Source organism: Vipera ursinii, assembly GCF_947247035.1.
Source record: "Vipera ursinii genome assembly, chromosome: 1".
Lineage (NCBI taxonomy): Eukaryota > Metazoa > Chordata > Lepidosauria > Squamata > Viperidae > Vipera > Vipera ursinii.
Genome location: NC_139512.1, coordinates 130,829,257 through 130,960,349, shown reverse-complemented (window position 1 = coordinate 130,960,349; position 131,093 = coordinate 130,829,257). Strand labels below are relative to the sequence as shown.

At 41.2% G+C, this 131,093-nt stretch overlaps 1 protein-coding gene across 1 annotated transcript; it reads left to right on the top strand.

Moving 5' to 3' along the window:
• Nucleotides 1-10,358: 10,358 nt before the first annotated feature.
• Nucleotides 10,359-91,149, top strand: SLC12A8 (solute carrier family 12 member 8). The gene is made up of 14 exons (XM_083356536.1): nt 10,359-10,719; nt 18,699-18,865; nt 20,444-20,590; nt 24,512-24,703; nt 28,101-28,332; nt 51,184-51,297; nt 65,815-65,902; nt 68,545-68,632; nt 77,559-77,705; nt 78,995-79,676; nt 80,984-81,081; nt 82,683-82,800; nt 84,143-84,203; nt 88,997-91,149. Exons 2-14 carry the CDS (start codon nt 18,713-18,715, stop codon nt 89,160-89,162), a joined length of 2,286 nt encoding a protein of 761 aa, XP_083212662.1. The 5' UTR covers nt 10,359-10,719; nt 18,699-18,712; the 3' UTR covers nt 89,163-91,149.
• Nucleotides 91,150-131,093: the final 39,944 nt, after the last annotated feature.

Genomic DNA, 131,093 nt, shown 5'->3' with positions numbered 1-131,093 from the left:
TGGGCACAATGGGAGGCGTTCCTCAGTGCTTCAAAGTAGTTTTTAGCGATGCCTGGTAGGCTGAAGTGATGAGGGAAGAGCTATGTTTTTGTTGCATGAGCAGACTTTAGCTTGCACAACTGAACGTCACCCGTACTGGCTACTTTATCATCAGCAGTACGTTGCTATTTACCTTCAGGATGATCAAATGACATTTCAATGTTTTAAATCAAACAAAATCCTCCATATTTAGAACAAGCTGGTATGCTGTGGTTTCAGAATTCTAATATTAAAAAAACTAGTGTACAATACATTGGATAAAAACAAGTAGATTATACAGCAACAATCACACTCATGTCTGTTGTGTTATAAAGGGACAGAGCGTAAATGTTCACGGGAGAGAAGAGAAGTAAAGCTGGGCGAAACAAGTATGTAGAATTCTCCATACATGTTATCGTCCTCATGCAGTGATGTGGAAGGGATAATGGAGACCACCTTAAAATTTGGGAAAAGTGTAGACTCTGAATTGCAGTTTAACCTGCTACACAACTTGGAAAAGCAAGTTTTCTTTTAATGCAATTGGATTCTCAGAGGAAAAAAAAGGAAGCACGGGACATTAACTATGACTCATTTTATACTCTAAAAAATTCCAACTGCCAGGTATTTTACCAAATATTCATGGTTATAGTATTTTCTAATAGATCAGAGATTAGTAACTTTTTGATGGCTGTGGCTACATGTCACTATAGAGTCCTTGATGCTATCTGAGCTTGATTAATTGTAACGGTTGTAGCTGAGAGAACACTAAGGACCCCACAGCTCAACCCTGAGCTACACGTATTTTTTTTCTATCAGCACACGCTACTATTTAGGAAAAGACAATTGAGCTGCAGTTACATTAGGATAAGAACAACTGGCCCAGGCTGCAGCAGACTTTCAACTGGGATTTCCCATTTTCTCCATCAGGAATAGGGGGGGATTACATGTTTATATGAATTAAGTCTATTTTAAGGCTTATACCAGGGGTCCCCAACCCCTAGGCTATGGCCCACTACCATGCCACGACCTGTTCAGAACTGGGCTGCCCAAGCGGTGGGTGAGCATGCACGTGCAGTTCTACTTGCATGAGCGATGGGCATACACGCAAAGCTCCATTTGCGTGAGCACGGGCACTCGTGCACGCACTTTCCATTCACAGAACCATCCCCTCTCCCCTTCCCTCTGGTCCACCAAGCCAGAAAGTTTGGGGACTGCTAGTTTACACCACAAATTTTGTTTCTTTTCAGCCTCAAAAGTGACAGGAAACTGAGCGGGTCATTCTGTGCCTAAAAATAGAGCAGTATGGTTCGAAGTAGCTGTAGAGGCCACAACTTTAGAATTGTCAGCCTTGATCATAAGCCATTGGGATGAAGGACCTGTCATAGCCATCCTTTCCAAACAGCCATGTGCCTAGATGACACTATATAAAGAACACAGCAACAAAACAGTAGTAGAGTAACAATGTTTGACTGAATAGTACCATAATAAAATTACTGGTTTTGGATTTGTACCTTTCTATACCGCCAAAAGAGACTGAAACAATGTTTTCTTCTGCAGTTGTTTTAATAAGATAGTCTATGAAACTGAATGCAAGAATTAAATTGTATTCCCCGGGAATTTGATTACCGGTAAGTAGATGTTACATAATATAGAATGGTAGTTATAAACTGTTTGCATACTTTAATAATCCTTTCATAATTTTATGAAATATTTCTATTAATTATTTCTACCAATGCAAGTCAATTATGTTTTTTCTCTCTCTAAGGAATAGGACTGTCTGGAACACGTCTGGTGACATCCAATGCAGCATGCTAACTTCATTTCCTTTTTTTTTCTTCCCCTCAAGCCTCCAGGAACATATTTTAAGGGTGCAGAATGTGTACTAGAAAGAGGGTAATCTGTCAATTGTCTCCAGCAGATAGAGCCAATTGGATTTCACCAACTTTTATTTTAGTACGAAATGCTGTATATTTCTTCCAAACTGAAGAGGTTTCTTGGATGAGAAGCGAAACATTTTCAAAGAAAACACCAAGAAAATACAGTTGCTTTTTGGAAAAAAAGACCTTCGGGACATCTTTGTTGATTTCTATATATTACATATGAAAACAAGTCTGATAGCATCTTTTCTAACTAATAATGTTTGTTTAAAAGATGAGCTTCTGTGATCTGAAGCTCACGTGGCTAAATTGAAGTAGGATTAGAACAAGACAGGAAAGTTTGGTTATGCAGACACAGGTTACATGGGAAACAGATTACAAGTACTTTATTATTTAACAATTGTGTTAAAACCTATTGTATTTGTTGAGCTCATTTGAAGTGTTTGAATTCAATAGTTTGTCACTTGATGGTGCTGTTAAAGTTCCCATTTTATAAAACAGTCAGAAGGTCCTGAGAGATTGGAGTGTTTTGACATTACCTTGTCTGATTTTGATGCCAACCTTTATCATTATTTTTTCTTTTGCACATAATTTTTCCTGTTTGTCCTAGGTAGAATCCAGAGGGGCAAAACTTATTGGAGGAGGAACACCTCTAACCTTATAGGCTTGTTGTGGCCTGTGATGGTGCTGTTGTTGTAGATGTGGAGGCAAAGTAAATGGGATTTGTTGCAGAGTCTGGTTCCCATGATGGCATTTTGTACTGTTGTTTCTTGCTGTTTGTGAGAATCTGCTTCAGGTTGAGTGATTATCTCTATGCAAGTTTGGGGCCACCACCCAATGCATGAAAAAGTGCCGTGTCATTGCCCAGTATGCTCTGTAGCTTATTAATAACGTATTTGAGTGACTTATGTTGTGAGATATGAGTGTTGTTTAGTTTCTGTGTTATGTTTTTGTTTAAATATGCCCTCCCTGGTTATTGATCTGGCTCTGTTGATTTGTCTATTGATCTTGTTGGGGGAGGTCAGTCAGTGTCCTGTCTGGTTTTAATGTCTGATGGAATTATCCTTCACAAATGAGTCTGCATGTACTGCTGTTTTATCCATGATCATGTGCAATTCTTTAGCTAAACTATTTGGTATACTGGCATACTTGAAGCTGAAAGCAAACCCACTGTGGACTTTCTGAAGTTAAGTTTGCAACCTATTAAAAAAAAAACCAACCTTGAGCAAAAGCCCTGTTTTTCAGAAATTCAAAAGTGTAGTTAGGCTTGGAAACATTGTCAGCCACAAAACCTATTTAAAAATACAAAGGCAACAGGAAGTAAAATGGTGATGCCCTTGCAGATTAACTGACCTTTTTGGTTTAGCACGTCATACAAACACAGCCAGTTTGCTCATAGGCAAGGAAGAGCTTGTAAGTCATGTTGTGTCTGGTCTCTTCAAGCCCTTTCATGTGCTGATTGAGCTCTCTATTTTCTTTACTTAAACTGCTCTTTATTTCGTGAAGAGTTTTTCAATTCCAGATGTTCTGAGCAGGTCACTGAGGAAACAAAGAATATTCATTTATGCTCCATACTTCCATATTCCAATCTCATCTGTGTAGTTGACCAGATCTTGGAATCTAGGGGCCATCAACATTCCTGCCATTCATCTTGCTGACTGCTTCTCTGCATTCTTCAAGCTTGCAAGCGATAAGAAGGAACATAACCTCCAATTGCCTTAATCTCTTTTGCCTCAACTTCGATCTGAGCACTGATGTGCACTGACTCTAGAGAGATAGGCGAAGGAAACAAATTGCTGCGATAATGGAAGAAGATGAGGTCATTTGGAGGAAAAGAATCCTGTTGAGCAGACCTGGGAATTTTACAGCCCGCAGGCCACATCCAGCCCTTTAGCCATCCCTGTCCAGCCTACATGAGGTCAATCACGTCTGCTATACGTAGTTATTGCAGTGTTACTCTTTATTACTCACTGCCGTGTAATTGTCTCTGATAGTCAAGAAAAAAAGCAGCTGTGCCTGAATAGTTTTATCTCCAGTGAGCATGTATCTTTCTCTTCCTCTCAACGTGGTCCATCTGGCAAGATGGACAGCATACACAAAACACATAAAAATCACTTGCCTGCTGTAAGTCTTCTAGTGAGCCAGTGACTTTACTAGAAAGAGTGGGGCCAAACACTCAGGCCATTTGTAAATAGATGTTCTGGATTTGGAGTGGGAACTAGAGCATTTCAGTTCCCCAGAGATAGATACTCTCATTCCTATTTTTACTTTGCTGTTTTTGACCAAAAAATTACACCACTGAAAAATGGTTGTTTTAGGAATGCTTTGGGAGCTACAAATGGAGAACTGCAATTGCAAAGGGGATAGGTGCCAGGCAGCGTACCTATATAACAGGACAGAATTACTGAAAAACATACACTTTCGGATCTCTTTCAGAACTATTCATATCCTCAGGTGACCCTTTAGGAAAAGCCTATTCATAACAAAACCAAGTCAACCCAAAATCTGAATTATTTGAAATCAAAGAAACAATGGTCCCTGTCATTTTTTTTAAAAAAAATTCTGTTCTTCTGCATATGATAGTAATCGAAGTTATTTCGATGCTATGAGTAGCTATCTTAAAGCAGAGACAAAACTTTAAAAATAATTTCAGTCACATTAATCAGGGGGCTTTGGGAAGTGGAAATGAATCCAACACAGGATGTCCTCATAGGTTAAAACAGCTGATGCCATTCCCCTCCTCCTTTGTGCTCTTTTTGACACCTTTCTTGTTTATTTGTTCCCCTTTCTTAATTGTTCCCCTTTCTGTATCTCATTCACTTTCAGGTGCCATGTTCTTCATCCCAAGCTGCAGATATACCTTGGAACGGAAGAGACAGATAGTTTTGGTCAAAGGGTAAATTTAATTGCTTCCAGCGGACTTTTGAAACTAAGCCAAGAATGGCATATGGCCCTAGATTACATGTTTCTGATAGTTTTAAACTGACCAGATACACTGTGCATTCTCTATCTATTATATGAAAATTTCAACCTAGCATTCTCCAGATGCACTGAACACAAATCTCATCACCTATATCAAGCATTGCTAATTGGGGCCATGTTGGCTATAGACAATAGAAGTTGTAGCTCAGCACTTCTATAGAGCATCAAGTTGGGGATGGTCTTTATAAAGTAAACCAAAAATCATGGCCTTTCCTTGGATCAACATTTTCTCTTGGAACTATATTTTTTTCTATTTATTATAATTGCTGTTTTCTATTTATCATAATTACTCTTTCTAAGCTAATAATTGTTTGGAACAGCTTTCTGTCCCTTTTTTTTTGTTTTAACATTTGCAAGATTTTGACTCCCTTCCCCCTTCTACGCCTCCCATTTACCAGATTCTAAGATCCTGTGGGATGTCTACTTTACTGTGAAAGTTCTCACTAATTTGGCAAGAAAGATGGGCTGTTGCTGTAGCAACTTGCTGCCCTAAAAATACTGCATTCTGTTATAGAGCTTTGCTGCAACATTTTGTAGCTATGTTTTCTATTCCCTTTCGTCTGCTTGGCACTGCTCAATTCACCACCATTTTTCTTTGGACAAAAGCTAACTTTTAGGACATCCAATTATTGGAAATCAGCTACTCATGATAGGAAATGAAAATTTCACCTTGGTTATCATAAGTTCTATATGTGAAGCTGTTTTGAAACCTGGTCACTGTGCTTTGTCTACACAGTATGAAACTGACTTGGGGGAAGACTTCTCCAGATATTATAATAATAGTATACTCATGGTATTAAAGGGGTGGTGCGATGGCTCAGAGATTAAGACATTGGGCTTGTCAGCTGGAAAACTGGCAGCCCAGGTTAGAGACCCGAGCACCATGCAACGGGTGAACTCCTGTCCTTGCTCCAGTTCCTGCCAACCTAAAGGATGCAAATGCAAGTAGATGAATAGGTACCACTTTGGTGGGAAAGTAACAGCACTACATGACATCATACTGGCCACATGAACATGGAAATGACTTTGGACTGCAATGATGAAACAGAGATGAGCACCGCCCCCTATAGTCGAATAGCAGAGTAAAATCTGTAGGGACTCCTTTACCTTTTTTACCATAGTATTAATAGGTGTCTCAGCTGTGGCAGTATTTGAACTCTTGTCTGAGTCAGAAGAAGGGTAACTTGGATAGGAGAGTACTAGGGAATGTCATGGCTATTCACATAGTCCTTGACTCACAACCATTCCCTTAGTCACCACTCAAACTTACAACAGCACTTAAAAAAGTGACTTATAACTGGTCCTCGCATTTACAATTGTTGCAGCATCCCCACGGTTTCATGATTGAAATTTGACTGTTAGGCAACTAGAATGTATTTTTGACAGTTGCAGCAACCTGAGGTCATGTGGTCACCATTTACGACCTTACCAGCTGGCTTCTGACAAGCGAAGTCAATGTCCCAAAGGTGCTTTTTTCAGGAGGCAACTGGACTTGTGTTTTTTTTGAAGACATTTCACTTCCAAGACGTTTCGCATCCAAGTAGCTTCTTGGATGAGAAAAAAACAACAACAACCATCCTGCAGCCAAGAAAGCTCCACACACATTTGCACTACTCAGGTGACTGAAGACACAGGTAAACCTCCAAATGGTTTCAAGGACTCTCTAAAGGAATGCAAATGAACATCTGTCTGCAAGCAATATAAATCCTTCCACTCCCCACCATCCAGTCAGAGCTGAAGAAGCTTCTTGGATGAGAAGCAAAACGTCTTCAAAAGAAATACAAGAAAATCCAGTTTGTTTAGCAGAGTATTTACACACACACACACACACACACACGCACACACACACACAGATTTGCTGTAGATTTAATGTACTTTAACTCAGAATTAAGCCTTTTCTCTGTCTATTGAGTCTGAAATGCACTTTCTGCAAAACAGACTGAATTATTTGTTAACTTACAAACTTCACATTTAGCATTTCTAATCCTCTGTTATTTTATTTTGATGTTAATATATCCAGTTTTAACAATATTTTTTCTGTTTTATACTGTAAATGACTGGTTAACAAGGTTAATTAACAGACAAAACATCTACAATGCTTTAATTTGTAATGTTTTTTTTTCCAGAATGTAAGTTACAGTGCCAGGAATTTCAAGTCTTGCCTGCTACTTTTATTTGAAACATAGCTCAGTGTGCTGCAGCTTACCTAAGGGAATGAGCAATGGAACCCTTCGGTTAATTAAGATCTATGAGTAATGATATTAGATCTTGCTAAGAGCTGTCTATCCTTTCTTGGTTGCTCTTAGGAAGAGACAGGAAAGTCACACAGGGAAAGACAGAAGGAAACTATGAATCAGAAGGAGCAAGGTATTTGAGAGAAGATGGGTGGCAGCAGAAAAGAACAATATTTTCTCCTGACCTCTGCAGTTACAGAAAGCCCTCTCCCAGGAACCTCATTCATCCTGATTTTTTTTTTCTGCACAAGGGGATATTTTCATTTGGCCAGGAGTTTTATATTTTCTGATGATGTTTTTTTTACCATCTTTAATGCTTTTAAGCTGGCGTGTGTTCTAGTTATTGCTATTTTGTCATGATTAGAAACACTTGGCAATGTGCTCTGAAAATCTGGACTGTAAAGGGGGATTAGGAAAACTGTAATAAATAATGAACAAAATACAATTATATGCCATCTGGATATCACTTTTGTCAAATATTCTGCCATCAAAGTTTCAGATCAACTTGAACTATCACTTAGAACTGTGAATTGCATTCTTTATGATTCTAAAAAAAATCATTCAAAGTGGGTGGGCCTTATGTTGTCGGTGCTTAGCCACTTGATTGTGGTTTTTTTTTCTACTGCAAACCATCTTAGTATTTCCACAATTCTTATTAGACCCTTAAAATGCCTTGGAAGCATTCTTTGCTCCAGGAGACAATTTCCAGGAGATCAGAATGTGCTTAACTCAAGTTTCCTCTATGCAATGGGGGGGGGGGGAAAATTGGACAATCTGTCAGTGCATAAGCTAAACAAACTGCAAAGCTGTTTGAAGAACAAGTAAAATAATTTCCTCAGCAAGACAGCTAATATTTTGTAAAGAGACAAAAACAAACTACTAATAGCCTGGTAGATGTATTCTGTCCCAAAGGCTCCTAATATAATTTCAAAATACTGTTTTTGTACTTCATTATAGTAAAAAAAAGTATCATTGACCGCGTTTGGAAAACATTATCTTAAGAAATATTTGATCGACCATCTCTCTTTCAGCTAATATTTGTCTGTGATACACAATATATTTATAAAAGCTGGCATTTGTGGGAAGTCTTATCATTTTGGCAACAGCCTGAATAAATTCATTAAGGGCTTAACAATGCTTAAAGTTACCAATTATCATTTTTCTATGCTACAAACAGACTATTCTAAGAATTAATGAGAAAATCAAGAATAAAATTTTTTTTTATTTTATTTTTTAATTCCATTTATATCCCGCCCTTCTCCGAAGACTCAGGGCGGCTTACAAGCTTAGCAGTAGCCTTCATTCTATGTATATGCCTGCTTGTTAGGGCTTTCACACACACCCCCAAGCTGTATTATTACAAAGTCAGCTTAATTGCCCCCAACAATCTGGGTCCTCATTTTACCTACCTCGGAAGGATGGAAGGCTGAGTCAACCTTATAGTGAACTTGCCTGTCTTTTGAGAAAAGGGAATTTCAGGATTCAAAGCTAGTTAACAGCAACAAAAAGAGATCAGCTGATTAATTAATCAGTAAAGTTCTTAAAGTTTATCACGACAGCCAAGACAGTGTCAAAGTACGATCCTTTTTTGTACAACATTGGTTTTCCATTTTTTTATGGTTACCTATAGAACTGAAATGTAAAATCTAGTTTCTATTAAATGATTTACTAAAAGAAATCTACGTAACTGAATATTTTATCTACTTCAGCCTCCACTGTCTCCCCCTCTCCTTCCATACACATCAGTTGCTGTGAAAATACCAGATGCACCCTTGAAAACAACAAAACCAAATTACAAAATCAGATTTTATAAATATTCCAGATATTCAGTGCCCTTGCTGAATCATTAATAATACATCAATGAACATCATTTGCCACAAAATGTTTAATAACAGGATTTATTTATTTAAAGATTAACTGAAGTATTAAAAAGCATTTCCTTCCCTCCCTAAAGAACTGTGGTCAAGGTTATCTGTTTGAAATTGGCCTCAACATACAACCATTCATTTAGTGACCATTCGAAGTTACAACAGCACTTATGACTGTTTTTCACTCTTATGACTGTTGCAGCATCACCATGGCCATGTGATTAAAATTTGGGCACCTGGCAAATGGCATGATGGCTGCACTGTCCCAGGTCATAAAATGGAGCAAAATTCACTTAACTGCCTTGCTTAACAACAGAAATGTTGGGCTTCATTGTGGTCTTAAGTCAAGGACTACCTGTACGCCCACTCAAGAGTTGCCCCTTGGAAAAGTTTTAGTTTGGCTCTTTTTCTTTGTCTTTTAATTCATCTCCAAAACTGAGATAACCTTTCTCCTCACTCCCAGACCATAATGCACATCCCCAAGATGTTCAAGAGCAGCCACTGGGCCACCATCTGTCAGATGAAGGGTGTGTGGTCTTTCCTAGAACATGGAATAATAAAGAGTTGGAAGGGACCTTGGAGACCTTCTAGTCCAGACATGTCAAACACAAGGCCCGGGGGCCCGATCCGGCCCGCAAAGTGGTTTCATGTGGCCCGCGAAGCCATCCTGGAAACAGTGAGGGAACGGCCCCCACTGCCTTGGTCCTCACCCAGAGACCCCCCCTCATGCCAGAGACCCTCAGATCTTTCCCACTCCTGCCCAGGCCCCCATAGGCACCCTTGATGCGAACGATGTAGAGCTGGCCACGCCCACCCAGTAGGCCATACGTGCTCTAGCCACGCCCACCCAGTAGGCCACGCCCATCCTGGCCACACCCACCTGGCCCCCTGAGGGCAACCGCAATGCTGATGCGGCCCTCAATGAAATGGAGTTTGACACCCCTGCGTCTAGTCCAACCCCCTGCCCGAGCAGGAGACCTTCTACCATTTCAGATAAGTGATTGCCCCATACTCTTTTTGAAAGCCGCCGGTGATGAGAGCACCCACAATTTCTGAAGGCAAGCCTTTCCATTGGTTGATTGCTCTCACTGTCAGGAAATTTCTCCTTAGCTCATTCTAGATTACTCCTCTCCCTGGTTAGTTTCCTTATCCATTGTTTCTCACCTTGCCTTTTGGTGCTTTGGAAAATAGTTTGACACACACACACACACACCCCTCTTCTTTGTGGGAGCCCCTCAAATATTGGAACACTGCTATCCTGTTACCCCTAGTCTTTCTTTTCCTTCCGCAACCCCAGGAAGAGGCTCGAATATTCCTCTTGGCAAGTCCCCAGAAAAGGGAAGGAAGGAAGGAAGGGAGGGAGGGAGGGAAGGAAGGAAGGAAGGAAGGAAGGAAGGAAGGAAGGAAGGAAGGAAGAAGAAAGAAAGAAAGAAAGAAAGAAAGAAAGAAAGAAGGAAGGAAGGAGGAAGAAAGAAAGAAAGAAAGAAAGAAGAAAGAAAGAAAGAAAGAAAGAAAGAAAGAAAGAAAGAAAGAAAGAAAGAAAGAAAGAAAGAAAGAAAGAAAGAAAGAAAGGGGAGGAGAGCCAAAACAAGAGCAAACATCCTGGAAATAGCCCTTCCTGCCCCATAAAGAGCCACCCACAGGCCAGCCCACGTGGCAACCCAGGAGGGAAGCCATCCAGATTGCTCAGCAAATGAGGCGAGGAGGCTGCCTCGGTGCACCCGGGGCAGAAGACGACGGGTGAGCGCTTGGGAACCCCCCCCCCCCGTAATTAGGGTGGTTCCGGACGGAGGGATTGCAGGAGGAGGGAGCGGCTCAGCCGAAGGACGCCGAGGGAAAGCTGCCCCTCGCGCCCGTCTGAAGAGGGAGCCAGCCCGGCGTCCGTGGGGCAAGAGCGGGACAGACTCAAGCAAAGCTTCGGAAGAGGCGGGAAGAGGCTCGTTTCCCTCGTTTGGGGAAAGGCTCTGACCGGCTCCGTCTGAAACAGGAGGGGAGGGAAGATGGGCAATCCGGGACAGGTGGCTCCAGGATCCAGGAAACCGCCGCCGACGTTGCAGCGTGGGGTTGGGTCTGTTTCTTGCCCGGCTGCCTCGTCACGGTCGGTAGGAGCCGAGCCCGCCCAAAGGGGCTCCACCCACACGGGAAAAGCTCGGGAGTTGAGTGACTGCGCGCGTCAGGACGGCTCTCTCCGGTTCTTTCGGCATCTGCGTCGCGCGAACCCTCCTCGCCCGCTTCTTCCCAGTGTGTATGTAGTTCAGGGGTCTTCAAACTTGGCCCTTTTATGACTTGTGGACTTCAACTCCCAGAATTCCTCAGCCAGCCACGCTGGCTGAGGAATTCTGGGAGTTGAAGTCCACAAGTCATAAAAGGGCCAAGTTTGAAGACCCCTGGTGTAGTTGGAAACGTCTTCCTCTCGAACGCTCCCTTGGAAAATTAGCCGGGATTTGGTTACTCTGAAAGCCAGCGTTTCTCAAGCTTGCCCGCTTGAAGACGGGTGGACTTCAACTCCCAGAATTCCCCAGCCCGTACAGTTTGCTGGGGGATTCTGGGAGTTGAAGTCCGTACATCTCCGTGTTGCACGGGTTGAGAAACACTGCCGTCTAAGCAGTTGAAGGTGCGGTAACCCTGTCTCCGAAAGGTTTTATTGAAGATTTTATTATTGAAATGCCTTAAAATGAACAAGGCTGCAGGCAGCCCTGTAAGCTGGGAAATTAGGGATCTGTAGGATTTTTTTTAGGGGAGGCCGGGAGGGTGAATGTAGTGAGTGGAACAGAGGTTCCCAACCAGGGGTGTGAGATGATAGTCCAGGGAGTGTGAAAACTTGGGTTTTAAAAATTATAATGTATATGCATAATTTGTTGCCGTTATTTTGAACTTTTATAAGGGGTGCGAGAATATATCAGAAGCGTTCTAGGGGTGCGGGGTATAGAAAAGGTTGGGAGCCGCTGGAGTAGAACATGATTGCCTTTTGTGCACATGCTGCCTGTAACAAACTTGACCACTCATCTGTGTGAATGCTTTTGCCTATGATCACATACTACAAGGAAATACAGCACATAAGACTTAAGAATTTATTTTTTTAGCAGTGTTAACGTCTTCACTATTTTGGCAACTTCATTGGACAGGGTTCTATAACCGGGAGTAAGCTCTGATCCATACAAGCACTAATCAGTCAGGATCAGTATTATTACATATGCGGATTATTTCTCCAGATGTTCTTAAAGTTTTGACTTTTTTTTTCCAATTCTCTTGTGCTTGTATTATGTTGAATTCCAATATCACATGGTCATTCTCCCAAGGTTCCTGTAATTTCAACCGCTTCTACAATTTCATTTCTCTTAGTGAGAATTTTGTTAGTGATAGATCCACTAAGACCGATCCTTTCATTGCCTTCTCTATGTTTTGGGAGACAAAGTTGTCTTCTAGGCTTGTCAGGAATCTGTTTGATCTTCCACTGGGTTCAGAGTTTGTTTCCCAGTTGATGTCAAAATAGTTAAAGTCCTCCATTATTATTGTAGTGTGCTTCCTACAAGCATCTTTGAGCTCGAATCAGAAAAGCCATTGATTATTGTATCTTGATCTAAGGCCTTTCTCTCTTTATCACTATATGGATATGAAACTGTTTTCACGTTGTAGATTGGCCAGTTTTTTCATTAATTAATTTAATTCAGCTTTTATATTACCTCAGCTTTCTACTGCACATGTAGTTTTTAAAATGCATGTTTATAGAATTGCAAATTTTGAATCCAGTTGCTTGTTTAATATAAATTAAATATTGACAACCTGGCTTTCTCTGATACAGCTACCATATTCAGATTTCAGAAATTCCTAAGACCATTAGATAACAGCAGAGAGATACGTCTTTCAGGCCAGGTGATAGCCCTAGCATTGGGTAATAAATAGGTGTACTATTTTTGGTCATGCCTAAGCAATAGATTTACTAACTATATATGATAAAGTGGCATCTCAAGATTATGCTTGCTTCTCAGCAGTAGAAATCCAGACAGACCTAATCTCACCAGGCTACCACCTTTGTACATAGGACAGATAAATTAATATAAAGTCCGTTGTGGACAAGGTCCTTGAAAAGACTGTTAAAGAGCATATTTATGAGCACTTGGAGAGCAATGCAACAATTAACAAGAGCCTGCAAGGATTTTGCATAAACAGTCATGCCACATTAACCTTATCTTCATTTTTCATTGACATATTATCTTATTAGATTGGGGAAATTGCTGTAACAAAGCATATCTTGATCCCATCAAAGCATTTGACATTAATAAAATGGTAGAATACGCTCCCAATGATAGAACTGTAATGGATTCAGAATTGGCTGAATAATTCCACTCAGAAATACTCATAAATGGCTTGACATTGGAAAGTTCTACTGTGTTGAATGCAACAGGACTCAGCCCTGGGCTCTGTGCTATTCAACAATTTATTAATAACCTGGATGAAGCGGTTGAGTAAATGATTATCAAATTTGCAGCTGATACAAAACCAGAAATGGCCAACGCTTTGGAAGAGAAGATTTGAAAACTTCTAGACAGGTTTGAACAGTGGGCTGAAGCAAACAGGATTAAATTTAACACAGATAAATATAAAATCTTGCATGTGAGGAGAAAATAAAAAATAAAAGGTACAAGTACAGATGGGGGAAGAAGTTCTGGCTTGGCAGTAATGAATAGAATCTGGGCGTTCTAGGTGATCACATGGTAAGCATGAACCAGCAGCGTGATGTACTTGCTTTTTTAGGATATATTAATGGAAACAGAATCCAGATCACAAGAAGTAATTATGCCACTGTGCTTTGCCTTGATCAGACCCTTGTATTTAATTCTGTGTACTGTAGTTCAGAAAGGGCAGTGACAAAGTGGGGTGAGTTCGGAGGAGGGCTGCAAGATGGTGAGAGGATCAGAAACCAAGTTATTTGAATAACAGGTATGTTTAATTTGCAGACTCAGGAGTTGCTTTGATACCCTGAATCTCTTTGATAGACAAGCAGAGAACCTATGGAACAAACTTTAAAAAGTTATTAAGGATGAATATGAAAAGAGATTGCCAAAAATGAATGTCTGGCTTCTCATTCCCAATCAGTTGTTCAGAGCAATCTGATCTTTACCAGGTAGTAGTTTGCTCTGGGACTTTAGTGGTGCACTATAATAAGACTAAATGCAGATGTGTATATTTTTATTTGTATATACGAATTGGACAGCAATGATAAATTGCCGCATATACATAAAATCACCCACAAATAAAAATGTCAGCAACATTTCCAAATTAGAGGCTGAACCCAAATAAAAGATAAACCAAACAATACAAGATTGAAGTTACAGTGACAGCTGGTTGAACAAAGAAAACAAGTTTTAATACAGCTGTGTAAAACTATTGTCTGATGAAGTCCTGAGAAAAAAGAACCTTAGGTAGAAAGAGAACATTTATAAAGATACCAGCAATTCAATGAGAGCTCCGCAGATGTTTTGAAAGATTTCCAAGTTTATTGATAATAAATAAAGACACTTTCAAATTCAGTTGAATACTCATTCATTTAAGAGGAAGGCTCAGTGCATATCTGAGTAACCCATACCGCTTCAGTACAGCAGAACCTGCTGTTTATAACTTCTTTGTAAACCATTATTAGCTATAGCTTGCCTATTGATTGATTGATTGATTTGATTTATAGAACCACTCATCTGACACAAGCTTAATTTAGTGTAATATGTGAACCAGCTTTTGTGTTTTATAGCAGTTTTACATAATATATGGAGTCAGGCAGCTAATCTTTCTGAAATAATCCTGTTTCAGACTAAATTTATATGGACTTCATGTGCATATCCTGTTAAAGAAAGGCTGGGCATCAGAACACTCTGACTCACAGGCAATTCTTGCTCAGAGATCAAAAGCCCTTTGCAAGCAATCAGGTTACATTTTTAATAACTGTCTATCTGTTCCTTGGCATCTAGGAACAGATGGGGAGAGAAAGAAAAAAGTCAGATATTTATTTTATTTTATTTATTTTATTTTATTAGATTTATATACCGCCCCTCTCCAAGGACTCGGGGAGGTGTACAGGGCAATTAAAACGCTAACAACATGCAAGGTATAAAAATTAAAATAAGATTAAACCAATAGCCCTAAGTAATAAATACAATCTAAAATTTAAATTTTTTTAAAATTTAAACACTAAAATCCAATCCCTCAGTCCAGGCCGGCCTGTTCAAACAACCAAGTCTTCAGGTCGCGACGAAACGAGCGAAGGTCGGGAGCCATCCGGAGCTCAACCGGAAGCTGATTCCAGAGGGCAGGCGCGCCCACAGAGAATGCTCTCCTCCTGGGGGGCCACCAGTCGACATTCCTTGACCGATGGCACCCTGAGGAGGTCCTCTCTGTGGGAGCGCACAGGATGATGGGAGGTTAACGCCGGCAAAAGGTGCTCCCGTAAATAACCCAGACCCATGCCATTTAGGGCTTTATAGGTCATCACCACCACCTTGAATCTCACTCGGAAGACAACTGGAAGCCAATGCAGCTCACGGAGCAGAGGTGTTACATGGGAGTATCAGGAAACCCCCATCACAACTCGCGCGGCTGCATTCTGCACCAGCTGGAGCCTCCGAGTGGTATTCAAGGGCAGCCCCATGTAGAGAGCGTTGCAGTAGTCTATCCGAGAGGTCATGAGCGCATGAGTGACTGTGCGTAAGGCGTCCCGGTCCAAATAGGGCCGCAACTGGCGCACCAGGCGAACCTGGGCAAAAGCCCCCCTGGTCACAGCTCCTATATGATCTTCAAAATTGAGCTGCGAATCAAGGAGGATGCCCAAGTTGCGAGCCCTATCTACGGGGGGTAACACCTCACCCCCTATAGATAAAGATGAAATAGAATGGACAACCCGAGATGCCGGTACGCACAGCCACTCGGTCTTGTCAGGATTTAGACGAAGCCTCTTCCTCCCCATCCAGACCCTCACCACCTCCAGGCAATGGGACATCACGGAGAGGGCATCACTGAGTTGATCTGGGGTGGAAATAAAAAGCTGGGTATCATCAGCGTACTGATGATACCCCACCCCAAAACCACGAATGATCTTGCCCAGCGGCTTCATATAGATGTTGAACAGGAGAGGTGAGAAGACCGACCCCTGAGGGACTCGACAAACGAGAGGCCTCGAGGCCGACCTCTGTCCCCCTGTCAGCACTGACTGCAAACGACCCAGAAGGTAGGAGGAGAACCACTGTAAAACAGTGCCACCCACTCCCAACCCCCTGAGGCGCCGCAGTAAGATACCATGGTCGATGGTATCAAAAGCCGCTGAGAGGTCTAATAGGATTAGGACAGAGGAGCAACCCCTGTCCCGAGCCCGCCAGAGATCGTTCACCAGTGCGACCAATGCCGTCTCCGTGCTGTACCCGGGCCTAAAGCCCGATTGGTAGGGGTCCAGATAATCCGCTTCCTCCAGGAACAGAGGAAGCTGATGAGCCACCACACTCTCAACAACCTTCGCTAAAAAGCGAAGGTTGGAGACCGGACGATAGTTATTTAAAATAGCCGGGTCCAGGGCAGGCTTCTTGAGGAGGGGCCTCACCACCGCCTCCTTCAAGGCAGTGGGGAAGCTGCCCTCTCTCAAAGAAGCAGTTATTACTGCCTGGAGCCAGCCCCATGTCCCCTCCCGCGCTGCATAAACCAGCCAGGAGGGGCACGGGTCCAGTAAACAAGTGGTGGAACTCAGCTTCCCCATGATCCTGTCCACTTCTTCCGGAGTCACAGGATCGAATTCTTCCCAAATAATATTCCCAATGTGAATGTTAAAGAAAAATGAGTTGCAATACGTCACTTTGGGTTTCACAGCCATTCTTTGAAAATTAGTTGGAATCAGTTTTCATATTTTTCCAGAGTACTAGAATAATTGCTTTGTGTAAATGTATTTCTCTTCATGTATCACTAGATACACTAGATACACTACACTAGATCACTGTAATGCCACATCATTACAGTAAACAAATCCCTTGGGAACACAAAGCATTGGAATAGTCATCCCTAGAAATATTCATTTTATTTTTGCTTTTTCTAGAAGCATTTCACCATGCAAAAAGCATTTCAGTTTTTGCAAAATAAAATTTCTACTTACATCTTTCTGTTGGATTTTTTTTAAAGCTGCCTGACATTTTACTTTCCTAACTGATTTGCATTTTTTTTTCCTTTTGTGTTGTAAGTTCATTGCTCCCTGCTGCTCTCTTCCCTGTGTGAAGCCTCAGTAACACTGAAAAAACAGCAAGGGTGGTGGTGGCTGGCAAAGATTCTTTCTTTCCACTGAAAGGAGAATAAGCACTAGGAAATCAATAAACCTTAACTGCTTCAATTCAGCTTCACAGGAAGTTTGCACAGAGTGCAGGAATACCTTAACAATATGTGAGAAAAGCCTGAACTCAAGGCAATATGATTTGTGAACCCAGTTACCCAACACAGTTTAGTGCACTAGATAAACTCAGTGGGCAATATAGTTTGTAGGAAAGCAGCTGTAAGGCAGAAAGGATAAGGAGAAATATTGCCCCGATGAGAAGGATGGTGATGGCAAGATTTGAGCTTCAAATTGATAATCAGGTTGTTGCAGAACCAACTCCAGCTAGCCTGGAGTTCTGGTTAATATCTGAAAATCATAAGCTCCTTTTCCAGGTGTAAGAAAGGAGTAAATGAAATCATTGCTCTTCTACTATATCAGGGGTGTCAAACTCCATTTCATTGAGGGCCGCATCAACATTGCAGTTGCCCTCAGGGGGCCGGGTGGGTGTGGCCTACTGGGTGGGCGTGGCCTACTGGGTGGGTGTGGCTAGAGTGTGTATGGCCTACTGGGTGGGCGTGGTCAGCTCTACATCGTTCGCATCAAGGGTGCCTATGGGGGCCTGGGCAGGAGTGGGACAGATCTGAGGGTCTCTGGCAGAAGGAGGGTCTCTGGGCCAGGGCCAAGGCAGTGGGGGCCGTTCCCTCACTGTTTCCAGGATAGCTTTGCGGGCCACATGAAGCCACTTCGCGGGCCGAATCCGGCCCCCGGGCCTTGTGTTTGACATGTCTGTACTATATGCTCAACAAAGTCTTTCCGTCTTCTTTCCTGAAACTAAGAACGTTCAGTTTTACATTCCTTCCGTAGCTCCTCCTCTTTTTCTTCTGCTTACTTATGGGCAGTGTTTTTCTTTATCATTCTCTTGTGGGTGTTTCCGCATGTAGCAGCTTCTAGCCGACTTTCTGTGGGGTGGTAAGCTAAGTAGGACAACACCTGGTTAATTCTTGCATAGATCAATTCCCTGGTCTCCCACAGAGAATTCAGGACTATTGACAAGACTGGGAAGTTGAAAAAAAAAACCCTGGAAAGAGTGCATAGCAAACCTGCACTGCTGCCAAGAAAACATCGTGGCTATCAAGCTTGACTTGAAGATATATTTTTCACGCTGGTGCGTTGCAAGGCATTAGGGAAGTCAGCACAGTGGGGAGAAGCAAAACCAGATTAGCATTCAGATAGGTGCATAAGCCTTAATATTAATGTCTTCTTCAGGCTATCATACACAAGCATTGTATTTTATGCTATTTTTATTCCAGTTTTATTCCTCCACTTCAGTGAAACCTGGTTATGTCAATATGTGTTATAAGGTGACAGTAACTTGTGTTTCTGCCAAGCTGGGCTGATGTAAAGCCACGAAACATCTGCTGGACACATCTTATTCTTACAGGGATTCATCTGGGCATGATAGCTGACCTGGAGATCTCTCTGCAGTGGCTTGTCTTTGTCATGGCAGAACCATCCAAGGTGAAAAGCAGAACATTTCTGCCCCAAGTCAGGACGAGCATGAGAAGTGATGGGCATGTGCAAGAACTTTTTATCGAAGAAGCCAAGCAGGTATGTTAAGAAGGCTTATATTTTATTTACCAACTCAGTTCTGCCTTCTGAGACCTTGCAGGACGAAGGATGTAATGGAATACAGGTAGACCTTTGACATATGACCATAATAGAGCCTGCTCATTATGCTCTTTTGTGTGGTGATCATAAAATATGTTGGTCATATGGCTGACTAGATTTTACAACATTTTTGTAGTGATTGTTCAGTGAACACTATGGTTGTCAAGTGAACATTGCAGTCGTAAGTGCATCATTCACTAAGAGTACATTTTGCCGTAAACCCGAAGTGGCAGTTTTCAGCAAAATGGTTGCCAAATGCAATCATGTGACTGCAGGATGCTGCAGACAGCCATGAATGTGTTTGTGTTGCTCAAATTTCTAAAGAGCAGTCACATGACTCTGACTCTCAGAACTTCAGATATGAGTCATAAGTCCCCTTTTTCAGATAGGTTGTAACTTTGGTTGCTAAATGACCCATCGTAAGTCAAGGACTAATTGCAAAAAGATTTTCTTCCCTATTTTTCATATAGATTTTTATATATACTATAAAATTGGCCCATATTAATTCCTAGGTTTGTTTTTTTTTTACAAAATAATTAGATCATAAATGTAAGAATAACTTTTTTAAAAAAAAGGTCATCAAAATACTTGTACAATATTTTATTTTACTTGCTTATGATCAGGAGAGTATTCTGCTCACTCTTAGTGTGACAAGTGTAAATGCTGAACAAAATTTGGAAAACTAGGAAGTCATCTTGTGTTTGTGACAGAATCCCAGTGCAATAACTATCCATAAAAACTTCCATTATAATTTATCCAGAAACCATTTTCTTTTAAAATAGAGTGGATTCACAGATGGTACTAAACTACAGGTAGCCCTTGACTTCTGACTGCTTGCTTAATGACTGAAATTAAGATGGATATACTTGCGGGTACTTAAAATGGTTGTCCTCCCTCCCTGGTCACGTGACCACACCGGTGCTTGGCAGCCAGGCTGTATTGTAGCTGTTTATAGAGTCCCACGGTGACATGACTGCCTTTTATCATGGTTTGGCTTTTATTACTGGTTTTTAACAAAAATGGCGCATAGCAAACGGATTTGCTTAACGACCATGGTTTTCACTTAACAACCATCACAAAAAGGTCATTAAAAACAGATAGGCCACATGGGTAATCCTATTTACAGCCATCAAAATTACGACCATGATGGGCAGGCTCCAATACGGTCATAACTTGAGGACTACCTACATAATGGTTACATCAACATATTTTGTGATTGAAAGCTGTTTCACAAGACATGGGAACCATGTAAAAACCAGAGCTGCTTTAATGCTTCAAAAAGAGGCTGCTCCTGTGTGATTCCACGTATTGCAAGCGTGACTCCAGTCACTATTGGGTGTTCAACAAGCCATGGTAAATCATAGCTTATGATATAATAATATATCAAACTTAGATGTAAAGTTAGTTATAAAAAACTTTGATGTGCATGTTCTGGTACAAGGTATCTGGCAGGTATGGATTTTTCTACTGCTTTGCCACCTTATTTAGGAATTTAAAAGTTCTTTTTTCCCCCCTCAGGGTTATCAGATGCCTAACAAACCTTGGTGGAAAATAGATCTTTTTGTTTGGGAACCAGTGCTTTTTGGAACATGGGATGGAGTCTTTACTTCCTGTATGATTAACATCTTTGGAGTAGTTCTCTTTCTGAGGACAGGTTGGCTGGTTGTAAGTAGAAGTTATTGCACCATGTGGTTTCATTTCAGCTGATCTTTTAAAAACAATGTGTGCGCTTGTCCTTGACTTGCAACCATTCATTTAGTGACCATTTGAAGTTACAACACACTGAGAACAGTTCCTTGCACTTATAATTGTTGTAGCAACTCCATAATTTTATGATTAAAATTCAGGTGCTTGGCATTTATGGTGGCTGCAGCATCCCAGAGTTACATGATCATCGTTTGCAGCCTTTCCAACTGATTTCTCATAAGTAAAATCAATAGGAATAGCCAAATTTACTTAACGGCTACATGAGTCACTGCAGTGATTCACTTTCAAAACATGGCAAAAAATAGGTCATAACACTGTGTTATTCCACTTACTGAGCAGTGGAAATTCTGAACACAATTGGTGGTCGTGAAGGTGAAGACTACTTGTATAAAAATTGCTTCCCCCCCCCCAAAAAAAGCAAATTCCAGAAACAAGGGGCATCTTTTCATGTAAAGGGTTTTTCTCACCCTTTTAAAGTATTGAATGCATGTTCCTCTGCAGAACTATCACCAGCTGCTCCAGCTGCAGTTATTGTTAGCTTTTTTAAATAGCTTGTTAACCAATGCATAATGAAGAAGAGAGATCTATCATTAGAACACTGGCAAACAGCTCATTCTACAACTAAATTAAGAATGCAATGGGGGAAGGCTTTTAAAGCAATGAGCTGTATGATTAACATTTTTCTTATCCCTTTTGCCTGTAGAATCAGATAATTGTAGATCAGTGTGCTGTGAGCATCAAGGTTTTACCCTGGAGGCAAATAGGATTGTTTCCTCCCCCCCCCCATCCAAGAATCCCAGAAATAATTTGTGCTCTAAGTGGCATTTATTTTACTTATTTAATCTTTGGTTGGACTATGCTGTGATATAGAGTGAATGTCAAGGATTTAGGTTGGACTAACAGGAGAAACAATCCAGGTTGTCAACAAGATGCATGGAACATATACAATACCCTTTTAATATAACTCCCTATATAATGAATTGGGCTCATTGTGTTAAAGCCAAAGAGTGGTTTGTGCGGATTTAGCCACAGCAGCTTCGAGCCTTGAAAGTGGCAGAATTCTATTGTCCCAGAACACCCAGCCCTGATATTACCAAATGTTGAATTCATTTGGTAGTAACAACCTGCTAAATTCTCAATATTTAGTAGCAACAAGATTGATACTTCACCAGAATATATCTCTACCACTGATACAGCTGATAGTTGTAGGAAACAAATGACTTTTGCCTGGTGTGTCTGAATTCTTAATGCTACCTATGCCTAGTAATGATGCTAATGGTTTCCAGTAAACAATGTATTTTCAATAACCCAGTTTGTCTCACCAGGCCTTCATCATCTTATAAAATCATCAGACTTCGCTACAACATCCATCCCTACCTTTCTTTTAGCTCTCTTTACCAGGTTTTCTAAAAAATTAATCTTGCTGAAATAATTCAAAACTAGTTCAGAATAAGCTGCATAATATTGCAGCTCCAGTATCCATTTACAAAAATAGATAAAACTGAAATGTCCATTTTTCTCAATATTTAAACACAAATTAAAATACAATGTGTTAATATTTTGTTTTTTTCTGTGTTTTTCTATGAATGTAAAAATAGCAATAAAATATCTTGGATTAATTGTAATGAAGCTGATTAAAATAACAGTTCAGGTGAAACATGTTACCATAGTGACATTCTTCCAAATATTTAAAGAATTTGGTATCTTCTCAGGTAACGGCTATAAAACAGTAATCCTACTCATTTTTTAAAAAATCATTTTCTTTTGCAACATTTTTTTATTTTATTAAGTATTTTGCCAGAATTATTGATATGCATGGCTCAAATTAAAAGTTGAAACATATGAGTTTGATAGGTAGGCTGTCCTGTTGAAATTGACTGATACAATGCAACCCAGGATAAACTAGAGTTTGTATTAGTAGAGCACTGTTGTTGATGGTGGTAATGGCATTTCCAAAATTCTACAAATAATTGGCTGCTGTGAAAATAAATTTTAAAAAGTAAATAAACTCATATAAGACTCCTATTTCCAAGAACATGTGAGTTTCTACACTGGACTCACAAGATCCAAAAAGATCACAAATTTTTCACTGCAAGTTGCAGAAGGTGAGCTGGCTCATCCATAGTTGAAATATTTTCAGCCTGGATGGTCTTACTGTTTTTCTCTACTATGTGGCTTCCTGTGTTTTCTAAATCCAACTAACTGTGGTTTATTCCATGAACCATAGTTAAGCAACCATCGCTTAGCAAATGCATGGGCCCAATTATATTCTTTCTTTCATTGTTGTAAAAGTCATTTTTCTGATAAGCCTCCATTCAAAGTTATTACTTCTGTTGCTGGATCCCATCTTATTTTTCCTGTATCTTTTTTTGCTAACCAATATCTACCCAGAATGCAGGTGCATTCATGAAATTATGTTTCAATTTCTTACCCTGCTGTGTTAGATGACAGCTGCAGAAGATCAAGGAGAACCGGAGCCAGGACTCAGCATGTTCACATCTGCTGGCATCTAGTCCTTTTATATTCCCTCCCTAAAGGGCTATTTTTGAAAAGGAAAGCATTGTTGCAGCTTGCCTTATTTATTTACTTATTTATTTTCAGAAAGCACTTAAGTTATGTATACTGGATATATATATTTCAAATGGGCAACTTAAATATGTTGATGGTATAAGTATAGTCTTATATACTCTGCACAAAGCAACAATTAGCCAAAAAGCTTAAAATCACTTCCCCTTCTGGAGAGCTGCTACAGGAATGAACACCACGCCTGCTGGATAAAAGCAACACAGAGAATGCTTTGAAGAAGAGCTGAAGGAAGCAAAATGCTTGGATTTGTTCACAATAGGGATCTCTCAAGCTCAGAGGAAAAGTTTGAGATCACTTTTTTTTTTAATTTACATCCACATGCTGGCAGTACTTGGAAGTCCCTCTGAGGATACAAATGGGGAAATAGAACAACACAGCAACTCATTCCTTTCCTTATCTAACCCCCCCCCAAAGATTAGATTAGATTTATTAAATTTATATGCCGCCCTTCTCCCCAAGGACTCGGGGCGGCTCACAACAATAAAAATTAAAAAACATAAAGTACAAAATTTTTAAAAAGAACTAAACAATGGATGTAATAAATAAATGACAATTTAACCCAATCAAAGCCAAATTTAAAACCATAGTCAGTCCAGGCCCGCTTGTTGGAACATCCATGTCTTCAGGTCACAATGTAAAACTTATCTCTGCTGTGCCTAGTTTTAGAAGTTGATGTCTGTGAAAGATGCAGAGTGGGTCTTGCTGTATCTGATTATTTCTGAAAAACTAAGTGTATCCCGTATTGCTGTTTTGGTCATGAGAATGATTTTCAGAAGAATTAAATTTTGCATGTAAAAAAAAAACTTCTTCCTTTCCTTTGCTTAGGAAAAAGGTAATCTTTCTGGATAGTTGCAGCAGATGAGACATTTCTCAATTAGTCTTCAAAGAATTCCCTGCCACTTTGAACATCCCAATTCATTACCAAAATACAATTCAGTACAGGTAGAAGTGGCATGGGATCAGTGCACAAGCTAATCGTAGGTATTAATTCATTAATAACAAACAGTAGGCTTTCTGTTTGAAGTAACTTCAGTGAATTCACTTATGGATTATATATCGGCAGTGCTTTTTTTGTAAAAGAAAAAGGTGCCGGAACTCACACATGTCATACAACCCGCCTTGCCTATCCTACAAGGTTCCATCCAAAAAAGGTGCCGGAACTCCGTTCTGAGCGTTCTATGAGAAAAAAAGCCCCTTATATCAGCCACCTTCACCCAATGGTTTGCTCCTAGTGTGGTTATTAATTTAAACATCCTATTCTTTTTTTGCTTTAACCATCCGCTTTCATTTCAGGGGAACACTGGAATTCTAATGGGCATGTTTTTGGTGTCCTTTGTCATTTTGGTGGCCTTAGTAACCGTCCTGTCCGGCATTGGGGTTTGTGAACGATGTAGCATTGGAAACGGAGGAGTCTATTCAATGATTTCTACTGTCCTTGGAGGTCAGGTTGGAGGCACCATTGGCCTACTTTATATTTTTGGTCAGGTAAGAATGCATGTTTTCTGAATATATATTTTTGTTCTGTACCAGCCTGCTACCGGCCCTGCAGAAAAGGCAGGGACAACCCCTTTACAAATGGCAAGAGGCTAGAATTAAGCCTGCCAAATTTATTAAGATAAAACAGAGCAAAACAAGACACCAACCATGAAACAGGAGCTATGAAACAGGAACTAATCAAGCGGTTGCCTTCAGCAAACCAGCCCTCCCACGCATTCCCCTTTTATACAGTTCAGGGCGTGGCTTCTCTCTGCCTCCTTCCGAGGTGCCCCATTGCCTTCCTCTGTTTACTCCTGATTGACTGCCTCCTGCGTCGGGCGTCCTTGAACAGGGCCAGCTGTGGGTCATCTTCATCCACGCTGTCAGGCTCACACAGCTGGGTCTCCGTGGTGACCAGGTGGGAGGGGCCTGGCTGAGGGCTCTCATCAGCAAGATCTTCAACCCCCTCAGCAAGCTCTTCAACACCCCCCTCCTCCTCTGAGTCGTCCGACCCAACTGCCGAACCCACAGGCTGACCCTGAATCACAACTATTTTTAATATAATTTTCCCCATTAATTTTCCCCTTTATGTTCAGGGCAATAATATCCAAACTGCAAATTCTGTTGCATTAAGTGAGAAGATATATATTCCAAAACAGGAGTACTGGTTTGAAAACTCTGGGCTGTGATGAAAGATAATGTTGCTTAAATATGTATATGCCTTTCTAAAGTACAGTTTTCCTTTATTGCCTGGATGTGGTATGAATCAAATGCTACATTCTCTTTGAAAATTCTGTGATAGCCTGGAAAGTAAAGTGGGGATTTGTGTATGATTCTGTGCTTGGGGTGCTTTTTAATTTAAGATTATTCTTACTCCAAGCCTTAGATACCAGGTATTGCTCAAAGAAATGTCCTGAAGGAGCATTTGAAAAATTTAAAAGTATATCACATTATCTGCTGAATCCCAAAGTCTTCACAAAGTGAAATTTAAGTGCAAAAATTAAAACTCAAATGAAATGAAGCACATCCAAATTAAGATGTTTAAAAATTAGGCTGTATCTCCAAAACTTGATTTTATAGTAATTTTTCACCAAAAAAATTCTAATTATTGGTGACCTGCTTAAAAATTGAATCTATTTAGTCAGCATTTTTATTTAGTACATGGACATTTTCCTTGGCACTTCCAATTTCTTTCCACTTTCTGATTTTTAAAAAAATATTCAATTAAAATTAACTAGGAAGCTAGCATGTTGCAAAGCGTCATTTCCGTCTAAATTTTATTTACACAAATGCCTCACTTAGATTCTATGGGAATTTTTTTTGAATAAAAACAGCAACTATAACTCAATATTCATTGGTAATTTATGTCAAAGGCTTAAAGGAATAATCTGCGGCAGCTCCAAAGTCAGGTTGTCAACAAGATTCTTAAGAAGCTACTGAGTGTGATGATGGATTCCATGTCAGCCCAATTCAGAAGAAGCTCTGAAACTCTACATTGACTCACCTGATGTGCATGTTTCTCAGCTGTCAGATAGAGCCACAGGTTCTTTAACTTAGCAAGCAAAGGATGACCCAGCCTTTCTAAGCCTTCAGTTAATCATTGGCAATGTATGGAACAACTGCTGTCACCTAGCTTTTAACTTCCTGCAGTGAGCTCTCCAGGGTCCTGGTCATGCTTTGTTGTCCTTAAAGCTTGTTGATGCCTCCTCCTTTCTCTGAATATACTACCAATCATTAGCTAGCTTCATCTGAGTGCTTGGTCAAGCTAGGACAGGGGTAGGCAACCTTGGCTCTTTTATGACTCGTGGACTTCAACTCCCAGAATTCCTGAGCCAGGAATTCTGGGAGTTGAAGTCCACGAGTCATAAAAGAGCCAAGGTTGCCTACCCCTGAGCTAGGACATAGTCTCACTACTTTGCCTTTTGGTAAATTTTTAATATTGTAACTTGCGTCACCCGTCATGGCAGCCTTTTTGAGGATAAGCAATACTTACATAGCATGCTCTTAAAATTCCAAATGTAACCACCCACTCAAATAATTTGTGGTAGGCAGGTTCATAGTAGTCTAATACTTCATCTTTCTTCTACTAAAAAACCCAAATGAGCATACATTTTACTCTGGTTTCCTATTCATACCACATATGAGGCCCAGATCTGTTTAGTTTCAGATGTTTAGTCTATTTATTTCTATTTATTCTGAGGCTTTAATTATGTTCAGTACCAACCATGAAATTAGTACTCATGTCAGAATATTTAAATACAGAAACAGTTTATTATTAGTGCCACACAGAAATCTATCGTTGATTCCTATGTAACTAACAATTTCAAACATGACAAAAGCTGTGACTCTTTACTAGAATATTGTTCATCTGTATGCTGCTACATTTATCTTAAAAAATACCACTGGCATAACTTGGGAACTAGATTTATAGGGTTTAAGAATCAATTGAATTTTAGCAAAATACTCTAGTGCCATAATGTAATAAAATTGTACTGCAGTAGCCAAGAAGAAGAGCTGTTCTTCAAAGCATCATGATATTTTATGCGTAGATGTAATTAACATATTCTTAAAACCATTCTGCTATATTAATTGGTACTTCCTGGTTTTGAAAGTGAATCAACTTGATTCACATTAACATCTGTCAAACATTACTACACCTAGGAAGCTATCAAAGAATGGCTTTTCATATTTTTGTTTGTTTAAAATAGGCTTCTGATTAGCCTTGGGTAGTTCATCCCCACTAGATGACTTTGTTTACAACATACAATAATGTGAGTAATATTCAGGGAGAGATATTTTCCCTCAGTGTGTTTCAGTGTTTGGCCAGAGTCAACTTTCAGACCACATATATATCACATTCTCCAGGAGCACCACTTTTTTTAAAAAAAACATCTTCTATATACCAAATGATTGTTATTACAAACTATCAGTACTTACTGTTTGCTTGTGCCAAAGGACTTCCTCTTCTTCCTGCTGCACAAACAATCTTTTGGATACCTTCCAGTGATGGGATGAGGGTAAGAAATCCGTTTGACCGTGAGTTGTGCAATTGATAGAGGGACATATTTGGGTCAGAATCTGGAATCAACCTTCGTAGCTGTTATTAATGCCCAAGGCACAAGTCTCTTTCCTAAAGAAAACAAAAGCAAAAAATCAGATTCAGTTGACTTGTCTTGTTAACACTGCTCTAATTTATTATTCTTTCTCAGTGTTGTTATTAACAGAGCCAACAGCAGGCCTTTAAACTTCCTGAGAATCTTGTATCCTCCTCTGAGTTTTCTCCTCCTAATGAAGTCTGAGTGGCGGAACTTCCAAATAATGATTTTCTAGGCAAAAAATAAGTAACATGTTCATTGTCCTCCAGTTCAAACAGCCTAGCCTTTTCATGGGTGAAAATATTCTTCAGTGTGTTGCAGGTGCTATGTACATTACTGGATTTGCTGAATCCATCTCTGATCTCCTGAACTTCACTAACATTTGGGCAATCAGAGGCATCTCCCTTGTTGTTCTGCTGGCCTTGCTTGGAATTAACCTGGCTGGGGTGAAATGGATAATACGACTCCAGCTGCTGCTTCTCTTTTTACTGGCTGTTTCCACACTGGATTTTGTCATTGGATCTTTCACACACCTCAGTCCAGGTAACCTTTTTCTGATTCTTCCAAATCAGAAAGATAGCCATTTTAATGGATGAATGAGATAAGTTTTTAAATATTTATCTGTTGATCAAATATGCTAATATGAAAAGGTATTTCTAAAGCCACAGTCTTTCTTCCTTTATGTTTCCATGAGGCATATCTTTTTATGGTCTGTCTCTCTCGCACACACAGAGAAATACCTTCATGCTCTTTATGTACAGAGAGAGAGAGAGAGAGAGAGAGAGAAAACTTTTATGGTCTCTCTCACACCACAATGGAACACCTTTAACAACAGAAGTTCTTCCTACGCATTAGCTACATGTTTACCGTCTTCAGTTTTTTTCTAATAAGAACTGATTGAAAATGATTTTTAAAATGTGCTGGGCAATTAACAAGTGCAATATCTGATATATTACTACAAGGCTTTACAAGGTACTTCAGCACCTGGCTGAAATGGCAGCAGCGCCACACAGCCCAGGGTTGAGTCGGCTGGAGCTGCAGTGTTGCTGGGGCTCTGCTGAGGACCCAGGATCAGCGCGAGGGACTCCAGCTGATCAGCACTTCCAGCAGCCTCTGCTGTCACCAGGAGCAGCAGATAGGCCATGGGATAAGAGAATCAGCTAGAGCTGCAGAGGCCCCAGGATCGGCGTGCGCAGCTCCAGCTGATCAGCGCTGTTTGCAATGGCCACTCGGGGAGTGGGTGACTGCATGGGGGAGTGAGACTAGGGTAGCAAGGGATGCTGGAGCTCTCTCTAAGCCCCAGAGAGTGGCGGATCTGGAAGACAAAAAGAAGGGGAGGGGAGAGAGAGAGGAGAGGATATAAAAGGAGAAAGTTTTGGCCAGAGAGGGAGAGAAAAAAAGATGATGGGGAAAAAGAAGGGGATGGAGAAAGAGAGAGGGAGAAGAGGAGAGGCTTCTGTGAGAGAAGCAGTGAGAAGAAGGAGAGGAGAAGGCTTCTGTGAGAGAAACGGAGAAGAGAGACTTCTGTGAGAGAAGCACTGAGAAGAAAGAGGAGAAGAGAGGCTTCTGAGAGAAGCACTGAGAAAGAGAGAGAGAGGAGAGAGGAGAATAAGAGGCTTCTGTGGGAGAAACAGTGAGAAGAGAGGCTTCTGTGAGAGAAGCAGTGAGGAGAAAGAGATAGGAGAAGAGGCTTCTGTGAGAAGCAGTGAGGAAAAAGAGAAGAGGAGAGGCTTCTGTGAGAGAAGCAGAGGGATCAATGAAGGAGTAGGCTGTGAGAGAGAGAGGAGTGGGAGAGAGGAAGAAGGGATGACCAGCCACCTGATCACCAAGATAGTGGTACATATTAATAAATATGGATAAATTCATCATACGTTCATCAGTGCAAAGAGAAAGTGATCCAGCAAAGGAACTGCCACCAAAGAAATTAAAACCAGTACTTTTTTCCTTTTTTTTTTGGTCACCTTGTTAAGCACTGGTGGTACTCAAATATTGTCATGTCCTAAAAGTGGTACAATCTGTGAAAATGTTGAACTCACTTGAATTGAAGTGGCTATGCAATTAAGTAATGGAAGAAAATAATCAATTGAAGACTACCCCCTCATAGCAAATTTGGATAAAGTTATTATGACTAAATATTCACATTAAACTCTTATGAGTTTCATTGGGTGCTTGAGAATTTTAGAGCTAAAGAAAAATATAGAACAGAATTATTCAGAAGGTTATTTAAACAGATACACCCATCTAACAGCTGTTTTTGCCTAATGAAAATCAGGGCTCTATCTATCCAGACGTTTCATCTTGTCAATATATTAACTGCTTCACTTATAGAATACCTGCTGCATGTTGCAACCTGTCTTCTTGGCTCTGTCCCCCAAAAGTCACTTCCCTACTAGTTTTTCCCCCCCATAGCCTTTCCAAGCATTGTTGAGCACCATATGTTTGAGAATCATAGTGTTATAAGTTCTACTTATGAAAAATTAAAAGAAACTGCACAGTACTTTTAGTGGCTGGGAATATGAGGCTGAGGAGTATCCTATAAATAAAATAAAGTAGACAGGATAAATGTGATTGATACGATCAAGTGCATAAGTATTGGGGAGGGATCATATTCACTGCTACAAATCTGTTTATACTTATGTGACAATTTATTGTGAATTCTAATCATAACATTTATGCAATTGGAATTAATTTCTTTTATCCTGGTCAAGCAAAATGAAGAGGGAGCCTTAGTATATTTAAAAGGACATATTCTGTAAAACAGGGGTGTCAAACTGGTGGCCTGTGGGCCGGATGCATCTTGCACACCACGGCTCTGCAGAGGCAAAAACCATCACGCTACGTCACAATGCGTCACATGACACGATCAAGTTTGACACCCCTTCAGTAAAACATATTACAAATATACATACCGTGTTTCCCAGAAAATAAGACCTAACCAGAAAATAAGCCCTAGCGTGATTTTTCAGGACAATCGTAATATAAGCCCCACCCAAAAGATAAGCTCCAGTTAAGATCATCAGCCAGATGGATGCATTTAGTACCGTATTTTCCCCAAAATAAGACCTAACTGGAAAATAAGCCCTAATGCGTCTTTAGGAGCAAAAATTAATATAAGGCCCAATCTTATTTTTGGGGAAACACGGTACAGTTTTTAGTTATTAAATCAAAGCATGTAAAAGTAAGTGTAGTTACACAACTAAACAGAAGGTGTCACTTTATCTTCAGATTCCTTTACCTCTGCCTTTTAAGATTGAGATTTTCTTTCTTTCTTCCTTGGCTTTGCTGTCATTTGTATTATCCACACTGATGTAAAAATCTAAAAACTAGGACAGGAAGATGAGTCACCTTCAAATATTCTAATCTCTTTATCTGGAGAGAATTTTTAACAATGCCTATGTTGCGATTCAACTCAGGAGAAAATCTCAATGGCATTGTAGCCTGGAACGCATAGTTTAGAATTACCTAACAGTTGTTTAAAATTTGTAAAAGACAGCTGAGGTTATTGCTTCCTCAGATTGTAACCTTGAGCATTTTTAATGACCTATTGAGCACAGTTAAATTTACTTCTGGATAAATAAAGTTTATGTTCTTCTGCGAGAGCATAACTGAAATCTCTGCCAGTGTAAGGTCTCTTAATATTGACTAGATATCCTTTAAGATCATTTATTGCTCAGTTTACAAAAATTATATTCAGAGTACATATCTGCAACCAATTTTCACCCCAGAACTTTTGAAAGTAACGCTGAGATCGAAATACCGCAATTGTTCCCACAGGATTCATTTTCTTCTTGCTTGCTGGTTTTTCTTCTTCTTGATAAATACGTTTAGTTATTCCTTGTGTATCTCAGATTGTAGTTAGATTTTTAATAAGTCTTGATTATCATTATACTCTGTACCAGGATTTAATCCTAAACGGTAGATCACAGGAAGGATGCCCATAAGATTGCTCCAAGTTCTTTTAAGTTGGTTCAGAACCCCTCCAGTAGGTATGATATACTCTGAATGTAATGGGGAAGACGTCCAAGTTCAAGGAGTTTGAGTCTCAATTTTATTTTTCTGAAGAATTGAAAAACGAAAAAGATCTGATTTCTTCTACTGCGGCAAATATTCCTGCTATGATAGTGAAAAGCATTCTTTTAGAAAAATAATTCTGAGAAGCATCCTTAAACTTGAAACAAAGAATGCCACATGCATTGTTAACTGAAACTAAACCAAAGAATGAGTAAGTAATACAATAGAACAAGGCAAGAACATCCTTATGCAGCATTTACATTTTTGACTGTCTCTGTGATAAAGATTTCTGGTGTGTTAAGCCACTATAAACAAGAAGATGCTTATAATGCTTTTCACATAATTTCATGGGCTAATGAGCCTTTTAATTTGCTTTGATCAGGATGTAGGCAGTGTTTAGTTGACTGATTGTCTAATATTTCATTTTTTAAAAAATTGAGATTGTTTTTTAATTCATAGATTCTTTCCTTTCTTTCTTCTCATTCAAGGTAATCTTTCTTTACTGCTCCTAAACTATGATTTGGGAAGTCCTGAAATACCACAAATATCCTCTATGTGGTATCTAGGTATTGATTTTCAGATGTACTTCAAATAAATGCTCTTTGTGGGTATTTGAAAAGTGGCAGTTTTCTTAAGAAATTGGAGATACATGCATATTTATGAAAGGCTTACCTTACTTTTTCTCTCTGTGTCACATGAATTTCAAAGGTATTAAACATATATACAGACTTTTTTATAAAGATCTTGATCACTTTTACAAATGTGCAAGGCATGTTAAAAATATCAGAAGCCAATACAAGAGAAGAGTTTGTGATATACAGTTTGAGTGATTGCTATAATGCAGTACAATTTTGTCCTCTCTCCCCATGTTGTTATTCTTCGCTTTGATTTTTTTACAGTAGTTTTCTCTTGTTTTTTTTAAGGAGGAAAATCTTTTTTAAGAACTTTGAAGTTGTAATTAGGCATATTATATATGAATGTAATTGATGAATAACACTGGTTTTAAGAAAAAAACATATTGCATTGTGGCTTATGTGGTAATACTAATAAAAAGTATTAAGGGAGGAAGATGGGTGTTTATGAAGTGTGATATATAAATAAACAAATTGCAATGTTCTTTAGAAAGATTGAAGCTTCTGTAGCTGTAACTGATACTCAGGTTATATCTGAGGCACAAAGATTAAAATTACTCATCCTAAAACAATCAGGTTGTAGTATTAGAGGATTTTCCCCCCCTTTAATCTTCATAGGTAAAAAAGCACACAAACTTGTGCACATCCTCCTTATAGAATTCAAATGAAATTCGCTACATGATTAGGCTTGGGTGGAGTTTCCTAGCTATATCATTCCCATTTCCCCAAACACAACACACACACAGAGACACACACACATCAGTATTATCCCAGATTCAGTCACTTCCTTCCCTTTGCTGATTTTATTTTTAGAAGTTGAAGTCAAGCACATATTTTTCATTGTAGGATTATTCTCTGATGGGGTCTCCCTGCCTCCCTGTAAAAGTTACTAGTCTCAAAGCTTTGTAGCTTTAGAGGGCTAAGAATTAAAGGATTCTTGTTAATTCTAAGACAAGTTAGAGTGAATACACATCTCCACAAGCTAGCTTCTTGGTCCATTTCAAAACAAAGCCTCTAATGCATTGGCTTTAAATTTCATAGTGAACCCAATAGTTGCGGATTGTAAACCATGTGTATTAATAGGCCTGACTCAGATTGCTGTAGCTTGAAACTATGGCATGGCCATTCCATAGAATATATAGGAAAGAATCAGGATCATGTCTCAGGATATGTATACTTTTCCATACACTATGTGAGAAAAGTACTGGGAATTCTTCCAGGTCTTGTTGGATTACATTTTGCAGAAGGAAGACTTTGTGTCCCAGGCTTTAAATGTTAACATCTTTCAGTCATAGTTACTTCTTCTTTCAGTGGGTTCAGGATTGGAGGAGATAAGAACACAAGTCTACCCCTGATCATAATCCTGAATGAGTGGAGTATCAACCCTTAGGAGACAGTTCTTTATTATCTTCCTGCAGGCTATTTTGAACTTTTATACATAATACATAACTTAATAACCCTTACTTTCAGTATGTTATAAGCCTCTCTGAAAAATTTAGTCATCAAAAGTTCATCCTTGGTGCATTGGCTAGTTGTGAAATGCTCATGAGAGACTTTGTTGGTTTTCTTTTTTGTATTTTGTGTCAGCTGCTGTGATTGTTACAAGTGACTATATGTTTAGGTGCAGACTTTCTTATTGTGTGCCACACCCTTTAACAGCTTTCCTCATGTTTTTAACTGTAAGATAGTCTGGTTTTGGAAGAGCAGCTAGAAGTGGGACAAAGGATGAGTCCTAAAAATAAATGGAAGATTTAGATACTCCCCTGAATATAGGAGTGGAGCTGGCAAAGCAAATTTCGAAAGCTCCAGGGCTTTTTTCCAGCAGTGGTTATGACCTTATTATAGCTACCAGCAGCAGCAAAAATCAAGTCCTTTCCCCAGATTAAATGAACTTCTGGAGAATATTGAATTAGTGCAAACAGCAAATGTAGGATATCTGTTTCAACAGTGCTTCAGTTAAGCTGTTTGAAGGTTACACTTGAAAAGGAAAGACAGATAAAAAGTAGAAAAGCTTCTGTAGAGAACAATTATAGCGAATTTGAACCAGGTTCCTTATAAAGCTAGGCTCATATACTGTTTTTAAAAAAGGAAATTTCTTTTAAGTTGTAGGGATAAAGCAAAGTCTTAAATTCTTCCGCCTAAAAGAAGGAACACCATTCTTCATAAATAGATGCAATCTCTCTTCTACTGTACATAACTTGCCATAGCTTTATATTTGATCATCCTAAGCAAATAGTTTCATATTTATTTTTAAAGGAACACGAGACTTTTTAAAATTAAAGTTCATCCTCTCATACCTGGTAACTATTTTATATGCCATGTCCTTCTCATGATATAGTTTGACACGTGAATTATTGGCTTGTTGACAGAGATAGGGTGAAGTCTGCTGTCCCGTGTTCATTAGGGTAGCTCATATCCATCCACACATCAGCTATGTAGCCCCGATTCCAAACTGGCTTAAGCTCTGATTTTCCTCTAGCCTAAACCCCATGTTAACCGGAGCTATTAGATGGTTTGCCAGCTAATTATGATTTATTCAGTTAACTGTGAAAAAAACCAGACGTGATGTGGAATGTGAATCTAGTCACTGGCAAAGTGATTGGAAGGACATTTTTGGAACTTTGGGTAATAATTGGCTGAATGCCCTTGTGCTTGAAAGTGGCATGTTGAACTGACCCCCCAAAGGGCATACGGTAAATACTGTCCTGAGAATCAACAGGCAAAAGTTAAGTTCTAATGGTAGGAAAAAGAAAAGGAGAGCTGGTATAATGAGTGCTCTACTACAGCGATGAAGAAATTAACATTAGGAGATGGAAATAAGTCTTGGGAATTTAATAATCACAAGGAAAATCATGGAAATGAGACTATATTTGCATAGGCTGATTTGAAATAATCAGCAGACTCTTTTATTCTTAACTTATTATGAGATTCTCTAAAAGGCACCATAGCTGATATAACTATTTTTCATAATTTATATTTTTGTTTTGGTTAACTTTACTAAAGTAATACAATTTAACAATTTATATGATAAGCGTTTTCACCTATGAGAGCTAATTTAGATATATTGGTGGTTAGCTGTCTTAGAGAATGACCTGTAGACTATTAATAACTAAATAATTTCATGCCTTCTAAATTCTCCAGGATCTTAATACTTTGATCTTGTTCAGGTGCATGGAGCTTGACATCAGTCTTGGAAACCCCTCACTCTCTTAATAGAGTGGGTACCTGGTTGTTTGTCCTGCATCTAAGCCATGAGAGTACCTCACAGTCTCTTAGAAGAACCATCTGATGTTTTGAAACTATCTTTTATTATGAAAACTATCTATGATTGTGTCTTCTTAGAAGGACTTCTTCTAGTGTTTTACGTGTGCTTCAGAAGCTAGCATCTATTAAAAGAAAGTTTTTCTTTTCTTTTATGATCTGATTTTAGTAGGTCTCATGTACTCCATCTACGCCAAACACTGAAAAGGCCTTGGCTGGTATATGTTTGTCCCTCCTCTCTCCTCCTTTCAATAAAATATATCCCATTATCCTAGCTCCTCCTCAGTCTTCCCAATGCCTTTCCTTGCTTCCCTCTGTGTACTAAATCTAGTAAATCTAGTACTAAATCTGGGATCTGTAAGCCTATTACTGTATTAATATAATAATCATATTAATACAATATTATAATGTAACAATATAGCAGCATACTGGTATAACCAATAGTAATTATGATAGATAGATAGATAGATAGATAGATAGATAGATAGATAGATAGATAGATAGATAACTATTATTGTCATTTTTTACTGTGGGCACAATGGCACACATTAAAAATGAAATTTAGTTACTCTCAAAGTGTACACATACATAACACACATTTAAACATACTATATACAATATCCGAGCGCCAAAGAATTGAGGCCTTTGAGCTATGGTGCTGGAGAAGACTCCTGCGAGTCCCTTGGACTGCAAGGCGATCAAACCAGTCAGTCCTAGAGGAGATCAACCCTGACTGCTCTTTAGAAGGCCAGATCCTCAAGCTGAAACTCAAATACTTTGGCCACCTAATGAGAAGGAAGGACTCACTGGAGAAGAGCCTAATGCTGGGAAAGATTGAGGGCAAGAGAAGAAGGGGACGACAGAGAATGAGGTGGCTGGATGGAGTCACTGAAGCAGTAGGCGTGAGCTTAAATGGACTCCAGAAGATGGTAGAGGACAGGAAGGCCTGGAGGAACGTTGTCCATAGGGTCGCGATGGGTCGGACACGACTTCGCAGCTAACAACAACATATACAACATATGTATAGACCTACAGCCTTACATATAAGTAACATATAAATATTAATCACTGTCCATCTTGAATACATAACGGAAGGAGGAAGCTTAAATGTTTATTAATGTTTGCTTTTCTGTGCTTTTTCTTATTTTTGCCATTTATTAATCTATTGATATTATTACAGTGTCACTGCCTAGAGTGTGTTTCTTTAATAAGAAATAGATCTTTAACTAATGACTTTAGCTGATGTCTATAGAGCTTGGGTGAACTAGCACACTTTTAAAAAAGTTTTAAATACATGTTTTTAAAAAATATTTCTGCTTATTTGGTCTATAAAGGTTGTTTTGAAAGATAGGCCACAGAAAGATTGCCTTTCTGTTTGTAGAAGTATGCGTTTGGTGAGAAAGACAGTTATCTTTCTCTTCTCTGAGGCTTTTCTTCTTTGCACTGAGGGCACAGTGGTTAGAATGCAATATGGCTGGCTAACTCTGCCCACAACCATGAGTTCAGGTTGACTCAGCCTTCTATCCTTCCAAGATCGGTAAAATGAGGAGCCAGATTGTTGGGGGCAATGTGCTGGCTATGTAAACCTCTTAGAGAGGACTCTAAAGCACTGTTGAGCAGTACAGAAGTCTAAGTGTTATTGGCTATTTTGCTTAAACGCATCTGGAAATGGGTGCCACAAAATTATCAACCCCAACTAGCAGCAGAACTACAATTCAGTGTAGACACTATGGGTGAACAGATCAGGAGATTACTAATGCAATCTTTTATTTATGAAAACCCACCCTGCTGCTTCCACCCACATTTTTCCAATTATAGTGCATTGAATTGATGTGACATCACTCTTGACCATAGGCCAGTCTATTCAACAGTCTGGCTAAGAAATTTATTAACTGGTTACCTGCCAATAAGTCTGGAATCCGATTTGTAACGCAGACTATTTTTTTTTATGATAACGTTGGGGGGCTTACAACAATGGGCCTAGGAAAACCTACATAATGTCTGGAGTAGATAATTCAAAGAAAGGTTTTTTTTTTAAAAAACCAGATTGCCTATTTATGAGATAGCAGGGATGAAAGTGGAAAATTAATGAGTGTAATTTACCAGTATCGTACTGTATCATATCTTTGGCTGGCCAAAATATTAACATTTGACATATCATTCTCATTGCTACTACTGATTAGCCTGGTCTATCATTTTACTTTTTGACCTTGTTACAGTAGTTGTAATCAAAAGCAAAAATGGGATTCGCAGCTTCAGTGAAATTTCATGGGCTGCATAATTGGAAATCAAGACAAATCATAATTCGCAAGAGCCGACTTGCTGGATCAAACTGGTGCTACTAAGTGAACTTCTACTGTACAAGTTGAATGTATAATACTCCTTTAAATTATCTATGATTACCCAAAGCTTGTACAAATGGTCATAATGCTTTTCTGCTTGGCAGCTCTGGGCTGCTATTATCCAGTGAATGCTGGAGCCAGCAAAAAATACACTAGAAGCAAAGTTGCTGTTGGCACAAGAAGGGAGGTGGGGGTGGAGAAAAGGGGGATGGGAGCCTTCTTGGGTGCCTGCAGGTCTTCTGCTCTTGGTTCTCCATGGATTGGAGAGCTAGAACCAAAGAAGCCATTCCCTTGCACCGTGGTGGCGAACCTATGGCACGCGTGCCACAGGTGGCACGCAGAGCCCTCTCTGTGGGCACATGCTCCGTCGCCCCAGTCCTAGGCCTTCAGCTGGGTTTTATAAAACCTTTTCGCTTTAGGCCTCCGCCGCCATGTGCAAAAAAAAAAGGTTCAATCATTTTCAACTTCTCGCGGGGAAAAAAAGATCTCGCAAAGTTGGAATTGATTGACTGAACTTTTTAGTCCCACCCAGTCTGCTGTTACCACCACAGCCACGCCTACTCAATGGGCCACGCCCACCCAATGGGCCACACCCACCCGGCACCCGACAATACATAAGTGGGCTTTGGATTGCAGTTTGGGCACTCGGTCTCTAAAAGGTTCGCCATCACTGCCCTAGCACATCTCTCAACATCCCTCCTCTCGTCATCAGAAGAGACTTCCCTCTTCCTTCTAGCTTTTGTTGCCGTGAATGGCAACGAAGTGACTTTTCTGCTAAAGGTGCTTTGATGGATCAGAAAGCTGACACCAGAAGTGCTGTTCCCCCATTCACAACAAAACTACACTTGCATCTTCTCTCACTAATTGTTGCCCTCAACCTTCATTACAACTGCTTTTCTCCATCAGTCTGTTTTTCAGATCTCTCTTAAGGGCCCTTAAGGATGTGTGTAAGTGGAATAGTAGTGGAAAGACAATTCCATAATCAGACACACCAGTCCTGAAATGTATACATATAGAACGGAGCAACATGTGACGAGGAAATGAAAGAAACCTCTCAGTGATTGATTGTGTTGAACAAAAGGATCATGCCAAGATAGGAGCTCGAACAGATAGTGGAAATGGGTAACCACTGTCGTTAAATGCTAGTATCGAAAACATAAATTGGACTCTGGACTTAATAGCGAGCCAGGTTAAATTCTTGTGGTGGGAAGAAACGAGGAAAATAAGGAAGGTCCAGAGCAATGTGTACAACAAAGTACCAGACCAAGGTCAGAGGTTAAAAGATGGACAAGGGAGGGTATACCTCTATACCTAGCTCTACCTTTCTTACTACCAATGGGTTGGATAAGAGAACTAAATGCCTTTATGTGCATTGGGAGAGACCTGACTTGCTCACTGACAAAATGGTCCTGAAGATCAAGAGGCCACTAACAGGAAAGCAGAGTGTCTGCCTGCCTGCAGCAACATCAGGTGCTCAGTTGATCCTCCGTGCATACCCTTACCTTTATAGGATACACTTTAGACTGATACTCTGGTATAGCTCGTGCTGGAAGACATTAGAAAACACTTTAAAACTCACCAGAAAAGGTCAGCTAATGAGTAAGGCTAACATTATGTTGCCCATATCTTCTAAATTCGTTTCCTGAAGTCTCACTAATCCTTGGTTAGCTGGTCTCTGAAAGCAACAGACTTGTTTCTATTTTTGTTGGATTTTGCTTTTACTTTTTGTATAATTTTTGGGTTTGTATAATTTTTGTGAGCTGTCAAAAGTTGTGGTTCAGGGATAGGAGGCCATATAAGTGTTTTTTTAAAAAAATCAAGAAATATGTATCTGTAACTTCCCTATATTCCTTTGGGACCAGGTAGGGATGTTCAGAGGATTCTGCTTTTGATCAGTCATAGCTTATTATATCATCCAGGCGTAGATCTGTGGTTAATCTTGAACATATTCCACAATGCTGTGCTTTTGGACCTAAGGAGTGCTCTGATTTCAAATATGTTTATGAAGTTATTTTGAGGGGAACACTTCAGAGTGATGTTGCTGTATGCCAAGGGACATCCTGGAAAAAAAATTTTTGATCCCATTTATATCCCGCCCTTCTCCGAAGACTCAGGGCGGCTTACAATTTAAAGCACAAATCAATGTGCTTAGCAATAGCCTTCATTCTATGTATATGCCTGCTTATTAGGGCTTTCGTCCCCCCCCCCAAGCGGCATTATTACAAAGTCAGCTTATTGCCCCCAACAATCTGGGTCCTCATTTTACCTACCTCAGAAGGATGGAAGGCTGAGTCAACCTTTTTTGTCAAAAGTGCGGACCAAAGCTCACTGAGAAGTTGATGAAATAACATATAAGAATGTTCCAAGGGTCAGGGTGAGTTTAGCAAAAGTTTGTGTGCCCTACAAAGTTTCCCTGTAGGTCAAGCCCTGTAGGCTGGGTCTGCACAAGGAGATAGTAAAGAGGGATGACTCTACAGCAGGGCTGTCAAATTCGTGACATGGTGTGTCGGGACTTATCGCGACTTTTCCCCCATTGCCGGCAATGGGGTGTTTGCGGTTTTGGCATGATGCATCCAGTCCGCGGGCCGGCAGTTTGACACCTCTGCTTTGCAGTAATCTCCTTTTCTGGAATGAGAATACATGATGGAACTTAAATGAAAGGCAGTACCATGCAGTATGTGAAGGTTCCTCAGAATGGCCTGGAGTAATTACTAGGTCTAAAATTCAGATTAGGGTACAACAGATGAATCCCACTGCTGCATCATTCTTTAGTACAAAGCTTTATAGTACATATATAAATATATGTGAAATATATGTATAATAGCTTGCCATACCTCCTCATTCGGGAGAAGGGCGGTATAAAAATTAAATAATAATAATAATAATAATAATAATTATTATTATTATTATTATTATTATTATTATTATTATTATTATTATTATTATTATTATTATTTAGAAGAAATGTCTAAGTATTACATCACTGACTCAATGCAATAATGTTTAAATTTCTGTGCTTTCCCTTTGTAAATCATACTAAAGAAACATATTTGGTGGCAAATGTTGAATTAAGTTTGTGCCAACATATGTCATTAAATACATTTCATGTAGAAATGGGATATGACTTGATGGAAAGGTGGGAACTCAATGTCCTCTCTTACAGAATAATTTGGGAGGTTCAAAGGATGTGGAACAAGATAGCTAAGTCTATTAGGAAAAAAAAGATTTTGGTCATAGGATGGGAGTTGTCCAGTTAACTAAGCTGGGCAAACAATATATTTAAAGTTCCTTATCTTTCTCAAGCTATGACCTTCTACATCATGATTATCAAATAGCTGACATTTAAGTCTTTAATTTGTTTTGATTAATCTTTTATCTCTTTCTGTATTTTTGAAATTTTCCATCTGTGATTATACTTTTAAAAGTTTTGTTCCTTTCCGGTTTTACTACTTTGCGCTTTTTTTAATTACTACATTTCCTCATCCAACTTTTCCCCTCCTCCAAATTCGGTACTGCAAAACCCAGCTTCCCCCCCCCACCCCCAGTGGTATGTGGACTGTTTTGCTTTTCCTCCCCCCTTTTGCAATTTCACAAAAAGAAACACAAAATCCGTGTAATAGCTACGCTATTCTCAAATCCATCTAGTAGCTGCATTTTATTCCAAATGCAATAAAGCCTGAATAGCTTTATGGACAAACCTAGAGGCGTGAAATGTTATTTCGTAACTGGACTGGTGGTTCAGTTCTCTTTGCAGTATGATACTGATTGCGGTGGGCTAATGCTTCCTACCATGGGAATAGCAGGCCAGTTGGCAAGTGCAGTGTTCTTTGCAACAAAATTGCAAGTGAATTTCTCTAATTTAAAAGAGTAGGCATTACACAAACTGTACAATCTAGTTGTTGTTGTTAGTTGCGAAGTCGTGTCCGACCCATCACGACCCTATGGACAACGTTCCTCCAGGCCTTCCTGTCCTCTACCATACAATCTAGTAGTGATGCGGAAACATTCAGTTCCTTAACTCTTGTCCCATATCCTCAGGCGTATGTGCTATTGACTCCATGCTTCCGCCATATTTACAACGCTAAGCACTACTATCCCTCCTCCCTTGTGTGTGGGTCTAGTATTTTTTTAATACCCAGCAAAAGCAGGAAGGTAAAGTGGTTTCAGAGGGTCTACAGACAGTGTAGGAAAGGTGCCACAAACCAGAGCATGTGGGTCATGATCAGATTTGCCTACAAGCTCTATTCAGCTTTATTGTAGTGGAAATCTATAGTATAATGCACAGATATTGTCATAGCTCAAGGTTGACTCAGCCTTCCATCCTTCCGAGGTAGGTAAAATGAGGACCCAGATTGTTGGGGGCAATTAAGCTAACTTTGTAATAATGCCGCTTGGGGTGTGTGTGAAAGCCCTAACAAGCAGGCATATACATAGAATGAAGGCTACTGCTAAGCTTGTAAGCCGCCCTGAGTCTTCGGAGAAGGGCGGGATATAAATGTAATAAAAATAAATAAATAAAATAAATAAAATAGCTTAGTGATAGCAACAACAAATGTGTCTTCAAACCATACCCAGCTCTCAGGAGCCATCCCTCTTTATAGCTTGATCTATCTCTTAGTTGGTTATTACTTTGCATGGAACATACTAGATGCCTCCTCTTGTCTTCTCAACACTTTAAATTTATATGCTGGTCATCTCACCATTCAAAGCAACTCAGTAATGGGATGTTTGCCTCTTTCTCCCTATCAATGATGTTTTCACTCTCTTTCCCCTTTACAAGTAACTACCAATGATATGGACTGAGAGTTGGGAAACTGTTGAATGAAATGACTTTTATACATTAAAAAATAAACAGGAGAAATGCAAAACGTGTTGCCTTTGGTAGCAGCCATACATTTTGTGCACTATTTAGTTAAGCCAATTAAAATACCGTAAATGAAATAGTCTTAATTTGCTGATACCTGATACCAAATTCAGAACTGTGGATATACTGCATTCCATAACTCATAACATGTACAATCACATCCAGGGCTTTTTTTCTCATAGAACGCCCAGAACGGAGTTCCGGCACCTTTTTTGGATGGAACCTTGTAGGATAGGCAAGGCGGGTTGTATGACGTGTGTGAGTTCCGGCACCTTTTTCTTTTACAAAAAAAGCACTGATCACATCTATTCTACTCCAGCCAAACATAAGTTGGATTAATGCATGCTATGTTGTAATGTGACTTGGTTGGGTTTGGTTTAGTGCAAACCTGGGCCTTGTGGTTTGTAAAGCCCGGCTGATGACGTAAGACAATATATATTGAACAGTAACTGGGTTGTTGCACAGAAATGAAAGTTTTGTGTACTGCATGACCCCAATCTCCACCAACTGATAGTAGCTCTTAGCTGTTTTTCCTGCCTTGCCTGAAGATGTACATGCTCTCTGACTGAACGATGTCCCATCTCCTAAGGGCTAACTTTGCTTTCTTTTAATGGAAGGCATAATTGCAACTCTATCCTTGCCAGCCTAAAGTGAATATAGGATTGCAGTCTGATAATTCTTGGGATGCTTTAGTTCTCTGCTCAGCCTAATTTTGTGCTTGTGAAAAGCAATCATAACAAGTGGAGGGCACATCCACAACATTGCCTGGACTAAGTTAAGATGCAGCAACATTGTGTTTCACTTTTACTCTACTGGGTTTGTATACAGAGATTGTTTTCCCTTTGAATTGCAAGCCATAGCTAGAGCTGAGATGCTCCTGGAGATATCTGCAAATAATTGCCTCTCTGGATGCAAATAATGCAGGACTATTTCCAAAGTGTCCCATTTCCCCAACTCTGACAGCAGCTGAGATGGCCATGAAGTACCTTCCCCTAAAATCCAGCTTTAGGGACTCTGGGCATCTAGCCACTGCCAGAATATTATTTTTTGGTGGGGGTGGAGAGGTTGCCTTTAAATGGGAAGACTTGGGAGATCCAGTCAGAATCAGCAAACAGTAACTTGGAAGGAACAAATAGTCAGTACTTCAGAAGGGTGGAGATTTCCTTTTGGGTAAACACATCATTCATCTGAGGGAGCGCATTCTTTTTCATCAATAGATAAGGAGGCTGAATTGCTATTCTCACGGCTCGGCTTTGTTAGATTGTTGTAAGCCATTTTAGCTAAATTCTGCATACTTTCTTTTGCTTGGCTTGTCCTCTGGAATTCAGAATCAATACTGTAGTAATTGAATAATTTACTGGGTTGAAGACTGTACAGAAGGGAACAATAAGTGAAGCCTTCTCTCTGCTCTCTTTCAAAATTCTGCCTCTTACAACAAATTAATTACCGTGCAGTATTTGTGTACAGAACTGGCAATCTTACATTCTTGTCAATGCCTGTTTTGTATTTAATGTGCCATGTTGTAATAATCGTTTTCTGCTTATAAGCACCCCAGAAACATCAGGTTGACGATGCAGAACAGGAAAAAGACTAAGATGTGTCTTGGTTTGATTGTGTTTTTATGTATCATCTTTTCCCTGGAATTTGTTCCAGACCATAAAGGTTGCACAGTACACTTATTTTTCAACTGATATTTGAAAAATTCATTCATTTGGAATTAAGAGGTGTTAAAATTTAAATACTTCACTATGAAGCTTATTTCCAAATACATATGCTAATTGATATGAGCCATGGATCGTTAAGGTGTAGTTTTGGAATTTCTGTTTGAAATTCAGCAATGAGACAATGTACATAATTAAAGAATGCCAAATTGTTGATACCCCAACCTTTTTTAAAACAACATGTTGCAGTATAAAACAAGGCATGGAATTTCAAACTCAAGGGGAACTCATTCTCAAACTTCTTAAAATTTTGATGTTGATTATTTATAAATAAAACATTGTGCATGCTAACCACAACTGCTTTAAATTACATTGTGAATAACCCTCCCCTCTTTTTGATGAAATAAAGATGGTTTTAAAAGATGCTACCCTTAGTATTAATATCTCTCATATCCTTAGTACAGGAAATAATGTACACCAAGCAATTACAGAAAATATGAGATGATGATGATGATGAATATCGTAGGGCAAATCCTTCCTGTATTTTTAATTTGCTACTTTCCTGCCACTCTTTGAAGGTTAATTCTAAGCTGGCTAATTCTAAGCTAGTTTTCCTCGAAAAGCAATCAGCATTCATTTTACTTTCTGTAGGCAAGTCTTACTGCACAGAAAAATATAGACACACATTAATACATAGAGATATCGTGTGTGTGTGTGTCTGTACAGTAGATAGATATATAGACGGAGGGAGGGAGAGAGAGAGATTGAATAAAAAATCAAATACAAATAATAAACATATTTGCAGGCACAGCCATCTGTTTTGCATTTTGAGTTTTTCACAGGTTTTTTTTCTTTTTCTTTACAGCACTTGCTTTACAGGCAAAATGTCCCTGAGTTGAAATAAAGGAAAAATATAGTTCCCCTGGACTTTTTTTTTGTAAAGCTCAGAAAAATAATGAGATCATGAAAAGAAAAATGTTGTGTTTTTTTTAAGTTGTTGCTGGATTTTTATGACTATGGGTCTTCTGCAATCTGAAACCAGCATTCCAAGTGCTGTGCCAGAGAGAGAGCCTTGTAACAAAGGCAGCAATGGACTTTCTTAGAAAAAGCCGGTGGTGGGCTATGAGGCATTCTTTCCTCTGCAAAGTATCCAATGAACTGCTAGGGCTAGTTTGTAAAGAAATGAAGTAAAACAGCCAAAATGGATAGAGCTGCCCAAGGCATCGTAAGAGAAAATCAGTACTTTAAAAGTCAAGCAGGAAAATGTGCATATAGATAATATTTGCAATGGGAGGGAGATGAGTGAAGAGTCACATCATCAAAGAATGGTTGCTGACTACTTCTGGTGATGGGCCAACTAGGCTGGCAAGAAAAGCCCTTAAAAGTAACTTCCCTTGCTAGCAAATACTTTTATCTGAAATTACTGGTAAGAATATCCTTATCCAGTGGTGGGATTCAAATATGTGAACAACCGGTTCTCTGTGTGGATCCCACTTCCGGAAGTCCATTCTGGGCCCGAGCAACAAAAAATTAGCTACTGGTTCTGCCGAAGAGGTGTGAGCTGGCTGGCTGAATCCTACCACTGTCCTTATCCCAGGTGGAATAGAACAATTAAAATAGCCAAGATATTCCCCCCAGTCCAAGAACTAAATAGATTATGATGCATATTTTTTATTGTGAGTTACTTAAATTAGTTCTAAGGTGTGCTGTGTAGAAAATTTGCTGTTTGTCTTCTGGGATATAGCATAAGCTCATGAGTACTGGATCCTAATTATTTTTATATTGTACACATTCTCCAGATCAATTTCTCTGTGGCTCTCGCTCTTTCTCTCTCTGTCTCTCTCTCTGTCTCTCTCTCTCTCTCTCTCACACACACACACACACACACACACAAAAGAGGTAAAATAAAATAGAAAGTTATAACATAGAAGTATAGATAATGCATTATTAATTTAAGGTCTCAAAAAGATTTGAAAACAGTAACAATAATAATAAAAACCTTTTGCCTGACCTAAAAGGATAACAAAATACTCCATTATGGAGACGTGGGCATCATGCATAGGTATACTTCTATACACCATTATCTTGCATATTACATAGCTGATTTGTAAAGAATTGAAATTATACTGCTGAATAGCACAAACGAAGTCCATTACGATGAATACTGCATGCCAGCTTTAGTTGAAATCCCCCTCATCCTACCATCTGAAAACATTTAAAGTCTGAGTAAGGTATTTCTCCTTCATTCTCTGGAATTTTGATTTAAGCTCCTATTTTTACAATCTTTTTGTTTGTTTGTTTCAACATCTCCCCACCCCACCGCCCCCATTATAAGAACAGCTTGGCCGATGGTGATAAACCTTTCAGAATATTTTCAGTGCTGTGTTATTAGGTTTCGCACTACAGCCTCAGTTCCAAGACTTGCAAACTGTTAACTTTTGAACTGGCTTTACCTTGAATTTGATCCAAAACTTGAATAATCTATGATGAAGTCCAGCTTTCTCAGAACTTGCCATGGTGGATATCTTTGCTGCAGTTACATAACAGCTCACCCCATATAACCACTGCTCACTGAGTGGAATTTAACCTTTTGAATAATTTTCCAGGTTCTCAAATTAGTAGGCAGAAACGTCATATTTTTTTTACAAAGTTTGGAAATCTGACCTATTTTGCAAAATGCTAAAACATTTCTAAAATTTTAAAACATAACATTTTTCTTTTCTCACATACAGGCTTTTAAATATGATCAAAAACAAACATCTCCAGTAATTTAGATTTAGAGAGCAAATAGGAAGTTTCCTCTATTTACTTAAGAAAACTAGTGGGGATTATGGATGTTTGTTTCTCTTCACTTGAGTTCTTTGTAATGACACCCACCATGCGCTTGATCTGGGATGTGGTGACATTTGTGGGATAAAATCTGGCTACTCAGCATTCCTTTGCTTGATTTTTTTAATGGGTGGGGCACAACCCTAATAATTTTACCAAGGGAGCTAAAAATAAAGTTTTACTGTGATTGCCTTCTTCAAACTTCTTAAGTGAATAATAGCCACCATGCCCCAGGTTCCATGGCCCAGTAATCATTATTCTTTTTTTTTATTTAAAAAGTTTTACAATACATTTTGACTTTAATCCCCCCCTCCCCCACCCCTATCCCTCTCCCCCACTCCCTCCTCCCCCCCCCCCGACTTCCCAGAGCTAAATACAGGGCATAAAATCAAAAAACAAACATAAACACCCCTATATTATCAACAATAAACTATAAATTCTATCTCTCTCTAGCTCATATAAAATGAGTACAAACAATATTAATATTACAAATAAAGTAGAGAAGAAAAAGAGGAAAACAAAAAAAGATCTTTACTCAAAATAAATTTTCTTAATCCCAGTCCTTATTCATATTAATTTCAAAAAAAGAAAAAAAAGGGAAAAGAAAAAAACACTTTCACCTGCTATTTGCATTCTCCCACCTTTCTCTAATTTCCAAACAAATTCTCAGTTACGCACCAAAAGCGCTTATCTCTGTTAATCTTAATAATCTCCAACCAAACTAAACTGTAATCTAAAATAGTTCTTGCGTGTATCACGCCAAATGTCTCACAGTTCCAAATCATCCTTAAGTTCAAATAAAAGTTCAAATAAAAAGAGTATATATAAAAAAAAATTTTTAAGCAATCTCTAAGACAACTTGTTATTAATTAGGAGCTTACATACCCACTCTTAGTTCAACACATACTTTAAGTCCGTAACCCTAATATACTTTTCTAGCAAGCAAATAACATCATTCTTAAATTGTATAAAATATTAAAAAAAAAGAAAAAAAACTTTCTTTGTCCTCTATAATAATTTTACTCCATTGACATTCTGATCTAAAAATTTAATCAGCAATCTTAACGCCCCAAAACTTTTGGAGCACCTCTGTCATGACCCCCAAAACTTCTTTAGACCGCTCTCCTCCTACATCTTCATTGTAAGCACACTTTGAAGATTCCATAACTTTCCGCTGGTCTTGCTCTTGCTCTCGTCTCGCTCTTCTTAGGGGGGCACGCGTCATCTTCTGGCCTCCTGCAGCAACCGATGAGACTGTAGCTTGATCCCCTCCACCACCATTGTCCTCTGTCTGTCTGTCTGCAACATCTTGAAACTTTCCCACACCGTGTCCTTTTGCAACTTCCAAAAATGATAGGGGGGTTGCTTTTAACACATTACTATAAAAATCACGTGCCTGAGCCACAGTAACCAAACGATGTCTTTTACCTTCGTACGTTGTCACCAACCCAACTGGAATCTCCCATCTGAACTTAATATCACGTTTCTTAAGTTCCTTAAAAATAAAGAGACCACTTCACCTTGACCTCCTGTACCGCTCTGCCTGCATCTTGATAATCAAAAGTATTTCCTTTTGGCAGGGGTGGTTGCTAACGCCTGGCTCTGCTCCAAGAATCCCAGAGCAGAGGCGCTGCGCAGCTCGGAGCAACCCAGGCTTCGGGGGGGCTCATCCTTCAGCCGCCCAAGCTCTCAGCTCAGGCGGCCCCGGAGAGCTCAACCCCTACCTGGGGCCTCACCCCCTCCTCTTCTCCCGAGGAGGGGGCTTCAAATCCATCTAAACAGCTGATAGGCGCTGTTTACGATGGAAAAACACAGCTGCGGAGCGGGCAGCCCGAAAACGGCTGTCTTTCGACGTCGCGTCGCCACCGGAAGTCCCCAGTAATCATTATTCAAGACAATAGGAACAATTTTCTTTTTTTGCAGTGTCTAACAATGGAGATAGAGATGACCATTGTGGTTCCCTTGACCTCTACCAGATGTCAACAGGCCCAGACAACTGAGGCCAACTTTACTTGGATAGGAAAGTGATGGTATCGCCCAAATATCTTTGCAATTAAAGGAACTTTCCCTGGGGCAATAAAGATTGGAAATTCTAATTCAGCAGTATCTGAATTCCAGAATCTCTAGTTCCCTTTTCAAAATATATATTTTTTATGCTATGTTTAGTTTAAAATGTTGTGAATAAATATCTCTGGTGTAGTACGTGTGGGTTTCTTTTTAACTGTTTCATCTAATCGCAGAGCTGAAAAAGATCTCAGCGTCATTTGGTCCAATCCTCTGCTCAGTGCAGAATCTGCTAAAGCATAGAGGCTCTCCAGTGAATATACCATTTCATGAGACAATCTGCTCTTCTGATTGATAGCTCTTGTCATTTGGAAATTCCTCCTAATATTTAACTTGACTCTATTTCCCTGCAGTTTCAACAGAAAACTGTTGAACATACTTTCCAGAGCAACAGAGAACAAGTCCACTCTCCTCTCTATATGACAGTCTTTTAGATATTTGAGGACTATTAATAATTACTGTATCAGTCTCTTCTTCTGCAAGCTAAACATTGATTGATTATGTATTATCAAGTTATTTTCAACTCCTAGTGACCAAATAGATAGATTTTTTCCCCACAAAAGCTAAACAAACCAATTTCTTTCATTGTTCCCCAAAACACCCTGACTTCTGGTCTTCTCACCATCTTGGTGTTCCTCCTCTGAACTCATTCCAGTTTATTGGTGTCCTTTTTAGACTACAGAACTGATGTAATATTCCCGATAAAGGCAAAATTGAATGGAACAATAATTTCAGGTGGTGTGGACTCTGTGGCCTTGCTTAAAGTAAAGGTAAAGGTTCCCCCACACATGCGTGCTAGTCGTTTCCGACTCTAGGGGCCGGTGCTCATCTCCGTTTCAAAGCCGAAAAGCCAGCGCTTGTCCGAGGACGTCTCCGTGGTCATGTGGCCGGCATGACTAGACGCCAAAGGCACACGGAACGCTGTTACCTTCCCACTGTAGTGGTCCCTATTTTTCTACTTGCATTTTTACGTGCTTTCGAACTGCTAGGTTGGCAGAAGCTGGGACGAGTAACAGGTGCTCACTCTGTTACGCGGCACTCGGGATTCAACCCTCCAAACTGCCGACCTTCTGATCGACAAGCTCAGCGTCCTAACCCACTGAGCCACCACGTCCTTCCATGTTATATATAGGTAGTCCTTAACCTGAGACCACAAGTGGGACTAGATTTCCATTGCTAAGCAAGGTGGTTGGTTAAGTGGCTGTTGCCAAATTTTACAACCTTTTTGCCATGATAGTTAAGTAAATCACTGCAGTTAAGTGAAACACATGGCCATTAAGAGACTCAAGCTTCCCCGTTGACTTTGCTTTTTGGAAGTGGCTGGGAAAGTCACAAATGATGATCATGTGACCTCAGGACACCTCAGCCATTCTAAATACATGGGGATTGCTAAGCACCCAACTTTTGGTCATGTGATGATGGAGATGCTGCGACGGTCACAAGTGGGGGACCAGTCATAAGTCACCTTTTTCATGCTGTTGTAACTTCAAACCGTCAGTAAATGAGTGATTGTAATTTGAGGACTATCTGTAATGGACAGAAAAGGTTATCTTTCAGTGAACTTTAATCACTTTTTTCAATCTTCAAAGTGCAGAATTGTTGTTCTGTTAATTTCCAAACTACTGGTGTATAACAATACTTTCCTGTTGAACATGCTTTTAGGAGAATTACAAAATTACAACAGCTTGTGATACTAATATTGAGCTCTCCCCTCTCTTTCATACCCACAGAATATGGCTTCATTGGCTATTCAGAGGAGCTTCTGTTGAACAACACACTGCCAGATTACAGCTCAGGGGAATCTTTCTTCACTGTGTTTGGTGTCTTCTTCCCAGCTGCTACAGGTACCATGAAATTTGATGGGAGCTTTAGAGCAGGACTTTTCAACATTGGCACCTGGCAGGTGGTGCGTGGCCCTGCCCAGACCAGCCAAGTGTAGCAGGGAAGGGAATGAGCCAAAGTGGTGCAGCACAGGACTTGCTGTGAGAGTCCTCAGGAGCTGCAGGGCTGCTGGGGCGAGGCAAAGACCCCAGGATTGGCACTTCCAGCTCACCCAAAAGAGAAAGGTGGTGGAGGGGGGGGTGCGGGGACAGGAGAGGCTATAAAAGGAGGCAGTTTGGGCAGGAGAGGGAGAGAAAAAAAAAGATGCAGCCTTGGGAAGAGGACTCAGCTGGAGCTGCTGAGAGGAGAGGGGAGAGAGAGGAGAGGAGATCAAACAGGCTGGCCGGGAGCTGATTGACAACTTCTGTGGCAGCCATCCGTGCCAGGCGTGCAGATAGGTGGCAGCAACAAACAGGCAAGAAATGCAGGCAAGAAACGTAGCAGGGGAGGCAAACGCAGCAGGGGAGGGGTAACCCTCCATGAGGAATGAAGAAAGGCAGCATCAGCTGGAGGTGAGGCATGGAGGGAGGGAGGAAGGAAGGAAGGAGATGGCAATGAGAAAGAGGGAGGTAGAGAGAGGGAGGGAGGGAAATGGAAAGGAAGGAAGTTTTGGAAGAAAAAGGCGAGGGCTTGCTTTCCAGCTGGGAGGCTATACCTTTAAGAGAAAAGAAAAAAAAATGAAGCACTGCCATTTGAAGTAGGCAAGAGGAAGCCGGCTGCTCCAGCTGCACGAGAGGAGATATTTATTGGCAGAAGTGGAGTTCTGTTTCAGCAGTTCCCTTCTGGATCAGCTGACCAACAAACCGAGAAAGTGGAAGGATTCTTATGTGATTTTTTGACTTTGAAGTTCTGGGATTTGTGCAACGTGGGCTTTGTGTTCTCAAGGAGTGGCAATTTCTATTGTGGCTGATGGCTGATGTCCTGTGTTGGATTTTGGGTTCTAATTCTATTGTTCTGCTATTGTTAGCTGTACGTTTTGCTGCAACAGATTTTGAAGTATTTTTGTCCTGAATGGTTTTTGCCTGTAGCATTCCTTTACTTATAAATGGAGCCATTTGGGGAGGTTGCCTTAGCCGGCAGCCAGTAATTGCTACATTTGTTTGTTGTTGGTTTTTTCTTAAGTGCTGGCTACCAGCTGCTTAATTTTCCTTTCTAGCCAATAGCTAATTCTTAAAGGGGAATGCTCCTTTTTAAGTTAGTTCCCTCAGCGGCTTGTCTTTTCTGTCTCTGGAGGCTTTTCCTTGCTTGATAAATATATGGAAGAGGGAAAATTGGGGGGTGGGGCAAATTCTTCCTTCAGAAGGAACGAGATGGGAATGAGAAAGAGGGAGGCAGGGTAGGAGGGAGGGAGGGAAACAAAAAGAGAGGGAGGGAGATTGGAATGAAAGGGAGGGAGTGTCTGAAGGAAGTCCCGCCTTAGCATTTGGCCACCAGCAGCCCTGCCATTGACTTTGCTTGTCAAAAAGTTGCAAAAGGAGATCACATGACCCTGGGACACTGTGACCATCATAAAGATGAATAAGTTGCCAAGCATCCAAATATGAATCACATGACCCTGGGGATGCTGCAACGGACATAAGTATGAAAAATGGTCTTAAGTCACTTCAGTGCCATAGTAACTTTGAACAGTCACTAAGCAAATTGTTGTAAGTCAAGGACTACCTGTACTTTATCACTTTTTTCTTTTCCTTTTTTTTCCTGGTCATCAAGTTTTTGACACCCTGCTAGGTGATACTTGAAAATTGCCATATCCTAAAAGTGGTACAATCGGTGAAAAGATTTAAAAGCTCTGCTTTAGAGTATGCATGGCAAATTTGGAAAAAAAACCCAGAATACAGCCATTTAGTTTAATGTTCCCTTTCCTATAATAAATGAATATATTTAGGAAATTCTCAAAGGTGCTAAGGACAATAACTGTGTTTGTACAATACGTACCTGCTCCAGGAACAGAAAGTTCTGGAGAAAGCTGGAACGTTCTGCCCTTCTTCTGGACTCAGCAGTCCAACCATTCCGGAGGTGGTCCAGGATCTAAGAAAGAATAAGTAATTGGCTAAACCCACAATATTCTTTTCTACTTTCTGGAGTTGGAATAATTGAAACTCTTCCAACAAACTCTAACCAGATAATCCACCACAACCTATAGCAGTGATGGCGAACCTTTTAGAGACTGAGTGCTCAAAAACCGGCCCGTCCCCCAGCCTGCCCCCTGCTATGCCCCCTACTCCAACCCCTGCTCCACCCACCCACAGGGCCACTCACCACAGATCGCCCAGGCGGCCTTGCAGCACCATGGTGGCCATGCCCTCCGCCCACACCCCACAACATCATCTGCATGTGATGGGGCGCAAGGGCTGAGTCTTGCCCCTGCTGCCCGGATGCCATGTGCTTGGCTGCACTGCTCCGTGTGGGCCGTGCCTGGGGGAGACTCTCCTCCAGGCAGGCTGCTGGTGGGGTTGCAGGGGGAGGCAGGGCTGGGGCAATGGCGCATGTGCCCACCGAGAGGGCTCCTAATACCACCTCTGGCACACATGCCATAGGTTCGCCACCACTGACCTGTAGTGATTCTGTAATAACATCCCACCACATTTATTCAATAGGTGTATACTCAATGTGTGCTCTAATAGATATTTGGTTATACTTTCCTCAAGATTTACTACACCTCTACTGTAGCCATTTAATTCAGTCCCCAGTTTCATCAGCAAATAGTGGACATTTTAGGCTTCCCATAACCACAGAGGGCTCTTGGGAATCCTAGAATTAGTGCTCTTGCTACTTGCTGTATGATCAATCAATCAATCAGTCAATCAACCAATACTTCTGCTGACTGCTGGCTGCCAGCAGTTTGGCAGTTCGAGCCTCACCGGCTGAAGGTTGACTCACCCTTCCATCCTTCCGAGCTAAAATGGGGACCTAGATTGTTAGGAGCAATATGCTGACTCTGTAAACCGCTTAGAGAGGATTGTAAAGCACTGTGAAGTGGTATATAAGTCTAAGTGCAATTGCTATTAAGCCTGGAAAATCTCCCGGAGCATTCAAGAATGCTTTAGATGCTGTAAGTCTCAAACTGATTCCTTCATCCTTGCAGGAGAGATCAGGCCTGGCTCTCTCTCATCAGGAAATAGGATTGTATATCTTCTCTAACTAGTGAAGCCAGACTAACAAGAGATGGGGAATGTAATCCTCCCAACTTTTTATTAGCTGATGCATGAAAGGCCAATGTATGTTAACCCACCCAACCATCCTTGAATGGTATCAGCCAAGTCGTTAGCAAGATTCACATAGTATACTAAACATTACTTTATGTAACTGTGATTTATTAAACAAATCCTATGTTGGATTTGCCAAATATGCTAGGTTAAAACCAACTAGGCCATAATAATACCCTGATGCAACACCTAAACCCACTCCCTCTTTTCTACAAGAAATTGGCTTACAAACTTTTAGAGGGTTGCCTTGCTTTGGTACTTCTTAAAACAAAGCACCTTTTATAGCTGCTTCATGGAACAGCACAGCTCCCTGCTTCTGAAAAGGGTGAAATGAAAGTGCTATGTGGCTTTGTCTCGTATAATTCCAAGGGCCTTCTCCAGAATAGCCAATAGCCAGAAGAGAATTTCAGTGTGAAAAAGTGTAAGAAAATTCTAAATCATGTGTGCAGAAACTGCTGACTATTCAGAGGAGGCCTCTCACCACGATGCAGAATGCTTCAGACACAGGCCTAGTGCCATTAAAGCAGGCTCGCTTTATAGATTTACTCTGGGAAAATATTCTGCATTGAAACGCTCTGATACATGAATGTCTAGTTTCCTAAGCATGAATTCCCATTCTGAACTACACTGAAAAATGGCAGTGGAAGATTTCCTTTTCAACCCCCCTGATTTGTGTGTTTAGAACCCATAGGTTTCTGTTCTTTTTTCCCCCGTTGTTTTTCAATATCAGCATGAATTAGTCAGTGATCTGGAGACTGAGTGCCAGACTAGAAACTGTCTTCATACTACTAACCACAATGACAAAAAAAATGTCAACATTTCCAAAATAAATTGTAGGTTAGAATGCTGAGCTTGTCGATCAGAAGGTTGGTAGTTTGGCGGGTCGAATCCCAAGTGCCGTGTAACAGAGTGAGCGCCTGTTACTCGTCCCAGCTTCTGCCAACCTAGCAGTTCAAAAGCACGTAAAAATGCAAGTAGAAAAATAGGGACCACTACAGTGGGAAGGGAACAGCGTTCCGTGCGCCTTTGGCGTCTAGTCATGCCGGCCACATGACCACGGAGACGTCTTCGGACAAGCGCTGGCTCTTCAGCTTTGAAACGGAGATGAGCACGCATGTGGGGGGGAGCCTTTACCTTTTATTACTCACCAGATTGAACATCTCCTATTACTTGTGACTTATAAACAAGTTGTTTACAGAAATAGATTATACGTGTGCATAATTCCAATGAAATATGGTCATCCTTTATTGAAATAGTTGTGTGAAACTTTATATACCATAGATTCATAACACCCTGTATGATCTGTGCATTTTACAGCCCACAGGCTACGTCCAGCCCTTTGGCTGCCCCATTCAGTCCATGACTGCAGCGGGGTGGGGGGGACGGCTGCGGTGGCCCTCTCTAACAGCCCAAGTTTCTCATGTGGCCCCCGAGGAAGATTAATTGCCCACCCCTGCTGTACAATGTTGATGTGTTGTGCCTACTTTTTAATTCTGTTGATTTCTTTTTCAAGTTTTTACCAAGCATCTATCATTATATTTAAAAACACAAGGACATTACTCAGTGTTTGACATTGTGACATTTGTTCTTCACTTTTTTATTCACTTGGCCCCCTTCCCTACCCCAGCAGAGACCTATCGCTTCACTTTTATTTCTTTAATTTTAATATTTGTATATCACATTTTGTTGTACCCAGAACATTCTGGAATGCTGTACTACCAAACGTCCGTGCTCAGATTTTGTCAGAATAACATACTCGTAACTCTCCTCATCAAGGTGAGAAGGTGAAGTGATTCTATTACTCACAGGGCTTTTATAACCTAGCTCTCAGAACCAGAATCCAGAAGCGTAGCCTCTCTCAGCTGAAAGAAGGGCTCAGAGCATCTCAAAGTGAAGTTGTGTGATCACTTAGTTTTTAGAAGTAGACACAAGAAGGATCAGTTACTTTAAAAAGCAGCATGGCAGGAATGTTTCCCATGAATCTCTTGAAAGCTTTGTGCAACCCTCATGTATTGCTCAGAAGTCATTTTTTTTCTAAATATTATTTATCTTCTTTTAAGCTTGCAAGTAGAAAAAAGATATGCATGCAATTTTTCTCCAGTTGTTTAAAAAAAAGGGGGCGGGAAGCGAATATGGACTCCCTAGGTATGGAAGATAACAATTTGCCAAATGCAGGTTAAACCTTTGCTCATTGGAGGCTGAACAGAAATATAAAAACTGTTAGGTCTGACCAAGCATCACAATGTCAATCAAGTGAGAGCTAAGAAAGTGCCTTTTTCCAAGGGACTAACATCAGTTACAGGAACACTCTTTTCTCAGTTCTATTTATAGATGTAATATTTTGCCATACTCTTTTCAGGTGTTCAGATTGTGTCTGGTAAACAGCTCCCTCTGGGCAAAGTTCCTGAACACTGAGAGAGCCTCACCTATAGGTATATATATATATGTAACATTCCATCATAGTACAAGCGGCCCTTGTTTAGCAATCACAGTTGAAACCGACGATCGTTAAGCAAATGGTCATTAAGTGAAACTGTGACTGTGCTTGCAGTCCTACTTCAGCTTTTTGTAGACATGTGAAGGTACTAAACACAAGGACTGGGTGCAGAGTTACTTTTTCATCACTATTATAACTCCAAACAGTTACTGTCTGGTTGTCACGAAATGAGGATTACTTGTATTTATTTATTTATGTATTTATGTATTTATGTATGTATGTATGTATGTATGTATGTATGTATGTATTTATTTATTTATTTATTTATTTATTTATTTATTTATTTATTTATTTATTTATTTATTTATTTATTTATTTATTTATTTATTATTGGGACTTATATGCTGCCCTATCTCCCGAAGGACTCAGGGCGGCTAACAACAATAAAATACAATAATACAAAAGTTAAAAAGAAATTAAATTAATAGCCCCAGTAGAATAAATTAAAATTAAAATTAAGTTTAAAATTAAAAACATAATTAAAATCCCTGTCAGTCCAGGCCAGCCTGATGGAAAAGGAGTGTTTTGAGGCCGCGGCGAAAGGACCGGAGATCCGGGGTCATCCGAAGCTCAAGGGGGAGTTGGTTCCATAGGGCTGGCGCTCCCACAGAGAAGGCCCTCCCCCTGGGGGTTGCCAGCCGACATTGTCTAGCCGACGGCACCCTGAGGAGGCCCTCTCTGTGTGAGCGCACTGCGCGATGGACCGTTCAGAGTTACAACGGCACTGGAAAAAAGTGACTTATGGCCGCTCTTCATGCTTACGACTGCTGCAGCCTCCCCGTGGTCATGTGATCAAAATTGAGATGCTTGGCAACTGACTCGTACTTATGTCTGTTGCAGAGCCCTGGATCGTATGATCCCCTTTTGCGACCTTCTGACAAGCCAAGTCAGTGGGGAAGCCAGATTCGTTTAACAGCCACGTTACTAACTTAACAACTGCAGTGGTTCACTTCACAATTGTGGCAAGAAAGGTCGTAAAATGGGATGAAGTTCACTTAACTGTCTCATTTAGCAACATAAATTGTGGTCATAAGTTCAAGGGCTACTTAATATGCTTTAAACTTCCTCTCATTCATTCATTATATACAGGTTGAAGTTGAACCCTTGAAGTTTTTTTTTTAAGCAACTTCCTACCGAGTCTGTGATGCAGCATGTAAAACAAAAATTTCTAGAAGGGATGGGAGTTTTAAGAACATGACTAAATTGTTTCCCCCCCTCTTTTATTTGTATCAGGTGTATTCAGTGCTGGAGCTCAACTGCTATCTATTCAGATAGGCAAGGGCAGATTAAAATTATAAATGCTGCAATAAAAAACAATTATGTTCTTAAATGTTTATTTATTCTTGCTAACATTTGTCAAGTAGGAAAGCAGTTGATGCTAACAAATATAATTTATTTCAGAAGTGCTAATAATTTATTATTCATTAGTAGTGGTAAAAATTGTAGCAAAACAAAAGCACTCTTGCAGTACAGGTTGTTAAATCTGCCATTCATTTAACAGCTACAAAAACTTTTTTATCTTTCAAGTATGTATAGTGTTTTATTTAAAATGGTTGTGTGTTACAGTAGTAGCATGGGGAAATTAAAGCTTTTTTCCCAATCTCATTTTATTTGGGTTCAAATAATTTATACTATTCTATATAAATTATATAATTTTGCAAGAAAATCCAGGCTCTGGTTACTTCTGTATCCTGTGTAAGCTGGGGAAATAATGAAAGTTAAAAATGAAGTAGTCAAACAAAATTATCTTACTTGAACTTCTCAGCTTAAGCCTCACTTAATCAACAAAAGCCACCCACCAAGCTTTATGGCTCTCCTATTTATAATCCCAGAAAAGCATCAGAAATAAAGTTATCCAATCTAATTGGATTGTTGCATTCCCTTTTCATACACACAATGTAGACTTCCATCAGGCTTTCTTTTTGATTAATAAGAAAACAAAAAGAAGCCTGCTAAATCATACCATTCTTCCTTGCATTGTGTAACATGCAAGGGCCAACTACAGGAATTTGATAAGCTTGCAAATCTAGAGTTGTACTATTGCTTCTCTGCAATTAGTACTTCAGACATGACGGCAGCTTAAAATTCAGTTATAGGCACACCCAGCACTTCTATAAAATTATCCAGTATTCTTTTAAAAGTATCCAAATTACCTTTTATTACTTCCACTGCTGATTGAATTTCCACAACTTAATCTTGAACTAAGTAAGACATATTTTCTTTTCAAACTCTTTAATCTCCAGATCATATTGGAGTCGTGGCTAGGGGGGCATTTGCCCAGATTCGCCTGGTACACCAGTTGCGCCCCTTTCTAGACCGAGATGCCCTACGTATAGTCACCCACGCTCTCGTTACCTCCCGTATAGACTACTGTAATGCTCTCTACATGGGGCTGCCCTTGAAGACCACCCGGAGGCTTCAACTGGTGCAGAGTGCAGCTGCACGGGTAGTGATGGGAGCACCCCGATACTCCCATATTACACCCCTCCTGCGTGAGCTGCATTGGCTACCGGTTGCCCTCCGGGTGAGATTTAAGGTGCTGGTTCTTACCTTTAAAGCCCTACATGGCTTAGGCCCAGGATACTTGCAGGACCATCTGCTGCCGGGAACGAATTCTCATCACCCAGTACGCTCACACAGAGAAGGCCTCCTCAGGGTACCATCAGCTAGACAATGTCGGCTTGCGACCCCCAGGGGAAGAGCCTTCTTTGTGGGAGCGCCAGCCCTGTGGAACCAGCTCCCCCCTGAGCTTCGGATGGCCCAAGATCTCCAGTCCTTTCGCCGCAGCCTCAAAACACTCCTTTTCCACCTGGCTGACCTAGACTGACAGGGATTTTAATTATATTTACAATTCTAACTTTATTCTTTAATTTATTTTAATTTATTTCAAATTTTATTTTTTAATTTACTGTACAGAGACCTTTAAGTTTTGTTGTTGTTAGCCGCCCTGAGTCCCTCGGGAGATAGGGCGGGATATAAATCCCATTAATAAATAAATAAATAAATAAATAACTAAATAAATAAATAAATAAATAAATAAATATTTATTCTGTTAGACTCTAAGCATTTGGCCTATCTTTTGTTGGAAACAGATTGTCTCTGTGTATTGATTCTGGCACCTGTAACCACACTAGAATTGCAGGACCATTCTGGTAGAGAGAAGCTCCCTGAGGATGGGCTCCAGAACAAGTCCAAATGCTCGGAAGACTAAAACCCTTGTCCTTGCCTCGCTTATAGAGGTTCTGTAAAATAGGTTCTGATTTATCCTCTTGCCTTAATTTATCTCTAGAATCCTTTTTTTTCCCTAGCTGCTTTTCAGATAAGAGTCATGGCTTTCTTGCACCATTGAGTGGAAAATATTTCAGACATGTGGCCTTGTGAGTTTTTCTTACAGGGCTATCTTTAAAAAGAAAACTAATGCTTTGCTTAGCCCCAGGGCATATCGCAATGCATTTTAGTAGATAATCAAGATAGGTGTTTCTGCGGTAGTTCGGAACAGTGCGGAAGAGCTCTGTTATGGCGTCAATCACCTCTACAGCGCCGTGCAGCCCAGGACGCCTCACCTGCCTTCTTTCCTCTGCCTGTTCGCCGTGGATACCCTCTGCTTGTCGGAGGGGCAGCGGCGACGACCCCACCGGATGGAGATCCTTCTTACGACCATCTGCTGACCGACACCGTTCTTTGGTGGCGAGGAGCCTCCTTCTTCTCTCGGATGGTGGTTGCAGATTGTGGGCCTGGTCATCGGCCCCGGCGGACATGTTAGTGAATTCCAGGACCCAACATGACTGCTGGGATCACTTCTTTCCGCCGTTGAAGGATGGCTTGGACTGGTGGATGGACATTGGGGAGAGAATCTTTTGTTCTCCCCCCCCCAGACTGGCGGTGCGGGCTGGCGTTGTGAGGATTGACAGAGGCCTGGCCTGCCTGCTTCTTACTTCTTTTGTTGACAGGCAGGCATTACGGCTAGCTCCATACCTGATGGGAACTAAGATCCCCCTATGGATAATCCAGTGTGGACGGGACCGAACCGTGGTGGGAGGACGGTTCTGGACTGGTCAGCGACCACCTCTCTGGTGTGGGAGACCAGTTAGGGTGGGCCTGGCTTAGGACTCCCCTTGTCTCTCTCTGTTCCAGCTAGACTCCTCAGCCGGAGTGAGAGGACGGCTGAGGTTGTCCCTTGGAACTCCATCTCGGGTGAGAGCCGAGATGGCTTTGCAGATTGAGAGATATGCCCACTGGACCTGTTCTTTTTCCATCTTCGTACCATCAATGAACAATCCTTTGGCCATATTTTCAACATCGGCCCCAAGAGACTAATTGAGTGCTATATGATCCATCGTTATTCCGAAGCGGACTTGTATGCCCTTAGGGCGGTTCCTGCCTCATGGGCGCGACCTGTCGCCTGTTTTCATACTCCCCTTAATGACGGGCCCAAGCCTTGGGACTCCGAGAGGTGGTTGGGCTTGGATAGGGGCCTCGAGTTAAGACGCGCTAAGAGGCCCCTGATCAGATTTTTAGCCAAAATTACCGCCCTGAGTCCTCAGGGAATAGGGCGGTATATAAATATAACTAAATAAATAAGTTAAAGTCAGAAGAAATTGAAACTGGTTAGAGGCGTTAGAAGTGTCAGTTTGGTGTGGTGGTTAAGCACCAGGCTATAAACTGGGAGACTGTGAGTTCTAGCAGTGGCGTAGCGTGGGGGGTGCAGGGGGGGCCGGCCGCACCGGGCGCAACATCTGGGGGGGGCGCGCTCGCACTCGGGAGGGATGGAAGACGCGCCGAAGCGCCCTTCGCGCGGCTGGAGTCCCGCGGGGGGGGATCCGGGGCTGAGGCGCACTCGGGGAAGCAGCAACTCACAACCAGCTACTCTTGGGGGACAGAGGCACAAAGCCGGCCAGACAGGGCTCGGAGTCATCCCAGACCACAGCTGCACTTCCACCTTTCCCAGGGCGGCCCCCGCAGACGGAGCGCAGTGCAGGGCACCAGCATGCCCCACTGCCAGAGAAGCGCCCGCCGGTGCGGCCCCGACTCCCTCACCCCGCGGCAGGTGGCGGCGGCGTAGCGGGGCTTGCGAAAAGCGGGGCGGTCGGCGGCGGCTGCTCCCGGCGCCGGGCAAGGGCAAGCAGGGCAAGGTCGCTCCTGCTCAAAAGCCAGAGTTCAGCGGCTGGCGAGGCACTCGCGCGGGGCTCTCCCGGGGCTGGCGGGCCGAACGGGGACCGGCCTCCCCCTCTCCGCGCTAGAGCGGCCCCCGCGGTGGTGGCCCGGCGCACGTGGCTGAGGGGGCGGCAGTGGCGGGAGGGGGGGTCAGAGGAGCGAGCCGAGCTCTCCCGGGGCAGCAGGTGCGGGCTGGTGCGGCTCCAGGCTTAGCCGCAGCTCCGGCCAAGGGCTGCCAAGCTCACGGGGCATCGTGCCGGCCCCCTCCCTCGCTCCCCACGCCCGGATGCGCCCCCGGCGGAAGCCCCGGCCAGCCGCGGTGCATGCCTGAGCGAGACGGGCAGCTGCGCTGGCGGGTCCCGCTCTCTTCCAGGCATCAGAGGTAAGAAAGGGACGGCGGCGCCCCCAGCCGCCCCCCCCGCCAGCTCCGAAGCGGAGGCTCCGCTGCGCCGCCCGCCTCCTGGCACGGCCTCGGGTCCCGGCGCTTCTGCCGCATGTGAGGGAGGGGATGCCGGACCTTCCCCCTTTTCCCGGGAGAGACGTGGGTGGGGGGTGCGGCGGACGCCCAGGATGCGGGGCTCCCTGCGGCAGACTCGAGTGCTAAAATCCATGGGTTAGGGGGCGCAAATTACTTGCCTTGCCCCGGGTGCTGACAACCCACGCTACGCCACTGAGTTCTAGCTTTGCCTTTGGCACAAATCCAGCTGAGTGACTTTGGCCCAGGAAGAAGGGAGACAAGTCAAGGACAAAACCACTCTGAAAACTGCAGGAACTTGTTCAGGCAGTCGCCAAGAGTAAATACTGACTCAAAGGTACAATAATAATAATAATTAGAAGGGAATATGCAGTGGCCAAAAGGAGAGTAAAGAGAGAGCAAATGTTTTGATTTCTGCATCCACCAGATAACTGGTAGTCAACAAATGATTCCATTTTTTTTAAAGGTCTATAATGAATGTAAAAAGGTGCAAGGAATGAAAGTCATTCCATGTTCATACGCACAGGTAGAAAACTAAAAAAAAAGTACAACTGCATTGGTATTATTTTTAGCACCTTCTTCTGCTAACACAGTTCTATAAATCTGTGCTTTATCACATGCTTGCTGCTCAGCAAAAGCTTTTTCCGGTGGGTGATTCTGTTCCTATAGTTTGTTGTCTGCTTCTTTGTCTCTTTTCATTTTAGAAAAAAATAAACATAGATTTGCTCTTATGCTCAGGGAGGGAGAACGCAGCTTGAGTAATGTAGGCAAGAGAGCCATTCTCTATAAAAATGGTGAGAATTTAACTAATTTGGTGGTGTCACAGAAGCCATTTGATCTCTGGCTGCACAGGCCAAGCGCTCTCTAGCCCTCATTGCACTGTACCAGAATTCAAGGTGATGATTCGGTCTCATTGATGCTAATCCATAGTATTGAGCTAAGTCACTCCTTGCTCCAATTTCCTTGAAGGGAAACAGTTGCACTAATATGAATTGAAGCATTTGTGTTATTTTTTCCCCCTGAATACCTCTGTTCTTTGTATGTATGTCTGTTTGCCGTGTGCCCCAGTGAGACAAGGATAATGATTTAATGTTATTATATACTTATATAAGCAAGACTGTCACACAAAACAGCTCATTTCTTAAAAAATGATACTTGGTACTTAAAGCATTTCAGAGGAAGTCTCTAGCTTTCTTCCCAAATATTTTGTCATGTGATAGTTAAATGACTTTTTATCATCCAAGTAATAAAACTGTTAAATGAGTTGAATGCAAACTTGTAGGCCTGGGATATGTTGATTTTGCCGTTAGATCAGTAAGAATTATAGGTGATTTTAAAACACTGTTAAGCTGTTTTGGATGTATACAAATATTTACCATATACTTACTTTGTGAACTGGAATATATTCCTCTGATGATTTTTGACTGAAGTGTTTTACTTGCCCAGCAATCCTAAGCTTGATTACTCAGAAATAAGGCCCACAGAATTAAGTGATCTGTACAAATATGATTAGTACTGTGAAAGCTTAAAGGTAAAGGTAAAGGTTCCCCCGCACATGCGTGCTAGTTGTTTCCGACTCTAGGGGCCGGTGCTCATCTCCGTTTCAAAGCCGAAGAGCCAGCGCTTGTCCGAGGACGTCTCCGTGGTCATGTGGCCGGCATGACTAGACGCCAAAGGCGCACGGAACGCTGTTACCTTCCCACCGTAGTGTTCCCTATTTTTCTACTTGCATTTTTACGTGCTTTCGAACTGCTAGGTTGGCAGAAGCTGGGACGAGTAACAGGCGCTCACTCTGTTACGCGGCACTCGGGATTCGACCCGCCAAACTGCCGACCTTCTGATCGACAAGCTCAGCGGCTTAACCCACTGAGCCACCGCATTAATAAAAAGACCCATAAACTTATAGTTTATACTCATTATTCTTATGGAGGTCTTAGCCGCTTTAACAGAGCATGAATGTAGAAAGCATCAAACTCTAAGTTGTCAAACACTTGTGGATTATCTCCTGGTTAGAACTAGAGTGAATTAGAACAAAGCAAAAGCACTATTTGGGCAAAGACACATCTAACTGATTGATGGCTTTTAAATAGATGGTGGATATTGATCCTATTAATTGACTTTGGGCTGCAAATATGGTTCAATAGTCTTTTACTGAAAGATAAAATTGTATTAGAGTTGTCGGATAATTATTTCCATTTCCTATTAAATGTGTGAGTGTGACTTTGCAAATACAGGTAGTCCTTGACTTACAACAGTTCATTTAGTGACCGTTCGAAGTTACAACGGCACAGAAATAGTGACTTATGACCATTTTTCACACAACCTTTATAGCATCCCTATGGTCACCTGATAAGATGCTTAGCAACTGACTTATATTTATGACAGTTGTAGTGTGCCGGAGTCAGGTGATCACATTTTCTGACCTTCTGACAAGCAAAGTCAGTGGGGAAGCCAGATTCACTTAACAACTGGGTGATTAACTTAACAACTGCAGCGATTCTATTAACAACTGTGGCAAAAAAAGGTTGAAAATAAGGCAAAATTCTCTTAACGACTGTCTTACTTAGCAACATAACTTTTGGGCTCAATTGTAGTCGTAAGCTGAGGACAATTTAATACTTTTTAATTTAATTTACTTATTTGTATAAAGAGCCACCTTTTCCAAAAAGTAAGGAGTCCTCAGACATTAATATAAGTCTGAAGGCTTATTGTTGTTGTTTTTTTAAAAAAAAACAGGGAACAAAAGTTTCCTGTGAAAGTGTCAGAATCTGTCATGTATATGGAGATAACCACTCATGTAATGGGGAGCCTAGTTGAAAGGTCTGCCGAGTTCAGTGTTAGCTGGCATTTGGAAAGGGACTGTTTTCAAGTGATAGTTTTCAGATAAGCTGTTTTTGTCTAAATCTGTGCCTTTCTTCTAGTACATTGTCCAATTTAGAACAAAGAATCTCTTTGTGGGTATGTGGTTAGCATCCTGTTGCCAGTGGAGACCCAGTTGCTTAATCACGAAGCTGTATACATGGCACCGATATCAGTATGTGCACCAGGGTTGGGTTTTTGTTTTGTTTTGTGTTTTTTTAAAAAGGTCATCTTCTTACAGCCCTCTAACAGTGTTGTGTTTGTTTTTTTATGTGTGCTCAAATTGCAGGAGTGATGGCTGGGTTTAATATGAGTGGGGATCTCAGGAAACCCGCAACGGATATCCCTATAGGATCTCTATCTGCCATTGGCATTTCGTAAGTTCTTATAAATAAAAAAAAATTGAAGCATTTGTTTTCTGCTCAAACTAACTTTCTGCTCATCACTGTTCTGAAGTCAGTCCATTTTCCATTATAATAACTTTTCCTTTTTCCCCTCTCTTCTGTATCAAAATTGGCAGGGATTCAGCTGTTTACCCCTGATCACTTTCTGCCCTGGACATATTACAAAGAGATAAATTAGTTAATATCCTCCCATCTTTTTCACTTTTCCAAATTTAGGGAACATATACCTTTTCAGAATAAATTTAAGACTGATAGATAAAAATAACAAATAAATAATTAGCTGTCTTTCCTAGTACATGAGTGACATGTAAGGTGTGGGCTGTCTTTTCTTATGCTCCCTACAAATCCCTAGATGCACTTTATAGCACACAGATTTTTAGGAAGGATTCTTAACTAAAGCAGGCCCACTACCTTAATAATTATTGTTAATCATTGTTAATCATTCATAATTCATTAAAAAATTTTGCCCACATCTCCACAAAGTATATGGGATACCTTGATTTTATATGATATTTTCTCATTTTCATTTACAGGTGAATGATTTTAATCATAGTCAGAGAACGTGAGACAGGACTTAAAGACTTGACAAAGACTTGACTACATTCCTTGCTGGATAGCTACTTCATAACACAGCAGTTAAACATCAGGATCTAATATTTTGTAGGCTTAGAGAAGTTAGATCCAATTGGTATGCTATGTGTCAGCATGTAAAGAAGATTATCAGCCTTAATCATATTATATTCGTAAACCAGAGCATGGTTTCAGGAAGGTTTCAACAAGAATAGCAATAGCATTTAGACTTATATACCTCTTCATAGTGCTTTACAGCCCCCAGTAAGCAGTTTACTCAGTCAGCTTATTGCCCCCAACAATCTGGGTCCTCATTTTACTGACCTCGGAAGGATGAACGGCTGAGTCAATCTTGAAGAAAAGAAAAATAAACTTGTAGTAATCCACCTCATTATATGGAGTCACCTCTCTCCTTTAAACTACTTTTTAGCTATTTACATTTTTACATTTTCAACATTTACGGTTGTTGCAAAATGTGTAACATTGGTCTGAATAAATTCCAATAAAGGAGAATATTTGTATCTTAGGGTTGAAATAAGGGGTCCTTGGTGTTCTCTGAGCTTGGTTGTTTTCTTGCAGACATTTCATTACCCAATTGAAATGAGGACCCAGATTGTTGAGGGCAATAAGCTGACTTTGTAATAATGCCGCTTGGGGGGGGCGAAAGCCCTAGTAATAAGCAGGCATATACATAGAATGAAGGCTATTGCTAAGCACATTTGATTTGTGCTTAGATTGTAAGCCGCCCTGAGTCTTCGGAGAAGGGCGGGATATAAATGGGATTAAAATAAAAAAATTAAAAAAAATAGATACCATAATCAGTGTTAGTCTGATATGCATATATGAATACATTGTTTCTTACTGTTCTCTCATTCTTGTCCCTTTTCCCTTGCCTTCTATTTTTAGTTGATTTCAATACTCCAACTTTTATATTGCATCTTTGAGGGAGTATATCCTGTCTTTTTGTTTAGGTTGCTCAGTTCAGCTTCTAGTACATACATGATAGCAGTGAATTATCTTTTTCACAATAATCTGAATAAAAGATAACTACAAATAGCTTCCTTAGCTCTGACTCTGATTTAATTGTTTTGAGGAACATTGTTGTTTTCAAAAATGTGCAAGAATTAATCACATATTATTAGGATCTAATTTAATTTGAATTCAATTCCTAGGCATTATTTTTTGATACAATCATGAAAAACTATAATATACATAATTCATAAAATTAAGAAATGTTTTAGCAATGTATCCTTAGTTCTAAGCAAATAGATCCTGACTGATAAATTGAAGATCTATTCTAGCAGTTAGATTTGGATGGTAGAGGAAGAATTGATGTTTCTACACCTGCCCATTAACAGATAGATTGGCCCCTTTTCCTCAGTGGAACTCCCTTGCACAATAGTATCTCAGTATTCATCATTAATTGGTTCTGGGAGGACTGACAAGTTTTAAAAATGACGAGTGCTAAACAAGTCATGTGACTTACCACATGAACTTTTGTTTTGGCTTCTTGTCTGTCCCTTTTCTATGTCAGCAACCTTCCCAACCTGGCTGACTTCCTCTCCATTCTCCGCAGCCATTCCCCCTTTTCCTATCGCAGAACGTCGAGTACCAAACAAACAACAAGTACCCAGGACAGTACTTTCATGTCAAAGTGAGCCAAGTACCAAGTTTGACAAGTTTTGAAGCGGTTGAGTACCGAGGTACCACTTTAACATCAATGGTTCCTCTACCATTGAAATCTAAGCACCAGGACTATGTTAGAATACATTTTCCTAAAGTTACAGTTACATGTGGGAAAGAATTTCCAACTTTGGATCTTCATAGTTGGGCCGTCCCTTTCCATTCTTGGAGAGTGCGATTGAAATCATGTTCCTCTAGCATTTGCCTCCAAATTTGCATCCATTTCAGTTGCATCCACATTTGTTCCTAAAACGATTAAAATATTTTTCAGAGCGAAGAAAATTTACTGCTTACTGAACTAGCTTATGCTATTAAGGAAGTTATTTTTAAAAAAGCTGTGATATTTTTTTATTTCTTTGCAGGTGGTTTTTATACATTGTTTTTGTTTTTTTACTGGGAGCTATTTGTACCCGAGACTCACTCCGCTATAATTTTATGATAGCAGAAAAGGTAACTTTGAATACATAAGGCAAATCTTTTAATTTTGAATTAAATTATGTGGTCTCCCAATGAAGAGTATTAATGTTTATCTATTGGCCAAACTGCTTCTCAGAATCAACTGTAAGTAGTATAACCTCCTCTCACCTATAGCTCCATGGATGTGCTCTACAGTTATTCCCATAGTTAGGAGAGACCCTCTAGGCAGGGGTCCCCAACCTGTAGACTGTGGCCTATTAGTGGCCCATGAGTGGTTTGCAACTAGTCCACGGAAATGGCTGGAGAGCATGCATGTGCATGCATCCTCATTTGTACAAGCAGTGGGCGAAAGCATGTGCACACTCTTATTTGCTGACCGGCAGGCGAGCATGCAGGCCGCTCACACAAATGGAGTTGGGTGCGTGCATGTGTGCACTTGCCCTCATGCGGCACCATCCCCTCTCCCCCCCAACACACCAGTCCGCAAAACCAGAAACGTTGGGGAACTCTGCTCTAGGATATATTTTGTGAGTAAAAGAACCAGAAAGAGAGAAGGAAAAAAAAAGTTACAGAAGCATGATTTATACATACAACACTGGATATCACTTTGTGCCTGAAGCATATCATCATGATTTTATTCTACAGTTTGCTGCATTTATCATGTATGAAAACGAGTTCCATGACTTTTTTCAAATGTTTGTCTATCAAACCCAAATAAAACCCTCTGGTCTCTATTGTGTATTAATCTTTAAAACCCCCGAATCAGTATATGTAGTTGTATCCAGAATGTTTTAGCTTTTTTCCATATCCACCAAGCATGATAAAATTTTTATTCACGTTGTTCCCATTTCCAATATAAATTTCAAGTGTTATACATTCTAGACAATTTCTCTGATGATGTATACCAATGGTACATCATTTTATAAAAGTTATCTTAAAATATAGCATGATGTAAACCTCAGGCCTTTCATAGATGGAGCCAAATAAAGCAGAACTCCGAGGCTTGAGATTTCCACAAAGAACCTGTTTATTACATATAAAATATTGGCAGGGTCAAAAGTGAAACCAAGTCTGAAAATCCCTCCAAAGAGTTACACTATTACAAAGTAAAACTTCCCACCCCAGTCCTATGGAATCAGCTATGTTCCCCAATGAGGAGGCTTTTTAATAAAATGCCCAACCCTTCATCCTAAGCGAGCGAATAACCTTGGTTCCCACGGGACTCAGAATTGTTTAGACTAGTAAAGGTACTCCTCACCCCCTCCCTTTCATGTGGCAATCTAAAACAACTAAGATGGCTGCAGCCAGGTTCGTTGTAGAGCTAACGCACTTATTTTCCTATTGTTCCATCTGTATATTACAGTCAATTTTTTTGGTTAAATTGGAGAGTGACGTTTGTAGGCTGTTTGTATATAGTAGCTTGCCCTGCTAGACATGGTTGGAATGTGATTCTTTCCTGGTAATATCCTAATTAGAGTGTTACTTTTTCTCTGATTGTTTAGCGAGCGGTTTTTCTTGCTTATCTGACTGTTGGTTGCTAGAGAGGATGTTTTCTGGGTATTTGTTTCTTTTCTTGACATTTATCTTTTAAAAGATATGTACATGGGGGTTATCTCTATATGTCTGCTGATGGCTGTTTTGTTGGAATGCCAGGCTTTCAGAAATTCTCTGGTGTTTTATTTAAACTTATTGTCAGAAACTAAGAGACCATCGTTGCCAAGGTAAGGCCTGCTAAACAGACAGTCATGTTATAAAGTCAAGGTGGGAATTAGAATAGAATAGAGCTGGAAGGGACCTTGGAGGTCTTCTAGTCCAGTCCCCTAATTGAGCAGAAGAACCTATACCATTTCAGATGGGTGGCTATCCAGTCTCTTCTTAAAAACCTCCGGTGATGGAGCACCCACGATTTCTGAAGGAAATTCCAATCCCAGTAGTTTAAAAAAACACTTTATGCTTGGAGAGATGCTCCAAACTAATTTCTGCCTCCACGTGTTTAACATACCTGGCAAGCACCTTGAATGACAGCCTGCCACAGAATTGATCATGTGCATTCCAGGGCATTTTCTCCTTCATGCTACTATGGTATTCAATGTTAACCTTCTCTTACTTGCTACCATCTTATCAGCCTCACTTCTTCACTTTGCTCCATTTACCTATGCATGGCTGTGTTTTGTAAGGTAACCCGGAGTATACTCTAACTCTTCCTCAAAATAATACAATGAGAAAGAGATTATTCTCACCACCTAAGGTACTTTGTTCTTTCCCAAAATACTTTACTTTTTCTTTTAAAAGCCTTAGGTATCCTTGGTTGCCTTAATATGTATACCGTGTTTCCCCCAAAATATTCCGAAATTAAGCCCTAGCTTGATTTTATGTGTGCATCTACTATAAGCCCTAACCCCAAAATAAGCCCTAGTTTGGGGGCAGTGCACACTCGTAAAAATCAAGGTAGAGCGGAGATGGGGGTGGTGGAGCTGCCCCATGCACCTCACACCCTCTTACCTTAGGACCACTGCAGCCAGGCCTCCCACACCCTGACGCCTGTCACACTGTTCTCTTGAGTTCTGCAGCAAGAGGGTGTGCGGGGCATTGTGCCGGTGCCACCACTTGTGCGTGCCGCAGTGTGACGTGCCACACGGACTGCTGCAAGTGGTATCAGCACGATGCACCACGCGGCCTGCCACGAGCGGCAGCAACAGCGTGATGGGTGCAACGTGTCACACAGCCTGCTGCCACGAGTGGTGGCATTAGTGGCACGAGCCACACAGCCTGCTGCAAGTGGTGGCACTGGCACGATTGGTGCGATGAGCCATGTGGTCTGCCGCAAGCAGCAGCACCGGTGCAATGCATCACGTGACACGTGGCTGCATACAGCCACAGAAAACTTGGGCAGCAGCTTGACAGGTCTCGGGGCATGGGAGGCCTGGCTATGGTGGTCCTAAGATAAGAGGGTAAGATATCCCCCGAAAATAAGACCTGGTGCCTCTCTTGGAGGCAAAAAATATATAAGATTGGGTCTTATTTCTGGGGAAACACAGTATGTGTATATGACATGAGACAATATAATGCCTTTTTACTTTCTTACCGCTGTATTAACTGAGCCTTGTACCTTATTTTTCACTTAGCCTGAAATCAGATTTTATGACATTAAACTGGTACGTAGAGAGACAGGTTGTATGACATGAAAAATTCTTTCTCATACAGACGATAGAAAAAAATTCATTTCAAACCATTGGTTATTAGTCTGTGGCCCCCAGACTCTATAACTGTCTACCAAATTCTCAAATATACATTTAATTTTTTAATATACATTTGAGAATACCAGATTATGCTCCGGGCATTTGCATGTGCCTGGTAGGCTTTTTTAAATCTTTTGACTAAAAGATTCATCTCCTCAACTATTGCCATGAGTTGCAATCCTGCCTTTCTTGCCAGTATTTCAGAACAAGAAGAGTGGGGTTCTTTCATCTTGTCTTAACAACTCTGTAAAATAAATTAAGCTGACAAAGAATGACTGACTCACCCAATAAGTTGAATACCTAACCAGGAAATACATCACGCTGTGTGCCTGGGTAGTCCTGCATTCAATTTGTAGGCAGAAGCTATTCTTGATGGATTTCTCTTGCTTTATATGGCAAGGCTACTATATCCTCTGTCCAGTTGAGAATTCAGTTCCTATTCAGTGTTGGCTGGCCTTGTTGTCAGAATGTGTATTTAATAGATATAATAAGAAGACATATGCATAGATGTTACTTTAAATAAACAGAGGGAATTACAGGCAATATGGAAGATCAGTCTACACTTTTCTTTTGGGGAAAGCAAATGTTTAGCAATTTCTTTTCAATGGAATTCTTGTATCCATCTTTATGCATCATGAAGCAAAATGAGAAACAGGAGTTTTATTTCCATTTTGCGGAGAAGAAACTGCTGTGATGTGACAAGAGGATTAAACTACAATTCGCTTCCAGCAGAATTAGATTTCACCACGCATAGGAGAATTTCAATTTCTACACATCGATAGGATATGTCTGTCATTATTTTTAGGAAGACTTTTTATTCTCAAATGCAATTTGGCTATTTATTTATTTATATTTATTTATTAATCTCATTTCTACCCCATCACAATTGGAGACTTACAGGCAGTATAAAACCAGATAAAAATCAATACATTCATAAACAGTGAAACAACCCCACCCAAACAAAAATTACAGACCACAAAAAAGAGACTGTAAATAGCTTAACAAAACCAGGAGATGGCTGTCCATCATAACTTGGTCTTTAAAATTTTCTGAAATATTAGCAAGAAAAAGCAAGCCTGATCTCAGTGAGGAAACTGTTCAGCAGAATAGAAAACCAGCACCCCCTTGTTCTAGTTCTCCAGATATCTCCATCAATAGTAGCTTCCCAAATTGGCTGCTCTGGTACTGGTAGCAATGCTGTAGGTGAAAAAGAAACCAAGCCAACTTTTTATAGTATAGGTCAGGGATGTCAAAATTGCCACTTCACGTGACATGTTGCGAAATATCATGACTTTTTTGCCCTTGCTGGTGCTGGGGTGGGCACAGCTTCCACGTGACGCGTCCGGCTGGCAGTTTGACACCCTGGTATAGGTGGTCCCTTGCTCAATATTAGTAACTGTGAGGGGGATCTCGGAGTCCTAGTGGACAATCACTTAAATATGAGCCAGAAGTGTGCTGCAGCAGCCAAAAAAGCCAACACAGTGCTAGGCTGCATTAACAGGGATAGAATCAAGATCACGTGAAGTATTAATACCACTTTACAATGCCTTGGTAGGGCCACACTTGGAATACTTCATCCATGATGTAAAAAAGATGTTGAGGCTCTAGAAAGAGTACAGAGAAGAGCAACAAAGATGATCAGGGGACTGGAGACTAAAACGTACAAGGAACGGTTGCTGGAATTGGGTATGTCTAGTTTAATGAAGAAAAGGACGAGTGGTGACATGATAGCCATGTTCCAATATCTCAGGGGTTGCCACAAAGAAGAGGGAGTCAAGTTGTTCTCCAAAGCACATGATGGAAACTAATCAAGTAGAAGAGCAACCTAGAAGAAATGTCCTGATAGTTAGAACAATTAATCAGTGGAACAATCTGCCTACAGAAGTTGTAGGTACTCCAACACTGGAAGTTTTTAAGAAGAGATTGGACAACCATTTGTCTGAAATAGGGTTTCCTGCCTAAGCAGGGGTTGGATTAGAAGACCTCCAAGGTCCCTTCCAACTCTATTATTCTATTCAATTTTTTGAATTGTACTTGAAAAACCAATTGGCAGCCAGTGTAGAAAAGCAGTGCTGTACACTCTCAACTATGGTAGCCACAGGTTCGTGGGTTGCTGCATTTTGAACCAACCATTAGTTTCCTAATGGTCTTTAATGATAGACCCAAGAAGAGTTTGTTATAGTAGTCCCATCAGATGGTGATAAAAGACTTACTGTAGAGCCCCAGATAGGGTGCACACATGCAAGAAGAGTTGGTGAGAGGGCCTTTTGGCCACAATTTTTACCTGCTGTCCCAGCAGGAGCCATAAATCTAGAACAGGGCTTTTCAACCAGTGGTATGGGTACCACCTGTGGTACATTGGCACCTGGCAGGTGGTACGCGACCATCCTAGAAAAGTGGTAGCGGGGGAGGGGAATGAGCTGAACCGGTGGCAGCACCGCACAAGCTTGAGCGAGAGATGGCTGGAGCTGCGGGGCTGTCAGGGCTCAATGAAAGCGCCAGGATCAGCGCTTCTTCGGGGCTGTCAGGGCTCAGTGGAAGGGCCAGGATCAGCTGGAGCTTGGCGCTGATCCTGTCGCTTCTGCTGAGCCCAGAAGAAGCGCCGATCAGCTGGAATGTTGCAGCATCTCCAGGGTCTTGTGATTTACATTCAGATGCTTGGCAACTGATTCATATTTATGATGGTCACAGTGTCCCAGGGTCATGTGAAGTGACCAAAATCTGCTGCAACCACCCAGCAGACGGGGGGAATAAAAACTAAACACCCCCACCCCACCCCCGCTGCCAATCCTCAACAGAAATGCTCACAACAATGAAAACCTCGGACAGGAGGAAGAGCGCCGCCGGGTGGGCAGGCAGGTGTCCTGCTCGACTGTGGCTTGGGGGGCATTTTTTCAGTGCCATTGTAACTTCGAACAGTCACTAAGCGAACTGTTGTAAGTCGAGGACTTCCTGTACTTCATCACTTTTTTCCTTTGTGGGGGTCATCAAGTTTTTGACACCTTGCTAGGTGACTGGTGGTACTCAGTTGTTGCCATATCTTAAAAGTGGTACAATGGGTGAAAAAGTTGAAAAGCCCTGATCTAGAATGACCCATCCCCTTGATGGACCTATTCTCTGATGGACTTACTGGTCAGGGAAAAACTGATGGCAACGTATGTATCCACATCAACTCAGCTTCAAGGTTTACCTTCAGCCTGTTCCAGAGAAAAAAGGAATATATGAAGTGATTAAGCTGTAACAATGAAGAATTTGTCAGCATTATATGATAGGAGTTGCACCTGCAAATATACTTTTGACTGTCTCAGTGCAAAAACCATCTTCCCCAGAAAGTGTGAGTGGAATATCGTGGTGCTTTGAATGTGACCATTTCAATTATGTACAAAGCGTGATCTAGCACTAAGTACTGTTACCTGACAATGCCGTTTTCAAATTACATTTATTTGATTATAACCATATATTCCCCAACTATCACCACATCTTCTCTGTATTTTGTATGTGTTAGTAGCAGTTTTTATTAAAAAAATAAATAAAGTTGGCTTGGTTTGGTGGAACTTGATGAATTCTGACATCTTAAATGAATTCCAGGACTCCTTGTGCAGCGGACTCCTGTAGAGTACAGGACTTTAGTAAAGCTTCAGAGGTCTGTGTTATAATATAGCCCACGATTTTCAGTTACCGTTTGGCATTCCTAATTATTGTAATTATTTGCAGTACAGATTTGTAGCTAGAGACTGAAGGCAAGTTTATCATCCCTGGGAAATAGGACAAATGTGATTGGAGTTTTGAACTCACAGTCTATCCCATATGGCCTACTTTCCTTTGCATCAGGATTTTGGACTTTCCTGTCTAGGAGGAAAAATTAATCATGCAGAATAGGATGCCAAGGTGAAGCATTCAGCTATGATCCTGATAAAAGAATAGGGGAGAAAGAGGGAGTAATGTACTAGTTTTGTTTGTTAACATGCACAAATTGCCTAGAGGGATTATAATCAAAGGTTCCAAGAGTTGGAAACAATATCTTGACAACACTTCAAACTTGTGCACTTACTTAGCATTAACACCCAATGAACTCAATATGACTTGCAACCAAACTAACACTAAAAGTATAGGACTGTAAAGTCTTAGATTTTGTTGTCTGAAGAAAAAAATCTTGCAGATTTAAATTTGGAAAGTAAGGGCAAAAATCCATTATTCAATTTGCATACCCCGCTGAAGTGATCCAGAAGTAACTGCCTCTTTAGATTGCTGTCCAAAATTATTTGCTGGAGGATCATTTGAAACATGTCATAAAAAACTTATGGAGCAGTGGGCTAAGGCCTCCTTAAGTAACACCAGCTGCCTGCAATTATTGCAGGTTCGCATCCCACCAGGCTCAAGGTTGACTCAGCCTTCCATCCTTCCGAGGTAGGTAAAATGAGGACCCAGATTGTTGGGGGCAATAAGCTGACTTTGTAATAATGCCGCTTGGGTGTGTGTGAAAGCCCTAATAAGCAGGCATATACATAGAATGAAGGCTACTGCTAAGCTTGTAAGCCGCCCTGAGTCTTCGGAGAAGGGCGGGATATAAATGGGATTAAAATAAAAATAAAATAAAATTTAAAGTACATTACCTGGATTTAGTCTATGTGAAATTACATAAGTACATTCTCCTGGACTTCAACTCTGTTCTGGTATGTAAATGGGATAAAATATCTGGTACTGCATTTTCTGTACGATGTACATGCTTCTTCTGAAATTGCTGTTAAATTAAGCTTTTCCCATTGGATTGCTTCACTCTGGGCAAAGCAATTAAAGTATATTCTTTTGTGCTGTTAATTAGGGACAGAATACCAACAGAACGCTAATGTTTTCTTGCAGCAAAGTGCTTCTCAGTGGTTTGTGACTGATTAGGACAATTTTTAACACAGTTCTTCAAGTTTTGTATATGCATTATCTGAACAAATCTTTTGCCAAAACTGTAAAGCATGCTGTTACTCCCTTATTTCTGATGGGGAATGAAACTGAGAAAAGTCTGCTAACAAAAGGGCTTTCGTTCAGTATTCTTGCCTTCAGTCTATAGCAGGTAATATTTGTAATTCAAGGTTTGAACTGTGGACATCTTGATGTTCTCTGGTTGTTTCCTTGCAGACGTTTCATTACCCAATTAGGTAACATCATCAATGCTAGTGAGAGTGGGGTTTGCTTCCCGTTCAGACTATTTCAAGTTTAATACTCATCATCTCCTGATACGGCTGGCAATGCATCCAGACTAAAATTGTAGAAAATCACCAATCGTCAATGTAGACAGTACTGTATTAAACTAGATGGACTGATGGTCCAATTTGATATAAGGTTATTATGCTTCTCCTAGTGGCTGATGAGATTTGAGCGCCAGATTATCTGAGTCATTTTCTTAGTCGTTGTATTATGTCATGGACGTTTCCATCTGTCCTGTTTGCCATCGTTCGCTCCCTAGAGACTCAAATAGACGATCTGAAACTTGAGCTGGCCACAAACAAGAGGTGTATACCGGAGGTGGTGACCCTTTCAGAGCTGTATGCAACAAAATTTCATTTTGATGTATGCTGCTTGGTGTACATTCAAAGTGACAATAAAGTTGTTGTTATTATTACCATTATCATCATATCAGTAATCTGTGTAAGCCCCAGTGATTTTTATCAAATGTGCCTTCCGAATATTAATCAAGAAACAAAAATTGCTTTCTCTCTTTTTCTTAGGTATCCTTGGTGGGCTTCTTATTCTTACTTGGTTTATACATTTCATCCTTAGCATCTTGTATGGGAGGCCTCTATGGAGCACCCCGAATCCTTCAGTGCATTGCTCAGGAGAAAGTGATACCTCTTCTTGCATTTCTTGGACGTGGGGTTAGTAAACAAGGAAGGCATTTATTTTCAGTGTATAGATATTTTGTCATCCATGATAGATTTCCCTAGGCAGCTCTCTGATAAGCATTGTTTAGACCTTTGATCGTTCTGAATAAGAAAGTCTGTGATATTATATTGAAAAACACTTCTAAATCAGGAAGTCTATTTAGAATGAACTTTCATTCCACACTGCTAATACCATTCAATATATACCTCTGTTTAATTTTTAAAACAAACAAGCTTCTGTAGTACCCATACTCTGTCCTCTTTGTGTAATAATTTCCCACGGTCTTTTAGTAGATGGCATTGCTGTGTAGAGTCAGTCTTCTCTCCAGAACTGCTGGTCTTCAAATATGTTAGAGACATTGTTTAAAACGTATGATATCAATAAACATTAGTAATGTATTTCATAAAAAAAAACATTGTTTCAGTATGGCTCAATTTAGTTCATTCTGTAAATGGCAACTATGGTTTTCCATTAAGAGAATTGGATATAATGACCCTTAGACTTGCAAGCATCCTTCTCTCATCTCCTATTCACACTAAGTCTTCTAACAATCCTGCCCTATTTCCCATGCCGAATAAATCTTCAGACTATTAATTTTGAGTCACTGACTGAGATGGGCAGCTATAGAAATTGAATGAATGAATGAATAAACAAGCAAACAAATCCGAATAAATATTCAGATGAGGTTGAATTATCAAATTATTCAGCATTGATTTGGCACAACAGAAATTATCAAGAAATAATCCAGAATTCATTGTATTCTGGTGAAGTAAGAATAGGAAGTTCATAGGATTGCATAAAAAGTTATGATCAAAGCAATTGTAATGGTCACTTGTGCAGAAAATTGTTACCAAATTTACATTCACGGCTCAGTGGATACGAGATGAGCTTGTTGCTGATGTTGTTGAAAAGTTTGCAAAGATTTTTCTACAGGGAGTTCTTAATTTTTTTCCTAAGACCAACAGTTCTAATTATCCTGAAACAAAATGGAGGCTATTCTGAAATCTCATAAATGTTGTAATCTGGATCCAAAGAGTTAAAGGTTGTGAGAGCACCCCTGCTATTGTTCTGTTCAGTACATGGGTCTTGAGGATGGCAATCAGCAAATTCATTGTGTTGTTCTTTCTTAGATAAGGATTTATCTCAGGGAAGTCCCTGGGTTTAAAACATACAGTAGGCCAGTAAATAAACCATCAAGCAGATTTATATATCATTTAAACATTATCCAGAAATATTTTATGACAGATTATTGTCCATAATTAGCCCTTTGTTCTTAATACAGAAAGGACCAAACAAAACTCCAGTGGCTGCAATCTGCTTAACAAGCCTCATCACCATGGCTTTTGTTTTCATTGGCCAAGTGAATGTTCTTGCTCCGATAGTTACAATAAACTTCATGCTTACATATATTGCTGTGGATTATTCCTATTTCTCAGTCTCCATGAGCTACAATCTTAAGCAGAACTCCAAAAGGATGCGGCAAGAGGATGCCAGGGCTGTGCTAAGTTGCTCTCGACCTTTAATACTCAGCAAATCAACTTGTTATGGATCAAATGGAATAGATCAGCGCAGATCAGATGGAACTTTGCTGGAATTCACAAAAGATATGAACCACCTTTTTAAGCCTGTCAATCAAGATCCAGGAATTGATCTAGAACTAAAAGAAAATAATGTGGATGCCGTTCAAGTGATCAAGCAGAGAAAGCAAAAGAAGGCAGCCAAGCAAACATTAGAAGACAGCTTCTGTTTGGCTCTTGAGAACAACATTGCTCATATTCAGGAGCCTTGCAATGATTCCCTAGAATCCAGTGTCAAAAATGTGCAGCATTTTTCACAGCCAAATTGCCAAGATGTGAATGAAAATGATGCGTCTCCATCTGTTATTAGAAAAAACAATCAGAAGGAAGATGACGGAGACCGACATTTGGATGAAATGCGAAAAGCCTCCAGTCCACAGATGGAGGGTAAGAAGATTTGGAGCACATTAAATTATGTATTTGAAAATGAAGAATGCTCATTTGCTTTTCTAAGTAAGGGAAGTGATCATTTATATGTGTTCAGGCTGTTATCCCTTGTGACAAACTGTTTTTTCTTTACAACCGAGCACAGAGACTGTCTTAATTTAATTTGCCAATGGAAAAGTAACCCAGAGTTAATTCACTACGAGACAATTTAGTGCTTAATGTCTCTTTTCCAGTGCTGTGCGTATGCATCCCTCATCCATACAGCAATGTGAGAGGCATTTATTTTTTATCTTTACATGGGTGACAATACATTCCAAATGTTCAGACTCAGAACATTAATTCTGAATGGCTGTAGTAGTCTACACCAAACAATTCTGAGTTAAAAATGGAATTTATTATATCGCCTAGCTGGATTTTTTTTTTCCATATCTGAAACTTGCATAGAATTGGGTAAAAAGAATCTGAGGCATGCGGCATTCTCTGGGTGAAATCCAGGTGGGATATTTCCATTGCTAGAATTTGTTTCATTAGTAGAGCCAGTAGAGTTTCCCTATATTCCCTCAAAATGTGCTCCAAATTTCCTTCTTTGTCTGAAGCTGATTATCAGGCCAGACAAGGGGGACGGAAACAGACGAACTGCTGCACAGGCAGACATTTGCTTGCAGAACACGGAATTTCACCCAGTTAACTATGTTAATCGAAACACCAAGCTAGAAGAGTTGTGTAAGGGAGAGTGGGAATAAATTCTAAAAGCAAGAACCGAGAGACTCAGGAAATGTTTGGAAATATTTCCAAAGAAAAATGTAATATGCTTTTCAATATGCAGAAAGATGTCATGCTTAATGTTATATTGTGAAATGTTGTATCTTGTCTTTGTTTACTCAGGAGCGTACAATTTGACCAGGAGTGCCTAAATGTTTGCTTGCAACTCCAGAACCCAACTTTGCAGGGCCACCTCCCTAAAACCTGTTTCTTTCAAAGCGGAATACACGACTAAGATTTTTCTGATTTTTCAGATTAGAAAAGGGAGAAAGTCAAATCTGTGGGATTTTCTGAAAGAGATAAGAGGGTTGGGTGAGTTGGAACTAGGGGTTTTAGTTCTTCAACTCTAAATTCCTGAAAGGGATTCAAAGGTAAAATTGTGCCAAATTACAAGTAAAATGGATTTTTGTTGTTGATGCAGGCAGACTATTCAATCCCTAGTGGATTTTGGTTTGTTTTAGAAGTACACAAAGGTCACTTTTGAATGTATCCATCTTATATTTTATTTTATTTTTGAAAGCTTTCTTTTTTCTTTTGTCCTGCAGATATAAATCTAAAACAACAAAGCCAAGAATTAGAAATTCAGAAGATACCAGTTTCTTTCTATTCCAAGCTTTGTGATCATCGGGTTTCCTTTTTTGGTGTGAGTCATCTTCTAATATTTCAAACCTCTTTGTAACATGGCAGGCAAGAAGTTATGAATATTACTATTTATCCAGTAGTAGACTTCAAATCATTATACATAGAATAGGACTTTGCAGCTCTTTGGATTCAAAGACAAAGGGATGCTTCAGTGCAATCCTTCAAACCAAACCAAAACAAATACATATTTTCTGAGGACTGTGTAACAACTATGGAGAGAGTCACGTGATTACAAGAATCTGCTTTAAGGATGTACAGACAGGTGCTAAATATGAAACACAGCATGCTCCATGCCTTGGAATCCAAAGTAGTATAAAATAATAATAAAAAAGAAACAGGGTTTCTAGATAGGAGCCATGTAGCTGAAAAAAATGGGAGCAGTTTGCATTCCTAATCTAGGTCAAAAAGAAGTGTGAAAAAGAAAAAAAAAATAGAATTAGGATAAATCGCAACATGGTGTGATGCTTCAGATCAGGAAGTTGATGTAATCTAGACCTCCCTAATTTCATGTTGCCAGTATATGTGGGACTGCAACATGTATGATTCCATCCTTCCGAGGTAGGTAAAATGAGGACCCAGATTGTTGGGGGCAATAAGCTGACTTTGTAATAATGCCACTTCGGGGGGGGGGGGGGCGAAAGCCCTAATAAGCAGGCATATACATAGAATGAAGGCTACTGCTAAGCACATTGATTTGTGCTTTAGATTGTAAGCCGCCTTGAGTCTTCGGAGAAGGGCGGGATATAAATGGGAATAAAATAAATGTATGATTCCAGATAGTGTGGCTAATTAAGGCATACCGTGACCAGAAGTCTATCCATTGATTGGATGAGATGCAGCATGATTGAGTGTAAAGGTCAAGATGAAAAAGTTCATACGTGTCAACCACATATTGTGGGTAACTGGGTTAATTTTCCTGGCATTGGCTATGGCTATCGGGTGAGATATCTTAACATCATTTAAAATGCTAAGACTTAAAATGATTATTGTACAAAATAATAGGGGACTCAGTCAATAGCATTTAACTTTTAATAACTGCCTGGACATTTCATCTTTACAGATATTCTGCATCTAAATACCAATTGCTAGGAATGACAGCTAATATTTTCATATCTGGTTGGATAAGTTTCCCAGAAGCCTCTCCTGGTCAGTTCTGGTATCAGATGGATAAAAAGCACCCTTAATCTGTTGCAACATCATTGGTTTCATATCTTTACATTCCTGCCCACAAAACAAAGCAGATTAAATTTGAGAGCTGATGCTGCCTTTTCCATATGGTTCAACTGTGTCTGGAAATTCAAACACTCTAATAACAAGTTGAAATTGACAAAAATTGGTCCTGAAAGATATATAGCCTCTGGCATTAAAGATTTCACATCCCCAAGACTTACTCACCCAATAAGTTAAATAATTTTTAGTTTACCTGCACCAAAAATTCTTTGAAATTTTGCCAATAATGAGGCAAGAAGTAGAACATGCTAAGACATCTTATCCGCCTTTGAATGCTTACCTTGTTTCCCACAGAAATAGGAACATTCTAATAACAAAAGCAGCTAAATTTAATTTATCACAGCTTAATCATAAATATCCTCTTTCCTACAGGCAATAGTTTCATTAGCCATTATGTTCGTTATTCAGTGGATTTATACCCTCGTTAATTTGGGATTAGCAATTATTTTGTATTTCTACATTGGCAAAGCAAGTCCAGGACTACCACCTGGTAAATATTTCTTCTTCTTCTTCTTCTTCTTCTTCTTCTTCTTCTTCTTCTTCTTCTTCTTCTTCTTCTTCTTCTTCTTCTTCTTCTTCTTCTTCTTCTTCTTCTTCTTCTTCTTCTTCTTCTTCCTCCTCCTCTTCTTCTTCTTCTTCTTCTTCTTCTTCCTCCTCCTCCTCCTCCTCCTCCTCCTCCTCCTCCTCCTCCTCCTCCTGATACAAAGATCTGGTTCTTGCCTCTCCATCTCCTGGGTCTGCTTCATATTCTTTGACCTTCTCCTCATCTCACTTGCTAGATAAATTTAAGTCTTTTAAAGTTTTTACCTCCATTTATAAATTTGTCTTATTCTGAATCATTCAAGATGGTAAAAACGAAGCTTACAGTACTCAATGAATGTGGAATAAAGTTTGAGCAGATGAAAATGAAGTTGCCTAATCTTCATTGTCAACTTGGTTTTAGGACAATAAACTATTTTTTAAAAAAATGATGGGGTTGTTAAAAACTGAGACTGAAAGTAAAGAGAATTAAATATTTCTAGAATAGCTTTTATATTAATAGAAATTAACTACTGCACTGCAGATTAGAAAAAGCACCATGAATTCAAAATAAACCAGCAGGTTGTAAGATCACATTTGACCTTAAAAAAGAATGCATATCTTTCCCACTTTTCCAGTTATAACCTCAGTGGCTGTATTTTATAAAAACTGACACCAGCCTGAAGAATCACCGAACTAAAGCTATCAACCTTAATTTTGTCCTTCTTGAATTACAAGTGCAGTGGTGTGTACACAAGTGTTGACAATCCTTCCATTTTTCAGCTTCAGCTAGCTTGCAAACAATATTTGACAGCAGAATCTTTAAAAGCTTTTAAAAAAATAATTGGGAACAACTAATTTATTTTTTTGCTGCTTTCTATGCAGGTATAATAAACTATACTGAAAATTGCAATTCAAAATAAAGGTTAAGCTCTTCTCAATTTTTAGAAACATACCATTGCATCATGGAGAAAAAGTTAGAAAGTCTCCAAATATAGGTAATATTTAGAGCCAGCATTGCTTAATTAAATTTAGTTTAAGAAGAACATTGGAGAACTGCATTTCTATTATGGTTAAACTTACTCAAACTAACTTCAGTTATTAAGGCTTAAAGAAGGACTCTTGGTTTTTGTAACTCTTCTCCTCAGAGATATTCCCTTTGGAGAAAACAGGTGTCCAAATTCTCCAAAATACACAGCTGCTTTAATACTTTGAAGGCAGAAACTTCCTTTGTGCTAACACGTTTTGCCTAGCACTATTCTTTAACATTTTGCACAGTTGCAATCATCTGCATTTGTTTCTTGTTTCTACAGGTGCAGCAGCTAATTTCAGCCTTTTCAAGTGGATTAAACTCCTTTTCCTTAATGCCTGCAGGTTGGTTTTGGTGACTAAGAAAATCCACTCTCTAGTTTGTAGAGAGCAACTCAAGTTTACTAGCTTTTACTGAGAAACAATTGATGATGAGTCTAATGGAATTTAGGATTGGTTAATGATAACCATGATTTTAAATAGTCACAAATGAATTTGTAATGAAAAAACAAATCCCTGTGGTTTAAAGCCCTTGTATATATATAAAAAATCTCATTTAGTCCATTACAGGATTCACTTGCAATTATGAAATAATAATTGAGCTACAAAAATTTTAGAACTTTACTACATAAGAAGCCAAAATTTAAATGTGCAATTGAGTACAGTACAAAACCCTATTACTAAGCACTACTAAAATACTGAACTCTGAATATTAACTGTTTCTACCTCTAAAAATCCTTTAAAAGGTTAAGGGGAAAAAAAACAACCCATAAGACTTCTTCAAAATGCCTTCAAGTATTGGGCAGCAACTGTGTCAGCAGCAACCAACATGGATCCTTCCTTCATGAGCAACTTCGCAGTGCCTGCAGAGTCAGTCTGGCATTGGAGAGGGCTTTTACCTTCTTTTACCGGTCTACTATAGGGAGTGTCCTCTCACACTGTATTGTGGTTTGGTATGTTGGCCTGACAGCCACGGATAGGAAGATATTACAGAGGGTGGTGAGCACAGCACAAAACATCGTGAGCTGTCCCCTGACACCACTGGATGACATCGCCAGGGCTCGCTGCCTTGGAAGAGTGAGGAAAATTCTCAGGGACGACTCACCATCGGGTAGGAGATATAGAAGTATAGCCAGCCGTACCAACAGGCTGAAGAACAGCTTCTTTCCAAGGGCTGTCAGGCTTCTGAACGGGAAATAACTATGTATGATTGACTTGTGAGGCCGGTGTGTTGTGTTGTGCAATTAGCTCACATGGTGTAACAAGATGGTGGTTTTGTTGTCACTGTGAGTTGTGGTGGGACACGAAGGGAGGTTCAGCCAATCTCACTATACACATGTTGTACTTTGATAATAAAGGTTCATTCATTCATTCATTCATCTGTTAATGCCAAAGGAGAAAGAATAGAATGGAACGGAACGGAACGGAACAGAACAGAACAGAACAGAACAGAATAGAATAGAATAGAATAGAATCTGGAAGGGACCTTGGAGGTCTTCTAGTCCAGCCCCCTGCTCAAGCAGGAGAACCTAAACCAGTGATGGCAAACCTTTTAGAGACCAAGTGCCCAAAAACTGCCCCGCCCCTGCCCCACCCCCACTCACAGGGCCACCTATTGCCTCCACAGCCCACTGCAGATTGCCCAGGTGGCCCTGCAGCACCATGGTGGCCATGCCCTCTACCCACATACCGCAGCATCATCTGCGCGCGACGGGGTGCAAGGGCGGAGTATTGTCCCTGCTGCCCAACTGCTATGTCCTTGGCTGCACTGCTCCATGCAGGACGCGCCCTGGGGCAACTCTCCTCCAGAGGGGCTGCTGGTGAGGGGACTGTGGGGGGAGGTGGGGCTGGGACAAGGGAACGCATGCCCACAAAGACGGCTCTGAGTGCCGCCTCTGGCATGTGTGCCATAGGTTCACCAACACTGACCTATCCCGTCTCAAAGTAATAGTAGTAAAAGCTGTCTTCTCAGTGGCTCAGCTATATATGATTTAGGCAGGGGTAGGAAACTGTCAGCCCCTTGACTTCCCTGGATCATATCACTGAACTTCAGCCCTGTGTCTTGCTTTCTGGCCCTATAAAAGTGCCCAGTGAAGCCTTGATGCACTTATTTGACAGTGAAAGCCATTTCTGAACTAACTAAATACATGCGAAGACATACGGAAGCAGTTTGCTCCTATTGAGAAACTCTACATCTCCATTTGTTTTCTCTCTGAATTTTGTAAATTTTGTAAACTTAAAAAAAACAAAACTTGTGGCTCCTGGTTAAAAGACTGAACATTATATTGGGCTCAGAAGTCTAGTGCAAGACAAGACTCATGCAAGTAATCCCCGACTTATGAGCACAGGGGTTTTTTATATTTTTTTCAGGGATTTAAATTAATCTTTTTAAATTGTTTTTAATTTTTGTATCGATGTTTTAAGTACCCTGTAAACCGCCCTGAGTCCTACGGGAAAGGGCGGTATATAAATTCAATCAAATTCAAATTCAAATTCAATTCAAAAATTTCCATAGCTAAGCAAGTCAGTTGTTAAGTGAATTTTGCCTCATTTTACAACCTTCCTTGCCACAGTTGTTAAGTCAGTCACCGCAGTTGTTAAACAGGTATCATGGTTGTTAAGTGTAACCTGGCTTCCCTACTGACTTTGCTTGTCAGAAGGCCTCAAAACGTGATGATCACATGACTCTGGGACACTGCAATTGTCATAAATACACGCCAGGTGCCAAGTGGCTGAATTTTGATCATGTGACCCTGGGGGATGCTGCAGCGGTTTTAAATAGGAAAAACGGTCAGACTTTCTTTCAGTGCTGTTGAATGGTCAGTAGATGAATGGTTGTAAGTTGAGGACTACCATTAGTGCAACAGAGGTGCTCATGTTCTGATTGCTGTGATCCCACCAAACAATTAGACTGCCATATCAGTTGAAGTTCCAAATCATCTTCAAAGACAGAGCCACACTAGCATGGCCTGGTCTGGGTGATAGAAATGGAGGATAACTGAACCAAGGTTAAAAAGCACTCTTAAGCTTCTGGTACCCCTTAAGAGCCCTCCATTAACCTAGAATTCAGAAGAGTTCTTAAACTGCTTTAATTATTTTGTAGGGCAATATAACCCAACTCCGAGCAGTTACCAAGCTCCATCATTGTGCCTTCTCATACACCACAAAATTCATTCCACAGGAAAGTTGTTTCCCAAGGCAAGTAAATGTAAAAGACAGAGAGAGCATCTGCATATGGATAACAGTTTGGCTCAGACCATTGTATTATTTCTTCTAGTAGCTTTATACAGATATTAAAAATGTTTTGAAGACATCCGCCAATTCACTTATCTCCACACATGTTAAAAGCGTTGTTTTCTAGTGCCTGTATCCCAAAGATGTTTTTTCACGAGGCAACTGGACATTTTTTGATTTTCTTTGAAGGCGTTTAGCTTCTCATCCAAGAAGCGTCTTCAGCTCTATTTTTCTTTGAAGAAGCTTCTTGGATGAGAAGCAAAACGCCTTCAAAGAAAAACAAGAAAGTCCAGTTGCCTCATGAAAAAGCACCTTTGGGATACCTCTGACCTGGACGACTGAGAATCTCCATAGACATCTAGTGCCTCTAATCATCCTACTAATTTTATGTTTGTGTGTATGTCCTGAAACTATATTTTAAGGCATTTATAATCAACAATTATTTACAAAGAATAAATAAGAAGTTTCTTATTAATGACCCAGGAATCGCAAGACATTGAAACAATATATAAGTAAAAATCCAGATATCTCCCCTTTCAGAAACTGTTTCTGTGAGGGAGGTAAGCATTCAAATTACAATAGACTGTATTTTGTGGCTATAGAAATACAGTTCTTAGCTATAGAGCAGCTGAGAATGTTCTCTAGACAATCATTGCCAGAATATGAACCCAGGACATTGATAACAGCTTGGCTTACCTTGCCCACTCCCAAATCTCACCCATGTATGCTTGCATTGGATCAGGGCCTATTTTACTTTTGTGTACCATTTGTGTACCATTTCCCATTAAAAAACAAAACAAAATGGAAGCAGCTTACAACCAAATGTTAATTCAAAGCAAAAAGATCCTGGTTAATTGGTTTCCACAGTTAGTTTTCAGACATTCCATTGAGTCTTCAGCTGGAGTGCTTTGTTCACTCAAGACTGGGTGACCATGGCTGGTGATCTGGGAACACCCAGGAATACATTGCTATCTTGCTACATCTATCTTGCTATGTCACTACTTGGGGAATATGATAAGTGAAAGGAGCTTTCCAGCAGCTGTGTTTGTTCAATATTATTGAACCAAATTGTCTAACCACTGTGTGTGAATGTGTGTCATTTTAAACTTTTGGAGTAGACCTTCATGGCTAATTACAGTTTTTTCCCCCCTCAACTCTAGCGAGTGATATATAGTATGGAAAATGCTATTTTACTATCAGACATGTGTGAATGTAATTGAACATTATGCTAAGGTTTTTTTTTAAATGTTTAGTTTAATAGGGAATTAACAAAACACTATTTTTAAAAAAATAGAAAAGAGGTTAAACAAAAGATCAAAGTATTAAGGAGTTAAGTCAAATTAAAAAATATAGACTTTGAAAATTAAAGAGAAATATGAAAGTCTAAACACTATTTCTGTTCAGAAGAGGATTTGTATAATTAGATGGAGATCATTGTGGGGATGGTACACAATAAGCTTTCTGAGCATTTCATTTTTCCCCTCTCACTTTTTTCTCAGGACTGTTGCCTGCTAACAAAGAATGTTTGGAAGCAGCAGGCATCATGTTAAGAGGTTGGTCCTTTGCCATAAAGCATACATTGTAACAGGAACAAACCTCCATCTTCTAATTGCATGGATCAGAGCAGCTAAAGTACTTGGCAATAAACGAGAAGGAGCAAATATGTGTGGAAAAGAAAAAAACCCTTGACTTGCATGTTTTTAGAATAGCTGTTACATAAGAAAGAATTCTAGCCAAATGCGAGAGCCATAAGAAAAAGTTGGCATTCCATTCTGGAGTGAAGTTTTGGGGTGTTTCGCAGAATGCATTCTTTCTTTGTTTTATTTACATAGTTCAGAGTGCAGCTGCAGATCTATTGGGAAACAATGGGGCATCTGAAGGTTTTGTGTTCTTTTGTTTTGCAGGGGAAGGCCATCCCCGGAGGAGCGATTTGTTGTGACACCGACCTTTGCAACAGTTGGCATGGAGACCACTCAACTCACTGAAGAGAATACAGATTTTGCTTCCCGGGATCGTTACCATCATTCCTCTATTATCACCCGAGAAGAGTTGGTCCATCAGTTCCAATGAGAGAGCTACGTGCCATTCACTTTAACAGCCAATTAAAGACTCTTGACTACAGACATACCACCTGATTAAAAGGCTTGCCCTTTTCCCAACTGATCTTAATGAATACTGAAATTTCCAATTAAGGGGAGTCGGGGAAGGAGTGGCAGGCAAGTTCAAACCCTGCTGTGTCTAAAAAGAGGATCTGGGTTTTCATTCCAGAGCATCGGATAGTTTTGTGCAATAACTATCAGTCTAAAACAGAATGTAGTTTTGTAACACTACCTGTATTTGCTAGAGGACATAGGCCACCCCAAATTCCATTCCACAGGCAGGTCCTTCTGAAATCTAGAGTTGCACCAGGCTTCTCCAAAGTGGTTGGTATAGATCGCCCAAAGATCAGTAGGACTATCCACTGGTTTTGTTGTTAATATTACTATTTGTAGCACTGTTCATTAAAGTGTTTATTAAATTATTTTCATGTAGTAAACATTTGGGGAGTTGATCAGCAATCTGAAACTTAATGAAGAGGTCAGTGAATTGAAGAATTTAGGGACATCCTGAATTACAGGATATAAAGAGAGAAAGATGTTATGGACAATCAATGCAAGTGTTTACTATGGGTAGAAAAGCTGAGTTTCCTAATACCTTCTCCAGGATTGGATCAAACTTTTCTGAGTCTTGCAGTTGTCCTTATTTATATTTCAAAGTTTAGGCACAAACAATTAGCTGTGACACGGAGACGTCCTCGGACAAGCGCTGGCTCTTCGGTTTTGAAACGGAGATGAGCACCGGCCCCTAGAGTCGGAAACGACTAGCACGCATGTGCGGGGGAACCTTTACCTTTACCTAAAATTTAAATTGCACTTTAATCTTCAAACTTCCCATGCCTTCTAAGTCTTGCCCAGAATGCTGTATAATGAGATATTAATACATTTTTGTAATTTATTATCATGGAAAAACCTATACAGTATACTGTAAAGAGCAGATCCTCAAATGCTTCAAAGAGTAATATTAAAGCTACAATACATTACTCATTTGTATTGTTCACATCTGATTAAACAACAAAAAGAACACTTTAAGAGATATCTTTGGGTTAATGCTGGCAAATCCATGGTTAGTCCCCCATGTTTTGACATCAGGACTGTTACATATATGGCTTGGAGGTGAGCTGTCAAAGTGAAATGTGTGAGCAGAATTTATTTGTCTGTGGAGATTCTCAGTCATCCAGGTCATAGTTGTCTCAAAAATGCTTTTTCAAAAGGCAACTGGACTGGGGTTTCCCCCCGCCCCCCCCCTAAGGAAGAGGAAGGCATTTCACTTCTCAACCAAGAAGCTTCATCAGTTCTGGCAGGAGGGTGGAGGTGATGGAAGGATTAGAACTAACCCCACCATCCTGCCAGAACCAATGAAGCTTCTTAAATGAGAAGCGAAACATCTTCCTTGGGGGGGTGGAATCAGTCCAGTTGCCTTTTGAAAAAGCACCTTTGAGACAAGAATTTATGTGCTTGGTAAAGCGACTTGGAATCTGATGCCAGTAAAGTAACATTGCCAAATTTGATTTCTAAGTAAGTAGAAACAATATGGAAACATGTTTTGTTCTGTAGTAAGAGTCCTGAAGGTTAATAAATTGTCATATTTATACAGAGATTAAAAGCTACTTATTCATTTATGTTTCCCCTTCTTTTGCTTATAATTTGAGAGAGTTGTGAAGTCAAGAATTCTAATGTTAAGAATAATATATCTTAAGAGTTTTATATACCAGGTGTTCAAAAGTTATCAGTACCTATTTCCCCTCTTGTTTTTGCTGTCTCAATCTTTTTCCATTATTTTCCTCTTTTATTTTATTTGATGAACAATAAGTGTTGTTACCAAAACAAATAGTAAATGGTACTGCTTATTTGACTGCGCCGTGCAGCCTAAGAGAACTATGATTTAGTTTTATGTTCTGTGAAAAAAGGGATGTTCTGTTAATCCTTTTCAAATTTTTAACATAAGTGAAATAAATCTGCTTTCACTTTAACTAGAAAAAACCAAAACCTTGCCAATTTAATTTTTTAAAAAAGGCTGCAAATATTTCTACAATTTCTTCTGGAGTTAAAGTTCAGGTTCTAATTTCTTAAATTTCATTTTCTGAATGTTAAATTTTATTTACTAAATTAATTTCTTCAGTTTTTTTAAAAAGAGTTTGTTAAATAAATTAATTCTTGAGCTAATCCATTATATGTGAGGACTTCAGATTAGAATGTGCCTTCCACAGAAAAAAAGTGGGGTGCTGATTGTAATGGAGCCTATGAAAAATCAATGAAAAATGGAGCCAATGAAAAATCAGAACAAAATAGCTTATAAAGTTCATGTTTTTATTGTTTACATACTAATGCTTAAAGTGTGAGAAACAAAAGAGCTGAACTACTCAGTGATAAAAACTGTGGAATGGAAGTAGAATCAATTTCTTTCAGAAGTATATTCCACTTCTCTACGTATGATCAAGCAGAGGCTTGATAACCCATTGTGAGGAATGCTTTAATTTAGATTTGTACAACAGGGTTGGACTTGACGATCTAAATAGCTCCTTTGAACTGCTTGGTTTGATGATCTGTTATTTCATATTTGGAATCCTAAATGGGAAATTGTATAATTAAAAGCATTTGATGCTTGTGAATCACCAAAAGTAGGTTATGTATGTTTCAGTGACTTGAGAAGGAAGAAATATGTGATTTTGATTTACATTTAATGTTTCTCAAAATGGCAAGATAATTATGTCTGGGGTTTTTGTGTGTGTGTGTGTGTGTGTGTTCAAGCAATAGAATGAAAGAATGAGAGTGTGAGAAGGTAATTTTTCTTAATCTTAGATCCTAAAGAAAGTTAGTGCTGCTTTATCACAGTACATGAGGCACAGAAATGAAAAGTTTATAACGGAAGGAAGGAATGCAATACCTAAACCTTAGGTAGGAATTACCCTGCTAATTTAAGTGTGGTGACTACATGCTTTAGATTACAATATTAGATTTAAGGCATTTAGGTTATCCTACTTGTGCAAAATACTGAAAGAAATGAGAGCGTCAAATATGGGACAAGATATAAAAAGGAAAGAAAAAAAATGCAGAAAAGTCAAAGCCCTTTTGCATTGCTGGCTCCTTCATTTCCTTCCATTGAAAATGTGATTGCTTATGTTAGATTCTACCTGTGAAAAACAAACTTAGGATGATTTTATTTTATTCCATTGCTGGAATCTTGGCTTTGATAACTACATAGTCTATAATATACAACCAACACCATGGTATGGGGAACCTGGGAGATAATTTGATTAAGGGCCGCATCCAGTCTTGAAAGCCCTCTTCTATCTCAATACAGGTAGTCCTCAACTTACAACAATTCGTTTAGTGACTGTTCAAAGTTACAATGGCACTGAAAAAAGTAACATGACCATTTTTCAGGCTTACGATCCATTGCAGCATTCCCATTGGCAAAAGATTTACATTCGGATGCTTGACAACTGGTTCTTATTTATGATCGTTACAGTGTCCTGGAGTCATGTGATCACCTTTTGTGACCTTCGGACAAGCAAAGTCAATTGGGAAGCCAGATTCATTTAACAACCATTTTACTAATTTAACAACTGCAGAGATTAACTCAACAATTGTGGCAAGAATGGTCGTAAAATGGGGCAAAACTCACTTAACAAATTTCTCACTTAGCAATTTAAATTCTGGGCTCAATGTGGTCATAAGTCAAGGACTACCTGTATATCTCACTTTATAAGACTATCATAAGGATAAAATTGGAAGGAAAATAAAATCCTGGAGAGAAAAAGAGAGGGCTGGAAATAGTGTAAGCCAACAGCAGCACAACTGAACACAGTTCTTACTGTTAGTGTGGAATTGTGTTAAATTTATGCAGAAATAACAACTGCATGAGGAATCACAGATAATTCTTATACTGCAAATGTTGATGGTCTATGAATAAATCTCTTCAAAGTTGGAAAAATAAGAAAATGCGTGATAATTTCTGTAACAGGAGAGTAAAAGTGGGGAAAAATAAAGATTCAGGGGAAAAAATATCCCAGCCTCCTAACTATGCACAAACTAATAATATTTTCAGTAGTAAATATTACAGTGGAATATTTTGAGGATAATACAATGATACTTTTATCTTCTAAAAGCTGCAAATGTTTTGTTTTGTTTTTTTTGTTTTATTTGATTTCTATACCGCCCTTCTCCCTAGGGACTCAGGGCGGTTCACAGGGCATATATAAATAACGATACAAAAGTTAAAAAGAAATTAAACCAGTGCCCAGTTAAAAAACAATAATAAATTACTAAAAAACACCAATTTAAAAACCCATAATCCCCCATCAGGCTAGACCAGCTAATTCAAATAAGTGGGTCTTCAGCCCGCAACGGAAGGTTCGGAGGTCTGATGCCATCCGGAGCTCCACCGGCAGTTGGTTCCATAATGCCGGAGCGCCCACAGAGAAGGCCCTCCCCCTGGGGGCCACCAGTCAGCATTCCCTGACCGGAGGCACCCTGAGGAGGCCCTCTCTGTGGGCACGTACTGGGCGGAGGGAAGTTGACGCCGGCAGCAGGTGGTCCCTGAGGTAACCCGGACCCATGCCATGTAAGGACTTAAAGATCATGACCAAGACCTTGAACCTCACCCGGAAGACAACTGGTAGCCAATGCAGCTCGCGGAGCAAAGGTGTAACATGGGAGTACCGGGAAACTCCCAAGACAACTCTCGCGGCCGCATTCTGTACCAGTTGGAGCCTCCGAGTGGTCTTCAAGGGAAGCCCCATGTAGAGAGCATTACAGTAGTCAAGGCGAGAGGTCACGAGCGCATGAGTGACCGTACACAGGGCATCCTGGTCCAGATAGGGCTGCAACTGGCGCACCAGGCGAACCTGGGCGAAAGCCCCCCTAGTCACGGCCACTATATGATCTTCCAGAGTAAGCCATGAATCTAGGAGGACTCCCAAGTTGCGAGCCCTATCCACGGGGGGTAAGAGCTCACCCCCCATAGAAAGAGATGGAACATTTTGAATGTCCCGGGATGCCGGAATGTACAGCCACTCAGTCTTGTCAGGGTTGAGTTGAAGTCTGTTCCTCCCCATCCAGACCCGAACCGCCTCCAGGCAACGGGACATCACAGCGAGGGCATCACTGGGGTGGTTTGAGGTCGAAAAGAAAAGTTGGGTATCATCGGCATATTGATGATACCCAACTCCAAAACCACGAATGATCTCACCTAGCGGTTTCATGTAGATGTTGAACAGGAGAGGCGAGAGAACCGACCCCTGAGGAACTCCACAAACGAGAGACCTAGGGGCCGATCTCTGCCCCCCGCCAACACCGACTGCGAGCATCCCAGGAGATAGGAGGAGAACCACTGAAGAACTGTGCCTCCCACTCCCAATCCCCTGAGGCGCCGCAGCAAGATACCATGGTCGATGGTATCGAAAGCCGCCGAGAGGTCTAATAGGACTAGGACAGAGGAATATCCCCTATCCCGAGCCCTCCAGAGATCATTCACCAGAGCGACCAATGCCGTCTCCGTGCTGTACCCGGGCCTGAAACCCAATTGGTAGGGGTCCAAATAATCCGCTTCATCCAGGACCAGAGGGAGCTGATGTGCCACCACACTCTCAACAACCTTCGCAAGAAAGCGAAGGTTGGAGACTGGACGAAAGTTGTTCAATACAGCTGGGTCCAAGGCAGGCTTCTTGAGGAGAGGTCTCACCACCGCCTCCTTCAAGACGGTGGGGAAATAACCCTCACTCAAAGAAGCAGATATAACCGCCTGGAGCCAGCCTCGTGTCCTCTCCCTAGCTGCATAAACCAGCCAGGAAGGGCACGGGTCCAACAAACATGTGGTGGAGATCAGCCTTCCCATAATCCTGTCCACTTCATCAGGGGTCACAGAATCAAACTCTTCCCAGATAACATTGACAAGACCGCCCGTGTCCTGATCGCCAGACTCTGCCCAGCTGGAGTCCAAACCGGTCCGAATCCGAGCGATTTTATCCGACAGATGTTGACTAAATTCCTCGGCACGACCCTGCAAGGGATCCTCCCTCACCTCCTGATTAAGAAGTGAGCGAGTAACCCTAAACAGGGTGGCCGGGCGATTATCTGCGGACACGATGAGGGTGGAGAAGTAATTACACCTCGCCACCCTCATTGCTGCGAGATAAGACCTAATATAGGTTCTTAACCGCAACCGGTCGGGTTCGGATTGGCTAGACCTCCAACAGCTCTCTAGGCCCCGTTTCCGACGCTTCATCTCCCGGAGCTCCGCGGAGAACCATGGAGCTCGCTGGGATCTGCACCGGGTCAGGGGCCGCAAGGGTACAACCCGGTCAAGTGCCTCAGTGGCTGCCCTTTCCCAGGCTTCCACTAAGGCATCCGCCGAGTTGTGAGCAATGGAGGCAGGTGGGGACCCCAGCGCCGCTTGGAATCTATCAGGATCCATTAAGCGTCTGGGGCGGTACCATCTAATTGGCTCCGTACCCCCACGGCGGGGGGTGGCAAAACGGAAGACCAGCCGCAGGAGGTGATGATCGGTCCATGACAGGGGCATAATAAATGGAAAGCCCCCACCAAGATCATCCAACCAACGTCTAGATAAAAAAATCAGGTCAAGGGTGTGGCCTCCCTCATGAGTTGGTTCAGAAATTACTTGCGTCAGGTCCATGGCCATCATGGAAGCCATGAACTCCCGAGCTAGCTCAGATGAACCTCCCAGGGATGGTAGATTGAAGTCTCCCAAAACTATAAGTTTGGGAAACTCAACCACCAACCCCGAGAGGATATCGAGCAGCTCGGGCAGGGCTGCCGCTGTGCGACTAGGCGAAATGTACACCAGCAGCAAGCCCAACTGCGCCCCAGAACCAAATCTCACAAAGAGAGACTCACACCCGACTATCTGAGAAACGGTGGTCTCCCGCGGACATAAGGTCTCCCTAATAGTGACCGCCACTCCCCCACCCCTACCATGAGCTCGTGGCCGGTGTAGCACCCGGAAGCCTGGTGGGCAGAGGTCAACCAAAGGGACCCCACCCTCTGGGCCCAACCAAGTCTCCGTGATGCAAGCCAGGTCCGCATGCTCACCCTCAACTAAATCCCTGACGAGGGGAGCTTTGTTAACCACGGACCTGGCATTCAGGTACACCAGCCGGAGCTCAGGAGGCTGCACATCCTCGCTCCTGGGACCTTGGGGAAGAAGCAGAGGGTCGGAGTGCCTCACCGCTTGCAAATAGCGGAGACGGCCCTCCCGGTAACGATACGGCCCCCTGTCTATCCGCCTGCTGCCATTCCCCGTCGTGGGAATTGGTAATCCCACGACCCGCTCATGAGCCCCGGAGACGACACCCCGTTCTCCCCCCGTGCGGTCAGACCCAAGTCTGGCCTGAGCCATGGTTGATTGGCCACCCCCCATAGCCAGACAACCCCTATCTCCCACCCCTCTCCCTAACCCTATAAAAAATTTTGATAAAAAAGTAATCACTTATGTATCCCTGTTTTTTTTTCTTTGCCAGTAATTATCTTTAATGCTATATCAAATTGCTGGTGCAATGAGTTTATGTTCATGATTCAGCAGCACATCAATGCTTCTAGCTAAGAATTCACACTGCAAGAATGGAAGAATGATGTGATAAGTGGGAAGCGAATGGAAGGTCTTGACCATCTTCTGCAACATAATTTTAATTTTGAGAAAATGTATACTAATGCAGATTGGCTTTATCTTACCATGGCATCAATCGCTGTCTGATATAGAGGTGTCACTGTACATTCTCACAGAATAGTCTTAGTACAGAATCGTTGGTAATTTCCCTTCAAGCATCTTGCAAGATGTGGTTGTTGTTCATCTCACGAGATTTAAGATTTATTCTCATTCTCCTTTTGTTATGTTGAATATAATTTTAGGGATCATGAATGCATGAATGCTTGCAGATATTTTTTTTTACTGACCACTTGGAGGAAACTTCAAGGTACTCATAAAATTAAAAATGAAAATGCTACATCTCTGGCTCTCTTGACACTTCTACCTTCGAACCAAGCTGATACCAGGCTTCTAATGGTTACTACTTTTTATTCAAGGGGGGGGGGAAATAAGATATTGCAAAGTTGAAATAACCACATCAGTAGGAAGTAGGAGTGACCTGTGATCACTATTATAGACAGGTATATACTGTAATTATATTATTACATGACCATGTTCTAAACAATACGGACTCATAGGGTAATATTGTAATTGCAATTCATGAATGCTTTCTATTTCCTTGTTGCTTTTATTTTGGTTCTGTGACATTTGAAAACAAAATAAGATCTTTACAGAATATTAATGCCAACATTTTTTTCATATTTAACTGGCTTGTTCCAATTCACAGGTTCACTTTCCAAATCATTGATTTTCATTAATTTTCATCATTGATTGATCACTGAATTTCTGCTAAAATGGTTATCTTGCAGTTTTCATGTTTTAAATTCTTTTCTGCATTAATTTGTCCATAATAAATACATCCACTATCCCTTTTACCCCTTTCTTCCCTAACCCCTGGCATGAATGTTGCACACACCCATTTTCCCTGACTTTTCTCTTTACCTAAACCTAGTCGCAGTATTGTAAATGTTAGGCAGAAACAACCAAACCAACCAAAAAAGAAGTATAGTTTAGATGAGAGAAAGCAGATAATAAATAATTGTTCAGAGAAATAAATATGATTTATTATTCCTAGAATAAGGAGTGTAGATTTGATGATGTTCAGACCAATATTTTAAAACTTGTCCAACGTAGTTCCATGTGTAACTTGCTTTTATGCAAGTTCTGCAGTCTATAAATGCATTGTGTTTTTTTATTTCTGGGATTTTGAATATAATCCTAGACATCTTTGAAAAAAAAATGTGTTTGTTCAGCCAGAAGTGCTTTGAGGTTTTTGTTACAGGGTAGTCAGTTACCTCAATAAAAACCAACAAAATGCCTTTCTATGATTTTCATATCACTTATGATAGTACTTTCACCATTCCTTGAAAATAAAATTGTATGAAACATACTTTTGAATTAGAGGCAGGAAATGAAAAAAAAATGCAGATATGCTTGAAAAAAATTCAGAGATGTGTGTAGGCATGCAAGTGTGTCTGGAAGTCCACATCAGGATACGCTTTGTATTAATTTATTGAATTGGGCTGTTGTATTTAATATTTCTTTTAATTTTTATATATTGTATTTTATTGTATTGCCCTGTACACCGCCCTGAGTCCTTCGGGAGAAGGGCGGTATAAAAATTAAATAAAAAAAATGCTGACAGCTCCACTTTTCACATTTGGAGCCAAATTCTCTGGTCTGATTTAAGAATCCCCATAGCCCACAAGTCCGAATCAGGCTGCCTCAATTTTATCTATGGGAGAAAAAGGAAACGCCAAAAGTTCATCGTTGGGCATTAGCTCATCAGAATGAAGCAAAGGGCCACCAGGTTTCCAGTCCTCAAGGATTCTTCGCGCTGAGAGCAGCGACGTGCGAACGCGTGCACACACATTCGGGCACGCAGACACCTTTCTGGTTGTCTGAGTCAGCCAGCAAACTTCCACCTCTGACCTCTTCTCTCCGGGGCCTTTCAAACCGGCGTGTCCTGGTCTCCCTCGTGCTTGGGGGTCCGACTCGCGCCTTTGGACTCCTCAGGCGCGCCATTCTTGCCCACTTCTCTACCCGGGCCCGACGGCCCGTTCCCAGCCCCTCCCTAGGTAGGACCGGGTCCCGACTGGGGATGTCCCGAGGAGCAGCCCGCGAGGGCGGAGGAGAGCGGGACGCCTTCTGAGGGGAAAGAGAGCAGCAGCCTCGGCAGGGCGTGATGTCAGCAGCCGCGAGGAGGAGCCTGCCCTCGCGGGCGCTTTTACTTTTAGGCTCCGCCGCCACCGCGAGCGGCCACTGCCGGAGCCGCGTCCGCCCGGCTCCACCATGCCGTCCCGGGGGCCGGTCGCCTCCACCGCCGCTTCGCCAGCGGCCCGGGGAACTTTGGGCGCTCCCGCGGCTCTGCTTCTCTGAGGCGCGCGCTGCTTTCCCGCCTGCCGGGCATGGCGCTGCCCGCAACTGCTTCGTGATGATGATGATGGTGGTGTTTGTGGCGGTGGTGATGATTACTGCTCTGCATCAACGCCGGGCGTGTGAGATCCCAAGCGTCATGCCAGCAACGCGCCTGTTTCTGCTCCGTCCCTTCCGCCTCCTCCTCCTCCTCCTGCTGCTGCTGCTCCTGCCGGGGCCGCATCTCTTTGTGGGATCTTTCTCCCTCGGCTCTGCCTCCTCTCCCTCGCCCACCGAGCGGTCCTCCGTGGCCACGGCGGCGGGGCCTCGGGCAGCGGCGTCGATCCGAGGGGGATCCACTTTCCTCGCGGCTTCCTCCTCGCCGCTTCCTAGGGAGAAAGGAAGCCCGCAGCCTTCCGCGGCATCTGTCAGGGTTTGGGATCGGACGACGGATCGAGGCGGCAGCAGCGGCGGCGGCGGCGACAGCCCGGGTGAGTGAAAGGGTAGGAAGGGGGAAAGGGCGGGGAGGAGGGAAACTCTGTGTTTGCGTGTCTGTGTGTGTGTGTGTTTGTGTGTGTTGGGGAGAAAGAGAGCGCACAGACAACAGCAGCTGCTCGAGAATGCTCTGCTTCATCCTGCCATCCGTCCGCCGGCGCGGCACATTTTATCCCATTTTGGACTGGGGATTCCTTTGCAGGCACCGCTTGGAGAGCTCTCCTTTTCTTACCCTGCTGCCTTCGTCCCCAGTTTCCCCACAATAGAAACTCTGTCTTTCCCCCCCCCTCTCTCTCCCTCCCCTCCCCTCCCTCTCTTTCTCCTTCTCCCCCTCTCCCTTTCTCTGCTCCCCAACCTTCAAGTCCGTTCCAGTAAGGCTTGGGCTTCGAAGAAAGTTGACAATATTAAGCACATCTACACCGATAGATATACATACACCGTGTGTATATCTGTATATAGTTCCATCTCACGCACTCAGTTTGAAATATGAAGCCCCTCTCCCTCTCCCAGTAGGTCTTAGGAAGGTAGCCCGAGGTAAAGGGGATTTCCCCCTGAGAGATTACTGGGAAGATGTCATTTTCTTAGCATCAATTGTCTGCTGCAAAGTATTAAGAGAGGAGCACCTGGGGGGGGTGTTGGTGGGGAGTAGGGGGCGACTAACTCTAGATTAATGGCATTATGCACTTGGCAAGATGGTTTGAAAGGATTTGTTTACAGCAGCGTTTCCCAACCTTAGGAACTTGAAGATGCGTGGACTTCAACTCCCAGAATTCCCCAGCCAGCTATGCTGGCTGGGGAATTCTGGGAGTTGAAGTCCACGCATCTTCAAGTTCCTAAGGTTGGGAAACACTGGTTTACAGGACCTGAAGAGTCAAGTCCACCCGCAGGTTCCCAGGAAGGGGGTGTGCGCTAGAAACTGAACTGATTTTAATTTGCAGATACAAAGAGACTTTGGGAGGAGTAGGATAGCTTTGGTTAATTTTAGGAGCAAGTGAGCAAAACAAGTCGGCTTCTTCATGTCACTGTTACATCAAACAAATCATTTTGTTTCCAGTAAAAATAGTCACTTTCCGTATGGCTTAAAGAGGCAAAGTGGGGTTTGTTTATTTTAAGTATTTTTAGATGTATTCTTGATGGATGGTTAGATAATATTCAGTGTATGAACGCTCTTGGGGAGAAAATGCCCAATTCTGTTGCTAAAAGTGAGATCTAAAGAACTAAATCTACTCATACAGCAACTTGCTCAAATTTACTTATACCCTTCACTTGGAGAAAATGCCACAGGTTACCTGATAAAACTTTGCTTCTGAGTAAATCTACCTAAAATTTTGTAGGAATTGTTTTTTCCCTCACTGAATTAGGCTACCGTTCTCTCTCCCTCTTTCTTTTTTGCATGGTGATCAGTGCCTCTGCAGTTAAGTGAATGGATGCTTGTGATGGAATGAAAACAGTTTTGTTACATATTTTGCATTCCAAAATGGTAATTTATAAACTGTTGGAACAGCTTTATTCATTATTATTCCAATTGTTATATCTTTAAAATAATCAAAGTATTTTCAACAAGAGTGCTTCTTTAAGCATTTTGTGACATGCAAATATACAGAACTATGACAAGAAAACAAAAAGTTTTCTTCCCAGATTCTTGCTTCATGCTTAGACAGAGCCAAATCAGAGGATGCATCATAGAAAACAAAAATTAAGCTCAAATGCTCATTTTGGCATGGCAAGCTAACATCTACCCATCACTGAATACTTGGGTTGGCCATTTGAATCTCTGGATTTCCACTACAGTCCTATATTGGCTGAACTCAGATAATATTCTGTTGAATTACAGTGGGTGGGCATCAATAGATTTAACTCAGGGAGTAAGTCCAATCAGTTAAATGGGACTTACTTCTGACTGATTCTTGGGTTCGAAGCTAAAATCAGCAGACAAGTGTACACTAGAAGAAGGCTATGAAATCAATTCATTTTTATTTTCTTTAATTTGCCAAGATTATGGCTCTGAAAGAATGATTTCTCTGTATATAGTAAATGATCTTTCATTCAGTGCCAAAATTACCTAAAGAGAGAAAGAACAGAGGGGTAGCATGTGATTTGGCTAGAAAAGGATATGTGCAGGATGGGACCCATAGATAGAATTAATGGCCCTTAATTTGAATTTTGCTCTGCAAAATTATTCTTATATCATCAATTTGAATAACAGTGACTTTAAAAAGAAAATTTACAAGCATTCTCCACTCACAGCCCTCCCCTCTTCTACTCACCTTTAGGTATTGGAATATAGAAAGTGGCAATGATCTCTAGAGGAGGACTAGAGGTCTTCTGAGTGGAACAATATTAATTTGGAGCTAGCGTAGGGCTCCTTATGAAAAGTTAGTCTGTAGGTTTGCATTAAATTAATGACAAAGACCATCCGGGTCTTTAAGATTGATGCCCTTTTTTAAAAAAAATCTTGCTTTGAAAAAGTCATATCAGAATGGGACAACTATGGGACAAGCCTTTGCAGTGTAATTCATCTGGTCCTGGAGACTTCTTTTAAGATGACTAAGTTTTCTCTTATTTTTCCTGGTCTCTCCTAAGCTGCAGTTCCCTCTTTTCGTAATGATATAATAAGCAGCTAGTGCTCCATTACACAATTGACTTCTTAAATTAAGAAGTTCTTTTCTCATTATAATCTACCAGCAACCATCGTTTATTATGTTTACCCCACCATGGGCCTGCATATTCTTTGGTTTTCTTTTTTTTACACCCAGTGTACCCAAATAAATAGGTTTTTCTTTTGTTATTTTTATTACATCTTCAAGCCACAGCATTAGCCTTTCTGTCTCAGTCCACACAGTTTCTGGGCATAACCTTGTATTTTTCTTTGGTTTTGTTTCTCCCCCCCCCCCGCCACACACACCATTTTATTTCCTATACCTGCTTGGTATTTTTCTTCTTCAGCTTGTTAGAAAGCCCTTTGTGTGTCCATGTTTTCCTTTTAAACTTCATCTTTCCTTACTGTAAGAATTGTTTGCAATTCTGCAATATCTCAAAGAATTTCTGAATCCCTGTGGATACTTTCCTCCTAAGCGTTAATAATAATAATAATAATAATAATAATAATAATAACAACAACAACAACAACAACAACAACAACAATAATAATAATATAATAACAACAATAACAACAACAACAACAACAATAATAATAATAATAATAATAATAATAATAATAATAATAATAATAATAATAAAGTTGGAAGGGACCTTGGAGGTCATCTAGTCCAACCCCCTGCTCAGGCAGGAAACCTTATACCATTTCAGGCAAATGGCTGTCCAGTCTCTTCTTAAAAACTTCCAGTGTTGGAGCATTCACAGCTTCTGGAGGCAGCTTGTTCCACTGGTTAATTGCTCTAACTGTCAGGAAGTTTCTCCTTAATTCTAGGTTGCTTCTCTCCTTGACTAGTTTCCATCCGTTGCTTCTTGTCCTGCTTTCAAGTGCTTTGGAGAATAGCTTGACTCCCTCTTCTTTGTGGCAGCCCCTGAGATATTGGAAGACTGCTATCATGTCACCCCCAGTCCTTCTCTTCATTAAACTACACACACCCAATTCCAGCAACCATTCCCTATATGTTTGAAGCTACTGAGTCCAATCTACTTTCCCTTAGAATTCATCAAAACCTTCTGAAGTCCAGTATGCAGATCTGCCGCTTCTCAGTTCCTCCTACAATGGATATCACAAAATCAAGAATAACATCAGCACTCTCCACCAAGGTTTCAGTCACCTTCAATTAATTCCATCCTATTGGTTAGGACTGAAGCCAGGATAGCATATCCCTTGTTCTTTCTTCTGCCTGCTGACACATGGAGTTATCACCAAGAGAATAGAACAGAAAACTATGTTGTCAATAGTTTTGACAGATGTCAGCAAAATGGGTTTCTCTCATTATTACTCTTGCATGCCTCTTTCAAAGATTAGTTATTTAACACATAAAGTCTTATCTGCATCTTCTGCCTGCCAAGTGTCTGCCATATGGTGTCACTTACCCAAATTCTTTCAACAGGATTTCCATGCCTGATTCCTGAATTCCTGACTATCTTTTTATACACGTTAACTCTCATCCTTTCTGTTGAGTCTGTTCCTTCTGAATAAGGTGTAAACTTCCAGTGCTATGTATCATCCCTCCATTGGGATGGTCATATAATGTTAGTTTTTAATGAAAACAAAGGTCAAAATTAGAAAGCTACTGTACTGTAACCTTTTTTCCCCCAAATTTTTCATGTGGCATATAATGCTGAAAATACAATTTTGAGTAAAATGAGAAACAACTTACTGCTGCAATATTGAAAGGATGAGATAATGGCTTTTGAATGTAAACACTTGGATTCCATAAAGAAATAATAGTAAAACTACAATTGAGCTGAAAATCAGGACAATTAAATTCCTCATCACCATATGAAAAATGTAGCTTACATATAGAAATTCTGGGACTTAGATCATTCCATAAAAACCTTCTTAATAATTTATCAATATGCTTAAAATATCTTAAAGTATTAATATAGGAATCCATTTCAGAACAAATATCTCATCTATACTAATATTCATATTTTATCTTTTCATATAAGAAAATCAGTATTTTTTTCTTTATTTTTTATGTCAATGAGACAAGCAATTTGAAATATTAACATCCACAAATGAAGGTCTACTTAAATGCATTCAAACTTTTCATTTTTGAAAATTTCCCTAAGCATATTATGGTCCACCAAAGGTATATGAGATTAATAGATTTCCAGGTTATTTAATTAATAATAAAGTATTACACTGTATCAATAAATGGCAATTTACTGATCTAAGCATTCATGATTAAGAAGACATGCTTCATATGTCAGCACATAAAAACAATTTTTTATGTTTCTAAGGCTATTTCTTAAGCACATCTAGTAGATATGTCCCATTGAACTTTAAAGGAATTATTCCTTTGTGCCCTAACATATCACAGATTGCATACATCAAGTACACAAACAGCTCTTAACTATGTCTAAGATCCACAGACCCCTTCTGTTTGATGAACAGGATAGAACTGAACGTTGGCTGCAACTGTCTTGGGAATATTTGGTGTTATGTCAGTAGCTTTGTTGCAAATATGTCAGTAGCTGGTTGCAAAGAAGGTTCCTTGAAGCGGGAGATTCTGGTGCAGCTATTGGTTAAAGTTGTAAAGGCGGGAAAACCCGGACTTATGATTGGATACAGTTTAAACAGCTCGAGTATAAAAGCCTGAGTTATTTTGACAGTTGTCAGTTGACATATGTGTATTGAATAAACCTTTTTTGCTGTTAACCTCTCTGAGTCATTCGTCTGCCTGAACCAAACAACTGGCGACGAAGGTGGGATAGACGGCGGACTAGAGAAGGATCGGCGGAACAGCTGCGCGTAGGCGGTAAATTTAAAAGAATTCACAGTCAACCACAAGCGGCCGCGGCGGAATCAACAAACCTCCGAATGGCGCAAATTGGGTTCTTAAAAGAATTCGATCCAAACTTCCCAGAGGACTGGGAAGAATATGTGGGACAGGTAGAAGGGTTTTTTTGCTCGTTAACGGCATAACCGATGACCGAAAAAAGGCGGCTGCCTTACTAACCATTTGCGGCACACCTGTGTATCGGGTTGCTGTGGGACTTTGTCAACCATTGCCGGTATCTAGCGTTCCGTATGCCGATTTATTGGCCAAATTAAAAGTACACTTTACGCCAAGGAGATCAGAACTCTTTTGGCGGCGCATTTTCAAAAAACGGAATCAGAGACCGGGCGAGTCAATCCAAAAATTCGTTGCTGCAGTCAGAGAAGCAGCGGTACGGTGCAAGTATGACAACTTAGAAATAAGAATCCGGGACAGAGTGGTGCTGGGCTTGCGAGACGAGCAATTACAAAATAGAATTATCGCTAAGCCCACCGGTGACTTGCAAGAAGTACTCGACGAACTCTTGACTTATGAATCCACCGGGTATCGCGACCCCCCCCAAAATAGCATGGCCGTTTCTACCGAAATTAATCAAGAAAGCCTTGTGGACTGCGGGGAGGTGGACCAACAATGGGAAGCCGACATTGCCGAAGTCACCAGACGGTTTGGAAAAATGGCGGCAAAACCATCCCGAAGCGACGGACCTGAACCGAGTCGTCGATTCCAAACAACCACACCACAATGACAACCAACAACAACCCAACGACAACTGAGAGACACTGCAACGAGACCGTGCGACAGCGACAACAGATGCGGCAGCTGCAGGGGCAATCATCCCCGAGCAACTTGCAGATTCCGTTCTGCCAGATGCAGATTGTGCGGGAAGACTGGCCACATTCAAGCCATTTGCAGGGGCCGTGCACGCGACAATCGTCTACACGAAGTCGACGTTTGGCCCGAAGGTAAGGTAACCCCTAACTATAGTGGCAAAGAGACCCCTAGACCTTGGGCTCAATACCCGAACCGCGGGGAGGTGGCGCGAGTCAATCACAGTAGAAAGGGAAAAATTAACAATATTTGGGGATCAAAATTAAAAATTGTAGTCCAGTTGCAAGGAATTCCTTGCAAAATGGAAATCGATTCTGGGGCCTCAGTGTCCATAATATCCAGTGAAACCCTTAAAAAGATTGAACTAAAAAGTGGCCGAAAGATTCCACTTAGTTCAACCAAAATTCAATTGGCCGATTTCCAAAAAAAACCAATAAAAATTAAGGGAAAAGTTACCCTTAGAGTTAAATATAAGGGGTTTAATGGAGCACTAGATTTAATAGTTACAGAAGGCCATAGAACTAGTTTAATAGGCCTTAACTGGTTTCCTGCCCTGGGAATTTGGGTAGGGGGAATAAACACAGTTATTAATAATAAGACCCTCAAATCAGTCTGCGATGAATTCGCAGACGTATTTGATGGGTCTTTGGGTAAATATAAAGGGCCCCCAATTAATTTTAATTTAGACCCATCGGTTAAACCCATCAGGCTTAAGGCCCGAAGGGTGCCTTTCGCCCTTAAGCAAAAAATCGAGGCCGAGCTCGATAAGCTTGTAGGCCAAGGCGTTCTAGAACTGGTCGAGGGTGGTTTGTGGGAGACGCCGATCATCACACCCCTTAAACCTAATGGGGATGTGAGGATCTGCGCTGACTACAAAGCCACCCTGAACCTCGGAATGAAAAAACATGCTTACCCGGTCCCGACGGTGAAGCAGGTCCTCGCTACGATACAGGACGGCGCCATATTTGCCAAGTTAGACTTGGCGCAGGCGTATTTGCAACTTACTGTTTCCAGGGAAGCTGCTGAAGCTCAAACTATTGTTACCCACAAGGGGGCGTTCCGAGTCCACAGACTGCAATTCGGTATTGCAGCAGTTCCAGGCATCTTCCAGGAGGTGATGGAGAGGACCTTAAAGGGCATACCTGGTGTATGCCCTTACTTTGATGATGTTCTAATAGCTGGAAGGAATGAAGAAATATTAGCTGAGCGTCTGGAACAGGTATTGGGAAGATTTAGGGGGGCTGGACTTAAATTAAAAAAGGATAAATGCTGTATTGGGGTTAAATCCACAGAATTTTTAGGATTTAGGATAGATAAAAATGGAATTCACCCTACACCTGATAAAATTAAGGCAATTAAATTGGCACCAGAACCAAAAAACAAGGCTGAATTACAAGCCTTTTTAGGATTAGTTAACTTTTATCATACATTCTTGCCTCATAAAGCTGCCATAGCGGAACCACTACATAGACTATTAGATAAAAAAACCCCATGGCAGTGGCATGATAAACATAGAGTCAGTTTTCAAACATTAAAAGATATTCTTTCAAGCCAATCCACAGTAACTCATTTTATTGAGAATAAACCAATCTATTTAGCTTGTGATGCTTCACCTTATGGTGTGGGGGCTGTTATCAGCCACTTGGATAGTCAAGGTATTCAAAAGCCAATTGCATACTATTCCAGGACGCTTACCAAAGCTGAACGGAATTATGCACAGATTGATAGAGAAGCATTAGCAATCGTGGCAGGAGTAAAAAAGTTCCATGATTACCTTTATGGTAGGAACTTTACCATACTCACTGACCACAAACCATTATTGGGGCTGTTTACCACTGATAAACAGACACCCCAAATAATGTCTCCCAGAATGCTGAGGTGGTCAATTTTCCTCTCAGCATACTCATTCTCACTTCAACATAGACCTGATAAGGAAATGGGCCATGCTGATGCCCTTAGCAGATTGCCCTTAACCAACACAGAGGAGGACCCTGCCCCAGTTGGACAAATTATGTCATTACAGGAAATTCCTGAATGTCCTTTAACTGCTAAAGAAATAGCTGAGGCTACCAAAAAAGACCATATTCTCAAAAGGATCATGGCCTGGGTTCTTAGTGGGTGGCCTAGTACTAACCCTGATGCCAAGTACATTCCATATTTTAGGAGGAAGAATGAACTATCATCCCATTTGGGATGTATATTGTGGGGCAACCGTGTTGTCATTCCTGAACTCCACAGATCTACAGTTTTAACGGAATTACATGAGGGTCACCCTGGAATAGTACGAATGAAGGCATTAGCTAGAAGTCACTTGTGGTGGCCAGGACTTGATAAAGATATTGAAGAATGTGTTTCAGGATGTTATTTGTGTCAGCGATCTAGACCTGAGCTGCCACACACACACACTCATAAGTGGGAATTGGCCAGGAATCCTTGGTCTAGGATTCATATTGATTTTGCTGGGCCTTTTCAAGGGTTAACCTTCCTAGTTGTGGTGGACAGTTTTTCTAGGTGGCTAGAGGTAGTGCCTGTTAGTTCAATGACATCTTGTAGAACAATACAGGTTTTAAGGGGCCTCTTTGCCACTCATGGGTTACCTGATGTGATTGTATCGGATAATGGGCCCCAATTCACCTCTGTTGAATTTCAGGATTTCCTCAGGGCCAACTCGATTAGACATGCAACATCAGCACCCTTCCACCCGTCCACCAATGGCTTGGCTGAACGCAACGTGAGAACCACCAAAGACGCCTTGAAGCGAATCATCCGTGGCAATTGGCACCAAAGACTGGCAGACTTTTTGCTGACCCAACACACAACCCCTTGCACGGCTACCGGGAAAAGCCCGGCGGAAATGAGGTGGGGCAAACGGCTAACCACCAAACTGGACAGGTTACATCCTGACAAACTACCCTCAAGTGCTGAACCTGACATCCCAAACAGGTCCTTCAAAATCGGAGACTTAGTCTGGGCCAGAAACTATGGACAGGGGGACAAATGGGTTCCGGGGGTGGTCACTGACATAATGGGGCCGTTGTCTTACACCATTGAGGGGGAAGGGAATAGAATAAGTAAAAGACATATTGATCAGCTAAGGAAGAGAGTTGTCGGAAGTATGCCAGTAGATGGGGGTCAAAGCGTACACGAGGGGGACACTGCATCTTGGCTTAATCATAACAACTTGCCAGCTAGCGGGGAAGCGGAAATTCAAACCAGTGTGTCCACAGCTAACCCACAACATGGTCAAATTGACTGGGAGCTGTCCTCTATTAGCAGGCCTGCAATACCTGAGCAACAACAACAAACACAACAGCAATCACAATTTGTTAGTAGAGAATCGTCAGAGCCTGTAATTCAAAATTCCAGACCCATAAATATAAGCCAGCCAAGCAGACAGTCAGTTAGCAATGACTTAAGTAACCAAACCAATAGATACCCATCTAGGGTCCATAGGCCACCCAAATACTTGAGAGATTACGTCAACAAATAACATCAACTGGGGGGGAAGGGGTGTTATGTCAGTAGCTTTGTTGCAAATATGTCAGTAGCTGGTTGCAAAGAAGGTTCCTTGAAGCGGGAGATTCTGGTGCAGCTATTGGTTAAAGTTGTAAAGGCGGGAAAACCCGGACTTATGATTGGATAGAGTTTAAACAGCTCGAGTATAAAAGCCTGAGTTATTTTGACAGTTGTCAGTTGACATATGTGTATTGAATAAACCTTTTTTGCTGTTAACCTCTCTGAGTCATTCGTCTGCCTGAACCAAACATTTGGAGCTTATTGGAATACTTGACTGTGAGTCAATCAATGTCAGTCTTTTGGCAGGTGACCATTATTAATACTTTACAGATTAAAAGACAATTGACCAAAAACGTATAAGTTATAAAACTTATAATGATAAAATACGCCATGATTGAATGAAGAATCAAATTCTCATAAATTTACGATTCTATAAATGGCTTTCCCACATTGTTTGTATTTATAGGTAAGGTTGAAAGGAAGTGTGGTCCAACGTAACCCATTATTTAAGACATGATGGTGGACCAAATGCTCTTGCCCTCTACATGCCAAAATGTAATGAATCAAATAAAACAGAACAAAACATCATTCTATTGACCAGCAAGGATTCTACAGATTCAGTTTATCTCAGATTTTAGCAGGGTCTTCCAGCTTCCGTATTTTGAGATTCAGAAATGAATGAATGGATTTAAGAAATATGTTAGCGTTATCTTCTGTTGCTGTTTCAGTAAGAATGAAAAACAGATTGTCTGTAATATTCTTCAAGACATTTTTAAGCCATGGTACGAGTAATCATTTTGGTTTTGCTAGTTGAAATATCTTTATATGATACCATGCATATACAATATCTATCAGGTGATGAGCCTTTTTGTGCAAAAACTGTGCAAGAAAATATTTGTCTTCTTCCTTCAATGGGAAAAATCACATTGGTATATGAATCTGAGGTTTGCAGCTTAGGGTGTCTATGGAGATTCTCAGTCATCCAGGTCATGGTTGTCCCAAAGATTTTTTTTCAAGAGGTAACTGGACTTTCTTTGTGTTTCACTTCTCCTCCAAGAAGCTTCTTCACCTCTGACAGGTTAGGGTGTTGTGAACCTGACTACAGGTAATCCTCAACTTATGATCACAATTCAGCCCAACATTTCCGTTGTTAAGAGAGACATTTGTTAAATGTATTTTGTCCCATTTTACAATTTCTTGCCATAGTTCTTAAGTGAATCACTTCGGTTGTTAAGTTAGTAACATTGACTTTGCTTGTCAGAAGGTCACAGAAAATGATCACCTGACCCCAAGACACTGCAACCGTCATAAATACATGGCAGTTGCCAAGTGTCCAAATTTTGGATCACATGATCATGGGGATGCTGCAGTGGTTGTAAGTCACTTTTTTTCAGTACCGTTGTAACTTTGAACAGTCACTAAAAAACCTGTTGTAAGTCGAGGACTACCTGTATTATACTTTGTTCAGCAAATAAAGGATAAAACATTATGTGAGGCTAGGAGAGTTTGAAGAATCCCTGGTTAGAGTGTGAAATTGTACTCTTTGTCCATCAAAAACACTAGGATTGAATAGAGAATACCAAGAGGATGAATTGGTAGTCTTCATCTGCCCAATTACCATTGCTCACTCCACCACTGTCCCCACACACTCCCATACCTCAGGAAGAAAAAGCCCATTGCCACCAAGTACTTCTTCACGTATCTTTACCCAATCCTCATATTATATAGAAGAAGAGGGAAGGACTTGAGGGGAGAGGTTACTTACAGCATCTGTTTTCTCACCTGTTGTGTCTCTGTGTCCACAAGAGAGTGACATGGCTGAAGGAACAGGAGCCAAGTCACGTTGGTCAGGAATGGCCTTCTGGATGGGGAACAGCCGACCCCACCCATATGACCACCAATTGATGCTTGCCTGGCCAAATTGCAGTCTTGTGGCGAGCCAAAGCTCACTGGCTCTTCTTTTTAAGGATTACTCCAGTGGTTCTTAAGCTGTTTGACCCAATTACCCCGTTCAGCAGTCTCGATTAATGTCATTACCGCCACCAAAAAAAAAAAATCAGAATCTGTTGTTTTTACAGAAATGTCTCACTAGTGACAGTCCCCAACTGGATCCCTGAGTCACAAACAACTAATTAGGAATTGTTTCATTTCTTCAGGATCTGCCCAATTTCCCAATGTACCATTTGGGGATAATTACCTCCAGTGTAAGAACCACCGGACTAGTCTCTAGCACAGCAATGACCCCAAAGGCTCAACAAATTGTGTTTAATTTTTTATGGAGTAACGTTGCATTAACAGAATAGGAATTTAAGAATCTGGTTTCTGATGCCCATCAGGGTGGTGATGTTTCATCGAAGTATGTTGGGTAATTTACTAGAAAGTTCACTATTATTTTTTTAGTAACAATTTGTGGTCTCTTCTTGGGTTTGTACAATCTTTATTTGTATTGAATCTTACCATCCAGAGTGATGACAGCACTTTCCATAAGCTCTGTCCTTCCTTCCTTCCTTCCTTCCTTCCTTCCTTCCTTCCTTCCTTCCTTCCTTCCTTCCTTCCTTCCTTCCTTCCTTCCTTTGGAGAATTTTACCTTGGATGTTTTTGTGACACATGTGATTTATTTATTATTTATATACTGTATACCTCTTCTTGGAGAAAGGTTATGAGCATAAAATGTAGCAGAGTTTTCTGGCCGTAACTTTCTAATCAGAAAGAGAAAAAGTTAGAGAATGCTGGACTGGTGACCCATGTAAAATCTGGTTGTTTACAACTGTGGGTTGTGAATGGAGCAGATCCTCAAGCAAAGATCTGTGAGTAGACAAACTGCGTGAAAATGCATACAAAATGACACTGGTATGTATTATTGCAACCTTAATGCCATATCACTCTGTCCTCTTATTTGACACAACTCCTAGCTGGAATGTCTTGCTGGAGTGTCTAATTTAGCCGTTCAGGCTGAAATTAGACTTAGAGTCCCTTAACAAGGAGAAAAACTTTCCCACCCAAAAGGGAAATGGGAGGCTGCAGTCCTGAGGCAGTCAGCCCAAGAAATAATATAATCGTAGAAGAATGCATCTCCCTTGAGGAAGTACTTAAGCTGTAGCATTCCACTTCGACATTAAAATAGCTGTTGCTTGTTTGGCTGCCATCTGTCTTCAGATCCAGGCTTCTGAAATGTCACGGGGGGCTTGCTTGCTCAGTATTGAAACAGAAGACAAAGCCTTGTTGTAAATGAAGTCCCAGATTTCTCAGGTGAAGGTGTAGAAATCTTTCGTGCCCTGCAGTTTATAATTGGAAGTTGCTTCGTACAGAAGGTATGATTTTAAGGTGTACTCCTACATGTCTCAAACAAAATCAGTTTCAACCTCATAAGCCTAGCTCTGATTTTTTTGGGGGCTCTTGGCTAAGTAGAAGGATAGATCTAAGTCCTTTGGCCACCTGAATCTGAGTAGTTTTTGATCTTCACTTTGATCAGTGGTTACAAACCTGCCCATTATATTTCTCCAAAAGCAGCAAGCAGAAGTGACAGTGCTTGAAGCAACTATTCAAGCAAGCAGAAGTAACAGTGAAGGCTTTCACCTCAGTGTCATAGTTCATCCTCTGTGAGTTATTTTGCCATTGGGACAGAAAATCCCAGAAACGCCTTTTCTGCACAAGAATCATTATGCACGGATGTTTTAATTTGATGCTTTTATTACTGGGCTTGATTTTATAGCATTTCTGTGTGTGTGTGTGTGTGTGTGTGTGTGTGTGTGTGTGTGTTGGTTGTGAAGTGATTTACCACACTTGAGCAAATCTGTGGTTGTTAAGTAAATGGTGTGGTTCATTATTCTAAGTGTGTGATTTTTGCTGGAAGCTAGCAAAAAATGCCAGAAGTTGACAAAAAAGTTGCAGATTCTGGCCATGTGAATGAAAGATGCTGCAATTGGTAAATAAGGTGAACCAATTGCCAATACATGAAATATGGTCACAGGACCAATGGGGGGGGGCACCGCAACATTTTAAGATGATCATAATGTACCCATTCTGGGCTTGTTGTACTATTGAGCAGGCTTTAAGCAACTGGTCGTAAAGACCGCCTGTATGAGCCATAAAGCCATTGATGATTCATAGAGACAACATGCTGTAGTGTAGATAGTTATTTTCCATGGTCTGGTCTTTCAAGTCTTCCAACGGTATGCTTATCACCACTGTAACTAAGTCCATGCACATTGCGGCTGGTCATCTTCTTCTCTTTCTTCCACCTTTCCCAGAATTAGAGTCTTCTCTAAAGTCTAGGTCTTTGTGTACTGTGCTCACAGTAGTATAATTGGAGCCTGGTCATTTGTGCCTTGAATTAAAATTCTAGATTGATTTTTTTTTTCCAATTAGGGAGTCCCCAATTTTAAGTATGGAGCTTTTGCTGTAGGTAGATGCACACTCTTAATACCAAATGGGTAAAGCTAGCATCAGGGCTGAAATCAAGCCCCAAATGATCAATCACAAAAAAGCAAGCAATGGGCAATGCTTCCAAAGAGGTATGCACACACAGACCAACAGACCTGGTTGATCATGTCAAAGAGTGCTGCAGCATCATTTCTTATTTTATTATTTTTTTCAAGAACAGAGCAGTTACTCCCCTGCAGTGTGCCTGGTATTGGGGAAGCTGAATTAAATTGCAATTTGTGTTTGTTATAAAGATGACATTATTTTATTTATTTACTTGGGTTTCCATGCAGCTAATTCTTGATGGCTCTAAACAGCTTACAGAATGCCATACGAAGGGTTCAAAATATCATACCATCATACCATGACAGCTCTATCCCTGGGTAGACTAAACTTACATATCCCAAAAAGACTCACTGAGGAGTGAGGGCAATGCAGGGGGGAGAAACCAACATATCTGGGGATTTCCATAGATAGGTATCCAGCCTGACCCTTCAGAAGCTCTGTTGGAATACATCAGGAGTCTTCAAACTTGGCCCTTTTATGACTTGTGGACTTCAACTCCTAGAATTCCTCAGCCAGGCACGCTGGCTGAGGAATTCTGGGAATTGAAGTCCACAAGTCATAAAAGGGTCAAGCTTGAAGACCCCTGGAATACATCTATCAGAATTTTTGGCCACTGTGGGCATTGTGAGAAGTACTGTTCACCATGTGGGCTGAAAGTTGTATTCTGAATGCAGATGAAATAAAATTAAAATAACAGCTATGTAGACAAAAACCAGTCAAGTCTGGAATAGTGAAGAGAAGAGATATCTGAGGATTTTCCTACTGGAATGATGCCCATAGTTATCCAAAGGGGATTGCCAGAAGTCCAAGGTCTAAAATTATATAATTGTCTATTTAGAGATAGAACTGAATTTCAAAACAAGAGCTAGACTCATACACTATACTGAACCATAGTTAGTTTGATTCTAGCTTAGCAGGATATATAAATCCAACCATTACAGTTTGTAAACCATCATGGAATGCCTAGCAGTGTATGGGAATTTAGCTAGTTGTGGTTTATTCAATTAATTAAAATTATTAAAATTAAGAAAAGATTAGAGCCACATCTGAATTCAGTAACTGAAATGATATGACCAAATAAAGACTTTTAGCTTAGAGTTTCCTGAGGAAATGCACCCATTTCTCAGGGCAAAGAGGGTTGACAGACCTTGGCGCTGGGATTGTAAACATAACAGAGAAGTGAACAGAACAGAACAGAACAGAACAGAATAGAATTCCTTATTGGCCAAGTGTGATTGGACACACAAGGAATTTGTCTCTGGTGCATAAGCTCTCAGTGTACATATAAGCAACAAGTGATAAATCATGATCATAATCATAAAATACAATAATCATAAATAATATGATACAATACTCAGTGATAGTCATAGGATACCAAATAAGCAATCAACATAAATCATAAGATACAAACAACAAAGTTATAGTTATACAAAGCTGAGGAAATAGGTAATAGAAAAGATGAGAAGGATAATAGTAATATTGCCCTATTAGGTGGTTTGACATCCCAGGGCATAAGACAATGTTGTGGGAATTAGTTGTTTAACAGAGTAATGGCACTGGGGGAAAAAACTGTCCTTGTGTCTAGTTGTTTTGGCGTGCAATGCCCTATAGTAGGGGTGTCAAACTCACCATGTCATGTGACGTGTCACGACGTATTGTGATTTTTTCCCCATTGCCAGAGCTGGGGTGGGCACGGTTTCAGCATGATGCATCCAGCCCGCAGGCTGGCAGTTTGACACCCCTGCCCTATAGTGTCAATACAAGTTGAAATCTTTATGGGTTTACAGAGCAATTAGACCTTATGATGTACTTTAAAAATGATAGCCAGCACCTTGAGTTGCAATAGGAAGCTGACTGATAACCAGTGCAGCTTGCACTGCAGTATATTATATTCATATGAGTATAATGCAACGCTCCTAACACTGACTATGCTGTTGCATTCTGGATCAGCTGTGGTGTCCAGATGATCTTTAAGGATAGCCCATGTAAAGTGCATTATTCAACAGGGAAGAGACCAGGGCATATGTGTTTGTTGAAGAGTCTCCCAGTCCAGGAAATAGCACAACTGGCATACTTCACATACCTGTGCACAGGTTCTCCTGCCCTCCTAAAGCAGGACTCCAAGAGGGACCCCAGATTGAGATTGTGTACCAATCTCAAATAGGAAAGTACAACCTCACTGTGAGTTAATGATGCGCCATTTTGTGGTGGTCCTCCTTTCTCTGTGGACATTTTCAATCTGTTATAATGGAACCAGGTGGACCAAATAAGCAGAGCCATTTGGTCTTGTCAGGACAGAGACTGAGTCTCTTCTTGCCCATCCAGACCTCCATAGTTTCAGTCACTGGGCTATGATATTGACAGTTTTGGTTGGCCAGCCCATGGGCTGAGAGGTATAAATGAACATCATCAGCAAGTTGATAATATATGTCTGATCATTGAGGTAGAGCAGACAAGGAAACCAAAATGATGCAGGTTAATACAGAGCTATTTTTATTATAAAATTGTAGTAACAAAATCTTACAAGTCTGAATATGCTTCCCTGCTCTCCAATGAGAACTAATCCGAGTTGATTTGTTGGGTTATAATTCTTTTCTGGACTCAGGTTCCTTTTATTTGGCCATTGTCTTGGCAGTCACTTTTCCTCTTGTCCCTCAAGATCATTCCTTAACATACCCTTTAAAATATGTGACTCAAACAGATAGATGATGTCACTCTCTGGTTCGTGTAATAGTTAAACAGAAGGGAAAGAGCATCAAATCTTGCAATCCCTCTGAAGTAAGGAGATGGGATCCCCACTTGTCAATGTTGATCGAAACTGGCCATAGACAAAAGCCAACCACACAAAATGGTACATCCCATCTCCAAGTCCCAATGCCAGCCCTAAGGCATCTCGTGGTTGATGGTGTTAAAAGCCACTGAGATATCTAGGAGCACCAAGGTGGATGCACCACTTCTATCCAGGCTATGCCACAAATCATCAAGAGACATGATCAATGATGTGTCCGTGCCTGGCCTGAAACCTGATTGAAATGGGTCCAGATAATCTGCTTTCTCCGGGTCCTCTAGAGCTGAAGCCCAACTGTCTTCTTCATTACCTTCCCTAAGCCTCCTTCAATGCCAAAGGGATCACCACCTTACTCTAGGAAGCTGGCACCACTACGTGGCCCAGCCACAGGTCACTGTGTCCAGGGCCACCAAGGATCTAATAACCTTCCTTTCTTCTGTCCATCGTCATGTTTCCAGCTTGACCTTTCATCTTCTCCATCCTAGTCTGATCTCTGCCTCTCCTCTTATCTCCCAGGCCGAGAGGTTCTTTCACCCCGCTCATCTACCAATTACCCAAGAGATACATTTATCAGAAACAACATAGACGTGCCGCCATACACACAGGACCTTACCCTAGGCCCGCCCAGCAGCATTCCACCCTTGCCCTAGGCTGCACCTGTGCTCAGACACTTGCCAGCCCAAAGGTGAAAGTCAGGCTAATGTGGACAGCTTCATCACACACCCTGCCAACCCCAACCCACCTCCCTCCCCCCAACCTGCCCAGTAGAATGGGAACCAGATTATAAGGTGCCTTTTAAATTTCATCGTTTTTTGTTCCAGGATTAAATGGCTAAATTCTGGTGCTCGGTGATACAATCTCTTCATTTATCCAGTGTGGGATGTGATATGGAGCTAAACTGGCAGATAACAAAGGGTCTTTTCATGCACTGATTTGAAAAGCAGCAACATGATCTCAGCTTGGGATAGCTGTGAAGAAAAATGGGAAATGTAAACTAGTAAAGCGGTGAATGATTAGAAGCCATACTTTTTATTTTTCTTAATTGTACATTTTTCCCCCCAGTGGAATGTAGCAGCTGAAATGGATACTTTTTCATAGTTACTGACTTCCATTTAGATTACATTTAGTTAAGCATGAAAGCGGATGTTCATGATCTCTGAGTTTTTTTTCCGTAATTAAATAAAAAAATTTATTTTAAGTCATAGATCAGCCTAGGTAAAGGTAAAGGTTCCCCCGCACATGCGTGCTAGTCATTTCCAACTCTAGGGGCCGGTGCTCATCTCCGTTTCAAAGCCGAAGAGCCAGCGCTTGTCCGAGGACGTCTCCGTGGTCATGTGGCCGGCATGACTAGATGCCAAAGGCGCATGGAATGCTGTTACCTTCCCACCGGAGTGGTCCCTATTTTTCTACTTCCATTTTTATGTGCTTTCGAACTGCTAGGTTGGCAGAAGCTGGGACGAGTAACAGGCGCTCACTCTGTTACACGGCACTCGGGATTCGACCCACCAAACTGCCGACCTTCAGATCGACAAGCTCAGCGTCCTAACCCACTGAGCCACCACATCCCTTTATAGATCAGCCTAGAGATAATTAAAATTAATATCTATAGATTAGTAATATGTCTTCTGGAAAAGAAACCTAGAAATTAGCCACTCTTCACATCTGGATGGGTAAGCAGAATATGTCAGTTGACGGGGGTGGGGGTGTTGTTATGTCACTGTTTTCAGTCTTGACAATTTCCTGAGGTAGATCCCTTAACTCAGAATTCTGGGAGCCAAACTTCATACATCTCAGCCCAACTCCCTTCACAGGGTTGTCGTTGTGGAGAAAATAGGAGGAGGAAGGTGTGTTAGATATGGGTTATTTGTAAAAAAAATAACAAAGGCAGGATATAAATAAAAAATAAAACATGAAAGAGGTCATGGTGGGAAACACTAGTTTAGAAGACCCCACAGCACAATTGATTGAATCTGTGACCTTACTAGGTCTGTTTAAAGCTAAATTTAAAATCACATAGGTTAGTTGACTCACACCAACCAAGGCCAAAATTATTGTGGGAATAGATCCTCCTGATGATATCAACAAAGCGTCAAATTATTTATCTCGGTAGTTATTGGTGGAAAGGATCAGGGGATATTGGGATTCAGACTACCTTGTTTGTTCTGTCTAACAAGTTTGATAAAATGTACACATTACAAATAAACCAACGATCACTGGCAGCACAAGAGTGATCCTGATGATGTTCAGAAGGGGTGAGCATCTTGTGGTTCCCAGAAGCTTCTGGGATTGCATTACTAAGCGTACTGTATTAAAGAGCCAGTTCGGTGTAGTGGTGAAGGAGCCAGGCTAGAAACCGGCAGACCCTTTGCTCTATGCTGCCTTAGGAATAAAACTAGCTGGGTGATCCTGAGCCAGTCATTTTCTCTCAGCCCCAGGAAGAAGACAGTGGCAAACTAGTTCCAAAATCTTGGCTAGAAAATTGCAGGCATTTGCCCAGCCAGTTGCCTGGAGTCAAAAAAAACAAAACAAAAAATCCCCAACACCTGACGCAGGCAAAAAAAAATATCATAACTTTCCATTGCTTTGGAGGGAACATATCAAACAACTACTGGATAGCAGCCCTGGCTTGAAAGTCTGAAAACCGTGTTCCCAACGCATCTGGAGTATGCCTGGGTGGGGACAGCTGCCTTAGTTTTGTTTTTAAGCTTCTGTTCATTGTAATGGTACATTTGCTTTCTTTTGTTTTTTTCCCCCGGGCTGTCTTATTGATATATTATTAACTAGTCTGGATCTCACTTCATGGGAAAAAAACAGTGCCATAAAATAAATATACAAGCTTTTAAAATGAATATAAGAAGAAACAGAACACAAGTGCAGATCCACAATCTTTGGAGGAAGTGGTTAGCTTCAAAGCAGACGAGGACCAATAATGACGCACATGGGGGAAAGGTGGAGCTTGGCGGGAGGACAGACAGCCCCTCTGGAAGGCCAAGGGTTTGGCTGCCCAGCATGTCAGATGGGCAGAGGGATTCCTGGCAGAACCAGGAATGTAGATTGCTGGAGGATAAGCCTTAGCAAAACACAACTCCAGTTCTAGTCCTACAACGAGATATCCCTGCTCCAGCCAAAACAACTTGGGGTTTTTTTCTTGGGGGGGGGACAGTAGGGATAAAAGCAGGAATTGGGTATGTCTACTCTAATGAAAAGAAGGACTAGAGATGACATGATAGCAGCTTCGCAATATCTAAGGGGCTACCACAAAGAAGAGGAGGTCCAACCTATTCTCCAAAGATCTAAATCAATGGGTGGAAACTAATCAAGCAGAGAAGCAACCTAGAACTAAGGAGAAATTTCCTGACAGAACAATTACTCAGTGGAATGACTTGCCTCTAGAAGTCGTGGGTGCTGGAGGTTTTTAAGAAGACTCTGAACAGCTATTTGTCCAGAATGGTATAGGATCTGCTGCTTGAGCAGAGGGTTGGACTAGAACAAGGGTCCCCAACCCCAGGTCGTTGCCCTCTACCAGGCCTCAGCGTATTCTCAACCAGGCCACGTGACTGGCAGGTGGGCGTGCACAGCTCAACTTACACAAATTGAACTACGTGTGCACCTGCGTGCTGCTCGGGTGTCCAGTTTCCCTCTCCCCCCCCCGCCCCCGGCCAGGTCACCAAGCTACAAAGGTTGAGGGCCACTGGACTAGAAGAACTCCAAGGTCCCTTGCAACTGTTACTCTGTAAACCGCAGGGAAAACTTAGCCCTTTGCTATCTACTGCCTGCTGGCCCTGTCATGCTTGCATTCAGGATTGAAACAGAACTTTTGGGGTTTGGGACAGGAAGAACCTGTCCTAAATGTGACTCTCTTTTCCCTTTACACTTGTGCCAGATGGCAGGAAGGTTCATGTCAAGGAGGAGAAGTGAACATGATATAATGATGACGATCAAATGCATCTCCAGCTGAAGCAGCTGTAGCCTTTGGAGATAGTGCACTGGAAAGATGGGGTGGAGGCGGCATGTGATTTTCCTTAGAAGTGATATTTGCAATTGATTTGACAGAAACCAGGCAAGTTTTTTAGCTGGGTTGTGAGATATGCCCATTGCTGACAATGCTTGCTTGCAAGGAAAGTGGTAGTAAAAAAGGTGCCGGGAAACACTGCCTTCTAAATACCAGAAAAAGGAAGGTGAAAACATTAGTAGTTATATTGTGTAGATGGAATAATGTGCAATGCAAGGATAGGCCAAACAAGAGTACAAAGCTCCTGAAGAGTGATAGGCAATCAGTGAGAATTGCACTCTGCAAGGACAGTGAAGCAGTCTTGAGCAATGCCCGAATACAGTGTGGGCAATTCTTACCTGAGTTTCTTAAGGAGGAGAACCAAAGGAAGATGATTAGAAGAGATAAAAATGTGACATTCTGTCTTTCCTTTAGGATTAGATGGCTTTTCAAATGCTTAATAAGAGGAATAAGGGCACTTATTAGGGTTTAAAGTGCAGGACTGGGATCCAAAGAGTGTTTTTCTTGCTCTGCTTTTGACTATGGCCAAACTTTAACAACCTCTGGCTCTCAAACTGGGGAAATAAGATACTGGAAACAATACACAGAATTATTGAAATTGTGCGGATTTTAATAGAGCAAGTATAACAAGTGTGAATCCAACTTACTCCTTCCTCCTACCGTAATTATATTAAATTACAATTCCAGTTAGTCTCACTCAGCATAGCCAATAATATCTGGAGTGCATTAAACTGGGAAAACTGCATTACTTTAGATCTTCCTCCGTAGAAACCAGATCTTAACTTGGGAGCAGCCTCAAAGACTGGGTGACTTGCCATGTTGTATGACAAAGCCATTTCCTTCCCTTTCTTTTTCTGTTCTCCACCTCATGGTGCAGAACATGAGAGAAAGGATGAAGGAGAATTCTTCCAGGTTAATCAGTGTCCTATCCAAGGTACTGCCCGTCGTGGAACAGCCTCCACTCTACCTGTAAGGAAATTAACTAACTACTTAATGCGAATGTGCTTCAGCCCACCCCCTCCACACCACCCGTGTTTAATTGTGTGCAACAAGTTGAAACTGCCAAGCCACCAAGTCATAATTTTCTTTTAAATTACAAGTTCCACCCAAACCTGTGAAAATGTTTTGGTAGTTGTGTCCTTTCTGCATCCCCTCTCTCAAACTATGCTCGTTGGGGGCACCAGAAAATGAAGCGGGATGTTGAGTTCTAAGCAAAATGTGTTCTCTTGAATGCATACATGTCTCAGGATAATAATGCTGAAGGATCCAATCTGAGTCGGTCAGGACCAAAAGTTTATTTTTCCAGGTTTTCGGGCTGGATCCCGTCATCAGGGAATTTCTCGCAAGAGAGGGGAGGGGAGGGGAGAGGAGAGGAGAGGAGAGGAGAGGAGAGGAGAGAAGAGAAGAGAAGAGAAGAGAAGAGAAGAGAAGAGAAGAGAAGAGAAGAGAAGAGAAGAGAAGAGAAGAGAAATTCCTTTATGATGGGTTCCAACACAAGCCCAAAAGGACCCAGATTGTTGGGGGCAATTAAGCTGACTTTGTAATAATGCCGCTTGGGTGTGTGTGTGAAAGCCCTAATAAGCAGGCATATACATAGAATGAAGGCTACTGCTAAGCTTGTAAGCCGCCCTGAGTCTTCGGAGAAGGGCGGGATATAAATGAAATTAAAATAAAAATAAATAAAAAAATAAAAAAAGCTTGGAAGAATAAACCTTTGGTTCCAGTGACTGACCCAGATTGGATCCTGCAAAATATGTTCTTTTTAGGTTTTAAGAAATGGAAATCATTGTAAAATCCCTATCCATGTTGACCTCCATCCTCCGAAATAACCAAGTTCTCCAACTTACTCCCCAGTCCCATGACAAGAGAAAGAAAAGAATCCCCAATACACACCAAATAAACCCGGCCCCCTTGCATGCCCGGCTGTTCCTGCAGCAGAGAAGTGTGCAGAATGCTGGCCCGTTTCCTCCTTGCTAGGATGGCTCCTTTGACAAGCCATCATTCTCCTCGCAGGCCCTGCTGTGGCAGCCAAGGCTCAAGAGTCTGTTGTCAGAGCGAGACAAGAGTTCCTTCCAGTGGGAAAACAAATTGTCCACAGAGTCTCTGCTCTGGTCCACCACTGGAGAAAGAGGATCACGAGTTCAGAGAAAACTTTTGAACTGCTGCACAGGCTTCCTTGGACCTGCTTGGCAATCAACTTTCTTACCGTATTGTCACTGAGCAGAGACGTTTATTTCCCCAGTGTTTGAAATGTGTTTGTATGCTTTCTAATCTATATTTCTTTTTCTTATTGTAACACTCTCTGGAAGGGATGAGGTAGAGAATAAGTGTATCAATAATCCTGACAAAATGGGTCCACTGAGAAAGGAATGCTTGGCAGAGTTGCTTCAAATCTAAAGAAGGTTTCTCGGGAGCTCCCTCCACGCATATGGGGGTCAGAGGCTGGGATGGGAGAGTCAATGGAAGTATTCTGGACAACGGTATGATTATCCCAGAACCCTGAGTAGGAATGATGAATGAACCTTTCAAAGTACAACCATGTGTACATTGAGATTGGCTGAGCCTCCCTCGTGCCCCCCCCCAACTCACAGTGACAACAAACCCACCATCTTGTTACACCATGTGAGCTAATTGCACAACACAACACACCAGCCCCGCAAGTCAATCATACATAAAATTATAAAATTATTTCCCGTTCAAAAGCCTAACAGCCCATGGTTAAAAGCTGTTTTTCAGCCTGTTGGCGCGGCTGGCTATACTCCTGTATCTCCTACCGGATGGTAGGAGAGTAAAGAGATACCGTCCAGGGTGTGAGTCGTCCCTGAGAATTTTCCTCACTCTTCCAAGGCAACGAGCCCTGGCGATGCCATCCAGTGGTGTCAGGGAATAGCCCACAATGTCTTGTGCTGTGCTCACCACCCTCTGTAATGCCTTCCTATCCGCGGCTGTCAGGCCAGTATACCAAACCACAATACAGTGCGAGAGGACGCTCTCTATAGTAGACCGGTTAAAGAGAGTCATTAGCCGTTGTTCTACCCTGTTCTTCCGCAAGACCCTGAGGAAGTGGAGTCTCTGTTGGGCCTTTCTGGCCACCTGAGTTGTATTAACTTTCCAGGTCAGATCTTCACAGAGGTAGACTCCCAGAAATTTAAAGGAGGAAACTCTCTCCACACAGTCCTCCCCCCGATGTAAAGTGGGGCAGGTTCCTCTCTTTTCCTCCGGAAGTCTAGCACTGTCTCTTTTGTCTTGCCGGTGTTCGGGTGCAAGTTGTTCTCTGAACACCATATGGATAGTTTTTGTATCTTCACCCTGTATGCCAGGGGTGTCAAACTCAATTTCATTGAGGGCCGCATCAGCATTGCGGTTGCCCTCAGGGGGCCGGGTGGGTATGGCCAGGGTGGGTGTGGCCTACTGGGTGGGCGTGGCTGGAGTGTGTATGGCCTGCTGGGTGGGCGTGGCCAGCTCTACATCATTTGCATCAAGGGTGCCTATGGGGGCCTGGGCAGGAGTGGGACAGATCTGAGGGTCTCTGGCATGAGGGGAGGGTCTCTGGGCCAGGGCCAAGGCAGTGGGGGCCGTTCCCTCACTGTTTCCAGGATGGCTTCGCGGGCCGCATGAAACCACTTTGCGGGCCAGATCCAGCCCCCAGGCCTTGTGTTTGACATGTCTGCTGTATGCTGTTTCAAACAGCTCAGTTTGCTCACACTCAACCAAAAATAGTAAGACACAGATCTTTGATCAAAATTATGAATCTCTCATCACGCCAAATGTGAGCACTGAAATACCCAATTTTGGAATAGCTTGTCATGCGATCTGGTCGATCCTGGAGCAAGAGCTTGCTGCCTGTTATTGTTCAGATCTGTTCCTGTTTAATGACGGTTTTCCTGCCAATCACAGATTGTGAGAATGTAGACATTTCCTGAGTAGACTCTCAGGCTCAGCCTAGTATGATATGATTGGAATCTGGATGACAATGAAAACCTTCATCTGTGGAAAATCATCTAACAGCCCTTAGTCTTCCTTGCATGCCTCCGAAAGGCATCTCCTCGTGGTGAAGGACATGTTACACAGATGTGTACAGGTAGTCCTTGACATACGACCACAGTTGAGTCCAGGATTCATGTTGATAAGTAAGAAATTTATTAAGTGAGTTTTGCTCCATTTTACGACATTCTTAAATAAAACACTGCAGTTGTTAAGTTAGTCACATGGTTGTTAAGTGAATGTGGCTTCCCCATTGACTTTGCTTATCAGAAGGTGGCAAAAGGGGATCACGTGACCCCGGGACACTGGAACCATCACAAATACGAACTTGTTGCCAAGCATTCAAATTTTGATCACGTGATCACGGGGATGCTGCAATGGTCATAAATGTGAAAATGGTCCTAAGTCACTTTTTTCAGTGCCGTTTGTAACTTCGAACAGTCACTAAATGAACTGTTGTAAGTTGAGGACTACCTGTATTCCTTTATTGCTATCCCAATCGGACAGAGTAGAAGCTAGCCTTGCAAGATCACTGGGCATCAATGTTCTAGTCCAGGGGTGTCAAACTCAATTACATTGAGGGCTGCATCAGCATTGAGTTTGCCCTCAGGGGGCCGGGTGGGTATGGCCTGGGTGGGTGTGGCCTACTGGGTGGGCGTGGCTAGAGTGCGTATGGCCTACTGGGTGGGCATGGCCAGCTCTACATCATTTGCATCAAGGGTGCCTATGGGGGCCTGGGCAGGAGTGGGACAGATCTGAGGGTCTCTGGCAGAAGGAGGGTCTCTGGGCCAGGGCCAAGGCAGTGGGGGCCGTTCCCTCACTGTTTCCAGGATGGCTTCACGGGCCACATGAAACCACTTCGCGGGCCGGATCCAGGCCCCGGGCCTTGTGTTTGACATGTCTGTTCTAGTCACTCAGGCCTGAAGCTATTTCTCATTCCAGTCCACCTGTTGCCTGCACACCCAGGGAACTATATTGATTTTTAACCTATCTGCACCCTCCCCCTGTACACACACACACACACACGCACACATGCAAGCACACACATATACAGTTATACTTTCAGCTGGTCTGTGTTGCAGCCAGGATGTTTTTTTCCCTTGCCTTTTTATTGTTCTAGTGACCTAGCAACTCTGCACCAGTGGAATCTGACTTCCTCTCCAAGCCGTCTGACAGACTCCAACCAGGCTGCCATCAGGAGCGAGCAGGAATTGAAGCTGGGACAAAACAGGGTCTCTCCCTTTCAAGAGCCATTTCCACCCAGCCACACCCACATCAGCCCTGGGTCTTTTTTCTTCTTCTTCTTCTTTCTTTTAGCCCAAATTACCAGTTCTCTTTTTTTCCCCAGGAAGGAAAAGATTTACAGAAAACTTCCAAAAAGGGATAAATCAGTGGGTAAGACTTCAAACAAATGAGTAAAAACTATATGTACCAACATGAGTATTTTTTTCCATTTGTTTTCAGATAGCCTTCACCGCTAACTTTGGGCTGTCCAGATATGATATACTGTATAGCAGCTCCCACTCTTGGGGTTCTTGGGCAAACTGGGAATTTCAAGAGATCTGAGAATTGCTTATCGAATTATCTGGAAAGCATTCGTTTGAAAAATACTGCTCTCTTTTCCTTTTCTGCAGTGATCGATATTTAGTTGATCCCTCTCATGGCTCGTGACTTGTGTGAGCCTACCTAGCTTTTGGGTCCCTTGTATTGCTGGTTTTACTAGCATAGAAGACAATATGGACCACAAGGAACAGCCATTCTAGGAAAGTCATATCACACTATACCAGACATGTCAAACACAAGGCCTGGGGGCCGGATCCGGCCCACGAAGTGGTTTCATGTGGCCCGCGAAGCCATCCTGGAAACAGTGAGGGAACGGCCCCCACTGCCTTGGCCCTGGCCCAGAGACCCTCCTTCTGCCAGAGACCTCAGATCTGTCCCACTCCTGCCCAGGCCCCCATAGGCACCCTTGATGCGAATGATGTAGAGCTGGCCACGCCCACCCAGTAGGCCATACACACTTTAGCCATGCCCACCCAGTAGGCCACGCCCACCCAGGCCACACCCACCCAGCCCCTCGAGGGCAACCGCAATGCTGATGCAGCCCTCAATGAAATTGAGTTTGACACCCCTGCACTATACAGTAGATGGATGTCATTCAGGAAGTACATTAAAGAACTGCAGCTATCCTTAACCCAAGTGATGCAGTGTTGCAACACAAAAATGCATACCTGCAACCTTGGGCCTTTAGCTCAGGAGACCATGATCAAGGCAGTTGCTCTGGTGACAGTTACCATGACTTATGAAAATGGCAGCAGGCATGTGGCTATTTGAGTGCCTGTTAGCTTGCACATGATCCAATTCATGATCCGAGGGTGGGTCTGCGGGGGCTTTTTCAATGGAAGTAGTTAGGTATTGTTTTGTTGGGTTGATCCCTTTGAAGAAATGTTCACCAATCCCACCCCCCCACCACCCAGATGTCCAACTAATTACATTTGGGGGATTTCAAGCCCATTGCCTTGAGCTTATCTTAACTTTTTGCTTTATTCTAGATTGGCAACTACTACAAAATAACTGTGCTGTGGTTGTAAGTGTGCAAGCCAGCTGTATGACCAGAGACCACATTGGACAGCTTATATGCAAATAAAAACACTTGCATGTAGCCCATCCATCTTCTAATTGTGTCTTGCCCAGCTGATCAGGTTGCCCATTTAGCAAAGAAAAGGGTTAATTTCAGTGCTTTTTTTGTAAAAGAAAAAGGTGCCGGAACTCACACACGTCATACAACCCGCCTTGCCTACCCTACAAGGTTCCATCCAAAAAAGGTGCCGGAACTCCGTTCTGAGCGTTCTATGACAAAAAAAGCCCATTCTATTTCCTGATTTCTCTAATGAATACAATGGATTATTAGCCGCATGTTAAGAGTCCCATAGAATTGCTTTTCTGCTCTGAAGGGTTTCCCCCCCCCCTCCTTCTCAGAGCTGCTCTTTTCAGGGAAAGAACAAGGAAGGAAATTGAAACAGTCCAGATTTAGGACTGAAGTTTTTGTTCGGATAAACTCCCTTGGCTCCCAAACAGCCTCCACCCATAATCATTACATCCGCAGCAGTGTTTGAAAAACACAGCCCAGAGACGCTTCCCTGATAAAGGAGAGGGCTGAATATGCCCTCGCCGTGAGGCAGGATAGGCTGTGAGCCTTTTTTTGTTATTCTTCTTTCTCAGCCTCAATCTTACTCCTAAAGACTTCCTGATCAGACTCAGGAATGAGGGAGTTGAGATTTCCCCCTAGGACTGGGTCTCAGGAGGCCGAGCAATGGGGTTGATTTTCCAGATTGCAAACACTCTGGGCAGCATCGGGTTTTAATTGTTTTTTTCTCATGAGATTTCTTTTTTTTCTTTTTTCTCCCCCCCAGATCAGAGCAAAGCTTTTCATCTAACCAGATCTATTTTAGTGAGACGAAGAACACATAAAACGTTCGCCCTATAAAAAGGATGCCACTTACCAGTTTACTGAGAAAGTATTTATTTTATTTATTATATTTGCGTGCTGCCCGTCTCGATTGCAAGGCTTACAACATTAAAAGTATCCTTGATTCAAAGACGCAGGGGAACAGTTTTACAGCATTGCAGCAGCTGCATTAAACCTGACACACCCTTTGGTTTTTTTTCAAAATCTGGAAGGGCAGAGAAGTCTGTGCAATGGGGTAGGAGGAAAGTGACTTCTTTCCTGCTTTCCCCTCTAGCAGCCTCCTCTTCTAAAGCTGGGGAGAGTGCTTAAATCAGGGGTCTTCAAACTTGGCCCTTTTATGACTTGTGGACTTCAACTCCCAGAATTCCTCAGCCAGCTTTGCTGGCTGAGGAATTCTGGGAGTTGAAGTCCACAAGTCATAAAAGGGCCAAGTTTGAAGACCCCTGGCTTAAATGGTATTTGCATTGATCACATGGGGCTGAGAAGGTAGGAGGGGGCAGAGGAAATGCCTGTAAATTATAGCTAAATTTGATAATGTCGCTAGGCTTCCTGGTTTTATTTTTGGTCATTGTACAGATTTTATTTAAGGCTAACAAGAACTCTGCTACTGTTCTATTGTAATTCATGCTCCTCCGAGAGAAACCGTGGGATAGAAATGAAATGGATTTTTAAAAAGGGACAGTACAACTGCAACAGCCCTCAATATGTTCAAATAGAGGCTAGAAAGCGATCTATCTTGCCTGGAACGCTTTCATTTGGATTCTTGCAGTAAAAAAAAAATGCCAGCCAGCTTCAGCAGGCAGATAGCTCTTTACAATCCAGTGATTCCTTGACAGGTTGAGTAATGTGCCTTCTCATTACTTAAAGTTCTAGAGGTATCTTCCTGTTGGAAATGAGGTGTCGGTGTTTCTTAATCTTTATCTAATATGGCAATTCTTTCTATCGATATTTTTAAGGCCTAAGAGTTTGAGGCTCAGTTGTAAAGCTTGCTTTTTTCATGTTGCAGGTCATGAAGCAGTTGCCAGTCTAAATATATATTACATATTAAAATTAAATATGTATCTTTTGTCTATAAATTATGAAGAGGCTCTTGGTTCAGTACAATTTCTGAGTTTCTTGAAGGCTATAAATACAATTCCAGCTTGTGTGGATCCCATGTGTGGATCCGGATGGCAGAACATGCCAGTCTCATGGCTTTTCTACCACACAACTAGATGTTGTCTCAAGGGCAAACATAACACACATCCGAGATATAAAATACACCCCACACAACTTTTTTTTGCTTCTAACATTCTGTTTTGTGATCAAATAGTGGGCATCTCTGTGTTAATTTAAGTGAGAAAGTGGCTACATAAGAGGATTCAGATAAATCCGTTCATATTTTAAAGGTAAGACGTCTCACAGGCCTTCTTTGTTCTCAGTACCAAGACACCCACCAACTATGTCCCAACTAATACCATTCAGTAGAAATGTGCAATGGTTTTCCACTGATACTAACGTGCAAAAATAGAGAGCACATAAGGAAAATTGGTTCAAAATTTGTTTTCGTCTTCTATGGAAATGATCATATATTCATGAACGGTTCTTCTGAAGCCCTCGGTTAACTACACTTTCTCTCCTCTGCAGATTTTCTCCGAGTTCCTAATCATCTGGAATAGATTCTGATTTCATTTATTTTTGGGGTAAAGTTAAGCTTGTGAAAATGCTTATTCCCGCTTGGGTTGTTTTATTTACCTCATATTAATTTGATCTCGTAAGATATAGTTTTAAAATACTGTTAATGCATCTTGAACTTTCAAGATGCAGTGGAGCAAAAATCTAGATAAGCAAATAAGCCTACCGAATATTTAATCAGCAGTGCTCACCAACCAAAAAATTGTGTATTCCTTGTGCTAATGTAACTCTGTAAAATAATACATGGGTTGGAGGTTGTTGCTTTGTTCCTTGACCATATAATTCTGCCTTTTGGCCAAACGAGCTGCTTCATGCAAAAAATGTATAATGATATCATAACAGTTTTGCTTTTATTTTTTTCTAGAGTGGAAAGTAGTCACGAAAGGACAAGGATGTGGAAAAGGGATCTTTCTCTTCCTGCACCTTTTTTTTTCACCCTTAAACTCATAAGGAACCTTGCTCAATTTGGTTTCTATGTGGTCCTTAAATGCTTAACTGGGAAGATCATTTTTAAAGGATAGGGGCTGAAGACAAACTCTGAAGATTGTGACATACTTTACAGATGCAACTTTTTGTTTTAGCTAAAATTGCGTGGGTTGTCTTTCCTAATTCCTTGTTCCACATTGAATTTCATATTTTATTCTAATAAAAAAACTGTTTCATGTTTAGGTCTTGGTAACAAATATTTTTTTTAAAAAAAGATAATATTTTAACAGTAATAGAAACACATTCTGTAACACATTTATTATTTGTCTTAGAAAAGTCTAAGGCAACTCAGCAGTGTACATGAGCAAGAAACAAACAAACAAACCAGAGAATCTCAGCAATTTTGTTACATATCAGAAAGCAACATGAAGAAACTTTGCAGTAGGAATGATACGTAATTAGGAGTACTAAATAAAAATAAAAACAAGAAAATATTTTATGATTTTGCACAAAAGACAGATAGGTGAGCCATAGAGGCCAGAAAGGAGTTTGAAAACAATGCTGCTAAGTTTGCAAAACTAAAGAGCGGTTTACTCATAAAACTAAAACATGCTTAAGCCTTGGGGTTTCTACAATGAGATACTTGCATCTATTTGGTTAAAAAAAGAAAAAGTAAGCCACCTTTTTTTTTAAAAAGTGGGATTGAACGTTCTTCAAATGTTTGTGATGTTTCTGTTTAACAACTGCTGCATTCCATTGCCTTCATTCAGTAATCCCACTCTGGGAAGTGTTGCTTATTAAAATTAATTTGAGCTTT

Excerpts from the sequence above, each read along its gene's own strand:
- SLC12A8 (XM_083356536.1), top strand. The coding sequence starts at position 18,713 with ATGATAGCTGACCTGGAGATCTCTCTGCAGTGGCTTGTCTTTGTCATG. Across the intron at positions 28,333-51,183 it reads TTTCACACACCTCAGTCCAG|AATATGGCTTCATTGGCTAT; the intron begins GTAACCTTTTTC and ends TCATACCCACAG. Across the intron at positions 51,298-65,814 it reads CTTCTTCCCAGCTGCTACAG|GAGTGATGGCTGGGTTTAAT; the intron begins GTACCATGAAAT and ends CTCAAATTGCAG.